The following is a 144179-nucleotide window of genomic DNA, read 5'->3' as shown; positions in this document are numbered from 1 at the left end:
TCCTAGCCTTAATTTTTGGCTACCTGAAATATTTGAGTCTCTAATTCCGGAAATAATGGCCATACCGAGGAACGGGATGCGGCCATGTATTCTCCCTTGACTTACTTCTTACACGATAGCATCAAAATGGCAATCGCGAACACTTTCTGATTTCCGAGAAAAAAAGGGGAAGGGTCCGCCGACATTCTTGCCGCCATAAGTCCGCAGTACGTGTAGCCACAACAATGCCGATGAGTGCGTTGAACACAGCTCGTCGAACTCAATCTCCAGTATAAAGGACAGCTCTCTATCCCCCTGCGTTTCGACGAGAGAGACAGGCAAAATTTCAAAAAATGGTCATTTTCACCTTCCAAAACAGACTTTTTTCTACACAAGGAGAACGAAAGGGCTCAGAGGCCCGCCCTTTTAACTGTAGCATCCCCGCATCTTCCTTAGTAATCGCCGCTAAAATCCGGCATATCCGCCGCACTTTTTCCTAGCCTTAATTATTGGCTACCTGAAATATTTGAGTCTCTAATTCCGGAAATAATGGCCATACCGAGGAACGGGATGCGGCCATGTATTCCCCCTTGACTTACTTCTTACACGATAGCTTCAAATTGGCAATCGCGAACAATTTCTGATTTCCGTGAAAAAAAGGGGAAGGGTTTAAACCACCCTTCCGCCGACATTCTTGCCGCCTTAAGTCTGCAGTACGTGTAGCCACAACAACGCCGATGAGTGCGTTGAATACAGCTCGTCGAACTCTATCTCCAGTATAAAGGACAGCTCTCAATCCCCCTGCGTTTGGACGAGAGAGACAGGCAAAATTTAAAAAATTTGGTCATTTTCACCTTCCAAAACAGACTTTTTTCTACACAAGGAGAGCGAAAGTACTCAGAGGCCCGCACTTTTAACTGTAGCATCCCCGCATCTTCATTAGTAATCACCTCTAAAATCCGGCAAATACGCCGCAATTTTTCTAGCCTTAAATTTTGGGTACCTGAAATATTTGAGTCTCTAACTCCGGAAATAATGGCATTCCGAGGAACCGGATGCGGCCATCTATTCCCCCTTGACTTACTTCTTACACGATAGCATCAAAATGGCAATCGCGAACACTTTCTGATTTTCGAGAAAAAAAAGGGGACATTCTTGCCGCCATAATTCCGCAGTACTTATAGTCACAACAATGCCGATGAGTGCGTTGATTACTGTTCGTCGAACTCTACCGCCATTATGAAGGACAACTCTCTATCCCCCTGCGTTTCGACGAGGGAGATAGGCAAATTTTGAAAAAATGGTCATTTTTGCGTTCCAAAACAGACTTTTTCCTACACAAGGAGAACGAAGGGGCTCATGTGCCCGCACTATTAACTGTAGCATCCCCGCATCTTCCTTAGTAATCACCGCTAAAATCCGGCAAATCCGCAGCACTTCTTCCTAGACTTAATTGTTGGGTAAAGTAAAAGTAAATGTAAAGTTGTCCCCGTAACATGACATGGAGGCACATGGGGGACAAGGAGGTGGAGCCCCATCTGAAATATTTGAGTCTATAATTCCGGAAATAATGGCCATACCTAGGAACGGGATGCGACCGTGTAGTCCCCATTAACTTACTTCTTACACGATAGCATCAAAATGGCAATCGCGAACACTTTCTGATTTTCCGCCGACATTCTTGCCGCCATAAGTCCGCAGTACGTGTAGTCACAATAATGCCGAAGAGTGCGTTGATTACACCTCGTCGCACTGTATCTCCAGTATAAAGCACAACTCTCTAGCCCCCTGTTTGTGGACGAGAGAGACCGGAAAATTTTCAAAAAATTGTCATTTTCACCTTCCAAATCAGACTTTTTACTACACAAGGAGAAGGAAGTTGCTGCGACGCCCGCCTTTTTAACTGTAGCATCCCCGCATCTTCCTTAGTAATCACCGCTATAATCCGGCAAATCCGCCGCACTCTTTCCTAGATTTAATTTTTGGGTACCTGAAATATCTGAGTCTCTAATTCCGGAAATAATGGCCATAATGAGGAACGGGGTGCGGCCATGTATTCCCCCGTGACTTACTTCTTACACGATAGCATCAAAATGGCAATCGCGAACACTTTCTGATTTTCGAGAAAGAAAGGGGACATTCTTGCCGCCATAAGTCCGCAGTACGTGTAGTCAGAACAATGCCGATGAGTGCGTTGAATATAGCTCGTCGAACTCTATATCCAGTATAAAGGATACTCTCTATCCCCCTGCGTTTGAGCGATAGAGACCGGCAAAGTTTCAAAAAATGGTCATTTTCACGTTGCAAAACAGACTTCTTTGTACACATGGAGAATGAAGGGTCTCAGAGCCCCGCCCTTTTAACTGTAGCATCCCCGCATCTTCCTTAGTAATCACCGCTAAAATCCGGCAAATTCGCCGCACTTTTTCCTAGCCTTAATTTTAGGGTAAAATAAAAGTAAAAGTAAAGTTATCCCCGTAACATGCCATGGAGGCACATGGGGGACATGGAGGTAGTGCAACATCTGATATATTTGAGTATCTAATTCCGGAAATAAGGGCCATAATGAGGAACGGGATGCGGCCATGTGTTTGCCCTTGACTTACCTCTTACACGATAGCATCAAAATTGCAATCGCGAACACTTTCTGATTTTCAGCCGACATACTTGCCGCCATAAGTCCGTAGTACGTGTAGTCACAACAATACCGATAACTGCGTTGAATGCAGCTCCTCGCACTCTATCTCCTGTTTAAAGTACAACTCTCTATTCCCCTGAGTTTGGACGAGAAAGACCGGAAAAAAAAAAAAAAATGGTCATATTCACCATCCAAAACAGATTTTTTTCTACACAAGGAGAACGAAGGGGCTCAGACTCCCGCCCTTTTAACTGTAGCATCACCGCATCTTCCTTCGTAATCACAGCAAAAATCCGCCGCACATTTTGCTAGACTTAATTTTTGGGTACTTGAAATATCTGAGTCTCTAATTCCGAAAATAATGACCATATCGAGGAAAGTGATGCGGCCATGTATTCCCCCGTGACTTACTTCTTACACGATAGCATCAAAATCGCAATAGCGAACACTTTCTGATTTTCGAGAAAAAAAGGGATATTCTTGCCGCCATTATTCCGAAGTACTTGTAGTCACAACAATGCCGATGAGTGCGTTGAATACAGCTCGTCGAACTCTATCTCCAGTATAAAGGACAGCTCTCTATCCCCCTGCGTTTGGACGAGAGAGACAGGCAAATTTTCAAAAAATGGTCATTTTCACCTTCCAAAACAGACTTTTTTCTACACAAGGAGAACGAAAGGGCTCAGAGGCCCGCCCTTTTAACTGGAGCATCCCCGCATCTTCCTTAGTAATCGCCGCTAAAATCCGGCACATCCGCCGCACTTTTTCCTAGCCTTAATATTTGGCTACCTGAAATATTTGAGTCTCTAATTCCGGAAGTAATGGCCATACCGAGGACCGGGATGCGGCCATGTATTCCCCCTTGACTTACTTCTTACACGATAGCATCAAAATGGCAATCGCGAACACTTTCTGATTTCCGAGAAAAAAAGGGGAAGGGTTTAAACCACCCTTCCGCCGACATTCTTGCCGCCATAAGTCCGCAGTACGTGTAGCCACAACAATGCCGATCAGTGCGTTGAATACAGCTCGTCGAACTCTATCTCCAGTATAAAGGACAGCTCTCTATCCCCCAGCGTTTGGACGAGAGAGACAGGCAAAATTAAAAAAAATGGTCATTTTCACCTTCCAAAACAGACTTTTTTCTACACAAGGAGAACGAAAGGGCTCAGAGGCCCGCCCTTTTAACTGTAGCATCCCCGCATCTTCCTTAGTAATCGCCGCTAAAATCCGGCAAATCCGCCGCACTTTTTCCTAGCCTTAATTTTGGGCAACCTGAAATATTTGAGTCTCTAATTCCGGAAATAATGGCCATAACGAGGACCGGGATTTGGCCATGTATTCCCCCTTGACTTACTTCTTACACGATAGCATCAAAATGGCAATCGCGAACACTTTCTGATTTCCGAGAAAAAAAGGGGAAGGGTTTAAACCACCCTTCCGCCGACATTCTTGCCGCCATAAGTCCGCAGTACGTGTAGCCACAACAATGCCGATCAGTGCGTTGAATACAGCTCGTCGAACTCTATCTCCAGTATAAAGGACAGCTCTCTATCCCCCTGCGTTTGGACCCTTCCGCCGACATTCTTGCCGCCATAAGTCCGCAGTACGTGTAGCCACAACAATGCCGATGAGTGCGTTGAATACAGCTCGTCGAACTCTATCTCCAGTATAAAGGACAGATCTCTATCCCCCTGCGTTTGGAAGAGAGAGACAGGCAAAATTTCAAAAAATGGTCATTTTCACCTTCCAAAACAGACTTTTTTCTACACAAGGAGAACGAAAGGGCTCAGAAGCCCGCCCTTCTAACTGTAGCATCCCCGCATCTTCCTTAGTAATCGCCGCTAAAATCCGGCAAATCCGCCGCACTTTTTCCTAGCCTTAATTTTTGGCTACCTGAAATATTTGAGTCTCTAATTCCGGAAATAATGGCCATACCGAGGACCGGGATGCGGCCATGTATTCCCCCTTGACTTACTTCTTACACGTTAGCATCAAAATGGCAATCGCGAACACTTTCTGATTTCCGAGAAAAAAAGGGGAAGGGTTTAAACCACCCTTCCGCCGACATTCTTGCCGCCATAAGTCCGCAGTACGTGTAGTCACAACAATGCCGAAGAGTGCGTTGAATACAGCTCGTCGAACTCTATCTCCAGTATAAAAGACAGCTCTATCCCCCTGTGTTTGGACGAGAGAGACAGGCAAAATTTCAAAAAATGGTCATTTTCACCTTCCAAAACAGACTTTTTTCTACACAAGGAGAACGAAAGGGCTCAGAGGCCCGCCCTTCTAACTGTAGCATCCCCGCATCTTCCTTAGTAATCGCCGCTAAAATCCGGCAAATCCGCCGCACTTTTTCCTAGCCTTAATTTTTGGCTACCTGAAATATTTGAGTCTCTAATTCCGGATATAATGGCCATACCGAGGACCGGGATGCGGCCATGTATTCCCCCTTGCCTTACTTCTTACACGATAGCATCAAAATGTCAATCGGGAACACTTTCTGATTTCCGAGAAAAAAAGGGGAAAGGTTTAAACCACCCTTCCGCCGACATTCTTGCCGCCATAAGTCCGCAGTAGGTGTAGCCACAACAATGCCGATGAGTGCGTTGAATACAGCTCGTCGAACTCTATCTCCAGTATAAAGGACAGCTCTCTATCCCCCTGCGTTTGGACGAGAGAGACAGGCAAAATTTCAAAAAATGGTCATTTTCACCTTCCAAAACAGACTTTTTACTACACAAGGAGAACGAAAGGGCTCAGAGGCCCGCCCTTTTAACTGTAGCATCCCCGCATCTTCCTTAGTGATCGCCGCTAAAATCCGGCACATCCTCCGCACTTTTTCCTAGCCTTAATTTTTGGCTACCTGAAATATTTGAGTCTCTAATTCCGGAAGTAATGGCCATACCGAGGAACGGGATGCGGCCATATATTCCCCCTTGACTTACTTCTTACACGATAGCATCAAAATGGCAATCGCGAACACTTTCTGATTTCCGAGAAAAAAAGGCGAAGGGTTTAAACCACCCTTCCGCCGACATTCTTGCCGCCATAAGTCCGCAGTACGTGTAGCCACAACAATGCCGATGAGTGCGTTGAATACAGCTCGTCGAACTCTATCTCCAGTATAAAGGACAGCTCTCTATCCCCCTGCGTTTGGACGAGAGAGACAGGCAAAATTTAAAAAAAATGGTCATTTTCACCTTCCAAAACAGACTTTTTTCTACACAAGGAGAACGAAAGGGCTCAGAGGCCCGCCCTTTTAACTGTAGCATCCCCGCATCTTCCTTAGTAATCGCCGCTAAAATCCGGCAAATCCGCCGCACTTTTTCCTAGCCTTAATTTTTGGCTACCTGAAATATTTGAGTCTCTAATTCCGGAAATAATGGCCATAACGAGGACCGGGATGCGGCTATGTATTCCCCCTTGACTTACTTCTTACACGATAGTATCACAATGGCAATCGCGAACACTTTCTGATTTCCGACATTCTTCCCGCCATAAGTCCGCAGTACGTGTAGCCACAACAATGCCGATGAGTGCGTTGAATACAGCTCGTCGAACTCTATCTCCAGTATAAAGGCCATACCGAGGACCGGGATGCGGCCATGTATTCCCCCTTGACTTACTTCTTACACGATATTATCAAAATGGGAATCGCGAACACTTTCTGATTTCCGAGAAAGAAAGGGGAAGTGTTTAAACCACCCTTCCGCCGACATTCTTGCCGCCATAAGTCCGCAGTACGTGTAGCCACAACAATGCCGATGAGTGCGTTGAATACAGCTCGTCGAACTCTATCTCCAGTACAAAGGACAGCTCTCTATCCCCCTGCGTTTGGACGAGAGAGACAGGCAAAATTTCAAAAAATGGTCATTTTCACCTTCCAAAACAGACTTTTTTCTACACAAGGAGAACGAAAGGGCTCAGAGGCCCGCCCTTTTAAATGTAGCATCCCCGCATCTTCCTTAGTAATCGCCGCTAAAATCCGGCACATCCGCCGCACTTTTTCCTAACCTTAATTTTTGGCTACCTGAAATATTTGAGTCTCTAATTCCGGAAGTAATGGCCATACCGAGGACCGGGATGCGGCCATGTATTCCCCCTTGACTTACTTCTTACACGATAGCATCAAAATGGCAATCGCGAACACATTCTGATTTCCGAGAAAAAAAGGGGAAGGGTTTAAACCACCCTTCCGCCGACATTCTTGCCGCCATAAGTCCGCAGTACGTGTAGCCACAACAATGCCGATCAGTGCGTTGAATACAGCTCGTCGAACTCTATCTCCAGTATAAAGGACAGATCTCTATCCCCCTGCGTTTGGAAGAGAGAGACAGGCAAAATTTCAAAAAATGGTCATTTTCACCTTCCAAAACAGACTTTTTTCTACACAAGGAGAACGAAAGGGCTCAGAAGCCCGCCCTTCTAACTGTAGCATCCCCGCATCTTCCTTAGTAATCGCCGCTAAAATCCGGCAAATCCGCCGCACTTTTTCCTAGCCTTAATTTTTGGCTACCTGAAATATTTGAGTCTCTAATTCCGGAAATAATGGCCATACCGAGGACCGGGATGCGGCCATGTATTCCCCCTTGACTTACTTCTTACACGATAGCATCAAAATGGCAATCGCGAACACTTTCTGATTTCCGAGAAAAAAAGGGGAAGGGTTTAAACCACCCTTCCGCCGACATTCTTGCCGCCATAAGTCCGCAGTACGTGTAGCCACAACAATGCCGAAGAGTGCGTTGAATACAGCTCGTCGAACTCTATCTCCAGTATAAAAGACAGCTCTATCCCCCTGTGTTTGGACGAGAGAGACAGGCAAAATTTCAAAAAATGGTCATTTTCACCTTCCAAAACAGACTTTTTTCTACACAAGGAGAACGAAAGGGCTCAGAGGCCCGCCCTTCTAACTGTAGCATCCCCGCATCTTCCTTAGTAATCGCCGCTAAAATCCGGCAAATCCGCCGCACTTTTTCCTAGCCTTAATTTTTGGCTACCTGAAATATTTGAGTCTCTAATTCCGGATATAATGGCCATACCGAGGACCGGGATGCGGCCATGTATTCCCCCTTGCCTTACTTCTTACACGATAGCATCAAAATGTCAATCGGGAACACTTTCTGATTTCCGAGAAAAAAAGGGGAAGGGTTTAAACCACCCTTCCGCCGACATTCTTGCCGCCATAAGTCCGCAGTACGTGTAGCCACAACAATGCCGATGAGTGCGTTGAATACAGCTCGTCGAACTCTATCTCCAGTATAAAGGACAGCTCTCTATCCCCCTGCGTTTGGACGAGAGAGACAGGCAAAATTTCAAAAAATGGTCATTTTCACCTTCCAAAACAGACTTTTTACTACACAAGGAGAACGAAAGGGCTCAGAGGCCCGCCCTTTTAACTGTAGCATCCCCGCATCTTCCTTAGTGATCGCCGCTAAAATCCGGCACATCCTCCGCACTTTTTCCTAGCCTTAATTTTTGGCTACCTGAAATATTTGAGTCTCTAATTCCGGAAGTAATGGCCATACCGAGGACCGGGATGCGGCCATATATTCCCCCTTGACTTACTTCTTACACGATAGCATCAAAATGGCAATCGCGAACACTTTCTGATTTCCGAGAAAAAAAGGGGAAGGGTTTAAACCACCCTTCCGCCGACATTCTTGCCGCCATAAGTCCGCAGTACGTGTAGCCACAACAATGCCGATGAGTGCGTTGAATACAGCTCGTCGAACTCTATCTCCAGTATAAAGGACAGCTCTCTATCCCCCTGCGTTTGGACGAGAGAGACAGGCAAAATTTAAAAAAAATGGTCATTTTCACCTTCCAAAACAGACTTTTTTCTACACAAGGAGAACGAAAGGGCTCAGAGGCCCGCCCTTTTAACTGTAGCATCCCCGCATCTTCCTTAGTAATCGCCGCTAAAATCCGGCAAATCCGCCGCACTTTTTCCTAGCCTTAATTTTTGGCTACCTGAAATATTTGAGTCTCTAATTCCGGAAATAATGGCCATAACGAGGACCGGGATGCGGCTATGTATTCCCCCTTGACTTACTTCTTACACGATAGTATCACAATGGCAATCGCGAACACTTTCTGATTTCCGACATTCTTCCCGCCATAAGTCCGCAGTACGTGTAGCCACAACAATGCCGATGAGTGCGTTGAATACAGCTCGTCGAACTCTATCTCCAGTATAAAGGCCATACCGAGGACCGGGATGCGGCCATGTATTCCCCCTTGACTTACTTCTTACACGATATTATCAAAATGGGAATCGCGAACACTTTCTGATTTCCGAGTAAAAAAGGGGAAGGGTTTAAACCACCCTTCCGCCGACATTCTTGCCGCCATAAGTCCGCAGTACGTGTAGCCACAACAATGCCGATGAGTGCGTTGAATACAGCTCGTCGAACTCTATCTCCAGTACAAAGGACAGCTCTCTATCCCCCTGCGTTTGGACGAGAGAGACAGGCAAAATTTCAAAAAATGGTCATTTTCACCTTCCAAAACAGACTTTTTTCTACACAAGGAGAACGAAAGGGCTCAGAGGCCCGCCCTTTTAAATGTAGCATCCCCGCATCTTCCTTAGTAATCGCCGCTAAAATCCGGCACATCCGCCGCACTTTTTCCTAACCTTAATTTTTGGCTACCTGAAATATTTGAGTCTCTAATTCCGGAAGTAATGGCCATACCGAGGACCGGGATGCGGCCATGTATTCCCCCTTGACTTACTTCTTACACGATAGCATCAAAATGGCAATCGCGAACACATTCTGATTTCCGAGAAAAAAAGGGGAAGGGTTTAAACCACCCTTCCGCCGACATTCTTGCCGCCATAAGTCCGCAGTACGTGTAGCCACAACAATGCCGATGAGTGCGTTGAATACAGGTCGTCGAACTCTATCTCCAGTATAAAGGACAGCTCTCTATCCCCCTGCGTTTGGACGAGAGAGACAGGCAAAATTTAAAAAAATGGTCATTTTCACCTTCCAAAACAGACTTTTTTCTACACAAGGAGAACGAAAGGGCTCAGAGGCCCGCCCTTTTAACTGTAGCATCCCCGCATCTTCCTTAGTAATCGCCGCTAAAATCCGGCACATCCGCCGCACTTTTTCCTAGCCTTAATTTTTGGCTACCTGAAATATTTGAGTCTCTAATTCCGGAAGTAATGGCCATACCGAGGACCGGGATGCGGCCATGTATTCCCCCTTGACTTACTTCTTACACGATAGCATCAAAATGGCAATCGCGAACACTTTCTGATTTCCGAGAAAAAAAGGGGAAGGGTTTAAACCACCCTTCCGCCGACATTCTTGCCGCCATAAGTCCGCAGTACGTGTAGCCACAACAATGCCGATGAGTGCGTTGAATAAAGCTCGTCGAACTCTATCTCCAGTATAAAGGACAGCTCTCTATCCCCCTGCGTTTGGACGAGAGAGACAGGCAAAATTAAAAAAAATTGTCATTTTCACATTCCAAAACAGACTTTTTTCTACACAAGGAGAACGAAAGGGCTCAGAGGCCCGCCCTTTTAACTGTAGCATCCCCGCATCTTCCTTAGTAATCGCCGCTAAAATCCGGCAAATCCGCCGCACTTTTTCCTAGCCTTAATTTTTGGCTACCTGAAATATTTGAGTCTCTAATTCCGGAAATAATGGCCATACCGAGGACCGGGATGCGGCCATGTATTCCCCCTTGACTTACTTCTTACACGATAGCATCAAAATGGCAATCGCGAACACTTTCTGATTTCCGCCGACATTCTTGCCGCCATAAGTCCGCAGTACGTGTAGCCACAACAATGCCGATGAGTGCGTTGAATACAGCTCGTCGAACTCTATCTCCAGTATAAAGGACAGCTCTCTATCCCCTTGCGTTTGGACGAGAGAGACAGGCAAAATTTTAAAAAATGGTCATTTTCACCTTCCAAAACAGACTTTTTTCTACACAAGGAGAACGAAAGGGCTCAGAGGCCCGGCCTTTTAACTATAGCATCCACGCATCTTCCTTAGTAATCGCCGCTAAAATCCGGCACATCCGCCGCAATTTTTTCCTAGCCTTAATTTTTGGCCACCTGAAATATTTGAGTCTCTAATTCCGGAAATAATGGCCATACCGAGGACCGGGAGGCGGCCATGTATTCCCCCTTGCCTTACTTCTTACACGATAGCATCAAAATGGCAATCGCGAACACTTTCTGATTTCCGAGAAAAAAAGGGGAACCACCCTTCCGCCGACATTCTTGCCGCCATAAGTCCGCAGTACGTGTAGCCACAACAATGCAGGTCAGTGCGTTGAATACAGCTCGTCGAACTCTATGTCCAGTATAAAGGACAGATCTCTATCCCCCTGCGTTTGGACGAGAGAGACAGGCTAAATTTAAAAAAATGGTCATTTTCACCTTCCAAAACAGACTTTTTTCTACACAAGGAGAACGAAAGGGCTCAGAGGCCCGCCCTTTTAACTGTAGCATCCCCGCATCTTCCTTAGTAATCGCCGCTAAAATCCGGCAAATCCGCCGCACTTTTTCCTAGCCTTAATTTTTGGCTACCTGAAATATTTGAGTCTCTAATTCCGGAAATAATGTCCATACCGAGGAACGGGATGCGGCCATGTATTCCCCCTTGACTTACTTCTTACACGATAGCATCAAAATGACAATCGCGAACACTTTCTGATTTCCGACATTCTTGAAGACATAAGTCCGCAGTACGTGTAGCCACAACAATGCCGATGAGTGCGTTGAATACAGCCCATCGAACTCTATCACCAGTATAAAGGACAGCTCTCTATCCCCCTGCGTTTGGACGAGAGAGACAGGCAAATTTTCAAAAAATGGTCATTTTCACCGTCGAAAACAGACTTTTTTCTACACAAGGAGAACGAAAGGGCTCAGATGCCCGCCCTTCTAACTGTAGCATCCCCGCATCTTCCTTAGTAATCGCCGCTAAAATCCGGCAAATTCGCCGCACTTTTTCCTAGCCTTTATTTTTGGCTACCTGAAATATTTGAGTCTCTAATTCCGGAAATAATGGCCATACCGAGGAACCGGATGCGGCCATGTATTCCCCCTTGACTTACTTCTTACACGATAGCATCAAAATGGCAATCGCGAACACTTTCTGATTTCCGAGAAAAAAAGGGGAAGGGTCTAAACCACCCTTCCGCCGACAATCTTGCCGCCATAAGTCCGCAGTACGTGTAGCCACAACAATGCCGATAAGTGCGTTGAATACAGTTCGTCGAACTCTATCTCCAGTATAAAGGACAGACCTCTATCCCCCTGCGTTTGGACGAGAGAGACAGGCAAAATTTGAAAAAATGGTCATTTTCACCTTCCAAAACAGACTTTTTTCTACACAAGGAGAACGAAAGGGCTCAGAGGCCCGCCCTTTTAAATGTAGCATCCCCGCATCTTCCTTAGTAATCGCCGGTAAAATCCGGCAAATGCGCCGCACTTTTTCCTAGCCTTAATTTTTGGCTACCTGAAATATTTGAGTCTCTAATTCCGGAAATAATGGCCATACCGAGGAACGGGATGCGGCCATGTATTCCCCCTTGACTTACTTCTTACACGATAGCATCAAAATGGCAATCGCGAACACTTTCTGATTTCCGAGAAAAAAAGGGGAAGGTAAACCACCCTTCCGCCGACATTCTTGCCGCCATAAGTCCGCAGTACGTGTAGACACAACAATGCCGATGAGTGCGTTGAATACAGCTCGTCGAACTCTATCTCCAGTATAAAGGACAGCTCTCTATCCCCCTGCGTTTGGACGAGAGAGACAGGCAAATTTTCAAAAAATGGTCATTTTCACCTTCCAAAACAGACTTTTTTCTACACAAGGAGAACGAAAGGGCTCAGAGGCCCGCCCTTTTAACTGGAGCATCCCCGCATCTTCCTTAGTAATCGCCGCTAAAATCCGGCACATCCGCCGCACTTTTTCCTAGCCTTAATATTTGGCTACCTGAAATATTTGAGTCTCTAATTCCGGAAGTAATGGCCATACCGAGGACCGGGATGCGGCCATGTATTCCCCCTTGACTTACTTCTTACACGATAGCATCAAAATGGCAATCGCGAACACTTTCTGATTTCCGAGAAAAAAAGGGGAAGGGTTTAAACCACCCTTCCGCCGACATTCTTGCCGCCATAAGTCCGCAGTACGTGTAGCCACAACAATGCCGATCAGTGCGTTGAATACAGCTCGTCGAACTCTATCTCCAGTATAAAGGACAGCTCTCTATCCCCCAGCGTTTGGACGAGAGAGACAGGCAAAATTAAAAAAAATGGTCATTTTCACCTTCCAAAACAGACTTTTTTCTACACAAGGAGAACGAAAGGGCTCAGAGGCCCGCCCTTCTAACTGTAGCATCCCCGCATCTTCCTTAGTAATCGCCGCTAAAATCCGGCAAATCCGCCGCACTTTTTCCTAGCCTTAATTTTGGGCAACCTGAAATATTTGAGTCTCTAATTCCGGAAATAATGGCCATAACGAGGACCGGGATTTGGCCATGTATTCCCCCTTGACTTACTTCTTACACGATAGCATCAAAATGGCAATCGCGAACACTTTCTGATTTCCGAGAAAAAAAGGGGAAGGGTTTAAACCACCCTTCCGCCGACATTCTTGCCGCCATAAGTCCGCAGTACGTGTAGCCACAACAATGCCGATCAGTGCGTTGAATACAGCTCGTCGAACTCTATCTCCAGTATAAAGGACAGCTCTCTATCCCCCTGCGTTTGGACCCTTCCGCCGACATTCTTGCCGCCATAAGTCCGCAGTACGTGTAGCCACAACAATGCCGATGAGTGCGTTGAATACAGCTCGTCGAACTCTATCTCCAGTATAAAGGACAGATCTCTATCCCCCTGCGTTTGGAAGAGAGAGACAGGCAAAATTTCAAAAAATGGTCATTTTCACCTTCCAAAACAGACTTTTTTCTACACAAGCAGAACGAAAGGGCTCAGAAGCCCGCCCTTCTAACTGTAGCATCCCCGCATCTTCCTTAGTAATCGCCGCTAAAATCCGGCAAATCCGCCGCACTTTTTCCTAGCCTTAATTTTTGGCTACCTGAAATATTTGAGTCTCTAATTCCGGAAATAATGGCCATACCGAGGACCGGGATGCGGCCATGTATTCCCCCTTGACTTACTTCTTACACGATAGCATCAAAATGGCAATCGCGAACACTTTCTGATTTCCGAGAAAAAAAGGGGAAGGGTTTAAACCACCCTTCCGCCGACATTCTTGCCGCCATAAGTCCGCAGTACGTGTAGCCACAACAATGCCGAAGAGTGCGTTGAATACAGCTCGTCGAACTCTATCTCCAGTATAAAAGACAGCTCTATCCCCCTGTGTTTGGACGAGAGAGACAGGCAAAATTTCAAAAAATGGTCATTTTCACCTTCCAAAACAGACTTTTTTCTACACAAGGAGAACGAAAGGGCTCAGAGGCCCGCCCTTCTAACTGTAGCATCCCCGCATCTTCCTTAGTAATCGCCGCTAAAATCCGGCAAATCCGCAGCACTTCTTCCTAGACTTAATTGTTGGGTAAAGTAAAAGTAAATGTAAAGTTGTCCCCGTAACATGACATGGAGGCACATGGGGGACAAGGAGGTAGAGCCCCATCTGAAATATTTGAGTCTATAATTCCGGAAATAATGGCCATACCTAGGAACGGGATGCGACCGTGTAGTCCCCATTAACTTACTTCTTACACGATAGCATCAAAATGGCAATCGCGAACACTTTCTGATTTTCCGCCGACATTCTTGCCGCCATAAGTCCGCAGTACGTGTAGTCACAATAATGCCGAAGAGTGCGTTGATTACACCTCGTCGCACTGTATCTCCAGTATAAAGCACAACTCTCTAGCCCCCTGTTTGTGGACGAGAGAGACCGGAAAATTTTCAAAAAATTGTCATTTTCACCTTCCAAATCAGACTTTTTACTACACAAGGAGAAGGAAGTTGCTGCGACGCCCGCCTTTTTAACTGTAGCATCCCCGCATCTTCCTTAGTAATCACCGCTATAATCCGGCAAATCCGCCGCACTCTTTCCTAGATTTAATTTTTGGGTACCTGAAATATCTGAGTCTCTAATTCCGGAAATAATGGCCATAATGAGGAACGGGGTGCGGCCATGTATTCCCCCGTGACTTACTTCTTACACGATAGCATCAAAATGGCAATCGCGAACACTTTCTGATTTTCGAGAAAGAAAGGGGACATTCTTGCCGCCATAAGTCCGCAGTACGTGTAGTCAGAACAATGCCGATGAGTGCGTTGAATATAGCTCGTCGAACTCTATATCCAGTATAAAGGATACTCTCTATCCCCCTGCGTTTGAGCGATAGAGACCGGCAAAGTTTCAAAAAATGGTCATTTTCACGTTGCAAAACAGACTTCTTTGTACACATGGAGAATGAAGGGTCTCAGAGCCCCGCCCTTTTAACTGTAGCATCCCCGCATCTTCCTTAGTAATCACCGCTAAAATCCGGCAAATTCGCCGCACTTTTTCCTAGCCTTAATTTTAGGGTAAAATAAAAGTAAAAGTAAAGTTAACCCCGTAACATGCCATGGAGGCACATGGGGGACAGGGAGGTAGTGCAACATCTGATATATTTGAGTATCTAATTCCGGAAATAAGGGCCATAATGAGGAACGGGATGCGGCCATGTGTTTGCCCTTGACTTACCTCTTACACGATAGCATCAAAATTGCAATCGCGAACACTTTCTGATTTTCAGCCGACATACTTGCCGCCATAAGTCCGTAGTACGTGTAGTCACAACAATACCGATAACTGCGTTGAATGCAGCTCCTCGCACTCTATCTCCTGTTTAAAGTACAACTCTCTATTCCCCTGAGTTTGGACGAGAAAGACCGGAAAAAAAAAAAAATGGTCATATTCACCATCCAAAACAGATTTTTTTCTACACAAGGAGAACGAAGGGGCTCAGACTCCCGCCCTTTTAACTGTAGCATCACCGCATCTTCCTTCGTAATCACAGCAAAAATCCGCCGCACATTTTGCTAGACTTAATTTTTGGGTACTTGAAATATCTGAGTCTCTAATTCCGAAAATAATGACCATACCGAGGAAAGTGATGCGGCCATGTATTCCCCCGTGACTTACTTCTTACACGATAGCATCAAAATCGCAATAGCGAACACTTTCTGATTTTCGAGAAAAAAAGGGATATTCTTGCCGCCATTATTCCGAAGTACTTGTAGTCACAACAATGCCGATGAGTGCGTTGAATACAGCTCGTCGAACTCTATCTCCAGTATAATGGACAACTCTCTATCCCCCTGCATTTCGACGAGAGAGACCGGGAAAATGTAAAAAAAATGGTCATTTTCATCTTCCAGAACAGACTTTTTTCCACACATGCAGAACGAAGGGGCTCAGAAGCCCGCCCATCTAACTGTAGCATCACCGCATCTTCCTTAGTAATCACCGCTATAATCCGGCTAATCCGCCGCACTATTTCCTAGACTTAATTTTTGGGTAAAGTAAAAGTAAAAGTTATCCCCGTAACATGCCATGGAGGCACATGGGGGACATGGAGGTAGAGCCCCATCTGAAATATTTGAGTCTCTAATTCCGGAAATAATGGCCATACCGAGGAACGGGATGCGCCCATGTGTTCCCCCTTGACGTACTTCTCACACGATACCATCAAAATGGCAATCGCGAACAATTTCTGATTTTCCGCCGACATTCTTGCCGCCATAAGTCGGCAGTACGTGTAGTCACAACAATGCCGATGAGTGCGTTGATTACAGCTCGTCGCACTCTATCTCCAGTATAAAGCACAACTCTCTAGCCCCCTTGCATTTGGACGAGAGAGACCGGAAAATTTTAAAAAAATTGTCATTTTCACCTTCCAAAACAGACTTTTTACTACACATGGAGAACGAAGGGGCTGAGAAGCCCGCCCTTTTAACTGTAGCATCCCCGCATCTTCCTTAGTAATCACCGCTAAAATCCGGCAAATCCGCCGCACTTTTTCCTAGACCTAATTAATGGGTACCTGAAATATCTGAGTCTCTAATTCCGGAAATAATGGCCACACCGAAGAACGGGATGAGGCCATGTATTCCCCCGTGACTTACTTCTTCCACGATAGCATGAAAATGGCAATCGGGAACTCTTTCTGATTTTCGAGAGAAAAAAAGGGGACATTCTTGCCGCCATAAGTCCGCAGTACGTGTAGTCACAACAATGCCGATGAGTGCGTTGAATACAGCTCGTCGAACTCTATCTCCAGTATAAAGGACAACTCTCTATCCCCCTGCGTTTGAGCGATAGAGACCGGCAAATTTTCAAAAAATGGTCATTTTCACCTTGCAAAACAGACTTTTTTCTACACATGGAGAACGAAGGGTCTCAGAGCCCCGCCCTTTCAACTGTAGCATCCCCGCATCTTCCTTAGTAATCACTTCTAAAATCCGGCAAATCCGCCACACTTTTTCCTAGCCTTAATTTTTGGGTAAAATAAAAGTAAAAGTAAAGTTATCCCTGTAACATGCCATGGAGGCACATGGGGCACATGGAGGTAGAGCAACATCTGAAATATTTGAGTCTCTAATTCCGGAAAAAATGGCCATACCGAGGAACGGGGTGCGGCAAATCCGCCATAAGTCCGCATTACATGTAGTCACAACAATGCTGATGAGTGCGTTGAATACAGCTCGTCGAACTCTATCTCCAGTATAAAGGACAACTCTCTATCCCCCTGCGTTTGGACGAGAGAGACCGGCAAAATTAAAAAAAATGGTCATTTTCACCTTCCAAAACAGACTTTTTGTACTCAAGGAGAACGAAGGGTCTCAGAGGCCCGTCCTTTGAACTGTAGCATCCCCGGATCATCCTTAGTAATCACCGCTAAAATCCGGCAAATCCGCCGCACTTTTTCCTAGCCTTAATTTTTGTGTACCTGAAATATTTGAGTCTCTAATTCCGGAAATAATGGCCATACCGAGGAACGGGGTGCGGCAAATCCGTTGTACTTTTCTGTTAAACCGGAAGTAGAAAAACACGGTGATACCATTATTGAGTTCTTAGCATATAGTTATCCTCACATACCAAGTTTCATATCACTGAACCGTATGCTTCAAAATTTATTTAGGTGGTGCATTTATTACTTTAATATTCGATACACTTTTCTGTTTTCTTGACTTAGCAACACTGAATTTGTTGTTGTTGTTTTCCAGGCGTTTGACAATATAGTCATTTGACCTCTTGCACTCCAATATTTTTCAAAGATATTATCATGGTCAGCCACTGAAGTACAGATTAACCACTGAATTTGTACAGATGTATCAAGGGTGGGTAATTTTTGAAAAGCTCTTAATGAGCTTTATTCAAAAATAGAAAAATGTATATATTGGGTGTTCCGTTTAAAATAAGAGAGTTGGAGTTACTTCCGGTTAAACCGGAAGTAGAAAAATCTCGGTAATACCATTATTGAGTTCTTAGTATATGGTTATCCGCACACACCTAGTTTCATATCACTGAACCACATGCTTCAAAAGTTATTTAGGTGGTGCAGGACTTTTAATTAACCTTGTATAAAATTTCTTATAACGCACGATTTATGCTATGACATAATATGGTAGCAAACCACTTACAGAAACAACCATTACAAGCCATTTTTCCAAATGTATGCTAACTAAACCAATGGGTAATTATTATGCCACAATGTCTTTCAAAATGACAAATAGATTTCCTTCCCATGCTCTAAATGTCGAAACTAAGATTTTGAACAGACTTATCTCTTGACTTATGAACAAAACTGTTTATAATATAATTTAGTTTTTGTAATTCCATTGCGTTTATATACTCTGCTTCTTTAATTTATAATTCTGATAACATGAAGCCTATCACTAACTTTGTCCATTGCGCATATATTTGTCCTCACAGACTGTAAATTAAATTCTATTAAATTGCGTACATTGGCCAATAATTCTTTTCTGCATTTTACGATCACAAAATTCAAGTGCGTATTTTATTCGAGTAAACATGGTAATGAGTAACTTTTCATTAATTAAAGGTATGCTTACCGCATCATGCACGTTCGCTGCCAGAGACTGTCCCACGCGGCTGCCTCGTGCCACCTGACCACCATCGAGAACCACCATCTTCTACTACTACTCCGTAGTTGTTCCAAAACTCCTGCAACAAGACACATGGCCATCAGATTTCTTTACAAGTGCTTTAAATTTAACACAAGCTATGCAATAGCATTGCACGCAAACTGTATTCATAATAAGTAGCAGAATGATGTATTAGGCCTATATCTTCAAAAATGTAAATCCACAATGTCTAAAGTCTTCATCTTTTCACAATTCATATTGTAATTTTTAAACTGCATTCCTATTGCATAACTGTTGTTGTTGTTATTATTATTATTATTATTATTATTATTATTATTATTATTATTATTATTATTATTATTATTCCTAATTAAAGACCATTAAAGTTTCTATAGACATTCCTACCACATCATTTCGACGACCCAGCTCAAAAGGAAAACAACTCAAAATTCAGTCTTCAGAAACCTGAATTTTAAAGCTTAAGTTCTCTGAAATATCCAATTAGCACACACTAACTCATAGTAAGCCTATATATAAAACATCATTAACACAATCTACACTAATTTCATTTTCCACGACATTATTAACGTTTCAAATAGGCTACAGCTTTCTATAAACTTACATTTTCAGCTTTTTTCCCTTTTCATGTGGGCCGTTCATATGTTGTTGTTGTTGTTGTCTAGTGCCTTGCATCTGGCAATGAAGCCATTAGCAGTCGTCCTTTCCAATACTTTTGAACTGTAGTTTCTTCTGATCTTAATGCTTCACAGGTCTTCAAGTGATCTTCATTCATTTCTGCTGGATCGTTACACAGGACACATATTGGTGAAGCTGAGATACCTATTCTGTAGAGATGACTTGCTAGACAGTCATGATTTGTCAATAGTCTGAAGGCTGCAACTGCTGTTTTCCTTGGTCTCTGGGGGATTATATCTGGGTTGGAAAGTAGTGTAATCCATTTTTTGTCTTTAGCATTTGATTCTACACTGCCGAGCAAAAAAAAACGCAACACTTGAATAAATTTCAAATATCAATCCGTAATACAAATTATAACATTTCTGTGTGGTTCTGTGGACCTGTTTGTGTTAGGCAAGTGTTAACTCATGTTTTGGGAAGAAAAGTATACCCATTGGGTCGTTTGTGCCACCCTCTTTGCCACTTTCTGTCCGGTACCGTATATTTATTGCTGTGCCATTAAAATTGACAACCCTAAACCCAAGCAGCTAAAACAAAGTTACAACACTATAGTTTTTTTTTTTTTGTTATAATGGAATTATGTGATATTGAACTCAGTTTTCAACAACATGTAAGAAAGTTAAGATGACGTTAAGCCCCATGAATGCCGCTAGAGCAGTCGCATTGGTAGAGGATGACCGCAGTTTACGTTATGTGGCTCAGGTGTTGTATACAACTCCGTGGACGGTTTCATGTACCTACAGTGCAAAGGTACAAGGAACTTGGTTCATATTCTCGAATACCGAGATATGGTAGGAAAAGGTCAACTTCCTGCTATAGATGACCAGTTCTGCGCCTTCAAGTGCTGCGTAAACGCCACACCACTGCGGTCGAAGTCAGAAACCTACTAGACTAAGTGCGAGATGTTAATGTCAGTGAGTGGACTGTGAGGAGGAGGTTACATGACGGTGGCCTGATATCCAGATCTGCCCTTGGCTCAGAACTTATAAGACAACATCGTCAAGCTCGTTCACAATTTTCACGGGAACATCAGGAATGGGCTGACAAACAGTGGGGAACAGTTTTGTCCTCAGATGAGTCCCGATTCTGCCTCAGATCCTCAGATGGAAGAGAAAGAGTGTGGGGGACTGGAGAAAGGTATTCTCCATGCAACTTCTCATCAAGGACAGCATTTCAAGGTGTTTCAGTGATGGTGTGGACAGACGTCAATTTGACTGCACGAACGAACCTTGTTTTGTGGAAGATGGGTTTCTTACTGCCCATTACTACATTGAAGAAATTCTTGGGCAACATATTCTTCCTTTTGCATCATTTATTGGTGACAATTACGTGCTCATGCAGGACAATACACGTCCTTGCGTGGTGTGATATGTCCTCCAGTACCTCAATGACGTAGTGATCCAACTCATGCAATGGCCGTCACACAGTCTGGATCTTAACCCAATTGATCATCTGTGGGACATTTTAGGAAAAAATGTCCGTCACCATGCTCCAGATACTCAAGAGCTATGGAGCCATGTATGCGACACCTGAGCCACATAACGTAAACTGTGGTCATCTTTTTCCAACATGACTACTCTAGCGGCGTTCTCGGGGGTTAACGATATTTTAACTCTCTTAAATGTTGCTTAAAATTGAGTTCAATATCATAGAATTCCATTATAACCAAAAAAAGAAAACTATAGTGTTGTAACCTTGTTTTAGCTGCTTGGGTTTAGGGTTGTAAATTTTAATGGCACAGCAATAAATATACAGAACTGGACAGGAAGTGGCAAAGAGGGTGTAACAAACGACCCAATGGGTATACTTTTCTTCCCAAAACATGAATTAACACTTGCCTAACACAAACAGGTCCATAGAAGCACACAGAAATGTTATAATTTGTATTACGGATTGATATTTTAAATTTATTCAAGTGTTGCGTTTTTTTTGTTCGGCAGTGTATTTCTTGTAGGTATGAATGAGAAAATTTTGTAGTGATCAAGCGTTTTATTGAGGAATATGAAAAATTAAATTTAGGCTTTTGTGGCTTTCATGTAACTGTTTTCTTAACGGGCACCAGTTTTTACAATGTGGCAGTTACTTCACCAGACTTAAACCCCCATTATGCAAGGGGGACCGCACCTGTCGTTGGTCAACGGGTCCTTTGGACCTAGCCGGGGGGACTAATTAGGTGTTATTTAGATCCACCGACCTTTCCCTCATGTGCCGCTGAGGGCCGCTGTTGTGCTGTGATAGGCCAGCACATATATAAATGGCATTTTCTCCATTTTAGATCAAACAGTTATACCGCTGTGACTCGGTCCCCAGATCCTCATCTGTTAAAAGCAGGGTGTAATATGTAATAGCCAGATATAATGTTTTATTTCAGTGGTTTTGAAATTTTTATTATAGCCCTACAGTTCTGCATAATTGTTTATAGTTTCGCAATTCTTTATTTATTCTTCCTCACCACTTCAGCCAGGTTAAGTTATTCATTTTATTAATTTTCTTCATTAATTTTTCTCTTTATGACAACTTCTCCTTGTAGAGGAACAAGAATAAAATAAAAATATATATAAACAAATAACTATTTACTTTATTTATTGATCCCTATTTATCACTTTATGCATATTTAATCACAGGGAATATGCTCCAGTGTTACCTTGCATTTCTTCTTTGAATGCCACTTCACTACCACCATCTTCTTTTCTGTGTCAGTTGCTCCAGAGAATCCAACACCAACTCCGCAGTTGTCACAAAATGCCTGAAACAAGACATACAACGATTGCTTACAACTGGTTCACATTTGCAACCTATGCTATAACAAGATTACCGAATCTGCATCTGTAGTAGCACACGTACACTACATCTTCAAAAATATAAATCCACAATCTTCAACAACTTTTTTATTGTAATTTTCAACTCTATTCTGTTACTGCACTTCACCTACTTCTAATTTATCATGTTTAACTTTCCATATTACCTTATCTTCTGTACCAGGTGCTGCATACACCTAGGCCTACTTCGTAACTCTCTCAAAATGCCTGAAACAAAACACATGACAATTACATTTCTTGACAAATCGCTTATATTTTCGGCAAGCTACGCTATAACAAGATATATTAGCTGCATTAGTAACAGTGCATGTAGGGTACACTACATCTTCATAAAGCTAAATCCATAAACTTTAAATGTTTTCAATATTCTTATTGCAATTTTTAACTTATTCTGTTAATATTTTGCAATTCATTTTTAATTTTCAGAGAAGTCTATATTGTATCTTAAAAGTATTTATTTCAGTCACTGACTTCACAGCATATGTTTAAGGTGCTACATCTTTACATTACATATTTAAAAGACGTATGAACGTTTTCGTTGGTCTACGCCAACATCATCAGATACGAAGTACATTTCAGCAATATCAATGCTCTCTACATAATATCTACAAGTACAAAACATACTTAGTGGCATGCAAAATGAGACATATTAAAAACCAACATTGCTGTGATACACATTGACATTCTATATGACTGCCTTGATTGACACTTACTTAAAATACACGTATAGATTACAAAAAATATTGATTTACATATATATATATATATATATATATATATATATATATATATATATATATATATATATATATATATATATATATATATGCAAGTCTTCACATATGAGATAATAAAATGACATGATTTAAAAGTGATAAAAATAATAAAATATAAAACTAAGATAAAAATTATGAATGTGAAGAGTTGCAAAATCACAATAATTACATTTATTATATTTATATCTGTTTCACAATAATATATATATATTTCCACCATTCAGAAACGTATGTATCATGGTTTGTGTCACGTAATTATTTGAATATTTTTCAAATTTATACGGTTTTATAAATGCCAATGTATTATACGTTGGGTTGTTTGATGTTGATTAATGATGTATATTTGATTTTGTCAGTAATGCTGTTCCTCAAATGTGGAAGTAATTGAATTCAATAAGTTGATGACCCAATTTTAACAGATTTAACATTTGATTTGTATGATATGTTAATTGGAAGAAACTTACATGGCAATGTGTTGTCGATGTCCAATACTGTAATTGTAATGAACTTGTTAATCCAAGCTTACCAGTTTTCTGACAAGGAATTTCCTGCACAGTTCCCTCGCATGTACTGCGCAATAATTAATAATATATCCCTATTAGAAACAACAACAACCAAATTTCTTGGCTTAAAAATCGATCATCACCATCAGCATCATGGATTAAGCCTTATAAGGCTCGTTCCGGTCTCATTTTTTTTTTAACACTGTTGAGCCCATCTTGTTTTCGGTCTACCATCATTTCTTCTACCTATTGGGTTATAGTTCATGATCAGTTTCGGTATGCGGTCTACTTCCATTCTTTGTGTATGTTGTTTCCAATCGTTTCTATATTGTTTTATTCTGTCTATTAATTTAAAAATGCTTAGTTCCCTCCTTATATCTCCACTTCTTTTCCTATCCAATAAGGTGTAACCTGCTACAGATCTTAGAAATTTCATCTCTGCTGCTTCTATTCTTCTTTCTTCTTTTTTAGTCGGGATCCAAAATTCAGACCCATAAAGCAACATTGGCACTGGCATTACTAATCGATAATGTGTTAAATTGGAAAAATCATATTAAAGAAATTACCCCCAAACTAAATTCAGCTTGTTTTGCTATTACATCTATGCAAAAGATAGTAAATATCAATAACTTAAAAACAATATACTTTGCATACTTCCACTCGGTAATGAGTTTTGGAATAATATTCTGGGGAAATTCCACAGATAGTAACAGTATATTTCTATTACAAAAAAGAGTAATTAGAATAATAGTAGGTGCCAAATCTAGGGAATCATGTAGGGCTATTTTCAAAAAACTACAAATAATGCCCATGGCTTGTCAGTATATCTTTTCATTAATAATCTTCCTCGTATATAATCGTGAAAACTTTGTAACTAATTCAACAGTTCATAGCATAAATACACGTCAAAAAAAATTACTTTCATACTCCATTGGCAAGTCTATCGTGCTATCAAAAAGGAGTGCGTTATATGGCAGTTAAAAATTTTTAATAGCTTCCCTATCGATATAAAAAATGAAACTCAAAACATAAAATTATTTAGGGCCAAATTAAAGAAGTACCTAATTTCTCACGCCTTCTATTCTGTAGGTGACTTCATGACATTCAATAACACTTCATGAAATTGATACTAAAACTTTGTGTTGTACTAGTAGACTATATTGTAAATCTCGTCTGTATATATTTCATCTAGACTGTGACTATAAATTAAGATTTTATAATAGTATTAAGTTTTTTGACTTGTTCCATATTCTAGCTGTAAGCATGTATGAATACCATGGAATGTTAATAAATACAATACAATACAATAGCACCACTCCACCAGCACAATCTTATCTTCTGCCTCAGTTGCTCTGCAGAACTTAACACCTACTCCGTAACTGTCCAAAAAGTCTGAAACAAGAGACACAACAAACAAGTTTCGTTACAAGTGGTTTATACAGAATGTTAAAAAAAGTATCCAATATTTTAGGAGGTGTTAGTATGCACCAAAACAAGAAAATAATGTCTAACAAACATGAGTCCTACAACACATACTTTCTGAGATCTGAACACTTGTTCATATTGAATGAGATTAAATGCGCACAAATGTGCATGAAGTGAGTTATTAGTCTGAGCAAAACTTATTAAGCGATGAACGTCTTTCAGCACACTTTTCGACGTGGTATCATTCACATGGGTTCTTTCACGATTCGCACACGCATTCTTGGTTCGGCTCATGGAAACTCTTTGTGCTGCATACCGGGTAAAGTGGGGTTACTTGAGACATCGGGGATATTAGAGCCAAATCAGGTGTTTAGATGTTTTCGTTTCTGTGATTTTTGTAATTTTTTAATTCAAATTTTGGAATTAAAGAAAAGAAAATTATGTGTGCATATTATCTCAGTGAATTATAGAATATAGCTAAAGATAATAAACTACATATATACTGTACCCAAATCTATAAAATGTTATCATTTAAGGTTTTATTAACTCAAGTAACCTCATATGAAGTTTAACTTGCACCACATAGCATTTTTAAATGGGTGGCTCAAGTATACCCATTTCCTGGGTAACTTGAGCCACTAATAAAACAATAAATAAATACATAACAATAGTGACAATGCAATAAAGCTGCTTGCCTATGGTTTGTATGTCGCAAGATTCAATATATAGGAGAGCAATGAAAGTTTCTCAAGGTATACGTTTTTTGTAGGAGTTAATGAAACTTTCTGAGGTGGTTCAAGTATCCCCAGTTTACGGTACCTTGTGATGAAAATCATGGATTGCGTATCGTGTTAGGATGTGCCTCATCTCGTAGTTGGGTCGTGTCCACTCTCTCGTACACATGGCCTCTGTTGTGTAGAATTCGCTGCGGATGTCTTTCCTCTTCTCCTGTAGTCCTTGGAGCGTAGTCCCATATGCGCTGGTGCTCGGTAGTAGTAGCTGTCTTTTAATGTCTTTGATGAAGAAAGTCTCTCATTAGGACATACGTCATTCTCGATGGTGCCGTTTTTCCAACTCCTAGCACTCTTTTCATGAAGCGTGCTTTCACTGTTTCTATTTGTGCCATGTCTCTGCTTGTAAGTTTTTCCCAAATTATGTTCATTCCATATGTTGCTATGGGGGTTATGACTGTCTTGAAAAGCGTCATTGCTGTTTCTGTTGATAGTTGCTGGAGATGGTTGATGCTGTATATTGCTCTAATTGCTGCTGACACTTTTTGTTGTACGTGTATTCTGAAGGATTTTATGGTTGTTTGCAGGGTGATACCTAGGTAGGAGAATTGCGATACGACTTCCAGTGGCTCGCCGAGAAGCGTTAATCTGTCATTTGCATTGGGCTTTCCTCTCTTTCTGAAGGTCATGTGCTTAGTCTTTTGATGATTTATTTGCAGGCATTTTTCTTCAGCCCATTTCTCGAGTTTGTTGAGTGTACATTGCAGTTCCTCTTTGTTAGGCGATCCCAGTACCATGTCATCAGCGTACATTAGGATCGATGTCGCGCTGTCCTTGGTGATATCTACGATGTCAGCTGTCATGATGTTGAAGAGCACCGGGCTGATGGGGTTCTGTTGCAGTACTCCATTTGTTTGCTATATTTTCTTTGAGAGTGTTGCCTCATCGTATACTTGAATGTAGTTGCAGTCCAGGATGCTTGCCACAATTGTTGCTAATTGACTTGAGTCTTCTAGAAGGGGCCTGAGTTTTTGAAGTAGTATATCTCTGTTGATAAGGTCGAATGCTTTCTTATAATCAATGAATACTGCGAAATATTTTTTTCCAGCGTGTCTTAAGGCATCCTCGATCTGCTCTATGAGGTAGTTCGCCGCTTGTAATGTGCGTCTGCCTTTTCTAAAGCTGCATTGGCATTCCGGAATGTGCCTGTCTACTGTGTTCGTGATCTTGTTTGTTAAGATTTTTGAGAATATTTTGAACACAGCGTTTTTGAGTGCAATGCCGCGATACGAGTCCGGGTTGTTGGTGTCTCCTTTCCCTTTATCATCACTGGTTTTGACGGATTTCAGGTTTTAACGTAACATGAACACTCGTTTCGGGATCTATCGTGAAGCAAAAAATGGGTGAATTTCAAATCTTATTGTAAAAACACTATGAGCCACATTGGAATGTTAATGTTATTAATAGTTCGGACATGGACCACCGTAACTAGCGTTTAGTCGTGTCGCGCAGTTTCTCTCAGTAATATCTCAGCATCGAGAGCAACTACAGACCTGTGCAACTACTCATTTGATTTGTAATAGCTAACTCTGCAATATTAAAGTGGCAATATATACATATGATACATTTCAACTGAATAATAGTGAAAAATTTGTGAACTGAGACTAATTCCGAAATGTCGCTTCAAATTAAGAGAAAATAATATATTTTGCATGTCCTTTATTAATTACATCTCTTATCATCGACTCATACTATTAATTAATTTATTTATTAATTTATTAATTTATTTATTTATATATTTATTCATTCATTTATTCATTTATTCACTCATTTATTTATTTATTTACTTATTTACTTATTTATTTATTTGTTTATTTATTTATTTATTTATTTATTTATTTATTTATTTAGCTAATAATTGTAACATATAATATAACATAAACAGAAAAACTTTAGCTCACCTCTGAAAGAGTAGAACTCGTGCTCAGGGGCGGATTCCTGAATTGAAATTAAGAAGTGTATAATACAATCTGTCTTATGTCTACTACGCAATAAGAATATATAAATTTAAATTTACAATTTTTCAATTTTCATAAAATCCATACATAACTTTTTAAATGTAATACTAGAACTATTAGAACTGACAAGATTAGGATATTTAAATATAAATTTGTTATATATTCTTGGGCCTAAATTACTACTATGATTAAATACTGTAGCAGTGTTGCATTTTGGTTCAAACAATCTTAAATAATTCATACCATTTGTTTCATAACTATGAGAATATAATGTAAAATTATTTTGATTTTTATGTATGAATTTTATTAATACAATATAATAAATTTGTCTTATTTTAAGAACATTAAAGTCTAAAAACAATTTTTGAAATGGAAAATCAGTGAATTTATGAAGACATAATTGAAGAATTGAAATAAAAAAGGCTCTAAGTGCCATAATAAGGAATTTTGAAATTGTGTCTAAAATGGGATCTATATACCAAGCCCTATAATGTATAAAAGGCTCGAACTGCCACGAATGAAAATGTAGTACCAAATGCAATCGACAGATAGCATGCGGTTTAACTGCCGCTGCTGTTAACATATGAAAGGCTCTATGTCCCGCGCGCTTCCTCCTCATAGTTAGATTAAATGGCGGATGCGGCAGATATTTGTTAGAGTTTGAGTGCAAAGAAACGACGAATTAAAGGAGAAGGTACTGCGGCTGCAATGAAAAAAAAAAGCTGAAAAATGGAGGAAATGAATACATAAGTTCGAATAATAAACATGTTCCTGCAAAACCTCGTCCAGCACAGGAGGCTAGTCTCATTACTGATTGCTAACCTACACCATACTTGGACAGACTGTTTATTCTTGTTCTTTTTGCATGAAAGCAACAATAAGGTCTAACTAAATTATGTTGGTTGTGACAACAGAAAAAACTGGTAGACCTAATGAGATATTGTGCACAGGATTCTCCATCTTGCTTTCAGAGTCGGTGTGCATGCAAGTGTAAATGCAAGAACCTCAGCTATGAACACAAGGTCGGGCTGTTTGAAGATTTTTATGACCTGGAAGATATTGAAAAGCGAGGGAGTTACTTGATGGGGCTGTTGCAAGTATCACATGTTAAAAGAAGACGTCATGGTACCTACGATGACCCTTCACACAGCAGGAGACAAGCAACTATTCATTACTCTGTTCCAGATGGGCAAGGTGACTTAGTGCAAGTTTGCAGAGGAACATTTTCTGAAATATTTTCGTTAACTTAGAAGAAAATCCAGGTATTAACCGAAAAGAAGAAGAATTTGACTGAAATGATACAGTACCTGACAAAAATGATAACCACAAACAGTTTTCCAGAAGCATTACAGAATAAACTTTTATTTTATGAACAAAAAACCATTTTTGTTTCATTCGTTTGTCCTCTTTACTATCTTTTTGCTGATTCTGAACTATGGAACTTAGAGCCTTTCATTAAATTTCCACTTTCAGTACGTTTTTCATACTATTGTAATATTACGTTTGTAAGTTCCTTTGGACACTACCTCCATACTATGCTTATCTTTCAATTAAAACACATTAATATTGAAATTATGACCAATAATTACCTAGTACACTTAAAACTCATTTTCTTCAAATTTATGATTATGGCACTTAGAGCCTTTTTTATTTCAAGTCTTCAATTTAATTATTTTCTTCTGTAATAAATAAAGTGGATTAAAATTGGATTTAAATAAGCTACCCCATCCTACAATTCCATATATAAAAACCGATTGAAATTAAGTTAAGTGTATTGTGCGTAGTAAACTTATTGACAAGTAATTCCTCAATAAAACAAAATAATATATTATTTTATGTAATTTATTACAAAGGTAATTGATGTGTTGGTTCCATTTTAAATGATTGTCGAAAATTATGCCTAAATATTTAACTTCAGAGGACACCTTAATAATCGGACTTTACACTGTATATAGCAACAGTTATAGTTATGTAATTTAATACTTAATATAGATGTAGGAGGTTTGTTACATTTTTCAGATAATGAAAATGGAATAATTATGGTTTTATTTTCATTGATAGAAAGATGATTTATGTCAAACCATTTTTTTTTTATTAATTTAAGTGCATTATCTGAATTTACAAACTCAAAATAAAAATAAAAAATTCGAACCAACTTAACTGTAGTTTCATACCAGAAACTGGGTGACGTAGCCAGGGCTGGGCAGTATTTGAAATACATTTGTATTTTGTATTTTGTAATTTGTAAGGATTTTCGAAAGTATTTTGTATTTTGTATTTAAATACATAAAATTGATGTATTTTGTATTTCAAATACTCGAAATATTTCTTCTTTTTCTTCTTGCCCTTCAAGTTTTGGATTTGAAGAATGAACTTTTGCCTTATTTGCCTAACCATTTCAGATGTGCTATCCATACTCTTAGTTTTCTTGCCACAACTGATTTCCTTAATGCCATAAAGAAATTTCCAATAGCATCAAGGTTCCATCGCCCAACACTTGGTAAATTAACTCTATTAAATATAGAATATAATCTAAATTTAATAGAAGAAATACTAAAATCAGAAGTAAACACTGAAATACTAAAACAATTGTTTTAGAGACAATTAATATTAGGTACCCTCCACAAAACTGGCTTCATTTATACACTGACGGATCCTTGATCTCCAGAGAACAAGGTGCTGGTGCAGGTGTTACGTGCTGTCTCTTCTCACTTTATAGATCTCTTGGGTATGGAACAATAAGTTTTGATGGAGAAATCATTGCAATAAGTGAAAGTCTCAGGAATCTTCTATGCCACATCAATAAATTTAAGAATGCAGTTATATTGTCAGACTCCAAAGCAGCTATTCTATCAATAGTCTCTAAACACACACCATCTCAAACAGCAGAAATAACTAAAATGCTCTCTCAATTAATATCACTCAATAAAAGAATTGTATTTCAATGGATACCATCCCATTGTGGAATGCTGGGAAATGAGAATGCGGATGCTTTAGCAAAGAAGGGCAGCACTGCTACTTACAGACCTGTTACTAAATCTACGTATTACTCTGTGAAAAGATTTATTAAATCTACATACTTAGACTTCAATAAACAACATTTGATAACACAATCGCAAGGGAAAAAATGGAACTCTCTGCATCAAAATCCACAGTTAATTCCCGATTTACCACGAAAATCGTCTGTAGCTGCATTTAGATTGGCAACAGGCCATGATTGTTTGGCCAAACACCTACATAGAATTAGAATATATCAGTCCCCTAACTGCCCATTGTGCAACTCAAACCAAGAAATGGATTCGGAACACCTCAAAATCTGTGCTTCAGTGGCTGGCCATGATAATATCTTTGAAAAATATTGGAGTGCAAGAGGTCAAATGACTTTACTGTCAAACGCCTGGCATTAGAAAACAACAACAACAACACTTGGTAAATGTTCAGCATTATGGACTGGGTCTAAGAGACTCAAATCCTCAGAAATTATAACAGACATCTTGAAATATTCATTAAAGTTTCCTTGCCCAACTCGATGGAATTCTCTTTATGACTCAATCTCTCAAATACTGCAATTCAAACATGATACAAACAGTATATGTGAAAAACTGGTATTGCCAACCTTGAGTTTCAGTACCTTGAAGAATATTGTGCAGTTCTGAACCCCATTGCCATAGCCCTTGATTTAATGCAAAATGAGAAGATGTGCTATTACGGCAAACTTTTGTCCACATTAATTTCCCTCAAAAACAGATTACATAAAATTCTGTTATCTAGTAATCTACGCAATTTATTCCAAGTAACTACAATCCTAATAAGTTCGCTTTCATCAAGATTTAAAGCGATGTTTGATCTGATCCCAGAAGCAAATTGAGCTATTTTGGCAGCTTGCTTCCATCCATCATTTAAGATGATACGGCTACCTGACACTGACTCACTAAATCATAAGAAGAGGATACAGAATATGTGTGTGAAATCAGCTGAGCAGTTCTCTGCTACACCTTTGGTCAGTTCAGACGATGAAGACGATGAAAACAATTTTTATGTTTTCAATTCAAGTACAACAGACTTTGAAAATCAAAAAGAAAAGAACTTGTCTACTGTGGAGTATGAGCTCATACAATTCTTCAGTGGCAAAGGGACAACCCTGTGCACTCTAGAGAATTACCCAACAGTGAAACAAGCTTTTATGAAGTATAATACAAGTTTGTGTTCCTCTGCACCTGTAGAAAGACTGTTCTATTTTGCAGGATTTATTCATTCATCAGCAAGGGGATTCTTATCTGATGAACTTTTTGAGAAACTGTTTTTCTGAAAGGTAACAGTAATTATTCAGATGTAACATAATTTCATTGCTGACTGGGAAAAGGAAGAATGTTCAGTTACAGTGTTTATATAAAACTTCGAGATAAAAATGCTTTTAATGTTAATATAATATTTTAGATTTTCAGTATTATTCTTACTTCTTTATATATTATATCGAGTATTTGAAATACAAATCTATTTTGAGTATGTGAAATATAAATGTATTTTGGTTAAATTTTTAAAAGTATTTTGTATTTGTAATTCAAATACTATTCTTTGAAGTATGCTACTGTAAGAGCGCAGAATTTTTTTTAAGTAAAAAATGTTAGAAATTACTGTTTCTTTATTCATAACAAGTTAATGTGTATGTTTGTCGTTTGATTCCGCATGCCAATAGAAACAACGGTAGCACTATTTTTCGTTTTTACTAACATGATATGAAGATGGATACGAAGATAAGGAAGAAAGCAACATCTATAATATCTCTCTCCTGAAGTTGAAATGCTTTCAGATCCTACTGTTAGCAAAGCCACAGTGAAACAGCTTGTTTTATGAATAAATTGCAACGGCTGTAACCATTTCTAGCATTGATTTTTCTATTTACAGAATAAATATGAATTTTAAACTACATTGACTCCGTGTTAGGTTACTTGCCCTAGGCCTAAAAAATTCGGGTTATTTAAAGAAGTCGTCGCTGAACGATGCACATTATTTCCAGGTTAGTTGAATCAACTCATCTAGTGAACGATATAAATCTTTAAAATACTAGGTATCTCTCTCCCTTCTCTTGTTACTTGTTACTCGTCAGTCAAGGTTTTCTGACAAATAAAAGCAATTGACAATAGATACCTCAGTCATGACAACCTCATAAAATATCCTATCAATTGAATAATCGATCTTGCTACGTACAACATAATTATATTATATTATTACCCATTTCAGCGAGTACTGACTACCACTGCAAAATACGATAATTTGGTCCAGGAAGCATCGTCTTTTGGCACAAGGATGATTTATGTAAAATGTTTCTAAATTATTAGTCTTTTAAATACCGGTACATTCTTTAATAAATCACTGAAAAACAATGTGAATATAGGAAGTGGAGTGAGTACCAAATTATTATTTTTTGACGCATCATTTTTACGTAAATAACGATAAATAAAAAGGGATTATTAGCAAGTACATACACTGCGTTTGTCAAATGCGCATCACCATGCTTTCGAAAAGGCACTTTTCAGTGCCCGACACCGCGCTTTTTTTCATCATGTGCTACACGTCGGATCATCATCGGGGCTTGCAGCCCCGATACCCCGCTTTTTACATCATGTGCTACACGTCGGATCATCATTGGGGCTTGCAGCCCCGATACCCAGCCTTTTTTTTATCATGTGCTACACGTCGGATCATCGTCGGGGCTTGCAGCCCCGATACCCCGCTTTTTACATCATGTGCTACACGTCGGATCATTATAAAGCCCCGATACCCCGCCTTTTTTCATCATGTGCTACACGTCGGATCATCGTCGGGGCTTGCAGCCCCGATACCCCGCTTTTTACATCATGTGCTACACGTCGGATCATCATAAAGCCCCGATACCCCGCTTGCTACGTGCAACACAATTATATTATATTATTACCCATTTCAGCGAGTAATGACGACCACTGCAAAATACGATAATTTGGTCCAGGGAGCATTCTCTTTTGGCACAAGGATGATTTATGTAACATGTTTCTAAATTATTAGTCTTTTAAATACGGGTACATTCTTTAATAAATCACTGAAAAACAAATGTGACTACATAAGATGTGGAGTGAGTACGAAATTATTATTTTTTATTTTTTGGCGCATCATTTTTACGTATATAACGACAAATAAAAACTAACATGCCACATAACATTATTTTAAGAAATACAGGAAACAAGCATGAACAATATTCACCATTCTTAATGATCGGGGGATAGAAAAAAAACGTATGGAATAGAAATTACATACAAATGTGCGTGTAATAAACAATAAGCAAACCATCTTCGATTAATCATCTCAAAACAACGTGAATATAGCGTGGATTGTGTAGGAAAATAATTTCTTATATGTTGCTTCCAATGTGCATCATTGTTAACTTATGAAAACAAATGAAAATTAACATGGCATATAAACACTATTTGAAGAAAGATAGGAGATATTAAGTAATATTCATCGTTCTTAATGATCTTTGGATGGAAAATAACTATGAAATATGTATAAAATAGAAATTACATACAAGTGAGCATGTAAAAAACAGTAAGTAGAATCATTTATTTGATTAATAAGGTTAAATTACTCCAGGTTTAGTGTAAGAGTGGCCTATATATCTGACGATGCCTCCCAGCAAATTACTTAATTTAAAAACAAAAAAATTGTGTTAGAAGATTGAATTTGTGTATTTTCTCTGAAACTTTCCAAATATTTGTAGGCAGTCTTTTACATTAGATTGCCGAAAATTGGTTTATAGCGCAACATTAGCATTAGCATCCATCTTGAAAATGTTGTGTAACAATAGACAATGGAATCATTCACAGAAGTGAACTATAAATGATGTGAATCGTTCAGTGCACCCATCTTGTTGTGTAACAATAGAAGTGAACTATAAACGATGTGAATCGTTCAGCGACGACTTCTTGGAAATAACCAAAATTCGTTTACTAAAGAGTCTCTAATCCTACTAACTGCATATAATGGGACTAAGGACAGTGGGTACCACTTAGCATGTAAGTCACTGAGATAAAATTAACTTCAAGGCTGTGTGTTACAGACCTCACTACTATATGTTACAGATATTGGCCCTATGTGTCACAAACCTTGGGGTTATGCGTTAAAAATCTCGGCGTGTCATATAGCTAAACAGCAATAACTCTCTAATCCTCCTTGCTTCAAACCTCAGCATACCGTTATGAAGTGGTGTATAGTGGTGTACCCGAAATTAAGTTTAAATAAAAATCTATATTCATAAATAACACAATAATTATACTTACTGCGTCAAACATGGAAGATATTGAATGAAAATATACAAATAGATGCACTATTTAAACACAAACACTCTTTTTAACCACGAAATGTTTACATTTTTTACATACCGACATGACAGTTCATACGTCAATTACGTCATCATTCGAAGTTCAACAACATTTCAAAAAAAAAAAAAAAAAAAAAATACCACTATTAGAATATCGATACTAGTGTTGCCAACTGTATTATTCTGAAGGGGCAGTATACGAACTCTAACCCCTAGAGGTACGTTAATCTCGGAGAACATTTACAGTGATTTCATCCAGATACGTTCTTCTTCAATGATTGTTTCTTCATAAGTACACTGGTGTTCAAAGATACCTGATCCTCTACTAATTGATAGTGATCGATAATTTGTTGGTGTAAGTGTGCTTATTTTAGTTATTACTTCTATGAATAGATGGCGTAGATGAGTCAGTGTTGCCAATACTACATAAATATACCCTCCCCTCCTCCACACACATACTGCGGTGCTACAGTCTTGTAGAACCTTAGCCGCCCTATAAATATACCCGCATTATAGAATTCAATATTTCATCCCTCTCTATAGATTGTAAAAGCACACAAGGTTTTGCGGGAAACTGCTGATACTGTCAATTATGGGAATATCTTATACTTAATCTACACCACCATTTTTCCCAACACTTTTTCACTCGTCCAGTGAGCTATATAGTATAGACACAGTCTACTATATACAGTCGCGAAGCTCAATATGTAGTAAAAATGCAAACATGGGTAGTTGCCCACCACTAGGATCGCTACTATCGCCTCATCATCACAGATCTCTCCTAGCAGATGACAAAATATGTTACACTTTCGTTGTCGTGTTCTTTTGGAAAAATTAACACCTTCTTTCCATTATTGAAATATTAAATGGATAAAGTTCATTCATTATTTTAATGAAGTATATTAAATTCCACCATAAACTAGAAGATACCTGCAAGAAATAGGTTAATATTATTTTTGTTTGTGCAAAACGAACTGAAATTTACTATAATCGCTTCACTCATTCAAGATTATAACGATAATGAACTATGAAACCAATAAATATTAATTCGCATTTCCCTTTACAACAATAATATAATAACAATAATAATGGAAATATGAATTAATGGGAGTAACTTAAGTGTACCGGTACTTGTAGTGTAGGCTTACGTAGTTAACAAAGTGAGTTGAGGTTAAGCAATAATAATCACACCAGAATTGGAAATAAAACGTGATCAATAAATTTTATTGTAATAGACTTACTTTTTCTACGTCTCTAGTAAAGTAACAAATAAAAATAACAACAAAATTAACAGCTATAATTAAAAACATAACCTTTGAAAAAAGAAGTAGGCCTAAGTTGTCTGAAAATGTACAATTATTCAAGGAATCAGCTGATACAGACGTAGAATTAGTGCAAAGCTTTTGTTTCTCAGCTGCAGGTAATAACAGAAAGTGTTGATGCTTGGCTTAAAGGAGACAACAACGCGGTTCGATCATTTGAACCAGCCATCGTGGTAAAGTCACTGAGGATGGAGAAGCATCTCCGAAACATGTCTGACTTTAACTAAATTTTTAAATAATTATATTTTATTAGTATTCATATAATTGTAATATATATTTTTTTACGTTTCCTATGGTCACGTGTATTGGCGACCACGGTCCTCACAATTTATTCGTGTCGATTGTTTGCCTGTGAGGCGGATGAAAGGCGAATTGTACAAACACAAAATAGGCACAAAGAACGAATTGGTCGCTCGCATTGTGAGTATTGCTGCACTCATAAAAGAACAAGACAATCTCAGAAGAGGAACACTCATTATAGTCAACAGAGCGGGAAAGTGAATTGAACTATTGAAATGCATTGATACCATGCAATAAGCAATAAACATAATCATTAAGTCATTATTTTGTATTTCCTTTTTGTGTGGATTTGTAATGCTTTTTATGCCTAACATTTAAACAGCTATTTGTCCACCCCTTTGAAAATTAGACTCATGTTTGCATGAACGTTTTTTACTCAGAACAGTTCATATTATCACCCATTCACCCCTAAAATATTTACCATTCCTCATGAATCACCCTGTATTTTGAAGTGTGAAAAGTGAGAAAAACTGCTCATTGCCAGGCTAAAAGAGGGGGTGAATGGCTGATATAGTCCGGGTCAGCTTACTTAATACCCTAAGGGTGAAACCTAACCATTTTTCCCCCATTACTACATAAGCTAGTGGATTATGGCGATTTTCTAGTTTGCAGGTTGAATTTTCTTTTGCCAACTTCGTTTCCAATTTGGGTACTGAGAAATACAACTGGTAGTGATTTTATAAGTGTTATGTTGGCTGACATGACACAAGTTGTCAGTAATTTAAATTCTGAAATTTCAAATTGTTCTAGATTTCTGAGCCTATTACTGGAATCTAGTGAAATTTGAACATACTAATAATTAATATCAATATTAATATTAATACATAATAGTTATTGTGTTGTGGTTACAATTTCAAGATTAGAGTCAGATATTTAGTAGTATTTAGTAGTATTTATTTATTTAACCTGGTAGAGATAAGGCCGTCAGGCCTTCTCTGCCCCTCTACCAGGAGATTCCAACAACAATATCAACAATAAAATTACAATTAGTATTAAATTTACAATTACAATTACAAATAAGGCTAAGTGTAAATAAATATAATATATTTCGTGTGATAAATGCCCTTGAGTAATCGATGGAAATATCATTTCACATTTTAATTATTTTTCTTTCGTGTTTAGTCTTTTATTACAATAATGGAGTAAAAATTCTAAAGCATACATTTCAAAGTGGCATTCGTTTTCGGAATTTTTTTTTAGGTTAGGTCTAGTGATTCGTAAACTGTTTAATCAAAGCAATGAATTTCATGTTGTCAGACAAAATACATTTTAATATTAGATCATACACTAATCTACTAACTACTAACATACTGTACGAGAGGTTCAGAAGGAAAATATACTCTTTCACAAATTATTGAACCTTTTAGAAAATACCTCCGCAACATAAAGATGAGATGTAGTAAATAAGCAAAACATCGTTATTGCTAATATTATTATTATTATTATTATTATTATTATTATTATTATTATTATTATTATTATTATTATTATTATTGTACATGGCATTGTGTGATTTTATCCTCTTTTGGTATTAGTGTGCAACACTGAAGAGATGGTCAAATTAATCTTTTAGGAATTACTCTTACGTGATCCTCAGTTTTATAACATGGTTCTGGGAACCGTACTTACGCCGAGTAGGTGTGGCCAATAAATACCTTAGCCTGTGAATTATACGTCAACGGTACCAGAAAATCCTACCCCGAAATGGAATTGGTCACTGCGAACTTCTGGATTCCTCTGCTAAGTTAGTGAAACTCTAAAAGAAACCCCATGGTCTTCCAGGTTGAGGACTGACTCATGGGAATAACAACCCCACAACCATACAACCGATTTTCTAGAGAAACATTTATTAAAGCCTCGGACTCGGAATGGACATCTGCAACAACTTAAGCAAGGGGAAATAGTTTTCGCATTTGGCATCTGGAAAGAATTAACACTTAACTGTCAGCATGATTTATGTGCAGATACGGAATTAAACTTTGGAGCGAGTCCTGATGGGAGTCCATCTGTATGTAGGCAACAATTTCGCACGACTCTCCACAAGTAGCATATACAGTGAAACCTCTCATTTACGGACATCGAAGGGACGTAACAATCTGTCCGCATCTGAGAGGTGTCCTTTATTGGGAGAGAGGCTTCCCAATCTAACAGTAAATTTATAATATGCATTATGTATCCCTTCACGCTTTAAATGAAATGTATTACTGTAGTTTAATTCTAAATACAGTATACTGTACTACAGTAAATTCTTCGCAACTTTGAACTACAGCAGATAAGACCGAAAAAGGAAAATACAGTACTGTACCATGCAATAGGTCTATAGTTATGCAGTACTGTAATTTACAGTTTTCAACTTAACCTTTATGTTCAGGTGCCATGTCTCTCGAAACAGAACTGATTGAATTGAAGAGAATAATCCTATTAACCCTACCACATGTCGAACACAATTTCACGATCGCGGAAACCTTGGACCCATTAGACAGGTTAAATTTTATGACTTTGTTTATTCACTTGCTTCCAGCTAACAAGGGGTAACCGGCTGGGCTACTGGTAGCCTACGAGACCCTTATTGTCTTCTTTCATGTTAAAGAATTTCTGTACAGTACTCAAAACTAAATTTTCCGTTTTTGTAACATATTAGGTCTTGAAATCCAAGTTCTGTCCGCAGTCAGAATTTAAAGCAAGCTTTAGGACTGTGAAACAACTGTCCGTGTCCGTATCTGAGAGTGTCCGTAAACGAGAGTTAAATTTACCATTATTTCTATATTATTTCAGTCGGGACATACAACTCTGTCCGTATATGAGGAGTGTCCGTATCTTGGGAGTGTCCATAAGGAGAGGTTTCACTGTATACAGGAGCTTTGTTTACTGCACATGCGCGCTGTGTTGTAAGTGAAACTTACAGCCTACAATAAGGGAGCTCCAAAATTTATTTCCATATCTGTACATTAGTTCTGAATGCTTGTGGAGACACTGTCAAAGTGTTAAGGATATATGGATATACAGATATTGTGACAGCTTATTCCAGGAATTTCCTTCGGATTGCGGTGTGGAAGAGAAAGATATTCAGCTGGAGGAATAAAACAGAGGAATTTAGAGCCCGATATTAGGCTGTGAGGGCACTGTACATAGGAAACAGCAACTGTAACGGAAAGGAAGAATGTGTTGGATATGTGTGGTATTCGGCTGGTCCATACATTTAAAACTTTCTTTTAACAACTTTATTTTAAAAGAAATTCGAAAAATAAAAAAAGGATCCTAATCATAGGACAAACATTGAAAGAGATTCAAGATAGCTGCCATCTGAAGTCTGCGTACAGTGCTGTTTTGAAGTTGTCTCCAAAAGCCAAGATGTTTTTAAGCCCTCGTTTCTGAAACGAAAGAAAATACAGCATTTAGTACAGGAACATTATTCACAGACTTCTAAGTTACCAGAATATTTTGCATTTCAGAATAATTTTATGGAAAATTATTAAACACGTCGTTTTACCAAACATTCTCACTAACGAAAAAATGTCAGAATATAACGAATTAAAAATTCTGAAGTTATTACTTGTAAATCTTAATAAAACACTGAGTGTTCATTTCAAAGTGTGTCATGACGTCACTGTTGATGAGTCAGCGATTTGAAGCGAGTTTCAGCTTTTGTGTCAGAGAAGTTGCCTATTAATCAAGGCGTTCAATCTGAACTTGAGAACGTGTACGGTATAACTTGAACGTCGTAGCAACAGATAGCGGTCTGTACAGTCTGTGTGCTACCATAACCTCTTTCGAACTGTGTTTTGCGCGGCCTAGTCGTGCGCAGGGTATTTGTTATCATCGGTTGCGTACGGCAACATTCCACAACACAAATCAAATGCTCCGTGTCCATGTTGACCGTCCAAGTTAATGTCAACAAATACGTAAGTAATCGCCTTAACCCTCTCCCCATATCCCGACAGTAAGAAAAAACTCACCTCAGTACATGTTTCGAAACAGTTCACATTCCTGCCACTACCGGCGTTACCGTACGTATCGGTAAGTACTCTTCTGAATGAACGCCGTACTTGCTAGGCAACTTCTCTGGCGCATAAGTAATACACCTCTGCGGAAGTATAGGAAGATTGAATTCTCTAGGCTCATCGACTAGCCACATGACGGCATACAGCGAGCCATGACACACTTTGAACTGAACACCCAGTAGTGAAAAGTGCTCTTAAGGAATCCTTTCCACTCCTGTTGATACACGTAGTAATACCTTATATTCATACAGGAGGGTAAAAAAATAGTTTGGTAATTTACAAGGCTCAATGGGAAGCTCCTTTGCAACAATTTCATATACTTGTCATTTACTGGAAAAATCTCATGATTATAATGTTAATTCTACAAGAAACTTGAAATTGGATAAAAAGGTGTGCCTTGAGAGCTTAGGAGTAACTAGTGACACAGAAACACTGCTAAATAAAAAAACTTCTCAGAAGTCAAGAGTATAAGAAATAGTGACAGCTACAAACACCTACGCCCTCTGTAATCCACTCTACTAATCAGAAAATAAGTCCTTTGAATGTAAGGAGGTAGGTGAATGAATTTATTTGGGTCTGAAGTTCTGAAGACTAATATAATCTGCTTCTAAATATATTTATGTCTAACGTTACTGTCATTTCTCCACCTTTTTCCAGTGAATTTATGTGAGATTTTGTTCTACTCTTGCGTTGAAATCTCCTGCTAAAACTGTACGATTATTTATATTTATATCACACATTTCATTACAGATTTCCTCTTTTCTGGTGATTAACTTATACTGGCAAATTGTGAAGACGACTTTGAAAACATCCGTAAATTAAATCAAACAGCATCACAATTTAAAATGAGCATTTCGGACACTGAAACGAGAGTCATCGTTATTATAGGCACAAATCATATTAGAACTAGCATTATGGTTGATAAGAAATCCATAAAACAAGTTTCAACATTTAACTACTTAGGTTATACCTTAAGCTATACGTCACACCAAGACATCCAAGAAAAATTAGCCGCACTTCAAAACATTTTTATATAATTATAGCAATCTCAACATTATTCTATGGATCAGCATCCTGAATTGTGAAGATATTTCATTTATAGAAAATACTGTTTTGAGAAATTAAATTCCTAAGAGCAGGCAAGGAAAAGAAAAATAAAGAAATGAAGACATAAAAAAATTAGCAGTACTAACAGTAGACGAACAAAAAAATAAAATAATATGGAATACAATGGACACAGCACACACATTGGTGTTCAAAGTCATCTGACCTGGAATTGTGTGATCGAGTAAGCGAACTTTCCAACCACGGGACAAGACAGAACCAAAGATATAAAAAAATTGACAAACTTTTCAAGTAGGTATGCTATTTCACAATAGGTGACACTATTATTGAGACGAGTGTAGCTAGAATACAATATACTGAGTAAATGAAACTCAAGAACAGTTTTATTTCTCGTCAGAAAGATACAAATTAATCAACAACAAAACCGTTGCCAAGGAGAGCTGAATTTCCATAGCCCACTCCGTTGTATCATGAACATAGACGTAGGCCAGTTGTGACTGCAGAACTCAGAGCCCTGAGGCTTCTCAATACATCGTGCACCCACAACGACTCTGTCACCACTACTAGTTGGTAAAGAACTTTGCTCTGTATCTTCGTGTGTGTTCATATCACGTCGGGGTCACCAAATTGTAACTAGAATACAATATACTGAGTAAATGAAACTCAAGAACACTTTTATTTCTCGTCAGAAAGATACAAATTAATCAACAACAAAACCGTTGCCAAGGAGAGCTGAATTTCCATAGCCCACTCCGTTGTATCATAACATAGACGTAGGCCAGTTGTGACTGCAGAACTCAGAGCCCTACACGAGTAGAAAAGTGTTGGGAAACATTATGGTGTAGGTTAAGTATAAATTATTCAACCGTTTTCCGCTAAGTATAGTGCTTTTTACAATCATTAGAGAGGGATGAAATTTGGAATTCTATAATGAGGATATTTTAATGTACTATTGGCGACACTGACTGTTATCTTCGCCATGTATTCATAGAAGTAATAACTAAAGAAGCCACACTTACACGAACAAATTATCGATCACTATCGATTAGTAGGGTTCAGGTATCTTTGAACATCAATGTACACTGACGTTCAGGTATCTTTGAACATCAATGTACACTGACGTTCAAAGGTACCGGTACCTGACCTATGATTTTATGATCGTGTAGGCGAACTTTCTAACCACGGGACAAGTGAGAAACAAAGATATAACAAATTGACAAACTTTGAAATAGTTACGCTATTATTGGGGCCATTTAAAAAAGTGTTGGTGAAAATGATGATATAGACTAGACATGTTTTTTTTTTGTTTTTTTTTTTTTTTGTTTTGTTTTGTTTTTTTTTTTTTTAAAGATGGGAAATGACAGTTAAATGCCGAACTTGGAACTACAGTGCCATGTTGCCAATATGGACTACCACGCTGCCAGCTGATAGAAGCTAGTAATTGTCGTTAAGATGGCTGACGTTAAAACATTAATTGACAATTGACGCGAAGGTAAGAAAACAATAAAAAAAATCGACACACAATCAAAGACGAAACGTACCAATGCTAACATTGTGTGCACAATAAATGTCGCCAGGAGAGCTATTAAGCACTTGTCACGTGGGAACTGTTTGGCAACTCAACCGTTGTTACCATAGCAACAGGCCTATCACGCTATGTGACATTCAGTTGTTTTTCCGATCGTAACGCTCCTGTCATGTTCGATCTTTAAAAAAAAAACAAGTATAAGCATAAATTATTCTCATAATTGACAATATCAGCGGTTTCCAGCTAAACCCAGTGTTGTTTTACAATCAGTAGAGGGGTATGAAAATTGAATTATGTAATGCGGGTATATTTATGTACGATTGGCGACACTGACTATTATCTACGCCATCTATTCCTAGAAGTAATAACTAAAGAAGCCACACTTACACGAACAAATTATCGATCACTGTCATTAATAGGATTCAGGTATGTTTGAACGTCAATGTATTATAGATGAGTAACAACAAGTTACAAAGGGCAATTCTACACTATACACCTGCTGGTAGGAGACATTTGGGAAGACCGTTGAAAGGATGGGCAGACCTACAGATAATTTGTACAAGTTCGGATTCGGAATGGGTCCAAAAAGGCAATCTTTGACGTTGATCATCATCACTATCATCATAGGTCTCAAGCATCTGTCAGTGTATAATGGGGTTTTATCCTTTGCGTGAAACTCACCAATGAATTTAGCGGAACAGGTAGGCGCCATAGCTGTATGGGTAGGCGTAGCTGCCGTAGTAGCCGCCGTAGTAGGGGGAGACGAAGACTTGAGGAGCAGCGCTAACTGCGGCCAAGACGGCCAGCAGAGCAGCAAGAAGAACGAACTGAAACATCACATCATACACATCAGTTGGCAGCCCTGCATAGCTCTTAAGGTTGTTCAGAAACCGAAGTATCTCAGTATAAAAAATACAATCACTATATTCAAACTAAGAGTCATCTGGAAAAGAAACTTTGTTCAATCAATATTTAAAAGATCACATATTAGTATGAAAGGATGGCATTACATAGAGTTACATGTCAATTATTTAATTAAAGACAGATAAGAAGTAGAAAGCACCAGTGTTATTATTCTTATAGTTTAGCAACAATTCCTGTTTGTAGTTTATACAGGCTGTAAAAGATATAAGCTGCAAAAGGAAATACTGGTGGTAGAGCATAGATAACTAAGGTTCATTGTCGCCCTCACATAAGCCTGCCATCGATCCCTATCCTGAGCAAGATCAATCCAGCCTATACAATCATATCCCACCTCCCTCAAATCCATTTTAATATTATCCTCCCATCTACGTCTCGGCCTCCTCAAAGGTCTTTTTCCCTCCTGCCTCCCAACTAACACTCTATATGCATTTCTGGACTCGCCCATACATGCTACCTGCCCTGCCCATCTCAAACGTCTGCATTTAATGTTCCTAATTATGTCAGGTGAAGAATACAATGCGTGCAGTTCTGCGTTGTGTAACTTTCTCCATTCTCCTGTAACTTCATCCCTCTTACCCTTAAATATTTTCCTAAGCACCTTATTCTCAAACACCCTTAACCTCTATCCCTCTCTCAAAGTGACAGTACGAATTTTACAATCATACAGAACAACCGGTAATATAACTGTTTTATAAATTCTAACTTACAGCTTTTTTGAGGGCAGACTGGATGACGAAAGCTTCTCAACCGAATAATAACACGCATTTCCCAAATTTATTCTACGTTTAATTTCTTCCCGAGTGTCATTCATATTTGTTACTGTTGCTCCGAGATATTTGAATTTTTCCACCTCTTCAAAGGATAAATCTCCAATTTTTATGTTTCCATTTCGTACAATATTCTGGTCACGAGACATAATCATATATTGTTTTTCTTTTTTCCGGGATTTACTTCCAAACCTATCTCTTTACTTGTTTCAAGTAAAATTTCCGTGTTTTTTCCTAATACTAGAGAATAGGTAACTAAAGAAAAAAAGTCAAATAATGTTTTTTTTTTGTAACTGTCGAGGTTTTTCAAGAAAAATATGTTTCGTGGGCCCAACTTTTTTAATGTTAGAATAGAGAGTCATTATTTACTTTACCCGGTATGTACGTTGAAGCAGTCGTTTGTTACTCTGTTGAGTATTGGTATGTGTTGGGCATAATATCATTGGCAATAACAGTCGAAATGTAAACAAATAATTAAAATATTATCAATTTTTAAAACATAGTATTTTACAAACTAAAAATAAAATTATAAGAAATAATTAAATTTCACTAGATATTTAGTTGAGTAGACCGATATGTACTGTCTACAGGGTGATTCACGACTAATGATTCGCGCTTTAGGAATCAGATCTCTAGACAATTTTGAGCATAAAATGTCATGTGAACATGGGTCCCATAACCATTAGTGTGAAAATTGTTCGTAAAAATCTAAACGTCATACTGTGAATCAGGCTTTGGAGTTACTTGCATCGTAATACAAATATCGGAACGTAAACTAAACGGAGGGTTACGCTGTGACGTGAAATGCGGGGAGAAGGGGAAGATAGGTCTGGTGATTATCAGCTGCGCTCATCAGGGACGGCCGTGCCGAGGTACTGAAGGCTCTGCGCGCCATTCACATCCGTGCAGCCAAGTGCATTGAAGTGGAAGGAGGGATATTTGAAAGTCTGCTTCCAAGATGAGATATGTCTGTTTTAAGATTAATACAGTATTTTTAATTAATTCCTAGTTCTGCTCAAAACCACTGCTACTTTCGTAGGATTCAATCAGTTGTTACTCCTTAACGGTTGACATTCGGACCCAAGTTCACATGATATTTTACGGTCAAAATTACCTATAGAACTGATTCCTGAAACGCGGATCATTAGTTGTGAATCACTCTGTATAATTTTGGCAGTTCATATCGTTTACACTCCGTATATTATTTTCTTAAGTTATCACCGACAAGACATACTGTGTACCCAAATAAAACAAACGTTCATTTTAAGATTGCACACAAAATAGTTTTCGTAATTGTCTCCTATATGTAGGCCTATAAATTTTGAGTGTCTATAATATTTTTTATGAATAGTGGGGAATCTACAAATAATGTAAAGAAAAACCTACGGTATTATCCAAACAAACAACATTTATTAACAAAACCCAAAAATTGTCACGAAAATTTTATTGTCAAATTGTAGTGAACATTTACCTTTGAGTTGTGTATTGAATGACTTTTTTTATTTATTTATTCTACAAAGGTAGATGCTTCTCTGTTGCCATATTTCTGATGTATTAATCATGAAGTTTGGTTTCCTTTGAAAATTCGTCATAAAATTCAGCATAAAATATTTATTGGCAAGAATTAAAATTTCGGCGTACGTTTTTTGGCATCCGCAAACTGCTTCACAATGTTTTCAAAATTAAATTAATTTAGTCCCATCACCCGCTCCAGTACAAAGAACAACAAGCTAATTTTACAAATACCTACAAATAATTACTCTTGAAACTACAACATTTTATACACAGCCTACATGGCAGTTCATCCTATATTTGTTCCATTAGTTCACTTTTCGAAGTACATGTTCACTTTGCTTACAACGAAACATACCTATAACTTATAGCTGGGATCATCCATGAAACCAAGCAATAAACATGAAAAAATATCAATATACAATTATGAAATAATAATTTTAATTGTAAAGGAAACTAAAATAATCAAGGATAGCATATCTAGATTACTGGAACGTTTCTGCATATATGGATGTAACAAATACGTGCCGATGTTGAAAATATTCACCAGCAGTAATGATGCAGGGTAAACAAACTTTTCTTCAGATGCATATTATTACAGAAATTAAAAATAATTCTCAAAAAAAAAAAGAATAGTAATATTAGTTCAAGAATCGCCACATGCGGCCAGTGGGCCGCGTAATGAGTATCACAGTATCACCGATTTAGATCGAACTCGCATAAATTCTTGTTGAATGTTTAAAATTTCCTACTTGTAATGAAACTAACGTTTGTATATTATTATTATTATTATTATTATTATTATTATTATTATTATTATTATTATTATTAGGCCAATTTTACTATTTGTTTAATTAAAATATATAATACAGAACCTCTAGAATATTGTACGAAATGGAAATATAAAAATTGGAGATTTATCCTTCGAAGAGGTGGAAAAATTCAAATATCTTGGAGCAACAGTAACAAATATAAATGACACTCGGGAGGAAATTAAACGCAGAATAAATATGGGAAATGCGTGTTATTATTCGGTTGAGAAGCTCTTATCATCCAGTCTGCTGTCGAAAAATCTGAAAGTTAGAATTTATAAAACAGTTATATTACCGGTTCTTCTGTATGGTTGTGAAACTTGGACTATCACTCTGAGAGAGGAACATAGGTTCAGGGTGTTTGAGAATAAGGTGCTAAGGAAAATATTTGGGGCTAAGAGGGATGAAGTTACAGGAGAATGGAGAAAGTTACACAACACAGAACTGCACGCATTGTATTCTTCACCTGACATAATTAGGAACATTAAATCCAGACGTTTGAGATGTGCAGGGCATGTAGCACGTATGGGCGAATCCAGAAATGCATATAGAGTGTTAGTTGTGAGGCCGGAGGGAAAAAGACCTTTAGGGAGGCCGAGACGTAGTTGGGAGGATAATATTAAAATGGATCTGAGGTAGGTGGGGTATGATGATAGAGACTGGATTAATCTTGCACAGGATAGGGACCGCTGGCGGGCTTATGTGAGGGCGGCAATGAACCTTCGGGTTCCTTAAAAGCCATTTGTAAGTAAGTAAGTAATACAGAACCTCTAATAGCTAAATCCCAGTACATTCTTATTATTCCCATTACCTACATAGATATATTTCATATTTAGATTTCTAATCCGTACAGCGTAATTGTAGCAAATTACTATTAAATTAATTCTCATCATTTAATTAATTAATTAACTCAATTTATAATTCTTTATGCTCGACCATGCCGAAATGTAGTAATTATACACCTGGTAGCAGTCCTTTAATGCATGTCGTACTCAATGGTATAAAAACAAACTGACTAGTTATACTAGTCGAGCAAAATATAATGAGGTGGGCGAGACCTCATTCATATTTGATACATATATGATGTTAACAGTTTAAAGAAACTGTTGTTGAAATATGGCCATAAAGTCATGTAATATGCGCTCCTGTACATATATGACGTGTATCGTCTCAAGTGCAGACAGTAAGGCCGTAACACGATACTACGAGAGGAGTTCGGCCGGCGTCGTGAATCGGATCCCGGCATAGCTCAGTTGGTTAGAGAGCACTCAGCGCGCACAACTGAGAGGTCCTGGGTTCGATTCCCGGTGCCGGTACGAATTTTTCTCGTACTCAATGGTATAAAAACAAACTGACTAGTTATACTAGTCGAGCAAAATATAATGAGGTGGGCGAGACCTCATTCATATTTGATACATATTTGATACATGTCATTAAAGTACACCTATTCATTAAAGTTCAGGTTTTCGATTATTCTCGGATATGCAACCTAAAGACAACTAGAGAAACGTTACGGAGGCTGGAAATCCAATACTGTCCCAGAAGGTTATGTTCTGTTACTATAATAATTAGCGTTAATTGTAAATAATATTCAAATAAATTCAATTTGTCATCTCGTTTTTCAATTCTAAATCAATTTCCGGGTTATATAAAAATTAATGTTCATGTTATTCTCTAGATTATATCAAGGTCAATAACACATTCGTTCCTCGGAAAAAAATCAATACTTTCGCGTTTGCGCACATCTCACAATTTAGGTCAGTTCCGCTCCTCACTTACATAACCATAATATGAATACTTAAGAATAATTTCAAGTTAGAAATATGGTCGAGCATAAAAAGTCGTATGAAACTTGCGCTAGTTTCATAAACAAACATACTCGCGTCTTAATTACTACCATTATACGCTCGTTGCATAATGTACTATTACAATACAGGGCTCGTACAAAAGACCTTTCCGGTTTCGAACACAAGTAATTTACGTTCTATGAATCTGAGGTACATGAAAATAGGACCAATGGAAAGAGAAAGTCAAAAAGTTTAGTTGTGGCAACATTGTTTTCATGGTTAGTAACACTGACTCATAATATTGTGTATATACAAATTTGTTCATTGTTGAGGCGAAATTGCTGCTACAGAGGAAGGAAAACTTGATCTTCATGTGAACCAGTCGCTTATTAATGTGTAACTGCAATGCCGAACAAACTTTGGTGCAGATCCATCCAATGGGCCTACAATCCGTAAATGATACACTGATTATAAGGCAAGATTCTTAGCAGGCGGTTGCGATTTCATCCGTACCGATACAGTTGCTGCAAACGCTAAAACCAGAGGACAAAGTGCTACGAAGTAATTTCTGCATAAGTATGCAGACTTTAATTGAAGACGATGATGAATTTATTCGTTCCGTGGTGTTTTCTGACGAAGCCACTTTTCATCTTTCTGTTAAAGTGAACAGACATAACCTCAGAATCTGGGGGTAGGAAAATCTGCGTACCTGCGTGGAACTCGACTATGGGCTTGATGCGTGCCGCGTTACCTAGGAGGGAACACATTGAACATCTTTAAGGTAAGGAATTAAACTTTTTGAGTTCTCTTTCCATTGGTACCTACTATTTTCATGAACCTCAGATTCACAGAACGTAAATCCGTTCGAAACCGGAAAGATCTTTTGCAGGAGCCCTGTATTGCATAAAGATTAAATTGAATTATATTAGCTCATAAATTAAGTTATTACTTATTCGCATGGGTTTTATCTCTTAAATGAATTTTATTAAATAAACTTCTACTAATCGTTAAACTTTAACTCAATGCTGTTGCTGTAGAAACTTCAGTGTACTGTAATTATTTATAATAATTTAAGTGTGTATTATGTGATATGTCGCTACAGTATCGATTAAGGCTGGTTGTGTGGAAGAGAAGGTCTTATGGCCTCAACTCTGCCAGCAAAAATAAAACATTCTAAATTGTACAGTCACGGATAAAGTGATGAAGATGAAATAAGCAATAAATAAACCCGTAGCTAAAAGAAATGCAATAGCTGTTTTCCAGAATGGAAATATGGACGTCGAGAGAATACTTCGCTGCAAAGTCGCTGGCATATTTTCGAAATTCGTGATAAGTGATAGATTATCGTTTTCTCTAATGTACCTTTATTTAGCTGGAGCACAACAATAGAAACCAGTGTTCGCTGAATTAAAAAAAAAACTCTGGATGGGATTCCCCTCAGATTAGAGGGTTTCAGGAACTGAGACGAAGGAAGCAAAAGCTTAAAGCTAAAATCATAGCAAAAATATAAATAATTATGTAAATAAATAATTTCTGTTACCCGAGTACTCCCGCCCAAATTAAAAATCCTGGCGCCACCGTTACGCTAGGTCTTTTCTCCCTATCTGGAATCGAACCAGAATCAGCGACAAGAATCATTATGATCCACAATTTATCTAAATAAATAAGGCAAACAAGGGTCAGAGGGCATTCTGGGATAGTTGGAAATGAGAGAGCCGATGAATTGGCAAAGATGGCAGCCAACTCTGATGTGCCACTGTCGTACAATTTGTGTCTGATATCATATATATATAAAAGTAGCCAAAGAACATTATATGCAAGAATGGAACGAAAGATGGGTCAATAGTGATAAGGGAATTCTTAAAAAAGAGCTGTATTTTCCAACGGTCTATGATCGTAATAAATGTAAAGTAATAACGCCAAATTTCGTACTGACACAGTTTTTGACTGGGCGTGGAAAATTCGGGGGAATACTTAAATAGATTTCATATTAAAGACGATGCAACTTGCATTTGTGGGGAGGAATCTCAAGATGTCAAACATTTATTATATGATTGTCCAGTCTTTTGCCGTGAAAGATACGAGCTTGAGTTGTTACTGAACACTTTAAATTATACATTTACCAAACCGTTAACCAATGTACTTACCAACTCCAAATCATATAAGTATTTCATGTCCTTCTTGAATAGAATATTCGTGAAACTATAAAATGTTAAATTATTACGGGTGAAAAAAAAAATCGTATTAGTTCTAATCAACTATGAAACTATGAAACTGTAAGTCTTCAATTTCGCATACTATAATATTGTACTATTGGTTTTAATTTTTATTTTAATTAGGCATTTGATTTCTAATTTTGAGCCATTTCTTGTAATACCTGATTAATTATTGCCAATTGTTGTTATTAATAATTTATTTAATTCGTAAATTTTAAGCCATCTCTTAGTATAGCTATTTATTGCTTCTAAAATAACATGTTTAATAGCTATTATATATATATATATATATATATATATATATATATATATATATATTTCTTCCTATAACCATTAGATATAAATATAGAGACATGCCTTGAGGCTTTATGAAACGATCCATTCTTTCATTAAGGTGCATTCTTGTACATAATTTATGTGAATTGTAACCTTGACCACAATTTTGTATTATAATTTTATTATTGTTTATTGCTTATAAAATATGTATTTTGATACCAACTATAACCCTAATATACCTCAGGGTGAAATAGGGTTTATTAAATTGGATATAAAAAAAAAACAAGAAACAGAATCTAACCACAGTTTGAGAATGACTACTCCTTGGTAACGGCTGCTATGCATGCAAATTAGTTAAAGCGATGTAAAAGATAGAAAAGCTGTTTATGGCATACGTACCAGCTTGAACATGGCGTTGAATGTCTTCCGAGACGGTTGACGAATGACGCGACTTCTCTGCGAGGCACTTATATAGTCCCGGAACGAAACGGGCCGACGAAAAGAGAAGAAAACATCTAGCATGTCCTGACCTTGTGCTTTGAAATGCTTTGGAACCGCCTGAATTTCCAAGCGGCGTAGCCTAATTACGATGCCCGAGAGCGCGTCACCTTGGAGAACTGTTGCGTAGTTGCACCGAAATGCAGCCAGTCCGCCCCCGATGAATGGCAGCTTTCGAAACTCCCGTCAAACTGCAACAATGAACTCGGCCTCCTGAAAGCAAGAAAACAAAACAATCTTCAATGTCTCGACACAAAATGGCAGGCGTACTCTTCCACTTCACGATTTTACAAAAGGCTTTTGTTATAAATGTCCGTTGAAACACAAATAATAATGATGTAACGTGTTTCTTTCCTGTGGCACGATGTCCATACGAAATTTCATGTAAATCTATTGAAAGAATATGAAGAAATAATGTTGTATAGTTCGAGCTTCAAAATCCTGTTGAACTGTAACAGTGAATTCGTATTTCTTGGCAGCAGAACACAAATATCGACATAGTACGGCGAGAAAACTTCAAGCGATTTTAAAAGAGTTGTCTATTCCAAATGACCGTTGCAACAAAATGATGTGAGTTGTTTGTTATTTTTTTGTGACATGACATCTATGTGCAAATCAATTGCAGAACTGTATTTTTTTTATTATTTTATTGTGTTATTTTACGACGCTGTATCAACATCTAGGTTATTTAGCGTCTAAATGAAATGAAGGTGATAATGCCGGTGAAATGAGTCCGGGGTCCAGCACCGAAAGTTACCCAGCATTTGCTCGTATTGGGTTGAGGGAAAACCCCGGAAAAAACCTCAACCAGATAACTTGCCCCAACCGGGATTCGAACCCGGCCACCTGGTTTCACGGCCAGACACGCTGACCGTTACTCCACAGGTGTGGACGCAGAACTGTAGAGAAATAACAGACCCCTTAGAGAAGACGTGATCACATCGGGCATTCTGCACTTTGGGCGCAATATCAAGAATACAATTGAAATTAAAATTACAAATTAATATTAAATTTATAATTACAATAAAATCAAAGTAAGAAAACATCACCCGATTAATAAAGACTGGACAATTTATTGTAGAATTTAAGAATAAAGAAATTATTAGTTACTGAATTACAAATTAAATGTAGAATAATAATATACAAGGTGATTCACGAAGATTGTATAATACTCTAGGATGTGATTTCTGGTATCATTGTGATGAAAAAAATTCATATAAACCATATAAACATGTCATTTTTTTTAATTGAGTGAATTACGCCCTCCTGAATGTTAAACATAAACGTATATATGGTTTAAATATTTAAATTATTTACAACAGTAGTACTGGATATTATAAATTTATTAAAGAATATTCACGTTTTACTCACCTGAGAAATCTGTAGACCTATTAAAGCCGGTTTTCAAAGACTCCACCTTCTGCAGCAATACACGTAGTCGCCCGAATGTGAACTGCGCGCGCTGCATTCCCTAACTTCCGTTGTTCGGATGCTAGGTAGATACGTTGTACCGGTGTTGAGTTATCCCTAACAATGACCCTCATGTCACGAGATTTTGTGTAGCTGCTATCAGCTGTACTGTAACACATACAGCTCCAGACGTCCAGAGAGAAAGTTCACAAGAATGCGTGTTACGGAATAAAGAAACGTGATTTTATCCGAAACTATTCAAAATCGGATATATATATATATATATATATGAACTTTTTCCATCAGAATGATGTCAGAAATCACATATAATCTTCGTGAATCACTCTGTATAGGGCCTAAGGATGAAATTCCTGGAGACTGAATTACTTATTTTATGTTACAATAAGAGTACATTTACAAAGAGAACAGAAGCACCAGCATTACACATACATATAAATATGGATGTATGTGTGTGTGTGTGTGTGTGTGTGTGTGCGCGCGCGCGCGCGTGTGCGTGTATATATACAGGGTGTTTAAAAAATACGGGGCATAATTTCAGGTATGTATTTCCCACATGTAGACAATCAAAATAGTTCATTACAACATGTGTCCGGAAATGCTTTATTTCCGAGTTATGGCCTTCACAACATTGAAATTCACCGGAACGTTGTTCTTTCCGCAGGTCGTTGCCGTCAAAGGAGACATTAAGAGGGCACTCTGACAGTTCATTCAGAGGCGAAGGTTACATTCAGTGTTGTGTAGGCGTTAGACTGTGCGACATGTATTCAAATCAAGAGCTGGCAGATATACACTTCATGTACGGTAAAGCGGACGGCAATGCTGCGCTGGCTCGTCGTTTGTACCAGGAGAGGTACCCACAGCGACAATGTCCAGATCGGAAGACATTTGTACGTCTCCATTACCGTCTGTGCGAGTATGGAAAATTTAACTCTCCTGGTTTGGGAAGGGGACGACCAAGATCCACAACTCCAGAAGTACAGGAGGAGATTCTGGAGGCTGTGAACATAACTCCTTCTATCAGCACACGAAGGGTAGCGTTGCAAGTCTATGTTCCTCATACGACTGTCTGGAGACTGTTGAAAGAGTAGCCTATCAATTGTATCCTTATCATTTGCAACGTGTACAGGCCCTGTCACCAGCATATTACCCTGCACGAGTAGGTTCTGTCAGTGGTTCTTGCAGCAGTGTGGTGTAAATCCGAACTTTCCTGCCTCAGTATTATTTACAGATGAAGCACAGTTCACACGAGATGGCATAACAAATTTCCACAATCAGCATGTATGGGCGTATGAAAACCCACGTGCAACTGTTCCATCTCATCACCAGGTGCGGTTCTCTCTCAACATGTGGGCCGGTATCATTGGTGATTGATACTTGTAAACAGACTTACGGGGCAGGCGTACACAAACTTCCTGCAAAACACTATAGGCTACCTCATGTTTTAGAAGACACTCCACTGATCAATCCTCAACACATTCACTTCTTGCATGATGGCGCTCCTGCACACTTCAGTCGTACGGCTCGCCGGTACTTGGATCGAAGGTTTCCTGATCGATGGATAGGTAGAGGTGGCCCAATTGCTTGGCCTCCACGCTCACCTGATCTGAACCCTCTCGATTTCTACTTGTGGGGCCATTTAAAATCATTGGTTTATTCGTCTCCGGTGCCTGATTTGGAATCCCTTCGGAATCGAATTGTGGCATGTTCTGAGGACATACGCAATACTCCTGGAGTTTGGGATCGTGTTCTCAGGTCAATGAGACATCGAAGTGAGGTCTGTATTCAAGCAGAAGGTGGACATTTTGAACATCTTCTGTAATGACAGCGATCTGCGGAAAGAAAAACGTTCCGGTGAATTTCAATGTTGTGAAGGCCATAACTCGGAAATGAAGCATTTCCGGACACATGTTGTAATGAACTATTTTGATTGTCTACATGTGGGAAATACATACCTGAAATTATGCCCCGTATTTTTTAAACACTCTATATATATACTGTTGGAGATGAGCGTATGTAACTAATAGAAATGTTAAATCAATCAGTCGTGAATGAGGTAAGTTGTTTTAGGAAATTAACCTATTGTTTCAGATATTTCCCTGCTTATTGCAAAACACAGAAAACGAAACTTATAAGGAAATACATAAAGCAAAATCACAATAGCATTTTGTTGCGTACATAATGTAAATATCTATATTGTTTTATAATCTGAAAAGACAAATTGAAATAAAGTAATTAAATATTGTTGTCAAAAACATAAAGGAAAATTTATGAAGCAAAACATTTTGTTCTTAAATGATGTATATATAATTATAACTACAACATTCTAATTAAAAAAAAAAAACATAATATTAAAATAAAGTGATAAAATATTGTCAACCCCACTAGGACAGCAGTTCTTAATCTTTTTTGAGTCAAGAACCCCTTCCAAAATTTGGTGAAAACTATAGACCCTTCCCTAGGAAAATGTAAAAAACTGACAATCAAATTTTAGATACACTTCTGCTTTTTACGTTGAAATAATATATTGAATATACATGTTAATTTTTTAAGCGACTTTCATGGAACCCCTGAAGTCCATCCAAGGACCTCCAAGGGATCCATGGACTCCAGGTTAAGAACACTTTCACTAGGAGATCAGCGACTGAGTGGTCGCCACTGAACTCCTTGCCTACCCGATGAATGCACACCTCACACAGGACAAGCCCGATTCCTGCTCACTATGAGCACCTCTGCCATAGAGTATGCTCTTGCTAGTGTAACTACTATCCTAACTAAACAAAGAACCTCGAATCCTTTTGCAGAAAAGAACTACGATTCGTTTTTTACATAACTATCGTTAGGCTACTTCAGCGAGCAGTTGGGGTAATGTAGCAATAGTTATTTAACAACACTGTATCGACTTTACTGTTCTCTAGCGTCTATGGACGTGGTGTTGGGAGTTGTCATTTTCGGCGGAATGAGTTCGAGGATTTACCACAAGATTAGCTGATATTCGCCTTATAGCTGCGGGAAAACGTCGGAAAAAACACAACCAGATAATAAGATTCGAATGCACGCCGGTGGTCAAAAAGGCAATGTCCGGTCGATCAAACATAAAATAGGTTAGGTATTTATCAAAGCGTGCAAATTTTTTCGTTTCAAACGCTAAAAGCTAACCCTTATGTTGTAGCTAATATAAATACGGAATTATAATCTACAGCTTCCTTGAAATGGGCCACGGACCACTTCCCTTCCCCCACTCTTTCTCTCCTACTATCACAAAGAACTTGCTAATTCTTAGATAACAACCCTGTATTATGATAATAGGGGAAAATAAATATATTGTAAGTTCACAGGGCTAACGGCTTCGAAGCTGGGTACCTGGTTCTAATGAAGTGCACTGGAAGCAATTTAAAACATGGGGGCATGAGATAGTTACTCTGCCTGCCATTAAAATTCACTTCAACTAAATCCCCAAGGTTAAAAAAAAAACAGCTTCCTAAAATAAATTCATATTCAGGAATAATCAAATTGCTGTGAGCTACGAGTGGTTGGTTAAAATCATTGTCTCTGTCATAACTATCACACGAGTGAATTCCGGAAAACAGTGCTGATATTTTCGTAATCGACATGTTTGGACTTTCTCTCAATGCGGAGCACTTCAGTGGGTCTATTTGAGAAAAAGTCCGTTATCATTCTTTTTGCGCGATCGTCTTTTTTATTGTACAGAATCCTACAAAGGAACGGGCGATTATAAATAATTGACCCATTGACTGGCTAAGAAGAAACTGCCTATTGAAGGATGCATTGGAAGGAATGGTGAACGGGAAGAAAGTTCGGAGCAGAAGAAGATATCAGATGAAAGACAACATTATGGTATATGGATTGTATGCGAAGACAAAGAGGAAAGCGGAAAATAGGGAAGATTGAAGAATGCTGGGTTTGCAGTGAAAAACCTCCACCTGGGCAGAAAACTATGGATGAATGATGCAATAACTTGGTGCATATAATTTTAGAAACTCATTACAAACACTCAATGTGAGAATCCCTTATTACACGGCATACATCAACACGATAGTCACATTCTTGCCACACTCTCTGCAACATATCTTTGTTTATGGATACAGTCGCAGCAATGATTCGATGTTTTACTTCTTCAAGGTCTTGGGGTAGACGTGGAATATAAACTTCATCCTTCACATACTCCCATGGAAAGAAAACACAATGGTGTCAAGTCTGGTGACCTGGGAGGCCAAGGATAGAACAGATCAGCTTCGATAGCACATCCAATCCAACGATGTGGTATATGGTCAATTTGGAAATGTCTACAAAACAACCTTAGCGTCGTGCATTATAGGCGCTATGTTCGGTTCAAGTTTGTCGAGTATGGTGAAGTTCGATATTCGCCATGTTCTCTCTACAGAAGGAGTCTTCTCGTGTTTGTTCCAACTTGTTATAAAAATATTCACTGTCCTCCACTCATGTATTACTCGCTGGAGAATTTTAGCACAAATCTTGCTATTAGTTTTTCTTATGAAATAAGACGAAGTTTTTAATATCTTGGTTGCCTCTCTCATGTTCGAACGTTGCAGGACACTATAATAGGTACCACTGTTACTGAATTTGCTTTCGCAAGCTGCAGAATGCAAAACGATTTGCTGTGGAATAAAATTTTTCAACAATATCTCCCATGACAACAGAGATAATACGTTTTCCGAAACTTAAAACGAAACTTTGTGGATTTGACTATAAAATGACATGTACTACGTTAATTTCTCCTTACTACTTAATAATAATAATAATAATAATAATAATAATAATAATAATAATAATCATCATCATCATCATCATCATATGAAAGTGTTACCATAATTTTGAAACATGGTGTATAATAAAATGTTAAAACCAGCCAAAATACCAATATGTTCTAGTTATAAACACTTCAAAATTACGTTGTATAACGTGCACCACTACAACACAGTTATAGTGTCGATATTTGAGGGAAAGTTCGGTACCAGCTTGCTTTTCAGGTAAGTTAAACTTATTAAAAAAAACATTATCCAAGCAGAGTGGATGAATGCAAAGTTCTTTATGTAGGCCTACCCAGAATTTGCAGTAATAATATGTGTTATTTTCTCGGTGGTCCGCAACCAAGTTTTTTATGTCCCTCAATAAAGGCTTTGAAGCCACTTTTCCTTCTGAACTAATATTAAACTGAGGTATATCATGTATTAGCAAATAGAACCTGTGTATAGGAAACCAATGTAGAGGGATTTATAAGTATGGTCACTACGCGTCGGTACCTTTGATGTAGTAGTGCCTTATTTCAATGACCTTCAAACCAGTTCTATCTGCATCAGCGGGAGGTTCTGCCATTTTTCCTACAGTTGGCGCTGATATTGCACCAGCAGTCGACAGCAGAAATACTTTTCAGCAGACTTGCCAGTGAATCAGGATTGCTATTCCACCGTTCGCAGGTGCTCGATTACACTGACCTCTATCGTTTGAAAGTGGAATTATACGCTAATGGAGCGCATGCGCGGAGAAAAACAGACCAGGGAAATTTGCTCAGTGTCCATTCCTTATAGACATTTAAATTTCTATAGTATTATTTTTAATTTAGGCAGTCTACTATGGCTGAAAGAATGTTAAAATATTAATAGCAGTTCCAAATTAGAAACTCTTACTTCAACACCTTTGTTGTAGTCCAACCAGAAGTTTCAAGTTCTGAGTACTTGTATTTCACCATCTCTAATATATCCTTTCCAAACAACCCGTCCAGAAATTGTTCCAGACAAACTCATCGTAAATGAAAAAAGAGAAATTATCCAACTCCCCACCGATGTACCAAATGCGGTATTTTATTCTTCTTCTAAGGTAAAAGGCCTAGGTCTTTTCTGTGACAACTGGGAGTTATATCTACAACACTTTACTATAAATACATGTCGATTACTTCTGATGACTGGAAACGATTTCTTGAATTAAACAAGAGACCTCTTGGCAGAAATTAGAAGTTGCTTACAACATCTAGGACTTGATATACGCACGCAACTATTGATTTCACGGAAAATTAGGAATGATCTTAGAAACAAGGAATATCATAAATGGTGCAACTTACCACATAAAGGGAAAAGAGTGGCTCTAATACCTGTGAACAGTTGAGTCCGAAAACATGTTAACAAAATGGCGTGAGACCATCAAAATGACAACTAACGTATGCGCGGTCCGCTCCATTCCGGGGAGATCCCAGGACGGTAACCTCTGTTGATGTCACAGAGAGATCGAAACTCTTGCGCACGTCCTGGGGTCCTGTCCATATGGAGAGGTTCTGTTGTCTGTTAGAACTGCCGATTCCCACAGAAATCATTGCTCTGATTTCAAATTTGTTTTCAAAATATTTCCATTGCTTAAGGTTTTCAAGTTAATTGTGATTTCTGAAATGTAATTAAAATCTTTCTAGTACATAAGTAACATTTATGCTGATTAAACACTAGTATGGCATACTTTGAAATTGAGAAAAGTGAAAAGAATGTCATAGTAGTCTTTCAATTTATTATTATTATTATTATTATTATTATTATTATTATTATTATTATTATTATTATTATTATTATTTCATGGAATGAAGCTCCCTTGTTTAACTTTCCTGCCCTAGCATACGAGCTAATCCACTCCAAACCGCTATCTCCGACTTCCTTTTTTAACTTTTTCGCTAATCAGCTCAAGAAGCGATCGAATCCACGCCCGAGCGCAACTTCAGATCAGCAGGCAAGCGCCTAAGCCGACTGAGCTACGCTGATGGCTGACAAAACATTCTTGTGGGGAGGAGACCACAATTCCTGTAAGCGGCCCTGTTTCCATCCCTGACTGATAAACTATAAACATTTGGCAACTAAATTGCTGTAAGATGTGAATTGTTCAAGTCTGCTTCACAGGGAGCTGCACCTAAAAGCCAGATTTGCATAATACAGTATATACACTGTAGGTACGTTAACAGAAAATCACAATTCAAGTTAAACACTCAAAGTTGGGTTTCTGGCGCCTTGTCAGCACACTTAAGGTGTGTGGATATAAAGGGAAAAATTGAGACGCTATCAGGTGTTGTAGTTCCTGGGTAGCTCAGTCGGTAGAGCGTTGGTTCGCTAAGCCAAAGGTACCGGAATCGATACCCGGCCCTAGAACAATTTTTCCCTTGTAATTATTCAGGTGTGCTTCACATGGAGCTATACCTGAAAGTCAGATTTGCATAATATATACGTCACTGTAGGTACATTAACAGAACACTGCAACACAAGTTACACAGAATTTGTGTGCACTCAAAGTTGGGTTTCTGGCGTCTTGTCAGCCCACTTGAGGGGCGTGGATATAAAGGGAAATATTGATACGCTATCGGGTGTTCTAGTTCCTGGGTAGCTCAGTCGGTAGAGCGTTGGTTCGCTAAGCCAAAGGTCCCGGAATCGATACCCGACCCCGGAACAATTTTTCCCTTGTAATTATTCAGGGTGCTTCACAGGGAGCTATATCTGAAAGTCAGATTTGCATAATGTATACGTCACTGTAGGTATATTAACAGAACACCGCAACACAAGTTACACAGAATTTGTGCACTCAAACTTGGGTTTCTGGCGTCTTATCAGTCCACTTGAGGTGTGTGGATATAAAGGGAAATATTGAGACGCTATCGGGTGTAGTTCCTGGGTAGCTCAGTCTGTAGAGCGTTCGTTCGCTAAGCCAAAGGTCCCGGAATCGATACCCGGCCCCGGAACAATTTTTCCCTTGTAATTATTCAGGTCTGCTTCACAGGGAGCTACACCTGAAAGTCAGATTTGCATAATATATACGTCACTGTAGGTACATTAACAGAACACCGCAATACAAGTTACACAGAATTTGTGTGGACTCAAAGTTGGGTTTCTGGCGTCTTATCAGTCCACTTGAGGTGTGTGGATATAAAGGAAAAAATTGAGACGCTGTCGAGTGTAGTTCCTGGGTAGCTCAGACTGCAGAGCGTTGGTTCGCTAAGCCAAAGGTCCCGGGATCGAAACTATTTTTCCCTTGTAATTATTCAAGTCTGTGTATGAGTGTAATTTCCGTGACACCGATTATGATTTGCTATAACTGGCAAGGCTGCCTAAAACAAACAAACAATTCTCAGTTTCAGCGTTATAAAACGTTATCTGTGTTTTATTTTCTGATCTTGAATATTCATGTCCTTAATGTAGCTGCCATAAAGACGCAATTCGGGCGGCTCAGTTGGCATGTTTACAAATAAAGAGGTGCTGCTGGTTCAAGAGCCTCTTTTTACAGACCCGTTCGCGTGACGGGATAAATATTGTGCCACACCCATGGCGACTGGTCTGCACGGTGCACTCCGCAATAGGATGGGGGGCTGGTGGATCTTCGCCAAGGCCGGCATTGTCATTACGCCTCGTTTATATTCCCAGCGCTCTGCACAAAGGCGTGGCCATCACATGGCGGATCGCCTTGCCATAAGGGATTTCCTACCCTGAACCCGGATATTTTTTTTTCACGATCAGGGTCGCCAGTGTGTTAGATAATATCAAAGTATGTATCTTCTAGAACAACAAGCTTCAGGCTGCAGTGTACGCCTTCGGGTCCCTCCTCCTTACAAGAGAAAAAAAGAAAAATGTATAGGATGAAAGAGTAATGGAACGGAGAAAAATTCTCTCCGGTGCCGGGATTTGAACCCGGGTTTCCAGCTCTACGTGCTCATGCTATATCCACTAAGCCACACCGGATACCACCCCGGCGTCGGACAGAATTGTCTCTGATTAAGTTCCAACTCTTGGGTTCCCTCTAGTGGCCGCCAACCCAAGAGTTGAAACTTAATCAGAGGCAATTCTGTCCGACGCCGGGGTGGTATCCGGTGTGACTTAGTGGATATAGCATCAGCACGTAGAGCTGGAAACCCGGGTTCAAATCCCGGCACCAGAGAGAATTTTTCTCCGTTCCATTAGGCCCTACTCTCTTTCATCGTATGATGACGCAGAATATCTGCATGGAAATATCATATGTACTTCGGTACATTGACATGCGTAAATCACTTTGTGATTTAAGACGGCGCTTATTCCGTCGGATCCCGGCCAACTAGTCACTCATAACGAGTGCACCTCAGCACATGTGTGGACTTCGGTCCTACGTTCATAGACACCTATGACGTAGTGCAGAGGGCGGCCACTAGAGGGAACCCAAGAGTTGGAACTTAATCAGAGACAATTCTGTCCGACGCGACGCCGGGGTGGTATCCGGTGTGGCTTAGTGGATATAGCATCAGCACGTAGAGCTGGAAACCCGGGTTCAAATCCCGGCACCAGAGAGAATTTTTCTCCGTTCCATTAGGCCCTACTCTTTCATCGTATGATGACGTAGAATATCTGCATGGAAATATCATATGTACTTCGGTACATTGATATGCGTAAATCACTTTGTGATTTAAGACGGCGCTTATTCCGTCGGATCCCGGCCAACTAGTCACTCATAACGAGTGCACCTCAGCACATGTGTGGACTTCGGTCCTACGTTCATAGACACCTATGACGTAGTTCAGAGGGCGGCCACTAGAGGGAACCCAAGAGTTGGAACTTAATCAGAGACAATTCTGTCCGACGCGACGCCGGGGTGGTATACGATGTGGCTTAGTGGATATAGCATCAGCATGTAGAGCTGAAAACCCGGGTTCAAATCCCGGCACCGGAGAGAATTTTTCTCCGTTCCATTACTCTTTCATCGTATGATGACGCAGAATATCTGCATGGAAATATCATATGTACTTCGGTACATTAAAATAATATATAAAAATCTATAGTCCGAGTCAGCTAACTTCATACCCTAAGGGCAAACCCTAACCATTTCCTCCCCATTACTACATATGAGCTATTCCATCTCAAATCGACCGAAATATAAGAGAAAATTGACCTTACAATTTCTAAATACAATAAAACTTTTTTTGTACGTAGAGAACTGTGATACAATGCTTTGTGCAAAGTTTGAGGTATCAGAACTTCATAGTGTTTAAATTAAAAATATTTAAATTTATCGTATTTTCATAAAATTTGCAACTTTGAACTCTTGTAGCTCCGAAATCCTTTCACCCAATGATCAAATTCATGGTTTATTTTGATGCTGAGAAATTGAAGTTTATATTGACATATAAACAGATTTTCTTACTTTTTATGGAAATGGAGAAATTTAGATTTTTCCTCATTAAGACGCATTTGCCAAGGAAAAAAATATTGTAAAAATATATAGTTAGATTCCGCATTGAAAGTACAAATAAACACATATGAAGAGTTCGCGGGAAAAACGATGAATGTCACATTTCTGTTAAGGATTAGATAATGATCTAATTGAGTCTATAACTGCAAGATGTAGTGCTGTTTCTATAGAAAATAAAGGAAAGGATTACTGTATTAGTGGTGATAATTCTCCTTTTTACCATTTTTCATAAGAACAACATTAAATTTCGTAGTGATCCATTGAATTAGATAATGACATCAACCTTAACAAAACTTTGACATTCATCGTTTTTCCCGCGAACTCTTCATATTTTTTACTGGTGGTATGTTGATAAGAAAGTATTGAAAATATCAAATAAAGAAAATAAATAGCACGCGCGTGAACTAACCAGCTGACTGTGAGGCGGGAGCTATCCGAGGTAAGCAAGACCAGGAGACATAAACACGTGATGTGTCGTCTAGCAGTCATGACTGTACTATTTTTATCACAGGTTTTCATAAACACAGGAGTAAAATGACGCCCAACGCTCGCTTATCTTCAGCTCTCGGCCAGTGCGTGCGGTACTGCGCCGTTCAAGTCTAGGCGTGTGAAAATAATCTATTTAATACCCTCGAAACTTATTGCCGTACCACTAACCAAACAATGCCAAATCCCTCTTAATAATGCAAGGTTTTTTCTCAATATTTTTTTACATTTTTACAAATGGCCAAAAAGCCTAAAAGTAAGTAAAATCAGATTATCTGTCTCTCTATGTACAATAAAAATAAGGATTACTTCTTAGCATAACCTACCAAATGTCAGCTTCAAAATGAGCTCCCGTTCAATGTTCTGCAGTAAATGTTTCCAGAGTTCTGAGCGCTGAAAGAGGTTTGTTTTTATAAAATACGCTAAATTTGTCGCTCAATAGTACGAAAACCGTTTGACTTTCGATAGTATATTTTTGAAAATGCACTCTCCTCAGCACCTTGTATAAATAGGGAAAAAATTAGAATATAAAAAATGCGAGGCTTTTTACTGATCGATTTCATATGGAATAGCCCATATGCTAGTGGATTGTGGTGATTTTCTAGTTTGCAGGTTGAATTTTCTTTTGCCAACTTAGTTTCGAATTTGGATACTGACAAATATTACAAATGGTAATGATTTTGTAACTGGTATGTTGGCAGCTGAGACAAATATCGACAATATTACGCCGGTACTGGAGTTCTATGAAATTAAAATTGTACAGTACGATTATTTAGTTCTGACAGTCACCGGAGATAGCTATGCGCCTAGGTCAGGAGAGTCCATTTAGTTACGCCAAGGGGTGTCTAGGTTATTCACTCGCTTGCCTTCGGAGCGATCGGATGCCATGCTTGCGGTAGAGCGGTATGGTTCCAGTAAAATTAAGCTGTACTGCATTCCTTTACCGACCGCTTGCCCTTATCTCTACTCCGGAACTCTCCCCACTCCTCCTATTACTTCCCCTCTTTCGCGTCGCTGAGCTGTCAGGACTAAATAATCGGTCTGTACTACATTTCTGAGCCTGTTACTGGAAGCTAGTGAAATTTGAACATACTAATAATGAATTAATATCAGTATTAATATTAATACATAATGGTTATTCTATGTGTTGCGTTGTGTATATAATTCAAGACTATAGTCAGGGAAGTTTTCGGAGTTAGTACCAATAATTTAATGTGGTCAAACAAAATACATTTTTAGGTTAGGTTTCGTGAATCAATTGTTTAGTCAAATCAATGAATTTCATATTGCCAGACAAATACCTGACATGTTGATCCCTTTCCCGTATAGTTTGCTTACGAAAATATGTTCCAAATTACTGAATTATTTAGAATAACCTTCCAACATAAAGTACGGTAAGTAAATAAGTACGTAGGATCGTGTGATATCTGGTAACAGTTGGCAACACTGACAAGACGGCAATATTCGCTGTTTAGGAACTGTTCTTATGTGACCCTCACTATATCTTCTAAATCGCGAGTGAAATTTGTGGTCTGCAAGGTCGCAAAATGTGTCAAAATTGTTGCTAAATTTGGTCAACGAGAGCTGATCTTTGATGTTTACTGAGTAGCAGTAGCTGATTGTAAAAAATAGCAAGTCATAAAAAATTAACCATTCTTTACACTTCTGTTTCCGCCCACAACGAGCCTACCTTGTTCAAAATTATATTTTTTTAAATTCAAATGTATTTAAAATTTATTTATTTAATACACTAGGTTTACACTACATTAGGCATTGCAGCCCGAAAGAGCAGAAGCTCGTGCTCGGGCGCAGTTCAGTCTAGTATACAAAATTGAAGAGTGTTCATTCAGCACAATAATATTAATATATAGCAAAATACAGACCATGTAATAAAACGTATTGGAAGACAATGCAAGAGCTAATGTTGCAGGTTGGATGTATAGCTGACTGAAGCACGAAATTTATCGAAGAAATTTTTGATTATTAATTATTATTAGAGAAGAAGAATTCGCTCCGGTGCTGGGGATCGAACCCGGGTCCTTAATTCTACGCACCAAGTGCTCTAACCACTGAGCTACGCCGAAGTTCAATCCACAACATCGGATCGAATCCCCCTCCTGTGGTGTTTTTCCCTTTGTGGCCTGATTCCAAGTTCGACATAAGGAAAAACACTAGAGGAGGAGGATTCGATCCGGTGCTGTGGATTGAACTTCGGCATAGCTCTGTGGTTAGAGCACTTGGTACGTAGGGCCAAGGTCCCGGGTTCGATCCCCGGCGCCGGAGTGAATTTTTCTCCTCTAATAATCATTGTTACCATAAAAGATTCTGTAAGACCTAAAACTAATCTTTACAAGAAAATTTTTGTTCATGATGCAAAAAAAGAAAAACCGTAAAGATTCAAAAATGGTTTCCTCTAAGAATATTTATCTCCTAAGACAAAATTATGTCCTGATGCTTTTTTTTAATTAATAATGTTATTTGTAATACTAGAACTGGTGTAAACAAAATATCTATTTAAAATGGTGGTGCCCCCTGTTAACATTACCTTTTTCAGTGACTGTGCGAACATCTTCATTGACAAATATTTCAGTGTTCTAACAAACTGTTACATCAAAATAAAATGAACAACCAGATAGCTATAAAACGAAATAAGCGACGTATGAAAGCTGCCAAGTCATATACAACTAATCATATACCTACATTTGAAAATACGATAATTGTGTCAATTCATTTCTATTCTAATAACTTTGTAACTTCTTATTAATTTAAAATGTTGTGAACAAAGCCACTCCAAATTATACTATGCTTTGCGTTTTCTTATTGACATCGAATGCACATCTCTACGTAACCCAACACGCCGCAAGGGGTGTATCAACATTTCAAGCCGCTAGATGGCAGCACAGTCACTTTTAGCCGCCGCTTGCAATGCTAAACAGGAAAGCTTTCCAGTATTATTGTTAGAGTGTATTTGGAAATACATACAAACCACTGACACAATGAAACACATACAAGCCACTCATACAAAGAAATACATACAAATCACTGATACAAAGAAATGCATACATATCCCTGATACAAAGAAATGCATACAAGCCATTCACACAAAGAGACACATGCAAATCACTCACACAAAGAAACACATTCAAATCACTGATACAAAGAAACACATTCAAGTCATTCACACAAAGAAACACATACAAATCACTGATACAAAGAAACACATACAAATTCCTGATACAAAGAAATGTAAACAAGCCATTCACAAAAAGAAACGTATACAAATCACTGATACAAAGAAACACATACAAATCACTGATACAAAGAAACACATACAAATCACTGATACAAAGAAACACATACAAATCCGTGATACAAAGAAATGCATACAAGCCACTCACACAAAGAGACGTATACAAATCACTCACACAAATAAACACATACAAATCACTGATACAAAGAAACACATATAAATCATTGACACAAAGAAACACATATAAATCACTGATACAAAGAAACACATACAAATCCGTGATACAAAGAAATGCATACAAGCCACTCACACAAAGAGACGTATACAAATCACTCACACAAATAAACACATACAAATCACTGATACAAAGAAACACATATAAATCATTGACACAAAGAAACACATATAAATCACTGATACAAAGAAACACATACAAATCACTGATACAAAGAAACACAAATCCCTGATACAAAGAAATGTATACAAATCCCTGATACAAAGAAATGCATACAAGCCACTCACACAAAGAGACGTATACAAACCACTCACACAAAGAAACACATGCAAATCGCTGATACAAAGAAACACATACAAATCACTGATACAAAGAAACACATACAAATCCCTGATACAAAGAAATGCATACAAGCCACTCACACAAAGAGACGTATACAAATCACTCACACAAAGAAACATATGCAAATCGCTAATACAAAGAAACACATACAAATCACTGATACAAAGAAACATATACAAGTCATTCACATAGAGACAAATATAAACCACAGTCTAATGCATACAGTCAAGCAACTCCAACACTTTTTCTGCCAACATTCGCGACACTAGCGCCCAAGCGGCAGGCAAGGCACTGGTCATAGGGTTGATACAGTCTCGTTCAGCCAACATGTGCTTTAAAGGGATGCGAGATGTTATAATAACGTTTTAATCATGCGTCGGAATAAAGGTAATGTGTGCAATGACGAAAATTGCAGTAACAACAAGTTTAAATCTCCGAATTTGTCGTTCTTCAGATTCCCTAAAGACCAAGAGAAAATCATAACTTAGTTATGACCAATAATCCACGTTGTAGGTAACCTACGTATTGTGTTCTATAAAACATTAGTTATCAGTTACCTATTTGTATGTCAGGAAGGAGAGTTTAAATAAAAACAAAGTAAATACCTGTTACAGTATATTATTTTTTGCATAGATCATATGTGTAAATGTGTAATCATTCCGATTTTGGATAATGTATCTACAGTTTTTAATGCAAGTAATTCCATAATTTTTGTATTCGTGTTTTTTTTTTCTTTATATTTTTCAAAAGTTGAATGTTATATTGCATTCAAGTAGGGATCATGGTGTTAATCTTTCAAGAATTCATGGAGTATTGTAATCCTTTTGCAAAATATTCACTTCTTGAATAAATCCAGACTGTGTCGATAAATTTCTGATGTGTTGGTGTAGATTCATGTGGCAGACGTATTAAGTTCTCAAGAGCCTTTTTAAATTTAATATAAAAAGCAATCTTTTCTGTAATAATTTGCATGACTGTTATTTGTGTTGATTTTACTTTCCCAGTGATTATTTGAGCCGTTCAGAGCTGAAGTGGTGTAAGTCAAAATTAGGTAATGAGGTTTAAAGTAAAAATTCTGTAAAATATAGTGCAAAGTAGCAATTAATATATCCTTCGTGCTATTCACTGACTACTAACAGTTTAAATAAATTCAATATTAACTGCTACTTTGCGCTGTATTTTAAAGAATGTTTACTTTAACCCTCATTACCCATTTTTGACTTACACCACTTCTGCTCTGAAAATAAAATTTCCTACAGTTTCTGAGTTAATTGAAGTTACAATTTTTTCAACAAAATTGTGTGTTCATTTATTTGTTCTCATCTACGTCATATTAACAGTAAGTGCATGTAAATTACGTATTATGTAGGTAGGATAAGTTAAAATTAAGCTATGTGTGAAAACTAGAAAATGTAATGTAAAATTCGGTAAACTTGCCATAAAAATTTAAACCATAATATCAGCACTATTTATGACTCAAAATAATAAATGAAATATCGGTTCTTAAGAAATGAAAAATAATTAACTTCATAAATCAATGTCATATTAAGGTTTAAATCTCCCCCTTTTTTATTTTCAAGTTTACCTCAGCGGCCGAGTTTACCCCAATTTGCGGTATGGAAAATAGTTAATTTCTCAGGAAATAGGGAGAAGAGTTCACCACGCGATGTACCCTACGAGATATGCCCTACAATTTTGAAGCTAATAATTTTGACTCTTCTCACAGGAAATATAGAGTTTTAGTGATTCATAAATATATTTAGGAATGAATTGAATTAACCATCCACGTACGAACAATTATATTATTTCAAACCATGATACGTTATCAGGGCCATGATTCAGTTGTAAGAAACAGAAAGAATTACGTTTATTCCCAGCTTCTGAAACTTGTAAATTAACTGCGTGTGAAATTCTTCTAGGAGTCTAAAGTAAAATTAATAAGAACCATATACACTTACTGTATAGCATAAAAATATAAAATAAATTACGCAAAACCCGTTTTCTGATGTGTTATCCTATGTTGTGTAAACACTTTTAACTTGCCTGCCGCTAGAGGGCTACTGTCGCGCCAGTTGTCAAATGTTGGCATATTTTATACGTATGAGTTGCGTGACTGTATCTATTAGACTGTGTATAAACCACTTGCACAAAGAAACACATACAAACCACTCACACAAAGTAACACATACACAAATTACTTACACAAAGAGACTCAGACAAACCACTGACAAAAAGAAACATTTCACATAAAAACACGCAAGCATAAACACTCGTACGCAAACAATACTGACACACAAAGAAACACACAACATTTATACAAAATAACACACCCATACAAACACTGACCCAAAGACACTGATATACAAAGAAACACTCGCACAAACAGCCACACAAACATCCAAGCAAGGAAACACACACAAGTATACACACAAAAAAATATCACTCGAACACTACATGAAAACATACTTTATTTTGTGTGATATTTAAAGCCATGAGTGATCAAGATGTCTAATGTTTAATTTTGTTACCATGCCTTGGGCGGGACTTGAACCCACCTCCTCCACGAGGGGCGGGTGGACTCAATGTCAGTCACGATCTTTGCGCGTGACGAGTGATGTGGTTCGCAGTGCCACAGGCGTGGCGCGGTGCCAAATCCTGACACCTGCTGATCGGCCCGAAGGTCCGAGACGGCACGGAAATACGCGTCACTCTCCAGAAGATGCGCTGGTCAGCAAACGATGCGAATCATATTGCACACACAACGCTACACAGTACTATGTTACATCGTCTAGTGTAGAAGTTCGTGTTAAGGCACCATCTCCAGTGGAGCCCGGAGTTACATGCCATTACTTGCCTCAGCAAGTTCCCACTAATTATGCATGTAATTATGGCATTAAGGCAATGCATCTAAATCTACAATTTTCATCTGATCAACTTGAAATTTTGGCCATGCCAGCATATTATGATACTGATATTACACACCGGTTCTTCTGTATGGTTGTGAAACTTGGACTCTCACTCTGAGAGAGGAACATAGGTTAAGGGTGTTTGAGAATAAGGTGCTTAGGAAAATATTTGGGGCTAAGCGGGATGAAGTTACAGGAGAATAGAGAAAGTTATACAACACAGAACTGCACGCATTGTATTCTTCACCTGACATAATTAGGAACTTAAAATCCAGACGTTTGAGATGGGCAAGGCATGTAGCATGTATGGGCGAATCCAGAAATGCATATAGAGTGTTAGTTGGGAGACCGGAGGGAAAAAGACCTTTAGGGAGGCCGAGACGTAGATGGGAGGATAATATTAAAATGGATTTTAGGGAGGTGGGGTGTGTTGATAGAGACTGGATAATCATGCACAGGATAGGGACCGATGGCGGACTTATGTAGGGCGGCAATGAACCTTCGGGTTCCTTAAAAGCCATTTGTAAGTAAGTAAGTAAGATATTACACACCAAATTTTGTTAAGTTGCGTCAAATAGTTTTTCAGATAATTGATTTATTTAAGATGTTATTGTTTTTTATATACAGGGGCATCATTTTATTTTTACTTCTATTTTTATTGTACCTGAGTTTTTTAATGTACTTCATTCCCACCCCTTCTACTAATGAAGTTCAACCGTCCTCCACACAGATCCAAGACCGCATATACAATCATAGTAGCCTTACGGTCATAGTAAACAGTACGTTCCAAAAATATGTTCGCGTTTTCCAGTGATGAAAGAGCTTTCAATATTTAATCATTTTCGCACAGGTACTGTCGTCCATTTGCCTACGTCGTATCCGGTTTCCCCCACCAGCTTTTATTCGCCAGTTAGTGGCTGGGCTGTCTTAGCACTTTTCTGAGAACATTAATTTCTGTTAGGAATTTGACGTCTGCGTAATATTATACAACTGTTTAGAATAACTTAAATAAAAGGGCCTCGTTAAGTCATTAATTGTCACGTGATTTCCTCCCTTTCTACGACCCTAAGACATAACCACTTGGTCGGACAGTAGATAGCATATCTGAGTAATTTTATCTTTTCGGATTGTACGCTAATGTGCTGCAGGCAGTATAATATACACTGCATAATGAATACGTCCGAATGGACAGCTCAGTTCGTGAGTAAAAACACTCATTGTTAATACTGTACTGTATTTTGATTAAGCAAAAACCTAATGAAAATGATCAAACTCAAAAGCGCGATATTTCCTAGTTTACCTAAATGGATGAACTACTTTTCTTCCCTCCTATACCTAGTAAAGTGATTCATTTGTACTTTACGCCAGTATCATCGAACTCCAGTCGTGGAAGGGGGTAACAAAGGGCATTGATCCAACGGTATAGCCAAGTTAATATTAAAAATGTTAGTAAAATAAAATGATGTCCCTGTATTATTAAAATGATCCTTGTACCAAATGGATTATCTAATACAGTCAACTCTGGATATAGTGAACATTCGGTTATAGTGAACTTATATCGTTGGTCCCGACCCGCATACATTATAAAGTACATTAATATTTCCATTTATAGTGAACACTCACTTCGGTTATAGTGAACCTGAAACTTGAACTTCCCCAAGAAAATGTAATTTTAAAATGGCGAAAATGGTAATTAAGAAACCCTTCCTCCTATAAACTTCCAAGAATATGTTCAGAACAAAATATCAAACCTTTTACGCGTTGTGTGCATTGAAAGATGAAGGATTTGTTCAGCTTCCTGGAAAGCTTGAAACATGTTAAAGAGAATACATGTAGTGTACGCAGTGAGGAAGAAAGGAAGGATTAGTTCTGGCTTCTTTAAAAGAGGTTATTCGAAGAATAGGAAGAGACAGTATTTTCTTTTGTAAAAGGGAGTAGAGTGATGACCAAAGGGTAAATAAAAGAAGGATTACAGTATAATAGTCCTCAACCCTCCCTCCCGCATCTTTGTAAAAGTGAACCCGGGGAAATTCCAAGGTTGAGTACACAGTAGCATACCTCTAGTGGGAAGAGGTGCGAAATCGGTCAGTGCCTACTACCTACATGGCCAGATTAGATTCAAGTTTCGAACTATGAACATCTGAATGTGGAAGCATAAAGTGTTTAAGTTGGAAGATAAAATGAACATTATTACTGATATTGAACATGGTCTGTCCCAAGTGGACATTAATATTGTATGTATAGCAAAAAAACACACACTTCGGATTTAGTGAACCTCGGATATAGTGAACGAAATAAGCTGGTCCGCAGAGGTTCACTATAACCGGAATTGACTGTACTTAAAAATTTATTTTCGACTTTAAAAGAGTAATATAAATAAAATGATGAGCAGGCTTTCTTTAATTTAAATTAGTTTCGTAGAAAAAAATATTTTCTATAGTTGTTATTTAATTTTTAATTCTGATGCACATAAAATATAAACAATATTTTATAACAATGGAACCAACAATTGACATGAGTTCTTTACTCAATGTCTAAAGTTTTCCTGAAAATTTCAAGCAGATCGTTAAAAAATTGTTGTACGCAGAATATTTTGAAAAGTTCAAACTGCTGAAAAAATAAAAGATGAGAAAAATGAAATTTAAAATTATACTAAGAACATAATACCTCAAACTAAAAATATCTATACAATGCCTCAAGCCAGTAGATTTAAAAGTCCCCAGTGGGATCCTCTACTGCTTTCCCCATGTTTTGCCAGTTTATGCTGTTCGTCATACTCAAATTGATCACACCATGCTCGAGAAACTAGAATCGAGCACTGCCTGCTCGCCATACTCGAATCGAGCACGTCATGGCCTGCTCGCCACACTCGTATAGAGCACGCCATGCTCGACAAACTCGAAACGAGCACACCATGCTCGAGAAGTTCTAATCGAACACTGCCTGCTCGCCATACTCGGATCGAGCACACCATATTCGACAACGAGCATAGCATATTCGAGGAACGCGAATCGAGCACACCATGCTCGAAAGACTTGAACCGAGCACACCATGCCCGAGAAAGCCTGCTCGCCATACTCTAATCAAGCACACCATGCTCGAGAAACTCGAATCGAGCACTGCCTACTCGCCATACTCGAATCGAGCACACCATGCTCGAGAAATTCGAATCGAGCACTGTTTGCTCGCCATGCTCGGGGTCGAGGACACCATGCTCGACAAAACTCCAATCGAGCACACCCTATTCGAGGAACTCGGATCGAGCACACAATGCTCGAGAAACTCGGATCGAGCACAACATGCTCGAGAACTCGAGTCGAGCACTGTCTGCTCGTCATACTCGGATCGAGCACACCATGCTCGAGAAATCTAGAAAAAAAGTTGAACTGATTTTACAATCTCAGTTACCTCGCTCGATAGGCACACATGTGCCTATTTCTGGACGCATGCGGTCTCGCAAATTCACATGAAACAGCCATTCAAAGAACAGAAAGATGATGAAGATAAGAGAGAGAGAGAGGGTGAGAGAGAAAGAAAAAACAAAATAAAGTGTAACATACAAATAAAAAAATAAAACTTCGTTTACATGCTGCACTCTTTTAAGCAGATATTAATAGGCCTATAATTTATAGAGACCGACAAAATATGAAATAAATATTTTAAAGCTAAAATATCTTCGTTCCTGTATCATTTGGAGCAGGTTTACATCATTATTTATAAAATACGACTTTGAGGATTAATAATGTTCTTTATATTCAATATGCTACAAAATAAAATACAATAAATCTGCATAATTAAACAGTTTCTCGGCATCATCAAATCCTTACGTGAATGCAAGAACTAGGTAACTCAATTTTTATACTGAAGGCAGAAAAAGAAAAACAAGAGTTCTTACATTGGCTGGACTCAACATAGGTTACAATACAACACAAGTAACTTTTCTATTATTATCTGGCAAAAAATTGGATCTTCTGTCAGTTAATATTGTTATTGTATTGTACGATGGAAACCCCATGAAGTTGTAAAATGAGAAGAAATTGAGTAGAGAGCAAAATTGATGGTTGAAACTCGTTTAAAAATTTATTTTATAAGTTTATAAGTAGACATGACAACACTGAAAACTTTCACTGAATTGGAAAGAATGAGAAAAAATAGAATAGGAGCCAGTGTTTTGTTTTAGTTTCTCAAATTCATTAACACTACGAATCCAATTACTCTTAACATAGAATTTTAAGATTTCACTTGCCCTTGGGAATCCCAGTATGTTGGAGGAATGGGCGGCTTTACTTCTTTGAGTGCTTTCTCTATTATCTCATAATATCTGGAAGACCAGTTCACTGGTAGTTATAAAAACTTTAATGAAGGGAAAAATCGTGCAAAATATGAAAAAAAAAAATAAATATTTTTATGAAATATGAAAAATTTACAAAAGCATCATGAAATATGAAAAATTTTTGGCATTATTGCATTCCACCTGTTGTGAATCGCAAAAATCTTTGTTCTCACAGCGTTAGTAGGAATGGTTTAAAATACGAAATTTCATATTTTGCCTGTCTCTAGTAATTAATAATAAATCCACATGCTTGGATAACTGCATAAAAATATTAAACTAATGAAAATAAAATTACTTACATTAACAGTCACTGTCTGATGATGGAATGAGAACTTCTAAATTTGTGTCAGATTCACTCTCCTCTGTACAACATGCATCACCAAATGATTATCAATCACCAGTTGATCCACCATTGTTTGTTCTCTGCACTGGCACACGGATCTCAAATATCACCCTCTTCATAATGTGATGTCGCCTCTGTCGGTAACCATTACAATCTATTTATTTCAGTAAATCCAGAATCATTTTGTAGTAGCAATCTGATAATATTGTTCTTTAGAAATTAAGTAAATCAGGATCACCATTAAGCGATTCTGTTCAATATAGAAGGTTAATTTTCACGAAAATATATAGACAATAGAGAAAGCCATTCATGTATAATTAAAAACACTAAAGTTCAACTTACAATCTGGAGTCCATATTGTTTCATGTAGGCATGTTTTCTGAATAATAGTCCAAGAAAATAACTTGTAAATGGAATATCATTACAAACATGATAAAGGAAATTAATTGTAATGATACAGGTAAGTATAAAAGAGTATGCATCACAGTCAGGACAGTAATTTTTCATCATGCTATACAGTAACACAAAAATCGCCAAGAGAAATACCGACTGCAAGCTCGACATTACATTTGTTCTTAAGACTACCTACACTTAACGAATTCGATTTCTAAACTAGAAGAATGTGAGTTACTACCAGCTTCAGTAGTGAGGAAATGAATGAATTATTTATTATTACTGGTGCATTAGGAATGGGTGGATATCCAGTATTAATGTTAGTAGAGTACAAATGTGAACAAACACAATTAACATAAAAAAGAAACAAATACAAAACATAACATAAACAACACAAAAAATATTATACAAATACAAAACAAAACACAAAATAACACACCAATACAAAACAAATCAAAATTACAAAACAATAATACAAATAAATTACAAAACACTAGCACAAATACAACATCACAACATGAACACGACTCACAACATAAGTACAAAAATACAACACAAATAAAGCTTCTAGAATACACTAAAGCCTGGTTCAGACGGTGTAAGTTTCTGTGATGGATTCCAAGGTGGCTATGCTGATGGCCGCCCTGCGTGGTCACTTGCTGTCTCCCGTGTTGGCTACGGTGACTGTAGTTGTTCACATGGAGCTGGCTCTTTTCAGAGTTCAAATTGGAAAATCATCTGCTGTTTCATCTGTTGCCAACACTCATGGTCAAAAAGAAACTAAACCGTGAGTGGAAAACAACTAAAGTCCTACATTAACAATAGTAAATGTCGTAATAAAGTAATTAAGCCATAAGTGCAAAACAGTTAAAGTTTGATATTTAATTGCTGTTTCTTAGAAACTAAAGAATATAGAAAAAACAGGTTTAGTTGGAAAACAACGAACATGGCGACATGGTTTCAGAGGTGATATTATATGATCATCTTTGGTTTCCAGCCTGCAAACCACCACGAAAAATAGCAAGGAACCTACCCTCGAAATCCAGCAAGCTAGCCATCCACGGACCCACCAGAGCGGATTACTTCCAGCGAATGACCATGCAGGTGACCCATCCGTGGAGTCACCTTGGAATCCATCACAGAAACACGCACCGTCTGAACCGGGCTTAAATCAGGATTAAAATGAAGAATATACTCAATGCTTATGCGACACTTGTAACACACAAATCTTAACAAAGTTTAATACTTTACAAAACACTCAAAACACTTCAAACACTGACACTATGCTTATTAATTTCCAATCGAACGAGTTGGCTCATGCGTATCGCATGGGACTTGCATTCAGGAGGTCAGTGGTTCGATTCCTGGACCCACCAACCTGCCTGTTGCTTTTCAGTGGTTTTCCACAGTTACTTAGGCAAATGCCAGATTGGAATTTTCATTGCCACAGTCCATTTTCCCTTCCCCTCCAGCATAGAAAAAGAGTTTAGATTTCATATATCATTCATCTTCCTCATCTCATTCAATAGACATATTCAGTTTAGGAAGCATGTCTTCATATGCTTATGGGAGGGATGTCCTCTCCGCAACCATTCCTGGGTTCCCAGCCTTCCACAATATCTCTGCTAGGATTCAATCCTTAAGAGCACTTCCAAGGGCACTTCGACACCTTGGCAGAATGAACTTGGAGTGGGGGAGGGTAGGAGGCCCCCATTGGGTGAGCAGATGAGTGGTCACATGCGACCGGTGGGCTAGTACACCCTCATCCTCTTTTTATTTTTTTTTTATTTTAGTAGGTTATTTTACGACGCTTTCTCAACATCTGAGGTTATTTAGCATCTGAATGAGATGAAGGTGATAATGCCGGTGAAATGAGTCCGGGGTCCAGCACCGAAAGTTACCCAACATTTGCTCATATTGGGTTGAGGGAAAACGCCGGAAAAAACCTCAACCAGGTAACTTGTCCTGACCGGGAATCGAACCCGGGCCACCTGGTTTCACGGCCAGACGCGCTAATGTTACTCCACAGGTGTGGACCCCCTCATTCTCATTCATCCCATAACATTCAGGATGCACAATAGGCCTCAGTATGGCTGACGTGCAAAGGGTCGTCCTAACCCGCCCCTAGCCACTGTGGCCTAACCCAACCTAACCTATTAATTTCCAACACTTTCACAGCACTAAATGCTTTTCGCAGCACTAACACTTCCAATAACCATGAACGAAGCAGCAATATTTACAGAAAACACGTAGCATAGGGAAACTGTAAAAAAACATAGAGTAACACAATAATTAAATACCAGCAATAAAGAATGTTCTTTTGTGAATTTATAATACACCCAGTACCATTACTGTAAATAATTTAAACTCTTAAACTTTCATAATATCTACAGCTCGTACAGTTTGTCAAGACACTCACAATTCATTCATTCATTCATTCATTTATTTTATTCCATAGATCTTACATGAGCAATGAAGCTTTAAGATGTGGAACATGTCAACATTTTACAATATTACAATTACAATTTTTACAAATTTTTATAGTTTTACAATTTAGTAATTTTCTACAATTTTGTACAATTTTTTTTACATTTTTTTTTTTTTTACATTTTGGCGAGATGTAGTGAGCTGAGATGAGGTCCGAGGATTCGCCAAAATATTACCCGGCATTTGCCTTTTCGGTGGGGGAAACCTCGGAAAAACCCAACCAGGTAATCAAATCAAAGGGGGTAATCAAATCAAAGGGGTTGATGCCAAGGACTCGCCATAGACCATCCGGCTTCAGTCCCACGGCTGGGGAAAACCTCCGAAGAAACCAAAGTCCAAAGGGGGATCCAACCCAAGCCCGAACGCAGCTCCGGATCAGCAGCCCAGCGAGTCTGCCGACTGAGCTACATCGATGGCTCTACTAAAAGTATACAATACATAGCCAATCAGATTATTAAATTTACAAACGCAAACGATCATTCATAAGTTGAGCTATATTATAATACAAAACAATTTAATTAAATTTAAGGCATAAACAATTCAACCAGTTGTGATATACAGAAATTGATAATACATATCATGCAAACTACTTCAAATTACAAACACAAACAATTTATCAGTAGAGCTATATAGATTACTATTCAATTTAAAGCATATACAATTCATCGGCCAAAACTATACAAATATATACAATACAAAGTAGCATACTTTCATTAAGCTATACAAATTTGTGCAATTAATATCAAGTAGATTAATTCAATTTATAATCATAAACAATTCATCAGTTGAGCTATACATATTACCATTCAATTTACAGTAGGTCTATATACAATTCATCAGTAGAGCTACACAGACTAGTAATCATTTTAAGAACATATACAATTCATCAGCCAAACTATACAAACATATACAATCAAATTAGTTCAATTTACAAACTTATTTTCGTTAAGCTATACAATTCATATGAAGTATATTTATTCAATTTATAAGCTTAAACAATTCATCAGTTGACCTATACAGTATACTATTCAATTTACAGTACATACAATTCATCAGTTATGCTAAACAAAAAATACAATACATAGTAAACAGATTAAGTCAATATAAAAACATATTTTAGTTGAGCTATATAAAATTGTACATGTCATTTAAGTAGAATAATTCAATTCACAAGCATAAACAATTCATCAATTGTGTAGAAGGTATGAGTATGTAGAAATTTGGTTAATTCTTTTCTGAACCTTTTCTCGTTGTTCAAGTCTTTAAGATAATTAGGCAGTGCATTGAAGACTGTTATACATGAATAGCGAACTCCTTTTTTAAAACAGCTTAGACTAACAGAGGGTAGATGAAGATCTGATTTATGTCTTGTATTAAAATGATGAATGTCTTGATTAGTACTGAATTTATCTTGGTTCTTAATATATAGCATCATTAGGGAAAGAATGTATTCACAAGGTAAAGTCAAGATTTCTAAGTTTCGGAAAATATTTTTACACGAGGTCCTTTTATGCACACCGGCCATTATTCTTATAGCTTTCTTTTGTAAAACAAAAACGTGTTTAGCTTCAGACGAGTTACCCCAGAATATTAATCCATATTTCATTACAGAGTGAAAATATGCAAAGTATGACATTTTAATTAAGTTTATATCACCAACAGTAGATAAGGATCTTAATGCATAACAGGCAGAGCTCAATTTACGAGTAATACATTCTATATGTGTTTTCCAGTTCAAGTGATTATCCAATTCTAAACCAAGAAACTTTGTGCTTATAAATTCTTTGAGATGAGTTCCATTTAATCGAATACTGTAGGAAACCTGAGCACTATTGTGTGTACTAAATTTGACTGCACTGGTTTTATCAACATTAAGTGCTAGTTTATTTGCATGGAACCATTCATTCATTAGATTCAGCACTGTATTAGAAGTGTTTATAAAATGATCGTATTGTTTGCTTGAAATAATTACACTTGTATCATTTGCAAATAAAATTACATGGGATGAATTGTTTATGGTCAAGGCTAAATCATTAATATAAACTAGAAACAACAATGGACCTAAAATTGACCCCTGCAGAACACCATGTTTAATATTTCTAAATTCTGAATAAGTAACTTTATGACTATTTGGTACATTTACTTCTACTTTTTGTTTTCTATTTGATAAGTACGATGTAAACCAACCCAATATCTCATCTTTAATACCATAAAACTTCAATTTTTTTACTAATATACTATGGTCTACACAATCAAATGCTTTAGCCAAGTCACAAAAAATCCCACCTACATGTAGTTTCGAATTTAATGAATTTAGTATTTCATCCACCAAACTAAAAGCAGCATTCTCTGTCGATTTTTGTTTTCTAAATCCAAACTGTTCTAAAACTAATATATTGTTGGACTCCAGGTAATGATATAATCTATTATACATAACTTTCTCAAACACTTTTGAAAATGTTGTTAATAATGATATGGGTCTGTAATTAGCAATAGTACATTTATCTCCCTTTTTGTATATTGGTTTTACTATTGAATATTTGAGTCTTTCTGGAAAAATACCACATTGCATTGACAAATTGCATAGATAGCTTAACGGAGGGGATAATATTTCAGAACAAGCTTTCAGAACTTTACTTGGAATTTCATCATATCCAGAGGAATATTTTGTTTTTAGTTGTTTTATCACATGCATGATTTCTGCTGCGGTAGTGGGAATAAATTTGAGACCTAAAAATTCAGTGTTAAATGCATCAGTTAGGTAACCAAGTGCAGCATCTTCTGCACAATCTTGAATTTTTAAGTTCTGAATAATATTTATATAGAAGTCGTTAAAATGATTTGCAATTGATTTTGGGTTATCTATTTTACTATCATTGATTTTAATGCAAGTAATATTTTCACTCTTTGAATATTGATTAGTTTCATTTTTAATAATATCCCAAATAGTTTTAATCTTATTACCTGAATTTTGTATTTTTTCATTCAGATACATTTTCTTTGCATCTTTTATAACTTTTGTCAATGTGCAGTACGAGAACGTTTCAGTGGAGGGGGTAGGAGTAGAAGGGAAGATCGGGCATGTGTCTGAGTTCAAGACAAAAACTAACCCATTCCCCTATAATTCGTAAGTAGACTCATCCAATCTCGTGTGCAGCTCTGTAGGAAGAGTGAGGGGAGTATCTTGACAAAATACATGAGCTGTACATTTATGTTTAACATTCAGGAGGGCGTAACTCACTCAATTAAAAAAAAAATATGGCATATGTTTATATGAACTTTTTTCATCACAATGATGCCAGAAATCACATCCTAGAGTACTGCACAATCTTCGTGAATCACCCTGTATATGTTTAGGAGATTTTGGCTGTACATTACAAAACATAGTATTTTACAACAAACAAAAATGGTATCAAATCCCACAAAAAGACCACTAATACCACCACTACCACTACCACTACCACTACCATCATAATCATCAGTCATCATCCCTAGGTGGAAAAATCATGTGCATTAAGAAGTGGCAAAATATGTATGTACAGTAGAACCCCAATTATCTGACACCCTATTAACCGATTGGCAGATTATCAGACTGTCAATTTCTCGCTCTATTTTCCTGCAGAAATAAATAACTTAAATGAAGTACTGTTCTATACATCATATTAGTAGGTTAAATGTTGTTTTATTTAACGACGCTTGCAACTGCAGAGGTTATATCAGCATCACCGGATGTGCCGGAATTTTGTCCCGCAGGAGTTCTTTTACATGCCAGTAAATCTACTGACATGAGCCTGTCGCATTTAAGCACACTTAAATGCCATCGACCTGGCCCGGGATCGAACCCGCAACCTTGGGCATAGAAGGCCAGCACTATACCAACTCGCCAACCAGGTCGACTCATATTAGTAGGTTCTACACATATTTTTGCTAGAGAGCGTTATTACAAGCCTTTATCATTACACAGCATTGTGTACTGTTCGAATTGCCGTTCTGTAATATAACTTGTATATAAAATGTCTTCCGCGAGTGTTAACAGAAAACGTGTTGTGCTACGTATCGAAAAAAATGGAAATAATGAAATGGTTTGAGAAAGAGAAACTGTTGCTCTTCTGGCATCAGAATACGAGAGTTACAACTGCGCGGTTTAATAAAAAAAGACAAGGATAAAGTGTAAAAAAGTATGTAAATCTACAAGATGAGACCTCCTTTATTCCTATATTTCCGAGACAGTCATTACAAAAGGCTTCCTTCCACCTTAAAAACCCATCGTTGATAACCAGACTTAAATGAGTGAAATTCTGATCCACTCCTAGCAAGTAAATACAAGACCATGGAGGAAATTACGAAATCTTTCATGATACGGATTATCCGATTTTTTCGATCAACCGTTCAGTCCATCCCCTTCATTACTACGGATAATAGAGGTTCTACTGTATATATGTATTTAAAAACTTAGGATATATGCACTGAAGATGGAATGCATTACTCAAAATTAATTTTTTTTTATATTAAGAATTTTACCTTAATTTACATACTTCAATAATGCCTACAAAATTTTTAATCTTTCATACTTTTTAAATTTACACAAATTGGAATAATAACGCCATTATATTACTGCAATGAAGAGCATGTTTGAAAATTTTAATATAACTATTCGAGAAAAAGTTGACGAACTAAAAAAAAAATCAGTCATTTATGTTTCTGGCAAATTTGATATATTCTACAAAGTTCTCTCACAAACACAGGATTTGCCAAAATCAGCATTGAGAGAAAAAGTAAAAGATATCTCAACTGCTATAGGGGCTCAAAATTTTCTTAATATCAGCATGGCCCACATATGTATTGAGTCTTAAATATAAAGTATCTCTGGGAGTTTTCTTACCTTTACTTTAAATGCTGAAAATGCTCTCCCTCTTCGTCAAGCTGAACAGTTGAACACGTTGTTCCTGGCTGTTTCTTGGAGCACTGTGTTGTCAATACCATTGATCTTTTTTGTAATATCCTCCTTCAAGTTGTCCAATGTCCAATAGCATGCAGACTCTTCCATTGAAGTAACCCCACAGATAAAAATATGAAGTCAAATTTGGTGATCTCGGTGGCCACAAAATTGGATTCATAATTTTTTCTGCAGATATTTGCACACCAAACCCAGACTTTCACTGGATAGATAAGCACTTCATTGATGCCATGCACACAACATACAGCTCAAATTCCTGTATTCTGTGAGTTCGCACAGCTATACAATTGAAACCATGTCTTGTCTTTATACCATGTGATTTGTATAGTCTTTGAGCACAATTAATAGTTCTAGATTCATTTTTCGGGCTGAGAGGCCATGGTCTGTTGGTTGGTTTTCTACCAGACGTTTCATCTGCAACTGCGGCAGACATCTTCAGTGGAGTGGTATCCGAGGTCGCAAAACTCTTCTCGGCGTACCTGAGGCAACTGATCCTGTGGCTGGTTGTGCGGGTGTATTTATAGTGCAACTAGCGGGCCGAGGCCTGTTGTCGCTGTGGTCCGCGATCGTTCTCTGCTCCTGTTCTGGGTTCCGAACTTTTGTTGTAGTGGCTTCTTATCTGTTCTGTTTAGGACCGGATACCAACACTTGTTTAGCTTTACACCTTCTTCCTTGAGATTAAAGTTGTTATGTTTATAGATTTCGATCGCGGACCGCAGCGACAACAGGCCTCGCCCCGCTAGTTGCACTATAAATACGCCTGCACAACGAGCCACAGGATCAGTTGCCTCAGGTACGCCGAGAAGAGTTTTGCGACCTCGAATACCACTCCACTGAAGATGTCTGCCGCAGTTGCAAACGAAACGTCCGGTAGAAAACCAACCAACAGACCACGGCCTCTCAGCCCGAAAAATGAATCTAGATCTATAGACTCCAGCCATGAAAGCCTACACTACACAATTAATAGTGTCATATACATTTGTCAAACATAAATACATCAAACATCAAAATGACGACCATTAATAAAATATTCACGTGTATCATAAAAAAATGTGGTAGGTAATAAGCCAAATGCAGATTTTCTTCTTGATCACAATTACTTAATGCAAAATCTATAGAGGTGTGGAGCTGGTGTTCATAATGAAACATGTCCACCATAGTACATTTTTTAGATAACAGATGGAACAGGCAGTTCTTTTATTCTCTATTTGATAATGTTGTACTCCTTACATATTGCATCAAATCCCCTAGTTTCTAAAGTGCAAAAAGGTGTTCTTTCTATTTGTAATACGTCCACTCACTGCCATGACTCAAACAATATGCAAGATGTTCTCGTCAGCCAATCAGAAGGCTCCATAGCAGCTCTCTGCATTCTTTCTAATCAAAATGGACTATGATAAGGACCCTGTTGTTGTTGTTGGAGAAAAAATCGTTGATTCCAAAAGAACAAAGTAAGAGTTCTAAACATTCTAAGGAAAGGTTGGATTTTTTAATAGGAAAAAAATTCACACTAGGAGAGCAAAATGTTTTTATGGTCTTCTAAAAAAAAATAAACATTTACAGACACATCCAGTCTTTGCTTTGATATGCAGCAGGTCTAAGTTCTATCCAAGACATCTATTCAGGAAGTATATTGTAGCAGGCAAATTGTATTTTACAACATTTGTATCTTAGACATGAAAAAACGAATTCGTAATTGCCTTATTTTATGTTTGAACAGAACCAGAATGTGTAAGACTGCACTAAAATATTTTTAAATTGGCAAAACTTCATTTCTCACACTAGTTTATTAAACTGTGTCGGACTGTAAAGAAAACAACTATCGCAATGTCCATATTTTATATGTCGTACAATATTATAGTACTGTAAAATTTTAATTTTCCTACTAATTTTTTCTATTGTTCTATTAAAATTATAGCATACAGCCTATTAACCTGTTGTATCCTATAGGATACTTTGCGAATATAAGGGTTAAGTAGTTCTTTCTTTCTCAACTGATGTCGCATATGGTCAAATCCATTTCTTGACAATGTGTTATATCTGTCCCAGTATGCAGTTTGAAATATTATATGCTTATATTATGAGTTACATGAATATAAAACTGGTATGTGCCATATCTGTCGCAGTGAAATAAATGATCCAGTCATAAAGTAATTTGTCCAAACATTTCTTACAAAAAGTAACATGTCCAGGTTATATTTCATTACAAATCACAAAAAATAATCTTAATTTCATTTTATGCATATAGGCTACAACAGATTTCTGAACACAAAACAATACATTAGAATATAAAAGCAAACAATTTTGTTGTATAGTTTGATAATAAAACGTTTTTCGCCATTTATGAAAAATTGTTTATGGTGGACATGTTGCATTTTGAACGCCAGCTCCAGCCAGCGCCAGCTTCGCGATTTTCAATAACATCACTTTAAAGCTTGAAGATGTTTTAGTTAATCTGTAGAATAGTAAAGGTTTTCTGTCCAATACAATAATGATAATAGTAGCATCTCACTTTATATTCATCAATCTTATCTTTGATGAACAAGAGTGACTCAAGCACATAAAGACAAATCACAATTAAAACAGAGTGTCCAGAAATTAAGTATCTATTTTGTAGAAATACGGCATTTAGAGGTAAGATGTGTATGGTAATGAATTGCAGGCACACCGTGTATCGATACTGTATAGCTGCTGCTGGAGTATATGAACTGGCTTTCTAACAGTTTCACCAGTGTGGTAATGGGTTGGGTGAGCACACATCCTTTGTTAAATCCACACACAAAGAAGTCACACGCTGCACGAAGTCCTCATCATGTAGGTGGTGTAGAACCTGCTGGTGGTATGGATTCTTCTTCAGCATGAAGAAACACCTATGCACCATCGAACGAGGAATGTTCAATTCTCGTAAAAAACACCGCACTGCTTTTCAACTAAATTCGATGGATAAGGTCTACAATGTTCATTTATTCTTAAATAAATCGTAATTCGAACAGTTTTTTGGTAATTTTAGTATCTTATTTACGTGAGCAGAATTTCAAAAGACTATAAAAATTACCATAATGTAAGGAAAGACATTACTTCTCTCAATCTTTTTAATAGGTTTCCTTACTTACAAATGGCTTTTAAGGAACCCGAAGGTTCATTGCCGGCTTCACATAAGCCGCTGAAGAATTATACATTAGCACTCACTCTAATAGTAACAATAGCCACCTGCTTAATGAACAATATCCAAATTCAAATAACCCACTGTTTAAGATTATACAGAAGTAACTTCCAATCATCTACTAGTCTTCTCGGGTATGCAGTTTTCTTTGTAAGCTACTTCTTAATGTAAAGGTCAGTCGTGCCGCCGCTCTCATGAACTCCAGCCAACTCTTTCAACTTCTTGTAAGTAACATTCTATATGATCTTAAATAATATTTTCAATAATTTTGTTCATACCACCCTTTGCTAATTACAGGGCTTTATCCTGTCACCATTACTCGGCAACATGGCCGCCCTATTTGTAGCATCTTTAATCTGATTTCGAAACTGTTACCGCAATACTAGAAGAGATCTTGCCGTCCCCCTCATCATACATGTTTTCTACTATACATCATTTTCTACATACAACCTGGTGGCTGCATCACTCAATTTTATTAACTGTTTTAATTTATATCCTACTTTTAACGTTGTTTTAACTAGCTAAGACCAAGTGTTCATTTTGTTAACATGCTTTATTCGACCTGAAGATGCCAATATAATTGGCGAAAACGTTTGTCATTAAAATATATGTAATGTTACTTTTTGGTATAACAAATTTTAATGTATTTCTCACTGTTAAGTATTGACTGAATTAAATTCTTCTATTAATTGATATTGTACTTAACGAACCAATATGCCATTGAAATTCACATAAGCCCGCCATCGGTCCCTATCCTGTGCAAGATTAATCCTTTAATAGGTTTCCTAGATAATTTAATACATAAATGCTCAACATGGGGTTCCCATGCAAGTTTTCAATCAATTATAATACCTAGTGATTGCTAACAGTATTAAAACATGAAGTAAAAACCAGTTGTGTTTTGTTTTCTTTCAGAACAAGGCCATTTGCATTAAACCAAGTCTTTGCTTCTAAAAGAAATGACCTTGATTCAATCTCCAGCTGGTAAGAGTTCTTGTGATGATTAAGTATCATAGTATCATTAGCACAAAGAATAACATCTGTTTGAATGTAACAATAGCTAGCCTATTATTAATACCAATTGGTTCAGAATAAGTTTAGCCCAAGGACAGATCTTTGTGGAACACCATGTTGTACACTTTTTGTATCAGATTTGTCATTATATACCATACTTTGTTTATGATTAATTAAATATGAAGTGTGAAGTGACAGTTTTATTCATTCTTAAGAAATCAAAGTACTGGTATTTCAATTTTGTTATTAAAATATCATATTCGATGAAGTCAAAGTTACAGGTGAATGGAGAAAATTACACAATGCAGAACTGCATGCATTGTATTCTTCACCTAACATAATCAGGAACATTAAATCCAGATGTTTCAGATGGGCAGGGCATGTAGCACATATGGGCAAATCCAGGAATGCATATAATATGTTAGTTGGAAGACCTGAGGAAAAAAGACCTTTGGGGAGGCTGAGACGTAGATGGGAGGATAATATTAAAATGGATTTGAAGGAGATTGAATATGATGGTAGATCCTGGACTAATCTCGCTCAGGATAGGAATCAATGGCAGGCTTATGTGAGGGCAGCAATGAACCTCCGGATTCTTTAAAAGCCATTTGTAAGTAAGTAAAATGGAGATCGATTTTGAAAATGTGTTTTTTTTTTTTAATTTGAATAAGACGAAAACCATTCACCTGATCATAATGAAACTTATATGCAAGAATACTTATAGCAAGGGGATGAAGTATACAAAAAATGAAGTCTCTACCTTAGAAATTTTAGAAAACAGAAATTTCACCTATCACATCCATTAAATGAAATTAGAAGATTATTTTTCTGGTTTAAATAAAGAATTAGATATTATTATTAAGAACCATACGGCTTTATTTCTGTTCAATGAAGATTCAATAAAATTTAATTATACCTACATAAATATTCACTTTTAAGATTGTAATTAATACCAATCTTTGCTGCTTTATGTTTAGTCATTACCAGAGACCGGAAGTCTAGGCATTACGAATCATTAAAATAGGTAGGCAAAAAGACATCATAAATAACTAAAATAGGCAGGCAACAAGACATTATAAATAGCTAAAATACGCAATAAAAGGCAATTACAAAACCTTGCACTAGACTCACAACCTTGCACTTTCCACAAAGGGATTTCGGCAGCAAGAAAACCTTTACATAAGTCGAATGCAAATTGAGATTTTCGACTCGATGTTGCAATTACTGTTGGAAGCAAAGAAATCTTCTTCCCAGTAGCCTTGGAAAGTGCATTTTTGTGTTTGGTTGCACTGATATGTTGCGATATGAAATAGCTAGCTACAACAACGTCGCAATGAAAACTGAAAGAAAAATAACGTTAGACCCGCACTCATTGTTGCCTTGTCAAATAAACACAAGCGATAATTAAAACGCTTACTGTTATACATTTTTGCACAGCAGCACTCATTGTTGAAAGAGAATATGAACTGAGTGAAAGACAATAATATACATTCGGTGAAGTTACTTTCATTGTAGCAGTTATAGAAATAAATTAAAATATACCTGTTGGCAATTTTTAATAATAAATTAATATATAATAGATAAATAATCAAATAAAGGCAAAAAAAAAAGCATAGGCATTTATATTAAAAAAGGCAGAAAAAGGCAATATAAAACTGTGACGTTTCAATCACAAAGACATAATTCGTACAGATTTACTTTCAAAATGAAGATAAAGTAGCGTGAAAATTAATCCGAACAACGTAATTACGTATGCAAAAACACTCAAACGGGATAAAAAAAAGGATCTAAGACATACCTCAGCAATCTATGTGGTCTCCCTTGTTCCTAATAACAGCTTTGAGATGATTTGGCATGGATTCCACTAATTTCCCACAAATATTCTTCATTTCTTCATCGCGAAACCATGCACCAATGAGGGCAGAAATCATCATCTCCTTTGTAGAACAATCCATTTTTTGCATTCTTCTTTTGCAAATTGACCACAAGTTCTCAATGGGGTTGATGTCGGGTGAGTTGCCTGGTCAGGGGAGTACCTGAATATTCTTCTTGTTGAAGAATTCTGTAGTTTTTCGAGACATATGGATTGGTGCCAGGTCTTGTTGGAACACACCTCTGTCATCCAGAAATGATTTTTGCAGCTGGGGTACGATTCTGGTTTCCAATAAGTGAATATATTTGTCAGAATTCATCATTCCCTTGATAGGTATTAATGCTCCAGGCCCTTCATGTGTAAAACAACCCCAAAACATTACTTTAGTGGGGTATTTGGGTGCTTGTTGGAGATGAGTTGCTGTTACTTTTTCGGATCCTTTCCGTACGTAAGAAACACGGTGGCCGTGGACCTCAAAATGAGACTCATCGGAAAAAAGTACATTCTTCCAGTCATTCACTGTCCAGTGTTGATGTAATTTTTCCCACATTGAGCGTTTTTTGCACATAACAGGGGTTAGCAGTTGCTTCTTAATAGGCTTATGAGCCCTTCGTCCAGCTTCCAAAAGCCTACGCCGCACTGTTGTGACATGAATATTCGCCCCAGTGGTAGCCATTAACTCGCGGGTTAAGTCGACAGCAGTTAGTCTAGGATTTAATTTACTTTTCCTGACAATTAAACAATCATCTGCAGGTGAAGTCTTCCTTTTCCGGCCACAGTTTCCTTTTTTCTGGGGTATGATGGATCCAGTCTCCCTGTATCGTTTTATGATCGAATTAACAGTAGCCAAACCGATGTGACATTCTGCAGCAATTTGCCTCTGTGTCATAGAAGAATGCTCTGCTAATGTTATAATTTTAGACCGTTTTCGTGGAGTTGTATCCATTTGTGAAGATGACAGAATGTACACAGGATTGCAGTATTAAGTCTTCAACACAACTGAAATGCTTATAAGTACAAAACGACAGGCAAAATGTCACATATTATAAAAAAAATGACAGACCTTCAACAATGGAATTACACATACTACAGATGTCAATTAAAGCGGTATGAGCAGCTGTGAGGCCAACAATGACAGAAAATGTAAAAATATGTCGTGTTCGGATTAATTTGCACGCGACTGTAGAATACAAAGCAAAGGTTAACTTAAAAATAAAGTGCAATTTAGAATAAATGGTTGTCATTCTTGAAACATAAACCAAGGCACTGTCTTCCCTATACTCGAATTCATACAGAAAACATTTTCGACAATAAAAGAAGAAAATTAATATATTGTACTCTTTTCACTTATTATAATAAGATATTGCAATAAAGTAGGGAAAGCCTATTATGCCCCATATCCATGAAATAATTGAAGACCTCCCTCAAATAAGGGTGTAACCAACAAATCTATAATACACATGGCAATAATCAATCAATCAATCAATCAAAGGGCATTATGGAGCATGTCGACTACATGTCGATTTCACTCTGTTCTGGCTTTTGCTAGTTCCTCCCAGTTGGTAATTCCAATTTCCAAGCATTCCTTCTGAATTTCGTCTTTCAATCTACTTCGAAGAGTGGTTACTTTACTTGTTTTATTCTCTCGAGTTATGCAGATTCTATTTCCAAGTTTTTCTTTGTTATTTTATGCTGTTTATGCATAGTTATAATGGCGACTAAATGGAAGAAATTAACTATTGGACAGAAAGTGAAAATAATAAGGGATGTCAAGGCTAATCTTCAAATAACACTATCATATATGACAAAAAAGCATCGTCTGCCAACTACTTCATTATGGGGAATACTGAAGAAGAAAGAAGAAATTTTTAATACGGAGTTTCAATGTGATTCAGGTTCAACCAAATGGAGAAATATTTGTGCCTCACCATTTGAAGAGTTAGAAAATATTATGAAAAGTATTATAAATAATAATTATAGGCCTAATTAAATTATTATAATGTTTGGTATATAAAGCCCGGTTCAGACGGTGCGTGTTTCTGTGATGGATTCCAAGGTGGCTGCACGGATGGGTCACCTGCGTGATCACTCACCGGAAGTAATCCGCTCTGGTGGCCCCGTGGATAGCTTGCTGGATTTCGAGGGTAGGTTCCTTGCTATTTTTCGTGATGGTTTGCAGGCTGGAAACCAAAGATGATCATATAATATCACCTCTGAAACCATGTCACCATGTTCGTTGTTTTCCAACTAAACCTGTTTTTTCTATATTCTTTGGTTTCTAAGAAACAACAATTAAATATCGGACTTTAGCTGCTTTGCACTTATGGCTTAATTACCTTATTACGACATTTACTACTGTTAATGTAGGACTTTAGTTGTTTTCCACTCACGGTTTAGTTTCTTTTTGACCATGAGTGTTGGCAACAGATGAAGCAGCAGATGATTTTCCAATTTGAACTGTGAAAAGAGCCAGCTCCGTGTGAACAACTACCATCACCGTAGGCAACACGGGAGCCAGCCAGTCAGCATGCAGGCTACCCATCCGCGCAGCCACCTTGGAATCCATCACAGAAACATGCACCGTCTGAACCAGGCTTAACACACGTTAGTATTAGTTATTTTAGCCTTTCTTTCCCATTGTTTGTAAAGCCCCTTTTAAAGAAAAAAAAAAGTAATCCTTCAGAGACTGTTAAAGGAGATTCTAATGTATGTAGGCCTATATTTAAATTAAGTGTTTAGTTCATTCTTATTTCATTTTCAACTATGTACAATATATCGTCTATATAAATATTGAATAGTTGAATTAACAAAATCCGTCCAATGGCATGCAAATATAGTTATTTATGCAACAAGTGGATAATCTTGATGATTGTGACATGAATGAATGTTTGTTGCAGGAACGATAGTGAGTCCAACAATTTTCACGAGTGTCATAATAAGATTATCCAGGAATTGGATACAACACTTTATGGCATATTAGCATTATACATTGTAGGAAATAAATGATGAAATAATTCGGCATGCATAGCTGACAAAGTCTTCATATATTCGTACCGATTAGTTGCGCCTGGCATTGGCATTGAATACAGAGAAATGGATGACCTTGCAGGTCCAAGCGTTCTGGTATTATGTCATTGCTATTATTGGCACGCGTGCCATAATAAGCCAATTATGCACAATACTGGATGTAGTAACAACCTGTTTATAATGCTAGGACGGCATAAACAACATTTTCCAAATAAGGGAACTGAAAACGTGCATTGTCTGTGAAAATCTCCATACTAATTTCTTACATCATAAGGGCTTCCTCTTTATATTTTGCACACTGAAAAAAGTAAAAAAAAAATGATATATAATTATCTAAACTGAAATCCTAAACCATTTATTACATACCAAGTTCTTGATCTACACCACAACATTCTCAATTCCTGTTACAGAAAATTAACTGTGCTCACATCTTTAAATAATGACAACTGGGATATTACCAATTCCCTCGTAGGATAGCTATTGTTTTATTAAATTACTTCACTCTTACAAGAAATTAAACGTTCTTCAAACCAAACAATCTACAACAGGATCAATCGCGATCAACTGTACACAATCTAAAGATTCCAACAGTTCACCAGTGGTACTTGTAGTTCCTGTGGTGCTCTGAAACAAAGGAACATAAAGTAATAAGAATTCTGTGACACTAACAACAACTACTTCCTCATTATATTTTTTGTGTATTTTGTAACAATTCAATATCTTTATCATGGTATGAAGGACATTGCTATTCATTTTATTTAAGTATTATTCAAAACCCATTTTAATGGAGGAATCCAAGCAATACACAGCAATGCTGATATAACTTTGGCAGTTGCGAGCGTCGTTAAATATAAAATAATAAAAAATGTAATTAAAAACTGTTATTATACCTATTTGAATTTCCATAAGCATGGAAAAGATTTATACATTTCTATAAATTCTAAGAGAAATGCATGAGAATAGTTCCTTAAATCTGAACTTTCATAGCTTGCCGCCATTTTACTACAGACAACTGCAAAACGTAACAATGAAATCTCGACTAGACACTCGCAGTATCGTTTGTTTCTATGTTTACTTCTTCTGCTGCTTAATTCAGAGAGCACTACAACTGGAAAATTTTAAGCAGTCATAGAAAGAAGTCTGGAGACTTATCTCAAGGTCAAAAACCTCGATACTTTTCGCCCATACACGAGACTTGCCTGTGGATTTAGGTCTGCACAGACTTACCTCCAGGTAAGTCTTTGCATGTCTTCACAGTATAAAACTTTATGTTAAATACGAGGCGCATCCAGAAAGTAAGTTTCCCTATTTAAAAAAAAAAACACACACACTTTCAGGAAAACATTTATTGGCAACAGGTACAGCAATGTTTCAGCTATTTTTCAACATAGCCACCATCAGAATTGAGACACTTGTCGTATCGTGGGGTCAACTTTTGTATCCCTCTGTCGTAGAACTCTGCCGCCTGTGAATGGAACCAGCGTGTGACAGACGTCTTCAGCTCTTCGTCATTGCCAAAACGCTCACCGGAGGACAGGAATTTCTTGAGGCGCAAGAAAACGTGAAAATCGCTGGGAGCAAGATCAGGACTGTAGGGTGGATGATCAAACAGCTGCTGTGCACCGAGCCATATGTCGACGAGCATTGTCATGGAGGAGCACAACACCTGCAGTAAGCATTCCACGCCTCTTGTTTTGAATGGCATGGTGCAATTTTCGCAGTGTTTCACAGTAACTGTCAGTATTCACTGTTTCACCTCTTGGAAGGAAGTCAATGAGCAGAATGCCCTTCCTGTCCCAGAACACCGTGCACATCACTTTCTGTACTGACAGCGTCTGTTTGAATTTCGTCCTGACCGGAGATCCACTATGCCGCCAATGCATTGACTGCTGCTTGGTTTCCGGGGTGAAGTGCGAAATCCAAGTCTCATTGCCCGTGACGATCCTGTCTAGGAACTCGTCGCCGTCATCGTGATACCGTTGCAGAAATGTCAGTGCTGCTCCTAAATGTTGCATTTTGTGTTCACAGGTGTCAGGTTTTTCGGCACCCACCTGGCACACACTTTTTTGAACAGCAGGTGCTTAGTGACAATCTCATGCAACAAGGCTCGCGATATCTGCGGAAAATGGCTGCTCAGCTCCGTAATCGTGAAGCGACGGTTCTCCATGATGCACTGCCGCACCAGCTCAACACGATCATCATTGATGAGGGATGGTCGCCCACTGCGCTCTTCATCATGGACACTTTGACGACCTTCGGAAAACTGCCTACACCAGCGACGCACCATCTGCTTACTCATGATGTTCGGCCCATAGACCTGACAGCTGCCGATGAATTTCAATTGGCGCAATGCTTTGTGCATTAAAGAACTTTATCACTGACCAAACCTCGCAGGCAGCGGGAGAAGGAATAAGAGCTTCCATTTTGGACCACTGCTGCCATGCTACTGGCACCAGGCGGCACCTGTCCGGCTGGCATGATTGATACGTCATAGATCTGTTACGCATGCGCAATTGACACGGCTAATTACGTTTACTTTCAAGGGGAAAAAATCGGGAAACTTACTTTCTGTATGCGCCTCGTACAATAGAATTAAAAAACAAATGACTATAGACGAAACAAATTTAAAATGTTAAATACTATAAAGCAAATGAAGTTACATTTTAAAATGTTTACGAGCTGAACTAAAGGGAGGGGCTAATCATCCATTAGCACTGGCCAGCTTGATGAGTTAATGACGGAATTTGGTATAATTTTCCTTTATTCAATACCTAATTCCCTCTTTACCCTTTCCTATCCAGTCCTGTGACTAAACTCTTACTTTCTCCGACCCCAACGGCATTAGAGCATTCGAGGCCTAGGGGTTCATTTCCCTTTCCTTCCTCCTCTTTCTACTTTTCTGTTCCTAGTGCTGACCTGCTATGGCACTAAAATCGTCCTCCAGTGGCTTAAGGAGGGAAAGCTGGTGATCAACAAGATCTCCCAGCTAGGTCCAATGGACCCGTCGACCAACAGCAGGTGTGGTCCTCCAGACATTCTGGGGGTTGTGTGTGAATGAAGTAGCCACCAAAACGTTAAAATATGGTGTTCACTTAAATCGACTACAACTTGCCATTTAACTCCAATATGAAATGAGTACCATTAAGGTAAAATTATCCGGAGGTAAAATAGTCCCCCAATCGGATCTCCGGGTGGGGACTACTTTAATGGTACAGAATCAACTAAACATGTTACAATGGAATGCTGGCGGTATAACAAAATCTGTGCTTCAGTGGCTGGTCATGATAATATCTTTGAAAAATATTGGAGTGCAAAAGGTCAAATGACTTTATTGTCAAACGCCTGGCATTAGAAAACAACAACAACAACATTTTAAAATGTCATTAAATCTTTTCAATCTATTAAGATAATAAAATAGTGGTTCAGGAATGTTTAGTTGCTTAACATTTTTCCCTATAAAATTTCCTTGTAAAACATACAGGAAAGATCGCATTTAAAAATAAATAATTGACTTCTTGTGTTAAATTCCCATGTATGGTAAACTGTATTACACACGTTTCAATTGAATATGCCAGACTAAAGATAAATTGTAATTAATCAGAATACACAACTACATATGAGATCTGCCTGCATGCTTTGCTTACAGAAACAGAAGAAAAATACTCACTAGTTTTTCCATAGTTTATGAAGTAGAAAAATGCCATTGATGCAGCTACAACCTGGAAAAATGGAGCAACGCCTGCACGCTTGGGGTGAACATACTTGTGCTGCCATCTCCACCATGCTAAAACAACAACACTTTTGCCACTTTCTATCTCATTCACAAATATTACATTTGTGAGTTATGAAATTATTATTAAATTCAACCTGATTACATTGTGCAAAATGTTTTGGTTTTTAACGTAGGCTATGTGGAAACAACCTTCATGCTAGTCTCTTTATCCCTTCATATGAGGCGTTCAGAGTTGAAGTGGATCAAGTCACAAATTTTCATTAATTGAGTTTAATTCATTTTCTGATTATCTGAAGTTGCATCTTTTTTCAGCAGTAATGGAAAAAAATGTTATGTTTTATTTAACGACGTTCGCAACTGCAGAGGTTATATCAGCGTCGCCGGATGTGCTGGAATTTTGTCCCGCAGGAGTTTTTTTTACATGCCAGTAAATCTACTGACATGAGCCTGTCGCATTTAAGCACACTTAAATGCCATCGACCTGGCCCACGATCGAAATCGCAACCTTGGGCACAGAAGGATAGTGCTATACCAACTCGCCAACCAGGTCGACTGCAGTAATGGATCAAGTCTTAATTCCAAGCATTCGCCGGTAGGTGACACCAGTCACTTTTGGCTCAGATTATTTGTTCACGATGTTCTGAGCCATAGTGGATCAAGTCACCAAAGCGTTGCATCAATTAACATCACAATTGTTTATATTTTACAAATCTAGAATTTAAAAATAGAGCAATAAAATTACTGCTAGCCAAATTAGATAATCCTCTAGAGCAAGTTAACTTTAAATCCTGTTATCTCAAAATCACGTTTCATGGACTTGATCCTCTTCAGCTCTGAACGCCTCACATGTTGATAACACAACTAGTACATGCTTGGCATATAGCCTTCCTACTCTATCAGTAATTCAAAATTAATCATTTTCATTATATATACAACATAGTATATACAATATAGTAAATGTTGGAACGAAGTGAATATAAAACCAGAAAACGAAAGCAATAACTTGTATGAAACATAAAAAAAAAGAAACATGTTTTAATGATATAGTTGTCATATTTTTGCAATCTCTCTACACCTTCGATTATAATTTCTAATTTTATTTCATTTTGTTTTGACTGAATGTAATTATTGCATAACGTATTTAGTATTGTTTACAGTCTATTAATTAGTGTATTTATATTGTAACTATGACTCATGCCTACTACTACTTCTTTAAAATTGTGGTGTATTATCTCTACATAATGTATTTCACATGTAACAAACTACAACCCTAATATACTAAAGGGTAAAATAGGGTTTCAATATTTGGATAATAATAATAATAATATAGTTGTAAACGTTGTTTATCATTAATGAAGAAATAAGTTTTTTTTTGTTTATTTCAGTAGGTTATTTTATGACACGTCATCAACATCTTAGGTTATTTAGTGCCTGAATGAGATGAGAGTGATAATGCCGGTGAAATGAGTCCAGGCTCCAGCACCGATAGTTACTCAGCATTTGCTCATATTGGGTTGAGGGAAAACTCCGGAAAAAAACTTCAACCAGGTAACTTGTCCCCACCGGGAATCGAATCCGAGTCACCTAGTTTTGCTGTCAGACGTGCTAACTGTTACTCCACAGGTGTGGACAGAAATAAATAATAAACATAAGAAAAAATTCTGTTGGCTTAAAAATGAATTAATATCATATTGACTTAAATGTTGCGTTTAAAACTTGTTTCAATTAACGGATATTTTTTAAAACAATTTTGAACACTATATTTAAAAGTTTTTGTTTTAAACATGCCAACCCTGCTGATGAAAGCATCACTCATCTGGTGGTAAATGTTGGAACGAAGAGAAAATTTGCTGTGGTATCTATCTCACTTTCTCTGAAATCCAACACACTTACAAATATGTATTTACACAGCCATAACAAAAATCACTGCCCACTTTCAACTACACTCTTACATCTGTCATTGAATTGTGCTGTTTCATCTTTCCCTGCGAATTCATTAATTTCCCTTCAACTTTCTTCATTACTACACCAGGAATTTCAAAAACCATTTCTACGAGCGTGAATAAAAAGTAATGGCAACACTGCTGCTATGTCAGCAACGTAAGTCAGCCTTAGGTTATTGTGGAGCAGAGCATGGAAGGTCAGACAGCAAGTGATATTGGTTGTACAATATCCAGACAGTGAGACCTTAAAGTACACGAGGATAGTGCAAGCATCCTAACGACATGTTTACGAAGCTCGAACAACGTTTGTGGACAAAAATTGAAGTTGCTGCACATAAGATTGTTATCAGGGACTGCATGAAGCATGTGGTAATGCAGCATTGTCATATCGCACGGTGGTGTGCTGGGTTAAAGCGTTTCATGAAGGCAGGGATGCTGCTCAGGACAAGCCCTGTTCAAAACAACCCCAAAGTGACGACCACACTATTCAGTTTCTTGCTTCCTTGCTAGACTTGATCACTAGAGCCCGGATGTTTGGCAAAATGCCTGTTTTACTAGGTGCAAGTGAATCATTATTTTCATAGTGCGTTATATGGCAGTAAAAATTTTTAATAGCCTCCCTATCGATATAAAAAATGAAACTCAGAACATAAGGTTATTTAGGGCCAAATTAAAGAAGTACCTAATTTCTCACACCTTCTATTCTGTAGGTGAATTCATGACATTCAATAACACTTCATGAAATTGATACTAAAACTATGTGTTATACTAGTAGACTATATTGTAAATCTCGTCTGTATATATATAGTATATATTTCATCTAGACTGTAACTATAAATTAAGACTTTATAATAATATTAAGTTTTTTGACTTGTTCCATATTCTAGCTGTAAAGCAATGTATGAATACCATGGAATGTTAATAAATACAATACAATACAATACAATACAATAGATATAAATGTGATTTGGGGTAAATCAAAGTGATAGGGCCAATTTTTATTTTGCCCTTTTCTTACTAATTCAATAATAAATGCCTCTTATTTTTGTCCTTTTAAGACAATATTTCTTGTCTATTTGCAATTTTATAATCAATTGTAATGTAATGTGTATGAAATTTAAATATGTGGAACAATGACTCGCTTTACTAACAATAGTAAACAAAAGTAATTTATTTCGGTGCTTAAACTGCTAATAATCGTGCTAAAATAACATCTTATCTTCCTCAACTTGGTGAGGTTGCCAAAAACAAAGAATGTTAAACAGTAACATTTAAGATGTGACATTAAAAATGTCTTACAAAAAATGTTTACAATAAACTGATATTTATGGTAGATAATGTTTTAAAATAAAGAAAATTTGCAGTGAAATAAAAAAATACAGACAAAAAATAAAATAGAATGAGAAAATTCAACTGTAATTTGAATTGAAGTACATGTGTCGCCATAAAATCTATAGAGAACCCTTCAAAACTATCACAGAAATTTCCTTGTTGTTGTTGGCACTCAAAATTTATGACAGATGGCAAGTGACCTACTTTCGCTCGATTGTGAGTGACCTATTTTGGTTGGATGGCAAGTGACCTACTTTCCCTAGATGGCAGGTGACCTATTATCGCTCGATGGCAAGTGATCAACTTTTGCTCAATGGCAAGTGACCTACTTTCCCTCGATGGCAAGTGACCTACTTTCGCCGGATGGCAAATGATCTATTTTTGCTGGATGACAAGTGACCTACTTTCCCTGGATACCAAGGGACCTACTTTCGCTGGATGGCAAGTGACCTATTATTGCTCGATGGCAAGTGATCAACTTTTGCTCAATGGCAAGTGACCTACTTTCCCTCGATGGCAAGTGACCTACTTTCGCCAGATGGCAAGTGACCTATTTTTGCTGGATGGCAAGTGACCTACTTTCGCTGGATGGCAAGTGACCTATTATCGCTTGATGGCAAGTGATCAACTTTTGCTGGATGGCAAGTGACCTACTTTCCCTAGATGGCAAGTGACCTACTTTCGCCGGATGGCAAGTGACCTACTTTCCCTGGATGGCAAGTGACTTACTTTCGCTGGATGGCAAGTGACCTACTATCGCTCGATGGCAAGTGATCAACTTTTGCTGGATGGCAAGTGACCTACTTTCCCTCGATGGCAAGTGACCTACTTTCGCCGGATGGCAAATGACCTATTTTTGCTGGATGGCAAGTGACCTACTTTCCCTGGATACCAAGGGACCTACTTTCGCTGGATGGCAAGTGACCTATTATCGCTCGATGGCAAGTGATCAACTTTTTCTCAATGGCAAATGACCTACTTTCCCTCGATGGCAAGTGACCTACTTTCGCTGGATGGCAAGTGACCTACTTTCGCTGGATGGCAAGTGACCTATTATCGCTTGATGGCAAGTGATCAACTTTTGCTGGATGGCAAGTGACCTACTTTCCCTAGATGGCAAGTGACCTATTATCGCTCGGTGGCAAGTGATCAACTTTTGCTGGATGGCAAGTGACCTACTTTCCCTAGATGGCAAGTGATCTACTTTCGCCGGATGGCAAGTGACCTACTTTCCCTGGTTGGCAAGTGACCTACTTTTGCCGGATGGCAAGTGACCTACTTTCCCTGGATGGCAAGTGACTTACTTTCGCTGGATGGCAAGTGACCTATTATCGCTCGATGGCAAGTGATCAACTTTTGCTGGATGGCAAGTGACCTACTTTCCCTAGATGGCAAGTGACCTACTTTCGCCGGATGGCAAGTGACCTACTTTACCTGCATGACACGTAACCTACTTTCGCTCGATGCCAAGTGACCTACTTTCGCTGGATGGTAAGTGACCTACTTTCACCCGACGGCAAGTGACCTATTTTCCCTGCATGACACGTGACCTACTGTCGCTCGATGGAAAGTGACCTACTTTCGCTGGATGGCAAGTGACCTACTTTTGCTCGATGGCAAACACCTCATGGCCTTGATTTTGTATAAAGCATTAATTAGGTCAGTAATACTGTATGCTTTTCCTGCTTGGGGATATGCACCTATTTCAGTTCTTAAAAAATTACAGGTTTTCCAAAATAAACTTTTAAGATTCATTAAAAGACTTCCCAGAATAACACCTGTTAAATTGATTCGTAAAGAACTCGAAATTTGAACAATTAAAGAATACATTTCTAGTCAAGCCTTCTGCACGTACACCAAGTCATACAGCAGCAACAACCCATTAACTTCTTCCCTGGGTATTTACAACCCTGCTTTAGATAAGCACAAACGATTTGCAATTGAAGACTTGAGAATGATAAGTGGATAAAGACCAAGACAGTAGTTTTGAAATAATCGAGAAAATCTATTTCACCATTTTCTTTCATCATTCAGTAAATGTCTTAATAGGTACCGGTAGTCACTGAAAAATGTTGGATGGTATTTTTTTATATTTCATACCATTAAAGTAAATATTAATTGAATCTCCAATGAATTATTAATAAAAAATGGCAATGGAGTTATCCAGTTCTTGCTCTAAATGAAAACACTGAATTTCTTTCAATATAAAATGACAAAAATGTGAACTTAAAACACTATCTACCTTAATAATTTTACTTAAAATGTGTTTTATCAAGAAGAAAATAATTTCATGCCATTATAGTAAAAATTAACTAATTCCCTTTATATTATTTTTAACAAATATAAGCAATAAACGTATCCAGTTCTCACACACAAAGAAAGAACTCAAATTATTTCAAGACAAAATGTGTATATCAATACAAATATTAACTTATTTAGCAACTATTAACTTAGTATCTGCTGTCAGGAAACATCATATTTATATGCTCGTCTTTACATTCTGAGTCCATATCTGTGTCCTTTTCATTAATATCCATACCTACTTCACGAATATGATCATACTACTGCTTGTACACTGAAGGAATGAACTTCTCAAGCTTTAAAACATATCCAGTTTTTTCTAACTTATTGGCAAGGCATCTATAATGAACACCGATCAAAATACCCCTCATTTCTCGTGAAAAATAACAACTGAATAGACTACAGTGGACTTTATGTTATCAGCAAACAGCTGGATACATTAATAATATTGATTAACTTATTGGCAATGGCAAATCATATAGATTTCCAGCTACATCCAAATTAATTTCCTCCACATGCACTTCTTTACTCAACGTATCAGACATGAGCATGTTCTGTGTCTTAGGCACTCAAATATTTCCACCTAAATAGGATACAAACATTTTATATTTCGATATTGTGAATTGCTGCTTATCATTCTTCATTGTCTTCTAAAAATTTTATCTAATGGGTTTTGAAATCCTTGATAAAAATTTGAGTAACACTGACGACTTCTAATTTCTTTGATGTATTTCTTACCATGCCAATATTCTGGAATAAAGATATATTCCTTTCTCCTCTTTAGTTTTTCAAATTGGCCGAATATTCTATCACATGGCAGGAATGCATACCCTTGTTCAGGAAAGTGATGTAGGCCTTCTATTTTTCTAAATTTTCCACTTGCAGTTAGGGTATACAGAAACTTCACCAAGACTAGATAATTGTGAATTACAGGAACTCCACTTTTTTACCTTTTTCAAAATCACTCAAAAAAACTGTAAAATGAAAGTATTCACTAGTACAAATAGATGTGATCACTTGGAGAGCTGTGGGCCCACCCAATCCGCCCTAAATAGGTACTTTATATACGAAAATCGTCGTCCGTGAATGAAGACTGCGGCCATATTTCGTTAGTTTGATAGTGGGTTTCAGTGTCGCCAATATAGTAATAATAGTACACACCTAATCTAACCTAACCTTCCACCTGTAGCAACATTCCTCAGTTTAGTATCATTTCGTTTGCGTGTATTGGCAACCCTGCTACTTGTATCCGGGGGGGGGGGGATCTAGTGGAAGTAGATCGTACTGTCAGGAAGAAACAGTGTGCAATATTCGTTCGGTGGCCGGTAATATAGGCCTACTCCACCTTGGCATGCCCAAGCTTGATAATTAATGAGATTTTTTGTGGAGATGTAATAGATCATATATGCAAGGCATAACAAAAGCCTGAACTAACCAAACCTAACCTGTCAGATTCGTATTATGCAAGGTGTATAAGATTAGTACGAAGGGAACTATTTCATCGCTAGTTTAGCCTGGGTTAGTTGAGGGGGTTATTCAAGTGAAATGAGGCCGAGGAACTGTGTAGTGTCAGGAGATATCGAAGTTTCACCTTCTATTTTAAGAATCTGTACATGATTACATACAATCTAACTGTGTTATTACTAATAAGTTCAAATTTAGATTCCACTTTCTTACCTCGACTAAGTGCACCAACCATAGCCTTTGGGTTTTTATTTCTGCGCCCAATCCATGCACCTACTTCACTAAGCTTAAGCTGTCCAAAAGGCGTATCGGCTGAAATTGAATATAAAAATAAAGGGGTAGTCATATTATACAAATTGTGTCGTCATGTGTGTACAGTAATTAATACAGATTACCGTTTCTTGAGTAAGGATAACTTTGGCATTATAATAACTTTACTTACGTGTCCCATAATAGCGGGCTGGATCATATGGCCCGTGAACTTTCGGGTTGTACTCCGCTGGATAATCTCCAAACGCCATTTTCTTCGGAGAAGGGCAGACGAAAGTCCTATGAACGTTTCCGCTTTACGTCACTTCCGACTATAAAACAGTACAGCCAATCAAAGTCCTTATGCAGTGCAACCACAGTCCACAGTACCAAAGATTACAGTCAAAGTGAAAGCCATTTTAGGTCCTAGTTTTAAGCGGCAATATCAATTTATTAAGCAAACGTACTTCAACTTTCAAAGTTTTATTCCTGTTACGTTTCATCTACATCTTAAGGAGATTTATATTAAAGAACCCTAATATCTTTACTCGCTTTCTCGCTGTTTCTTTTGAAAGAATTATAATGGATATTACTTTGTGATTAAATATTAGTCTATTGTTTATTTACATTCAGCTAGACAGAGCACACTGAATTATTGGATTTACATATCAACGTCAGGTAATTTTAATCACTTATTTAGTGACACTACGTACAGCGAGATTATCTAACGAAGATGGAATTAGTGATAGCGAAATGAGACCGAGTATTCGCATATGATTACTTGGCATTAACCTTGTAGTTGAGGAGAACTTCGGAAATAATACGGTACCTAATAGACCAAAACCAGTTCAAGCGTAATCTGGACACGCCAGAGTGCAGTGTCAGATCATGAGCCTAGCTCGCTGTCTCTACAGATAACTCTCTTTTTGGAAACAATACATTAATTAATTATAAACACATAATTTTAGAACAAAACAATATAGCCTATGCATTTATTAATTTTTCTATCATATTCTTGTGTTTGTGTATAAATTTCACTCGTTTGTCAACTCAAGTACCTATGATAACGAAACTGTCGACATGAATATATATATATATATATATATATATATATATATATATATATTATATCGCCATCGAAAAAAGAATCATTTTGTTCTAAGAATTTTATAACTATAACTAAAGCGTGACATTGCCTACAGGTACCAGATAATCAGAGTCAGGATGTACACGAGGAAAAGGAGAAACGACCGTTTTAAATTTCAATATAAAACAGATTAATAATACACAGTGTAACATAAAATCTTGAAATGCTTTCATTAAATTAATGTGACTATTCATCAAAACAGAATTTCTCAGAAAAGCAGGGTGAAACACCTTAAAGAACCATAAAAGAAATTACTGCATATAGGATAGAAACTGCGCCAACTTTAGGAAAAAAAGTGAAAACTTGGATAATCGAATTCAAGATTATCTCAAGAATGACCGGAGACCACGGGACAACATATCCAGAAACAGATATGCATTTTGCAATCAACATTGAGGAAAAGTAAGGCCGAAATAAAGCAATATATCGCGAAAGGCTCGTGGGTTAAGACGTTACTATTTTGCTTTTATTCCTACTCGAGAGTCGAAATTAAGTCGATTCTTAATCGAGAGGAAGTCGTAAGAGAACCAGAACCAGACCTTGAATATTTAGCAGGCAGTGACAGCTGACAACGAGCGAGTATATAAGAAAGATAATTATCATGAATGTACTGCATTTCATTCCATGATATCAGTTTCATTGTATTACGTTATAATGACCGAGAATCTAATTAGCAGGAAAATTCCTATCCCAGGTTTAATTGTTGATCCTACTAATAATATTAGGTACAAGAGAGATACGTTTTTAGGAAAAGGAGCATTTGGAAAATGTTTCAGACTTACGAACCTCAACAGTGGCGATGTATTTGCGGGAAAATTTGTTGCTAAAGAACTGTTGAAGAAGTATAATATGAAAGAGAAAATTATTCAAGAAATCAGCATTCATAGAACTCTTAAACATAAAAATATTGTTGGATTTAATAATTTCTTTGAGGATAAGGCATTTATTTACATCACACTGGAATTATGTAGAAGACAGTCAATGTTGGAGCTGCAAAAGAGGCGAGAGAAACTTACAGATCCAGAAGTTAGATATTACATGAAACAAATACTTTCTGCTGTAGAATTTCTACATGACAGAAATATAATACATAGAGATCTAAAACTTGGAAACTTGTTTATAAATGATGACATGGAAATAAAACTTGGAGATTTTGGACTTGCCACTTATATTGGAAAAGGAGAAAAAAGGTTAACGATGTGTGGTACACCAAATTATATCGCACCAGAAATTTTAGAAGGGAAAGGACATGGATTTGAAGTTGATGTATGGGCAATAGGCTGCATTGTTTTTATCCTACTTGTCGGTAAGCCTCCATTTGAAGCTGCAAGTATGAAAGAAGTCTACCGCAGAATTAAGCGTTGTGAATATAATATTCCAAGCTCAGTAAATACACACGCAGCATATGTTATTAGTAAAATATTTGTTAAAGATCCCAATATGAGGCCTTGTGTGAAAGAGCTCATTCAAGAAAAATTCTTCAAAGAGGGATTTATACCAAATTCTCTGCCTGCTTCATGTTTAGTAATGACTCCACAGTTTAATATGTCTATTCCACATGTGGCTACACCTATTAAAAGAAAAGCACTCTCAGATATCAGTAACTCTGACAAACCTGAAACTAAAAAGCTAAACAAAGGTATCCATCAAGAAAAGAGTACAAAAATAACTGCAGACAAGTTTCCTTCTCTTAAAGAATGTCACATTCTAAACAACTTGAAAGACCAACTACTTAATGTTCTGTACTCTAACCCTACAGTGAAAGATCCAAAGTTTTCAGAAGAAGCACAAGATCCCACTGCACAACCCATCTTGTGGATAAGTTCTTGGATTGACTATTCATATAAATATGGTTTTGCTTACAAATTGTGTGATGACAGCATTGGAATTGTGTTCAGAGATTCCACAAAACTGATCCTTCACTCTAATAAGTATATTATTCAATATATTGATCATGAAGGATTTGAAACATATTTCACAATCAGCGACTATGATGCAAGTTTAAAGAAGAAGATACAATTGTTGAATCTCTTTCAAAAAAGTATGGATTCGTTAATCAATACAGGATCTTCAAGATCAGTTAAAGAGTCTGATTGTTTTACACGTCTGCCCGTTGTCTGTGATTGGATTCGTTGCGGCACTTCTGTTGTGATACTACTTTCAAATGATACTCTGCAAATCAATTTTCTTTCTGATCATTCTAAGATTATTTTATGCCCGTTATTAGGTGCTGTTACATTCATAAACAAGAGAGAAGAATTTCAGACATTAAAACTAAATCTCATAGAAGAGTATGGATGCAGTAAGGATCTGGAGTGGAGACTTCAGTATGCTGTTCAGAAAATTGATGATATGTTGAAACGGAAAAAGGAGGTAACTTGCAGAAAGGAATAAGGAGGTAACTTCCACAAAGAAGCTAGTAAAGAACTGATTACAGTTGGGGTTATAGTTATTTATACATATTTTAGTGTCAGTTTTAATATTGTTATCTTTTAATTAATTTAAATGTTTTCATCGACATTTTGTAAATCATTCTGATGTAATAATTTTGAAATTTAATTATTTGCATTCAGTGTTGAAGGTTAAACATAAAGTTGTCTACACGTTTGATGATATGTTAAAATGGAATAAGAAGACAACTTGCACAAAGAATATTGTAAGAAATTGATTTATAGTAGGCTGATAGTTATTTATACATATTTTAGTGTAAGTTTTCATTTACGTTGAAATGTTTTCACTGAAATTTTGTGAATTATCCTGATATAATAATTATAATGAAATGTAACTATTTTCATTTAATGTTGAAGGTTGAAAATAAAGTAGCATACACGTTAACTTAATATATTTATATTCCTATTAATAATTCAGTAATGACTAATGTACTGGTACTTACAATTGAATGTTTTGAGACTGAAAAACATAACATGATTGTAACTTATTGGAAATAGATCACGTCACAAGGAAAAACAATTCCATAATATTAAATACCTCATTAGCTTCATCTCTTACCTTGAAATGCTGGTTACCTGGTGAGTTTTCATGCCTCCATAACTGTAATATAATCCACCTGTGGTAATCTGGCAAAATCAAGATGTCCAATTATATAGGCTATGGGGCATCTGTAAAGTGAAATTCATTATGCCAGTTGATAGGAAGTTAGGTAAGGAATTTTGAGCAAGAAATAGTCTGTGAATTTTTCCTAAAGCCTTCTCCTTCAAAGATATTCTTTTATGTGTCATTATATCTAAAACACTGGCTATTTCTTGATCTAATTATACATTTGTTTCTCTTGACTGTTATAATAGTCCACACCTGTGGAGTAACAGTCAGCACGTCTGGCCGCAAAACCAGGTGGCCCGGGTTCGAATCCTGGTCGGGGCAAGTTACCTGGTTGAGGTTTTTCCGGGGTTTTCCCTCAACCCAATACGAGCAAATGCTGGGTAACTTTCGGTGCTGGACCCCCGTGCTCATTTGACTGGCATTATCACCTTCATTTCATTCAGACGCTAAATAACCTAGATGTTGACACAGCATCGTAAAATAACCCAATAAAATAAATAAAAACAGTTATAATAAGTTTTTCTTATGTGTTTTTAGTATAAATAAATCACCAATTGAAAATAACTAAACTTTTCTGCTATCAATTCGCTCTTATTGCAAAATGCAGGAAATCTTTTTGTGATAGGACCAGAGAATGAGTTTTATGTGCTCGGTAAGTGACACAGCAAATCAGAACTCAAATTATCAGAGGAGTTTCTACTGTAATATATCACATAAGATATTAATTTTTATTTTCCTTCGTAAATAAAAATGAAAATATTATCTCTTTTCCTGATCACAGGTCTCGTATCTCTACTTTGTACTGATCTACTAGAGTTTCTCTGACATTAATGAATTTACCTCCAAATATTTTCTTGAGGTCCTTACAAAAAGCAAGTGTACTTGTATGTAATTAAAAATAACTACAGAAGCTTTCCTGACGACGTGATAATTCGAAATTTCTCGGGTTTCTAGCCAAGTAACAAGTTGTATATAATTTGTTGGTCAGACTCTCTATGCCCCATGAGGAACCGAAGGATAATATCACAGTCTCAAACGGACTTACTAAGTAATTTGCCTTGAAATACTTTTTCTTCTTTTTTTTGCAGTATCGGTACCTGTCTATAAATGTACTTGAATTCGTGAGTGTGCAGTCATCTTAATGAAAAAATTCAGATTGTTTTCTTTCTTCATTTGCACAAAAGGAATTGCAGTTTGTTCAATGGAGTAATGCCTCATTTCTGTTGATTTTTAGTTTCTTCGATAATCCGATAGATCTTGCCATCTAGGATCTCTTTTATGAACTTCCAGTCTTGTGGCATGTGTCTACCGGACATGGTAAGCATTTATAGATGCCTCTTCTTCACTTGGAGAGAGAACCTCAGTGGAATAAATGCTTCTCCTACCAAATTTAATTTTTGTGGCATGGGCCCCTTTTCCACTAAGCCCCCTCAATTATTTTAATATAAAAAAATTCAGCATTTTAATTACAGTAAAACCTCGATGTAACACACTTGAAAATTACGTTATAAGGATTTCCTTAAACTCATGCTTTCTAAATGAAATATTTACTCTATTTTATTACTGAGTATAAAGAAACACGACAGATCCACAGATCGTTTTACATGAAAGGAATAAAATTACTGATTCATAAGTGCCGATTTTGAAATATTGGCGGGGCAGGACTCTGTACAAAATTTCGAGAAAACTTTAATTGCTGTTCTCAGAAATTTTCTTACATAGCCTATTTTACAGAAAATAACATCATCTGGTTTTTCATATAATTACTCTTAGAAACTGCTTAACCCAAGATTGCTGAGAAGGGTATAAGAGTTCAGTACATCAGTTACTCATAGATTTCGAAAGGCATATGACTCGGTTAAGAGAAAAATTTTATATAATATTTTTATTGAAATTGGTATTCCCAAGAAACTAGTTCGATTAATTAAAAAGTGTCTCAGTGAAATGTAACTTACAGCAAAATCTGTATAGGCCAGTTCCTATCTGATGCTTTTCCAATTCACGGCGGGTTAAAGCAAGGATATGCACTATCACCTTTACTTTTTAACTTTGCTCTAGAATATGCAATTAGGAAAGTCCAGGATAACAGAGAGAGTTTGGAATTGAACAGGTTACATCAGCTGCTTGTGTATGCGGAAAATGTGAATATGTTAGGAGAAAATTCACAAACTATTAGGGAAAACACGGGAATTTTACTTGAAGTAAGTAAAGAGATAGGCTTGGAAGTAAATCCAGAAAAGACAAAGTATATGATTATGTCTCATGACCAGAACATTGTAAGTTTACGAAATGGAAATATAAAAATCGGAAATTTATCCTTTGAAGAGGTGGAAAAGTTCAAATATTTTGGAGCAACAGTAACAAATATAAATGACACTCAAGAGAAAGTTAAATGCAGAATAAATATGGGAAATGCTCGTTATTATTCGGTTGAGAAGCTTTTGTCATCTAGTCTGCTCTCAGAAAATCTGAAAGTTAGAATTTATAAAACAGTTATATTACCGAGACAGCTGTTCTGTATGGTTGTGAAATTTGGACTCTCATTTGGAAGAGGAACAGAAACTAAGGGTGTTCGAGAATAAGGTGCTTAGGAAAATATTTGGAGCTAAGAGGGATGAAGTTACAGGAGAATGGAGAAAGTTACACAACACAGAAATGCATGCATTGTATTCTTCACCTGACATAATTAGGAACATTAAATTCAGATGTTTGAGATGGGCTGGGATGTAGCACGTATGGGTGAATCCAGAAATGCATATAGAGTGTTAGTTGGGAGGCCGGAGGGAAAAAGACTTTGGGAAGACCGAGACGTAGATGGGAGGACAATATAAAAATAGATTTGAGGGAAGTGGAATATGATGGTATAGACTGGATTAATCGTGCTGAGATTAGGGACCGATGACATGCTTATGTGAGGATGGCATGCACCTCTGGGTTCCTTAAAAGCCATTTGTAAGTAAGTAAGAATATGATTGACAATAATGTGCACCAGCACCTCTAACACGTAAGGAATTAGGAATTCACAGTTATTTTATACACACAGTTCAAATTTTGGTTCTCGTGGACGATGTTAGAAAATATGAAACAGTTAAACTTGTTTTGGGGACTCCGAGTACCGATAGAAATGATTGGAACAGGTTACAAATTTATACAGAAGGATCAGGAGCTGCATCCGTTCCAGATGTGAAGACTTTCAGAATTGCGCCATCCATTGCCTTCCTGGTGCACTTCTTCAGGTCGCTAATTGACATATATGTATCTCTGCTAGAATGATTCTGGAGGAGAGGGGAAAAGAAATGGTGAAAGCATAGCAGCTACATGGTCTTGAAAAATCATCCAGTCAGCCATCTTGTAGTGGATCTTCTCAGCTGGTGGTCAAAATAATGAGTGTGCTACAATTTAAGAGATATTTAAGAGGGAGAGAGCAGCCATTAAACAAAATTATCTCTATACATATATATATATATATATATGTGTGTGTGTGTATGTGACCCGTTGCGCAAAAAGGGACCTAAATTCGTAAAGAAAATTTTACAGGAGAACTAAATAACGAATTTGCGGTGTAAAAACAGCATTTCTATGTTTTGACATCTTGCACTACTTGTAGGCTTTTGTTACATACTAAGCTAGGACGTAGTTTTACACAGTGCTTCTTAAATACCTAAATCTTTCTTATAGTTGCTAAGAAAACAAGTGAAAACTTTAATTGCATTTTTCTCGAAAAGTACATAATGTAATATCAACATTCAAGAAGTAATATATTAAAAACTATAGCACCTAGAACCATGAATTTTTTTTAAATGCTCAGTATTTCATCCTCTTTTTGAAACCACAAAAAAAAAAAAAAAAACTCCGACTTTGAGTCCCATTTCCTGCAACTAGTCTCATATTATCTATAAAGAATATATCGGCCTACTGTATACACATATATGTATTTATCTTAATTTGAGACTCACCTGGTGACGAAATATGAAGTCCATACGACGTTCCTTCCTACTGCAGTACTTATCAATTACCCTGGTGTTAAACCCCTCCATCTTGGACATCATAGTCTTTTCTATTGACAGTATTGCAAGAGCAGTGAGACGATCCTGGGACATAGTGTTCCTTAAAAACGTTTTTATGCGCTTCAAGCAAGAAAAACATCTTTCTGGCTCAGCAATGGCCATTGGTGTTGTAAAAAAATATTTAACTTCGTTACTACATAGAATGGATACTGTAAATTGTTGGAGACTATGTACTGTAACAATTGAACAGCTCCATCTGTAGTTCGAAAGTCGGGTCTTCCGTGCAGAACTCCAAGTTGTGTCTTTAACACTCTTTTGTTCAGTACAGTATAGCTGTTGACAGCAACTTCAAGTTCGTGTTCAGGAAAATTATGCGAAAAATTGTAAAAAAAATTTGCTGTTTAACAATTTTGTTGCGTCTAGGTAGCTGAAGACTGGAAATGGTGAGTAGCTTCCTGAATTATACGGTCACATACTTCCTTGGCTTCAATTTTCTGGGATTCTATTTTCCGTTGCTTGCTGACTGATTCAGGAAGAACCTCAAATAAAGAGGTAGATGGCAGCAGCAGTCGGACACTTGAATTACCAAATACATTGTAAATAGTTCAGAGTTCTTCTGCAAACAAGCAATATCACAATCTAACAGTAAGTATATACAGTTACGAAGCTTGGGTTGTGAGGGTGCTAGGAACAATAGACTGTGCAGGTACTATTTCGCATTGTCTGTAATGAGGCGATAGTAGCGATCCTAGTGGTTAGCAACTATTTATGGATGCATATTTACTATGTATTGAGCTTCGTGATTGTATATATATTAGACTATGCCAATATCACAGTCTAGTATATACAGTCACGAAGCTTGAGTTGTGAGGGTGCTAGGAACAATAGACTGTGCAGGTACTATTTCGCATTGTCTGTAATGAGGCGATAGTAGCGATCCTAGTGGTTAGCAACTATTTATGGACGCATATTTACTACGTATTGAGCTTCGTAACTGTATATACTAGACTGTGGCAATATTTTGTTACGCTTTACTTTTGCAATCTCCAAGCTGTGTCGTGCTGAAGCTGACTACAGCACTTTCCCGCTTAAAAATAGCCAATCAGAGCAGTGATTTCACTTCACACATGCGCATAATTGTCTACATTCTCATGTGGAGTTCTGAATAGCACAACAAACCCCCTGAGGCACCAAATAGCAAAGACTAAACACTGTATAACGCGTCATGAACATAATCACAGAAAATTGTCAAACGATAGATCAAACACTATGGTATTACAAATACATTATTTGAGCAAAAATTATCATTGTGCTGTAGCATAATCTCCATGATCACTGGTAGATGGTTGGATAAAAGATCATTCAAAAACGACAAAGCAAGTGAAGAAAAATGGAATGGATCCAGGGAGCAGTAATGAAGGAATAAAAGGTGAATAGTAAATAGAAACATTATGATTTAAGAAGTTGGTGTAGTGGGGGAAAATTCAGGAAAAAAATAGATAGTAGGGGGGTCAAGGATATCAATAGGAAGTGAAGTGAGGGGAGTATATAAGTGTGGGGGACAGTAGTGGAGAAGTGGGGAAATGATAGATAGATAGATAGATAGATAGATAGATAGATAGATAGATAGATAGATAGATAGATAGATAGATAGATAGATAGATAGATAGATAGATAGATAGATAGATAGATAGATAGATAGATAGATAGATAGATAGATAGATAGATAGATAGATAGATAGATAGATAGATAGATAGATAGATAGATAGATAGATAGATAGATAGATAGATAGATAGATAGATAGATAGATAGATAGATAGATAGATAGATAGATAGATAGATAGATAGATAGATAGATAGATAGATAGATAGATAGATAGATAGATAGATAGATAGATAGGCTGGTGAACGAGAGGTGACAAGATACATTTAAAGGGAACATGAGTGGAAGAGAGGATGAAGTAAGTGATGACTTACATAAATTCGCTATGTAATAAGTTGGGAAGAGAGCATGAAGTAAGTGATGACTTTCATAAATTTGCTATGTAATAAGTTGAGATGGCACTGTATACAAAGTATATGAAGTGCCATCTCACCAGAAGTAAGTGCTTATCGACAAATATCATATCATATCATATCTCATATCATATCACATCACATCATATATCATATCATATCATATCATATCATATCATATCATATCATATATCATATGAATGACATTTCTGTACCTTTAAATAATTCTGAATTAATGCCATATTTTTCTTTCCGTTTTTATTTATATAGGTATTTTAATGATCCATTGAATCCTAGATCATATACACCCAGATTGCTCGCCCTTATAGGCTTTGACGGAAACAACTTTTGTCAGGTTTACTATGCTGCCATCTAGTTGTTACATAAGGAGTCACGTAATAACTCCCATTTGAATTGCATTAGCGACTGTACTGCCATCTCGTTTTCGTTTACGGCGGACAGATGGTGATCCTGGCAGTTGTTCTCTTCGAAGTGCTACCAATTTTAACATAGGGATGATCAATCTGTAATATATATGATTCAGGATTGAACCAATCTAGTGAAATACTATACAGAAGTCTAAAATTATGTTCATTTGGTTTCATTCAAGTGAACATATTTCAGTAACAGGTATAGAATGGGAGTTTTTAATCTCACAAACATTAATATCAATAAAAGAAACTATTTTCCAAGTCAGTTTCTGTTTTATTAAAGCTCGATATGTTGTTATTTTCCTCTCAACATAACTAGGCATGTTGGGAGAAACTTTCAGTGCTATGGTATGTATTTACAATGTTGGAATTTCATTACTGGCAGTAGTATGTCAAACAGATGAGCTTGACAGTGTTGTCGGTATCGGTACAGTATATGGAATTGTAACTTCATGTTCAAATTCATTATAATATTATACAAAAACAAAAAGAGCTTCCTATATTAAAATACGGTATGAAGCTGCCATATTATCTTGAGGTAATTGGTACAATAATAATAATAATAATAATAATAATAATAATAATAATCATAATAGTAATAATAATAATAATAATAATAATAATAATAGTATTTGGAAAACAAACAATGTACGAGTGTGACGTAATATATAAATATATAATTAATAATAATTACAGTAATTATACATTAATTGAGCCTACAATAGTTATGTATAAATACTACCATGTATTTTAATAGTACTGTAATTGTTTGGTGTTGTCACTGGAACCAAAAGCCATTGTCTGTTACTCTGTTTTAACATGTCTTGAAAATGACAAACACTTACGCATTTCTAAAATTTAGTTACTTTCTCTTCTGTAAGCATCTGTTCACGAATTCTATGGATTTATAATAATTAATATTACAATTAATTACAAAATCTAAGAAACTGGAACAACAACGTCCAAAATTTCAATTCATTGTAGACAGAAATATATACAGCCGTTATTTTCCTGAACTTTGGACACACTCCACTATGTTTGGAATTAAGTAATTTACATTTTTTCTGGCATTCAGACACCATGTTAACGGTATTAGAGTTCCCTGCAGTTTATTGGTTGCAATTAATGCAGTTATACTGGTATGCAAAACCACAATCATTTTTGAGAAGCAGATGATTTTGATTAATTGTGTAAGCTCTTCTGCAATTGTAAATATGTAACAACAGAAAGTGAAGAGTTATTATTGAAGTATGCAACTTTATTTTCAGTAATTTCCTTTCTGACGCTTCTCGCAACCAACTTCGTAAAGGCTACTTTCATGAACGTTGGTTAGATTGAAAGTTAGTGTTCTTTATAGTGATTATTAAGACGTATACATCTTAACCTTAATTTTATTTCAAGATAAAAGTTCAACTTGCCGTAACAGAATCAAAAAGTTTTTGAGTATTCAAACAAGATTGATTCTAGGTAGATAAGGCTTGCAAATTATTGTACTACCTGGGATAAAAGACACAATTTGGTTAAGAACTTTTTTGAAATTTATACCGTTGGCAATAGTTCCAAAATTTGTAATTACACAGTTGCAGGTTTTTTTTGCATAAGATGACATTAAAAAAAATCTTCCTTCTATCATATCCAGATACTCTGTGAATTTAATTCTTTAGTGCATACTGGTATATAAATACTAGTATGTCTCAGGCAAATTACTTTTTACATTTTAACCTTTATTTATTACAGTAGTTTACAGATTTTCAAAAAGGAAAACAAATATTCTTATTTGCCATCTTACTTTTCCAGTAGGCTACATTAATCGAATTCTATACAAGATGATCTCGCATAAAATTATTATTTCTAACATATCACAGATAAATTACAAAATTATAATACTCACAAAATTATAATATGCATTAACAATATTTAAGAGAATTATTTGCCTATGTTCTGTGATTCTTTAGTCTAATGTTGGAATTCAAAGCTTTGGTTCGAAAATGCCTTAATGAAGTTATTTTCAGTACCGGTATATATATTTTTTTTGCCTTGTTGATGCTCCTCATAAATGCAACTAGTAATTTTGGAACTTGCACAACTCAAATTTATTTTTCTACTATGACATGAAGCTTTCCTAAGTCGGAGTTAGAATTATATTATATTGTCCCTGGATTTTACTACAAAAGGCAAATATGCTTGAATGGTCGAGATTTTCTGGATGTGGTATAAGGAATGTTTTTTTTTTATGTTGGTACTGAAAGATTTGTTATTCCAAATACAAAAGTCTATGTATAACAATAGACGTTTCTGCTACAGTGAATCTTCTGCTCAATATAATATGAAAATAACATAAAAACAACTGAAACAATGAATGTGTCACTCCTCTTTCTGATATAATTTACATTGTTACTATAAATAAATAGTTGTGAAAATGAAAGGAATTTTACAGAAGTTTTTTTTATGATTCCAGTGGAGCTGATATAATGTGCGGTATTTATAATTGAGGACCTAACATTCTAAATGTGCTAAGTGCCAAAAACAACTTTCTGAGATATTGATGAAAAACACACTATGAAATGCATGTTGAGATACCTACAACACCATCTTTTGGCGCATAAATGAGTCGCTTACAGTTGAGCTATGACAAAAACAATTTACAGTAGAATCCTTCTTAACTGGCACCGAAGGAACCAAGCTAGTTCCGGATACGAGATTTTTCCGGATAATTGAATAAATACCGATATATACAAAAAAAAAAAGTTCGTATTTCATGGTGCCAAATCTTGAAACTGCAGCCATGTGAAACTTATTTCTCTATCACTTGCTCATAACTGAATAAACATAAAAACTGTGTGGATTTTCCTTATTAAAACACATCACACAACGCAAATAATACACTAATTCTAGGTTGGAATATTCACTGGAAATGGAAGTTCGTGCGAACTTCCTAATGTGGCAACACTGATGGCCCGAACATAACTGAATAAACATAAAAACTGTGTGAATTTTCTTTATTAAAACACATCACACAACACAAATAATACCAGCACGCAAATTTTAGATTCTAATATTCACTGAAAATGAAAGCTCGTGTGAACTTCCTAATGTGGCAACACTGACGGCCGAGACTGTGGCAATCTGGCAGATTTAAACTTTTTTTTTTTTGGCCCACCCAAAAGTGCTGTTGTTTTAATATTGCCAGTTATTTGGGTACCGGTTACGAGGGATTTTACTGTAGTGTGATATTCTCATATGGACGTTTCTCCCTTAGATTGAATAAAACTAAATTTAAAAAATTGGCACTTAGCACATTTAGAATTTTAGGTCTTCAATTGCTATATCACTAAATCCAAAACGAAAATCTACGAAGTTCTCATAAAAAATTCTGATGGAAGCTTCAGGATATCTGTTTTCTCTCTAGCTTCTTGGTTTGGTATATCTAACTGAAGTTTGAAATTTGCAGTACCTTTCAGTGACAACTGCACAACGATACTTCGTCACTTCTCTAATATTTACTTCAGTTTTTATAAATACTTTTTGTAGCGATTTCATTACCCACTGGCAGGGATTACCACTCTAACAAAATAATCTTTTTTTTCTAGAATAGTAATATTTTTGAGGTGTGCCTACTTTGAGCTACAATAGGCCATTAATATTATTGTTAATTTTTTTACCACTATTCCTAGGAAAAAAATATTGTGTCGTAGTAGGAATTAAGATGAAAACAGATTAAATACTCGTATTTTGTTAACTGCAATAAAAATTTGCTCTTTAAATGTAAACATTTCTCGAGAGGAAATTCCAGCCACGTAAGACTACCCCAGACAGAGATAAAAATTAAGAAAGAGACACTACGAAGTTTTCCTATGAAGTCAAACGATTTCTTCGTTTAAAATTTTGAAGGCTGTACTGAATTTCACCCGCTAGTGCATGGGTTGGGTCTATGAGATCCATATGCGAATATTTTGTTACATTTCTCACAGATAGCAAAAGCTTATTACTTGTGACTCTCAGTAGCTTCCTGTTGAAACGTGTTTGGCACACTTGTATAGAAGAATATCGTTTAGTTTATGTTATTTGTGGTACAGTACTAGTTGTACTGATGTGTTGTGTGGGTCTGAAGGACCTAGTCCGTGCATTCATGCAAGTTCTTTGAACGAAATCAGTTGAACATTGCAGGCTTCAATTCATGTTTGATTTTGAAGGCCAAGAATCTAGATTTTCCATATGTCAAGAACAGAGGACACTTTCTGAAGAAATTAGTGTTCGATCTGACAGAAGAACAAATGAAAGAAAAAGCTCTTTCAAAGAACGTTCGTCATATTGCGAAACTAGTAGGCTACCAAGTGTGGAAAATGTAAGTGGTGGAAATAAAAGAAGCAAAAGAGGCCGTTGTGCATTTTGCAAAGACAGAAATACCTGATACTCATCCTATGTAACAGGTATCTGTGTTTAGAACATTCATCATTCTTGTGCTGTGACTGTAAAATGGATATGTAAGTTACATTATCATGTGATAAAGTTAAAGTGCGATTTTTATTTGTTTATGCTCCTCGAGTTTTGAGTTTCTCGTTTTAATTACAAATTCATATTTGAAATTTCTGTATTTGTGACAAAAAATGCTATGACTCATTTGAATATGTTATAAAATTATGAAAGTCGTGGAACTCACAAATTTATGAAGTTAACTTTGCAGGAAAATAAAGCTGATATTCTGAACCATTCTCCTTTCTCTTAAATTTTCTAATGAGGACATTAACAAAATTTGTCTAACGGTATTGAGAGATTCATTATCCATTTTACACAATCACTTGTATAACACTACGTAATATATATATATATTTTTTTGCTTCATTTCATTACTCTTCATTGTACTTTCATCTCAAGTTTCTTCGAAATCAAATTGTAGGCCTACTTTATTTTTAAATTTATCATTGTTCCATATTCTCTCCGCAAGTCATATTGCATTTTATTTTTAATTTAACCTCTGCTTTGTATTCTGGATCCTAGTGGTCAGCTGTAGATGTCGGCCAGATGTCCCAAATTGTGGAATTAGTAGTATGATTGAAATAAATATATATTTTCATATTTACAAAATGGGTCTGAGAGACCCAGCCCGTGCACTTGTGTAACTTTTCAGGACCCGTTCATGGCTGGTTAATTTCCATTTTCTTCTTCCACTGCATTTTATCTATAACATTCGGATACCCTTTTCATTATTTCTGTTCTCTTCTCATACATTTAACGAATTTATTCATTTTTTTAGAATGAAGTACCAGATTAAAGATTTAATTTTCAGACTAACGAATACTCGAAATTATATTTATTGCTCATTTCCGACTATTGTTTCAAAGTTCTTTCTTTCTTCTCTCCAGGCCAAAATAAAGGTTTCTTTCATGAACCATTTTATCATGAAATAACTTCTTTCTTCTGAAAAAGAAAATGATGGCTGTTTCAATCCCTGCCTTTGAGTAAAATATTATAACACATTTTGTTTAACAGTCTTAATTTTTTAATCTACTCTAGATGTTAACTGAAATTAGTGTTTTGAAGATGTTCATTAGTTCACAATGTTTTTACTTCTTTATTAAGAACAAAAGGGAACAAACATGACGCCTGAAGATTAGTTTACTTAAATTGCATTAAGACAGTCTCATGAGACTTCCAAATCACAAGCAGTTCTGTACCTATCAACTTTACAAATGCAACAGAACTAAGTTCACGCTTCTTTGGTATAAAGACGAGAATTTCCTCGTAAAATAAAGGAAAAAAATAATATTATGATTCATCATAATGTGTGTAGTAATAGTCGATTGTATCAGTTCCTAAGATATATACATAACACTCATAAATAAACAACAAGGAAAAGAGAGCCATCATCGAAGAAATTTGACAGCTTATTAAAGAAGTGACCATTGTCTCTAATATCCTATTAGGCTGACTCTCATCTTTTTTTTTTTATATCTTTACTTTCATGATTTTCATCATGTACTACAACAGTCACTCTGTTTAGGATATATTCAGAAATTAAATATGACATTATTTGTTTTCCTTCCTCACAGCGATTTTTTTACACTTTTTTTATTTTACTTTTGACTAGCATCAATCATCACTTTTCACTCGCAACATTCGCTGCACTCACACACACTTGCACATAGATGGAACCCAAATTCTAAACAATATTGTTTACATCTGTTCACTCATTGAATTCAAAACTACCGTAATACTTAAATAACCAATAGGATTCATCACACACTATCGCAATAGGGTTTGCATAATGGAGGAAGATCTCTATAGATTTCAGTTTCATTACTGAATTTCTTAGTCTCCTTTATATGGAAGTTTTTCTTTGTTTAAGGGCTTACCATCTAGCTATGGCTAAGCTGTGGTGCCATCTTTCGTTACATCATAAATACATCACCCCCAATATTTCCTTCCACTCTGAAATCAATCCTGCTGAAAATAGAAGCCTGACAAGGAGGGGGGGGGGGTCTATGATTAACGTTAAACTAAGAAGGCCAGCCCTATTCGATACATCAATCACCACACTTCAGGTGACTACATAGCTCAATTTAAATTCTTGATGCCGTGGTAAATCTAACACAGTTGGTAATACTGACTTTTATACATCATATATAACAATACACATTGTTCTGATTTCTTGTCTGTTATTATTACTCATATTTCCATATATAATAACATTATTTTGAGATAGTTCTGGTGAAATATTCGCATTTCTACAGTTAACTGTCTCATCGTAGGCAATCGCAGCCATGTTTTTTTTATAACGTTAACAATGTGGTAACAATGACATTAGTACGATTCCACTGGCCACCACGATAACAGCTTCTTCTGCTTAGTATCATCAAGGATAACCAGGGTTGAACACATTGAAGAGGATAGCGAAGATGGTGCAGGCTGCATACACGCCGAGTGCCACCCACCACATCAGTTGCTCATGTAACTTCTGCTCAAAGTTCTTGAGAACGAGGAGGCCTATGGTGAGGCCCGCCAGGGCGCCTGTGAGATGCGCCACGTACGAGACAGACGGACCTGGTTGTTCTGCTGCATACCTGTCATACACTGCAAACCCGACATCTGCACTTGCTGCAACAAAATCAAGAACATCATTATTTTTTCATTCCTTCTAGCTCAGAATTAACAATTCTTGTTTAGTACATTAATCAGAAAGTGAAGTTCCTAATGTCATATACAGTTTTGTGTGCCGTAAAGTGGGGTGACTTTGAACACCGAGGTGACTTTGAACAGCAATTTAGCGCCTTTCTAAATTAAATGCTGTACCCAATTGCGAAAAAACTGTTTAAGTTGTCAATAAACTAGTTCAATTTCTTCGTGATAGGGTACAGCATTTAATTTAGAAAGGCGCTAAATTACTGCTCAAAGTCACCCCACTTTACGGTACCGTATAATAAAGAAGGTGTAAATTAGCAGTCAGTACAAAACCTTAAGCTTTGAGTGGAATACACGGGTCTATATCATGCATTTTTTCCTTCACATTAGTCCCGTCATTTGTCCGGACATACTGCAGCCTTAGGCTTTTTGTGCTGCCTATGTTTAATTTAAAATTGATTCATCAGCCCTGTTTTCTTGATTAAAGTGTATAGTCCAGATATAGAACTTGGTTCAAAATCTTTTGCTTCTAGAGTAGATTATCCCTTCTTCCAGCCTCTTGTCCCTGTCCCGAGAAAAGTATGCTCGGGATGCCAAATGTCTCGTTTTTTTTTTTTAAATGGCGTCCCGTTTCCCTTAATTATTGTTGAAATATTTATTTTATTTTATTTAATAATCACGTAAAACATTGTTTAATTCTATATTGTTTCCATCAGATGTCATCGTAATGAATTCCATAAAGGCAAAATGAATCACAAAATTTCATTTCAAAAATGTGTCTTGCATGGATTTCTATAGTTTCCTGAAGGAAATTCCAACATTTCTAGAGCAAATTCACTCATCAAAGAAATATGATGCTGATTGTACAGTTGATCTTTATGGAGAATGTTAAAATAGTTAAAAGTTCAGAATACATGACATGGATATAATGTAAGGTCCAATTAATTTGAAGTATTTTTAAACAGATAAGTTAATCTAATTAATCCAGACTAGTTGCAATATAAAATAATGGTTAACAATGACTTAAGCCAAGTATCCATGCTACTCTATTATGTACAATTATTAGGCCTATAGTCTAGTTATTATAAACAGTGTAGTATTTATTACCTACTTTAAAATAAATAAGTTAAAACTGAACCTTATTGTTCACTGACATTATATAAACACAAGTAATAATGTACGTTTAGATAAAATGTTGATTAGGATTACCATCCGGCAAAAGGAGGACATGTCCTCTTTTTTAATCATTTTATCCTGTCCGGCAGGCATTTAAAAAAAATTTGAAATGTCCGGCATTTCGCATTTCAACTAGAATTAATATGAATATTGAGTAATGTGCGATATTATGGATAGAATATCTAAACAAATGGTGAAAATCTATGAAAGAATTTAACTGCTTTCAATGGTTGAAGCTGGAGCACATAAAAAAACATAAAATATGATGACCTATTGACATGCATTGAATTCTTACACTCTAAAAACGTCACAGAGGTATCATCGCAGTGAAATATAATTTCAAGGACATGTCCTGTGAACAGTTCCATAGTTATTTGTTATAAGATATAAGTTTGTCTCTTCAGGCTCTTGTGCACAAAGTGGGCTCCACCGATAAGTAGGGTACAGATGTAATGCTGATCCAGCAACTAGTGAGAAAACTAACTACGGTGAGTCATTGTTTTTATCTTTACTTAATTTTGTTCATACTAATTTTTAAGCAATGTCCTCTTGTTTTAGATTCCATGTCCTCCTATAGAATTTCTTCTCATGGTAACCCTAATGTTGATTCATGTCAACTTTAACAAGTGTTCCGTTTTTTTTTTTATTTTGGGAATCTAGTCACCCTATTCTAGAGACTTTTTCCCAAAGATACGAGTAAAAGTATCTTCTGCGAGCCAATGCCAATGACTGCATTCAACCGGGATAGCACTAATTCAGCTATTTATTTTTGCTGAGTTACAGCAGCTGTGAGTTGCTGAACGACCAGATTGCGAAATGTCCGCTGTGTTTACAAGGAAACACGCCATTGTTTCATCTACTCCGGAATATAAGACACCATTGGTTGTTGCCTACTCCCTCCACTTTCGCTGGCTTGTATTAAAACAATTTTTATCTCGAAAATGAAGCAAAAATGAGCAAAATTGTATTGAAACTTTTTGTTCGAAATATCTCAAGAATAACCTCCAGAAATTAATGGCATTACTTACGGTTCACCTTGTATACTAAAAGAAACAAATGAAACTTACCGACAACAAATATACCGATTAACCTAACAATCCCAAACTCCATATTGTTGTAGTTCTGAAACAAGAAAATAAACATAATTAAAAAGTTGAACATATTTATGCAACATAGAATACATTAATATTTGCATTTCTTATTACAACACATGTTATTAACAGTAATATACATAAATTGTTATCATGGCTGTATTTACGAGTCTTTACAAATCTAGAAAAAAAACTGTCGCCTCCTCTTCAAATAAAAATACTGGTACACAGAATTTATTTTAATCCCCTTAAATTTACATGAGCTTACAAATAGGTTTCTTCAGGGCCCAGAATATTAATTTAGATTAGAAGAGGCTTCCTCCTTGCTCTGTCATTGGGGCAAACAACAATTTACCCTCCATACCAAAGATACTTTCCACTTCACCCAATTTTTTGTACGAATTTCCAGAAATTTAGCACCCCTAAAACCTGCAAGTTCCCAGTTTTCGACACTCTAAATACAGGCCAGGTTTGCAGTTTAACAGTAAAATAATATACTATGTGTCTTAAAGTAGGCCTACAATTTCATTAATTAATTAATTAATTAATTAATTAATTCATTCATTCATTCATTCATTCATTCATTCAACAGTTGGTCCGTTTGTTCATCCACATACCAAATTGTTCAATCGTCATTCATTCGTCCATTCACTAATTCTTTCATGAAGCATTGATTTATCTCTCTATCCATATGTTTATCTATCCCTTCATTCTCTAATCTGTTCGTTCATTTGCACTCTTCATATATTTATCCATTCGTCTTTTTGTTCATTGATTAATACATTCGTCCGTTAATTAATCATTTCGTTAATTAATCTAGGATTATAGCATGCACTTAAGTTATAATACTGGTTAAATAATCCTTCATGTGCCCGCTTTCACTGTTTGTGATTCTTAGGCGAGTCAAGCCAATAATCTCAGTGAACACGTGTCAGAAGTCCGTAGTAAATCTACCTACAGTTTGTTGCGTAAGTTATTAATAAACACTTGAACAACAAACACTAATGCATTTTGAATCGAACTCTGATTTGGAACTTGGACACCAGGGAATCTCTCTTGAAATAATCTCCTTACAGCATGAGCCAATTCTGTAAAACGTATGAATCATACATGAATATTCTTTGGGGAATAGAATATCAGAATTGAGCCATATTAACTTAATTAACACACTGTATTACGTCGCCTAAAGAACACGTGTTTATCTTGCAAGATTACAACTCACACTGACGCCTGACGTGACTTTGAGTGCGGTGGAGGTGGAAGGCTTAGCTAGGGTGACCAGATCAAAAAATGTTCAAAAGCAGGACATTTGAAGGAAAAAAAGCAGGACTTTTTGAAAAAATGCCTGACAACACATTAAATTCCTTTTCATTAAATGAGAACAATAAAAACAATAGGCAAACACAGTACCAAAGCTATCCATTGTCATTAATCTTACAATTTTATTGTTCTGTGAAGAGAAAATGTCCTTCAGTAGCCTTGGGGATTTCAATGAATGGGTGTGAAATTCTTTACATGTAAAATGCTTCAAATTATATTGTACTATTACAATAACCTATACTACTTCTACTGATAATCTGTTCCTTTCATTTGACCATTGGGTACTGATTAGTAAAAATATCCTTTCAACATTGGCATTATGTGCAATTATTGAAAGAAAAGAATTGACATATCTACAGCAAAGTTTGGAAACACTTAACATTCACAACCTGCTCAAAAAATGAACTCCACTGAAAATCTATTGTTTCCAAGAAAAATGCTTCATTTTGCTTCAAAACAAATTCTTTTAAAGCACAGAATTCATAAAATGTATATTTTCCATATAACGACAGAAACACATATTTTTGACCTCAGATTTTATCTTATATAGGTCCTACTGTATTTCAATATTTGGTACATTATGTTGTTGAAAGGCAGAAAGCCAGATATTTTGGCTTTATTGTAAAAAGCAGGATATGTCCGGCGAAATCCAGACGTCTAGTCACCCAGGCTTAGCAGCTGGTTCCGCCAACTAGCTATAAGCCTTGAAAGTACGGGTGACAGAAAGATTGTCCACTCAGTATATATGTGATATATGTACTGGAGAGTATCGTAAAGTTGTAATTATCACCAGAAGATATTGAGCTATGTGGATGAAATTTAGTCATTGTAACCACTGGTCCTTACATGAATGATAGTGCAAAAATGATCTCCTTGTGTTGTTTACCTTTTTTTAAATGCTGCACTAGAGAGCAGATTGAGGCTTGCAGCATAATTGAATACCGGTACCATAGTTTAATGAAGATTGACATATTATTTAGTTTTAATGTGTGTACTTTATACTATTGCTTGCTATATGTTTCCATTGAATTATGGTAATAACTTCACTTTAACCCTTGTTTTCTATGGTTTTAGTAAATGGCGCTTGGCCCACTATGGTTCTGAACCCTTCAGTCCTTATAAAATCTTTGAAACGTAGGGGAGAGTTGGGTAGTATCGGACATCGGGTAATATCGGACAGTGCGTTTCTTTCATCTACCATCAGATGATAGTACCTGAATAACATGGTTACGTTTCTGTATGCGACATCACAGAAACGTAACCATGTCATTCAGGTACTATTATCTGGTGGTAGATGAAATAAACTCACTGTCCGATATTACCCGATGTCCGGTACTACCCAACTCTCCCCTAATTTTTTCACAGCTATCCAATTTTTAACAAACAAGTTAAATTTCATATTGTGTCAGCTTCATTTTATTACAAGGTCAGTACTAGACGGTAGGTCTCTCTATAATAAAGATAGCATTGTTATAATTTGAACTTGCCACATCATCAATTACAGGGATTATATTGAAGGAGGGGTAGAAGAACTATGCCTTATGACGATGTAGATTTTGTTACTTCGACAGTGAAAAATTAGAGAATGGAGAAAATTTATTTAGAAAAAAATACTCAAATCTAAATGTATGCCATTTTTTTAATTCAAGGAGGAAGGTTCAAGCTCGGTAATCTCCCCCTCCCCCTTGCGTACGCCCCGTTCTGGACGGTGACTAGGATGTAGAGAAGTCTTAAAGACCACAACTCAAAATGAAGTTCCTGTCTCGTTTACTTCATGGTGATAATTAAACTTTCACGATACCCCCTCTGCTTTGTATAGTAGATCTCACCAGGAGAACATTAGCAAGATGCGCTGCTAATAGGGCGTATACCCCGCCTGATGCTCCGACCAAATAAACTTCTGTGTCGAACACTGATGTACCCAGAGAGCCTGCAACAAAGAGCAGGTTGTAATAATTGTAAGCAAGTTAAACATAACCTCAATACACATAACAATACTGCGCGTGGAAAGTGTACGGTCACACATCACTACTTTTGCAGCGCTGCAGTACAAAAAACTGCGCAACTCTCGTACTGCGACGTGTGAACAACGGTGCAACCCGAAAAGTAGCGGCTGCCAAACGTGTGAACAGGGTTCTCAGGGTTGCAGCCGCAACATTTTTGATATCGGTTTTGTTGAAACTTTTGCTGCGGTTGCGACCAGTGTTGCCACCCAAATGTGCCAATGATACTTTTATTGTTTGGATATATTTTAATGTTAGATGTGATGAAAATAAATTATTTGTAACAGTTATTAAATGCACAACACAGTCTGAGCATATTTGTAGACGATACCGGTATAATACATTTTTTTTTTTTTTTAATTTTCCGTAGCGTAGTTCCAAACAGGAGGGTTGCCCACATTCATTACGTGAATATGCCGTTGGTTATCGTTTAAGTATATAGGCCTTTTTAAAAGCTTTATAGTAAAAATAATGGCAATTTCTGAATACTAGTTAGGACAGAAAAGCAAATAATAGATAAGTAAGCTTTCGCATGAGTTTCTTAATAATGCGAACATAACCACAAAATATATATTGAGAAGTCAACACGGAGATGGGAACCTGCAACATGACTGCGGCTACAAAAGTAGCGCTTTGTGTGTGAATAGACTCGCAACCTCCAGTTGCAACTTTTGCTGCACTCGGGTTGCGCAGCACGAAAAGTAGCGTGCAGCGCGCTACTTTTGATTACGTGTGAACACGACTCGCAACTTTTGCAGCTGCAGTACAAAAGTTGCGCAGCAATAATAGCGACGTGTGACCGTACCTTAAGAAGTAATTTATCAGGTTATTTAAGGTTTAAGGCGGAAACATAACCAATTACTAAGGCACCGGGCGGAAAGGGATTATTCATAAGCACTGCAGCCCTAGTAGGCTTTTTTGTACACCATTATGGATTGAGTTACGTGCCAATTGTTAATGGCTAAATACAACATTATTACAGTAACAAAAAACAATAACACTTGAACAAACAGAACCAAAGGAGAGAGATTCGATCCGGTGCGGTGGGTTGAACTTTGGCGTAGCTCAGTGGTTAGAGCACCCAGTGTGTAGAAATGGGGGTCCCGAGTTCGATCCTCGACGCAGGAGCGAATTTTTCCTCCATTAATAACAATGGTAACCATCACAGATAATTTTGTAGGACCAAACAATAAATATTGACATATATAATATTACAATGACAGCAACGATAACTTGTGATTTGTAAACAAACAAGTAAACAGAAAATCAATAATTTTAATCACTTAACTATAGGCCTAACAACAACTGGCAAAATAGTAATCTAAGCCGAAGAAATGCTAGGTATAAATCAGAAGCACTTTTTTTATTACCTATTATGTTTATCTACTTTTTTAATTAATTAAAGATGAAACTATGATGCAATTCAACTTTAATCGAGAGTACTTAGAACGGGGTTAATTTTTATGCTTTGATGTTTTATCTCGGGATAATCCCGTTTTTCCCATATTATTCCGTATTTCTCCATTAATTCATCATCCCGATCACCATTGCAGAGAGCATCGGCAAACTACCGCTGGGCAGGTGACCAACTCCAGAGACTTGCTAGCTTTTCAAACAACGATAGAATTAAAAACTGATGCATTTACTGTATCAACTTGCAAAATAAGGCACCGTAATGTATTTTGTGATGCAATTGGTGGATGGCGTGACATGTAATGGACTAAAAACATATCATTACATAATTTACAACATATGGCCTTGAAAAGAGGGAAGGATAAGATATCACACAAATGAACTTAAGAATAAGAAAAAATAATGGAGTCATTATGTGTTACCAAACACGAAAACTATAGAACACTCAGAAAATAGAAGGGATATACAGGGTGATTCTTATAGAAACGAACCCGATAAATTAGTTACAAAATGGAAACTGTAACACGGATCCGTTTCAAACCACTGATGTGGCGAGCACTGGAAACTGAATATTAAAATGTGTTGACATACGGAAAAGAAAAGCAGAACACGAAATCACACACGAAGAACTTACATTCTTTGGACAACAAACAATCAAATGTGTCGACATAAGCCAAAACTCAACCAATGCTGCTCCGTAGATTTAGTAGAAAGCCAATGTTCACCTACTTAGATATAACACGCGGAGCAAGTCCCCTACAATCGGCGAGCGTCATCTTTTGGTAGAGCAGTGGTATTCAATCTATGGCACACGTACTCTCAGAGGTACGCAGTGTTGTCTCAAGGGGTACGCATCATTGATTACGTACGTAAAGTGCTGATATATTTATTTTTTTACACTTGTTGATAATAATTGCATTGTAGTACAGTTTCTTTTGCAATATCAACTCTCGTTTTTCCTTGCTTGAATACCATTGTACGTAAATCATTGCATCAATAACTACTATATAATAATAATAATAATAATAATAATAATAATAATAATAATAATAATAATAATAATAATAATAATAATGACATATTTTTAATACAACATCAATAATAGTTTTTGTTAATTCTTATATAATTGCAATGCAGTTTGGGAATACGCTATCAAAAAAAGATTGAATACCACTGAGGTAGAACAAGAAAATCAGAGAATATTATGGACGGTAAAAAATCTATCATACAGGAATGAATATTTAAAAGTTGTTAATTAATTATAAAACCGAATCTGATACAACGCTAATACAAATTAATTTTATTTCCAAAAATGTGTGTATAAATAAATAAATAAATAAATAAATAAATAAATAAATAAATAAATAAATAAATAAATAAATAAATAAATAAATAAAGGAATGAATGAGTTAATGAATGATTTAATTAATTAATGACGGAATAAATAAAGAAATAAATCAATAAATAAAGGATTTACGGTCTTACTAATAAAAACTCTATATAAAGACGTTTAACTGTCTTATACTTACAGTATATAATGAGTAGCTCTTTTATAAGTTCTGTGTAAATTCCTTACTAATAATCACTACATACGTCGTGTATAACAGCATAACTGTTACACAGCTACATCATAGTTTCGTCATTACTTCATTACGAAAGGTAATAGAATATCTGAGATTCTGTATTGCATCCGGTAGAGCTCTCTAGTATGCCGTGTTAAGTATCGATAGTACAACTGGCTCTGATCGATTACCACATTATATTTTGGTCAAAGAGTACAAGCTACAGCAATATTACTCTAATTGAGGGCTGTTTTTGCAAAACTTGCTAACTGAAAAAACTAAATTTTACAGGAGAGACAAAAAACTGAATGAAGACAAATAGGTTGTAGGTGCAACCATCACACTTTGACACACTATAATGAAGAGAAATAATTCAATTTTACTAAGATAACTTTAACATCGTGTATAGGCCTGCTTTATGTTAACGAATCCACTAAAATCTCAATTTTGCAAATTTTGCAGTTAGTAAGTTTTGCAAAAACGGTCCTCAATTATTCTATGCTCTTTGGTTTGTTCTTCTGTGGTTACAAGGCAGCCATCTTCATAAAATGACAGTCGATACGAACAGCTGTTAGAGGGGCGGCCATTTTTTCTCTATATACAACGCTTAAACAAGGGGTTTCGTGTATATAACTACTGCAAAGCAATTCCCATTGTATAGTTACAGACTGTTTTACATCCATCGCTTATGCATGGCTTAGTAGTAACGTTTTTTGTCTCAACTCTGCATAAGTCTCGTATAAAAACTATACACGGTTTATTAGTAAGACCGTTAATAAATAAGAAAATAATAAAAATAAATGAATATTACCTTACTCTTTCCGGAATATCTTTAAAATTTGTGCCGTTTTCAAGGCGTTGAATAATATTTATTTTGTCAGAAATACTCAGACTTGGAAGTGTTTGTGACACGATGCCTTACCGGTATGCGGGAGCTTGGATTCTCGTCACAACAGACCACGTTATATTGTTTTCTGCTTTCTTTAGACTCAAACGAATTCTACTAAATCGACGGAGCAGTGTATTTAATAAGTTGTGGAGAGATTTGCAGCATTTAGTAAAAAAAAAAATAATTTTACCAACGAGAGTCATCCGCAAGCTGACCCATATTACCTCAAATATCTTCTAATGTACAGTATAATCCATTAACCGATTATTTTTACCTGCTAGGACACCAGCCATGTAAACAACTCCTATCCTGAGTGAGCCGTGCACCATCTCCAGGGGTAACCCAACAAGAACTTGGACTAGGAGATTGAACAGCAGGTGCAGCCAACTGTAAAAAAAATACACAAAATAAAATATTTTAAGAAAGAATATTGCTTACTTCTATATATTTCTACCTTAAGTTGTAACTTATATGCGATTTTCCTAATAATGTATAGGGTAAAGGTTGGTAATACTGTGATAGAGTAATATCACAGTCTAGTACAGGGACATCATTTTATTTTTACTAACATTTTTAATATTAATCTGGCTATACCTTTCTATTAACGATTGAAACAGGAAACACCGTTTGCTACCCCTTCCACGACTGGAGTTCGATGCTACTGGCGTAAAATACAAATCACTTTACTAGGTATAGGAGGGAAGAAAAGTAGTTCATCCAATTATGTAAAATTGGAAATATCACAATTTTGAGTTTGATCATTTTCATTAGGCTTTTGTTTAATCAAAATACAGTACTGTATTACCACTTAGTGTTTTTACTCACCAACTGAGCTATCCATTCGGACGTATTAATTATGCAATATATATTGTACTTTACAGCACATTAGCGTACAATACAGAGAATGAAGTTAAATTGAAAAGTAAACATAATATGAATATTTAAACACATTTTTGAAAGTGATGGCCGTTCATTTCGATACAGGCTTCAGCTCTTTTGTGCATATTATCACACTATAGACTATTGTACCTAATTCCAATTACCAGTTTCGTCCTTCGTACTAGTAACTCATGTTGAAATAATTCTGTACCTACTCTATAAAAGAGTACCTTACGTACTGTAAATTCAATCTTCACTTCTGCCCGATCCGAAAAGATAAAATTACTCAGAAATGCTATCTACTGTCCGTTCAAGTTGTTTTGTCGCAGGATCGTAGAAAGGGGTGTGAATCACGTGACAGTTAATTACTTAACGAGGCCCTTCTATTTAAGTTATTTTAAACACTTTTATAATATTACGTAGATGTCCAATTCCTAACAGAAATTAATGTATTCAGAAAAGAGCTAAAACAGCCCAGCTACTATACTTTACATTGGGGGAACAGAAGCAGGTGGGGAAAACCGGGATGCGACGTAGGCAAACGGACGACAGTACCTGTGCGAAAATATGATTCAATATTGAAAGCTCTTTCGTCACTGGAGAACACGAACATATTTCTGGAACGTACTATACTCCTAACTCAGTACTGCTTACGCGCCCTCGGCTCTGTGTCGTGAACAGTTGGAAGTTTACTAGTAGAAGGGGTGGGAGTGAAGTACATTCAAAAACTCAAGTACAATAAAAATTGAAGTAAAAATAAAATGATGACCCTGTATATACAGTCACGAAGCTCGAGTTGTGAGGGTACTATACTTGTTTTTTTGAAAGATGGGACATGACAGTTAAGCGGCCAAGCTTGGAACTACAGTGCTATGTTGCCAATATGGACTACCTTGCTCCCAGCTGATGGAAGCTCGCAATTGACGTTAAGATGGCTGACGTTAAAACATTCATTGACAATTGAAGCGAAGGTAAGAAAACAATACAACAATCGACAGAGAATCAAACATGAAACATACCAATGCTAACACTGTGTTCACAATAAATATCACCAAGAGAGCTATTAACGGGAACGGTAAATTTGGCAACTCAACCGTTGTTACCATAGCAACAGGCCTACCACGCTGTTTGACATTCAGTTGTATTTCCGATCGCAACGCTCCTGTCATGTCCCATCTTTAAAAAAAAAACAAGTATAGGAACAATAGACTGTGCCGGTACTATTTCGCATTGTCTGTGATGAGGCGATAGTAGCGATCCTAGTGGTTAGCAACTATCCATGGATCATATTCCCTATATATTGAGCTTCGTGACTGTATATACTAGACTGGGGTTCTATCACTTCCACTCTGTATACATTACATCTGGTAGAAATTTGCTTAGGTCCAAATTATTTTATCTGATACAAATCGGACTTAATCCATTGAGGTACACCATTTGAACTAAACTATAAGAAAATGAAACTGTTACAACCAAATGCTTAATGGTGTTCCATATGAACCAACAACAATTTTTTTGTCAGTTCCAAATTATTTCTGCATACTTCCTTCACTGTTTTAAGTACAAAATTATAGAAAACATCTTTAAAACTTCTTCAAAACAAAGATTTCACAGACAATAAACCAGCTCCAAGAAGCCCTGAATTATTGATTAGCAGGTATCATCAAAATGCAATCAACCTTGTTGAGCTCAGATCAATACATTGTGGCCATAATGACGGTCTGATTGTGACAGTTCATGGTTAGTGTGTCAAATTGTATTCTCGGATGCTAAAATTAATGGAATCGGCAATTGCGGGACGGGTAAATAGTCACATTTTCACATTAAAGATTCAGGTTAAAATTTTTAGCGGAAAAGTCTGTGTTACAGAACATTTTTTTCAAGGCACTCTCGTTTCGTATTGCAATTATAATTTCACCATATCTCCGGGAAAAACCGAACGAGAATATAATAATATATTAGTGGTCGATGTGCAATAGCAATTCTAAACGGAATTTTGTGGGAGAAACAAATACAGTACATGTAAATAACTGATTAAATAGTGATCTTACTCGTGTTAATTGTGTAAGCATATGCGGCTTACAGCTGTTTCGGTGCTTCTTCACACCATCCTCAGAGCCTACTAGATCTCGGCGTCATCTCGAACTTCGCTGCCTGTTGTGTGGGTGCGTTCGATTGTTGAAAAGTGTTGAAGTGTGGTGTCAAATAGTGTGTGTGTGTTCTGAAATTGATCTGTGAGTTGAGAATTTGATTAGGGTATGTTTTAGTATGTCTGTATATTTCATATTGTTCTAGTGTGTTGAGTTTCTGGTTTTTGGGTTGTATGTGTAGGATTTCCATGTCTGTAATTGTGTTATTGTATGTGTGGTTAGCATTACTTATGTGTTCGGCATATGTAGATGTATTGTGTCCTTTGGTTATTGCTTTAATGTGTTCTTTGTATCGAGTTTGGAATGATCTGCCTGTCTTTCCAATGTAGAAACTGTCGCAACTATTGCATGTGAGTTTGTATACGCCTGTGTGGTTGTATTTATTTGTTTGTGTTGTTTGTGTGTTGAGATGTCTTTGTAGTGTGTTTTCTGTTCTGTATGCTATGTTGTATTTATGTTTTCTGAATGAGGATGCGATCTTGTGTGTGTTTTTGTTTTCATATGTTAGCGTGATGTATTTCTTGTGTTCTTGTGTTTGTGTTGTGTTTTGTGTGTTTTTGTGTTTGTTGAGTTTTTGTTTTGTCTTAAAGAAACTAAAATCTATAGCCTACTTATACATCGTTAGTGAGAAGAGTTCTTTCTTTTCTTTATCGTAATAATGGACTCAGTTACAATTCATTCATTCATTTAGAGTTCTGCCCAAGGGCAGGTCTTTCACTGCAAACCCAGCTTTCTCCAATCTTTTCTATTTTATGCCTTCCTCTCTGTCTCCTCATATGATCCATATATCTTAATGTCGTCTATCATATGATATCTTCTTCTACCCCGAACTCTTCTCCCATTCACCATTACTTCCAGTGCATCCTTCAGTAAGCAGTTTCTTTTCAGCCAGTGACCCAACCAATTCCTTTTCCTCTTCCTGATCAGTTTCAGCATCATTCTTCCTTCACCCACTCTTTCCAACACAGCTTCATTTCTTATTCTGTCTGTCCACTTCACACGTTCCATTCTTCTCCATATCCACATTTGAAATGCTTCTATTTGCTTCTCTTCACTTCATCGTAATGTCCATGTACAATGTCACACTCCATACAAAGAACTTCACTGGTCCCTTCCTTAGTTATTTCTCCAGAGGTTTGCAGAATATACAGACTACGAAAATTACAGTATTTTGACGCGAAAATCATACGTATATAATATGGAGATCTACATAAAGAAATATGCTGAAGCCATTTTTTTAAATTTAGACAAACTGCGTTTTGAAAGTCCACTCCTCACATTCCAACGTCATATATATACCTACGTCATAATTAGTAACCGAGTAACAATCAATTATTGTGGACAAATGCATTGAAACGGGACATAATTTCCAACATATGCTGTAGCAGTCTGTGCTGGAGTCCTCTTTTAAATTTAACTCATTGTAAATCAACATTTATTATCTCAGTATTTTTCAGTCCTGGTGAAATGCATAATTTCCATTTACATTGGCTGGTAGATACTGAGTATGAACATAACCCATCCAGTAGTTTGATAGAAATCGCTATACATTGACGGACGGAAAGGCAGACAAACTAAATGCCGAACATCAATGAAGCATCTTGCAGCATCGTATAGTGTGAGAGTAAAAACGAAAGACAATGTGGAAACGAATTTATGGCCCTTATATAACGGATTAGAATCTGTCCTACTTGAAGAAATTTTGCACAGAAGATGGCTAAGATTAGAGAGTCGAAGTTCAATCTATTTGGGCAGCAGAGTACAAAAACAGTCTGTGGTATGGGATAGAGCCGTAATTTGCCGGTTCAGAGTTGTGGTCACGAAGCGACGCACCTGCACCCCGGGAGCGCTACGGCCACCCAACTGGTCCATATCACACTCACAGGGACTCTCAAAATCCCTAGCTAAATATTACACAAATCTGCAAGACCCCAACATTCAACTAATGGCATACACCGTTAACTGAAAAGGGCTTGTCTGTAAAGGCATACGAAAGTTGAAGAAAACGGTAATACTTTATAAAATAAATAAATAAATAAATAAATAAATAAATAAATAAATACATAAATAAATAAATAAATAGATAAATAAATAAATAAATACATAAATAAATAAATACATAAATACATAAATAAATAAATACATAAATACATAAATAAATAAATAGATAAATAAATAAATAAATAAATAAATAAAAAAATACATAAATACATAAATAAATAAATAAATAGATAAATAAATAAATAAATAAATACATAAATACATAAATAAATAAATAAATAAATAGATAAATAAATAAATAAATACATAAATACATAAATAAATAAATAGATAAATAAATAAATACATAAATACATAAATAAATAAATAAATAGATAAATAAATAAATAAATACATAAATACATAAATACATAAATAAATAAATAGATAAATAAATAAATAAATAAATAAATAAATAAATAAATAAATAGATAAATAAATAAATAAATAAATAAATAGATAAATAAATAAATAAATAAATAGATAAATAAATAAATAAATAAATAAATAAATAAATAAATAAATAAATAAATAAATAAATAAGTAAATAAATAAATAAATAAAATGCAAATTCAGAATCTGTTACACTCTGTGTATAAATATTACAAAAGAATACAACTCACAAGCAAACGTTCTGATGGGGGCAGATAAAAATGTTAAATTTTTTTCTTCCACCATGTTAATAATGTTTAAAGAAGTGCTTATACTAGTTTTGGCCACTCGACCGCAATTACGAACCCGTCCAGAAAGTGATTTTCCCTGGGGCCGTTTATAGACAAAAGCACAATTGCATAGAAATATTTATTGAAACAGATACAGCAATTGTGACGCTATTTGTCAACATATCCCCCACTGGAATTGAGACATTTTTCCTACCATGGGATCAATTTTTGTGTCGTAGAAGTCAGCCGCCTCAGATCGGAACCAGCGTTTGACTGCGTCTGCACCTCTCTCTGTCGATCCAATGATATGAGAAATGTCGCAATTCCGGTGGAAAATATGTTGAAAAATAGCTCAACAATTGCTGCGTCTATTCCAATAAATTTGTCCAATGAAATTGTGTTTTTTTTTTCGTTAACATCTCCTGGAGAACTTATTTTTTACGGCCCTCGTAATTGCGGTCGAGTGGCCAAAATTTGTATAAGCACTTCTTTTGACATTATTAACATGGTGGAAGAAAAAAATTATCTTTTTTATCTGCCCCCATCAGAACGTTTGCTTGTCAGTCCATGGACTCTCTTCACCCACACGTTCATGTCGTCTATCATTCCAAGTTTCTGGACAGGTAACATATTTAGCACATCCAAACCAAAAATCACTAAAATAACACAGTCTAGTATATACAGTCCCGAAGCTTGAGTTGTTGGGGTATTAGGAACAATAGACTGTGCCGGTACTATTTCGCATTGTCTGTAATGAGGCGATAGTAGCGATCCTAGTGGTTAGCAACTATCTATGGATGCATATTACCTACGTATTGAGCTTCGTGACTGTATATACTAGACTATGAAAATAATAAACTCTGTAATTCCTCTGAAATCTTCCTCCCCTACCGTCTGCTTCATCCTTGACAAAAAATCAATACATTACTTTCGTTTCATTTTCTCAATGTTGCTTATAAGATGTACAGGGACATCATTTTATTTTACTAACATTTTTAATATTAACTTGCCTATACCTCTGGATCAAAGCCGTTTGCTACCCCCTTCCAAGACTGGAGTTCGATGATACTGACGTAAAATAGAAACAAATCACTTTACTAGGTATAGGAGGGAAGAAAAGTAGTTCATCCATTTACGTAAACTAGGAAATATTGCGCTTTTGAGTTTGATCATTTTCATTAGGTTTTTGTTTAATCAAAATACAGTACAGTATTAACAATGAGTGTTTTTACTCACGAACTGAGCTGTCCATGCGGACGTATTCATTATGCAGTGTATATTATACTGTCTACAGCACAATAGCGTACGATATAGAGAATGAAGTTAAATTGAAAAATAATCATAATATGGATATTTAAACAAATTTTTGAAAATGGTGGCCGTTCATTTCGATACAGGCTTCAGTTCTAATGTGCATATTATCGCACTATAGACTATTGTACCTAATCCCTATTACCAGCTTCGTTCTTCGTACTAGTAACTCGTGTTGAAATAATGCTGTACCTACTCTATAAAAGAGTACCTTACGTACTGTAAATTCAATCTTCAATCTTCAATCTTGCCCGATCCGAAAATACAAAATTACTCAGACATAATATCTACTGTCCGTCCAAGTGATTATGTCGTAGGGTCATAGAAAGGGAAGAAATCACGTGACAGTTAATTACTTAACGAGGCCCTTTTAAGTTATTTTAAACAGTTGTATAATATTACGTAGACGTCCAATTCCTAACAGAAATTAATGTTCTCAGAAAAGAGCTAAGACAGCCCAGTCACTAGCTGGCGAATAAAAGCTGGTAGGGAAAACCGGGATACGACGTAGGCAAATGGACGACAGTACCTGTGCGAAAATGATTCAATATTGAAAGCTCTTTCGTCACTGGAAAACGCGAACATATTTTTGGAACGTACTGTTTACTATGACGGTAACGCTACTATGACTGTATATGCGGCCTTGGTTCTGTGTGGAGGACGGTTGAACTTCATTAGTAGAAGGGGTAGGAGTGAAGTACATTCAAAAACTCAGGCACAATAAAAATTGAAGTAAAAATAAAATTATGTTCCTGTAGTATCTGTATCAACACCAGATATGCTCTGAAAGAAGCTACATAAGCGTTGAGTAGGTGATTCCTCGGTATAAATACAACGCGTCTGTTCAAACGAAGAAGGAAAATGAAAACAAGATTACCCAGGACGGAATGAGACTGAAAAGATGAGAATTCATCTGTCTACAAAGCAATAACCCAATGAAGAGGCAGGTCTGTAATCTACAATGCCGGGGGAGCAGAATTATTGAAGGAGGGAATGAGGGGACGGCGAAGAGAAGATTATTCCGGACTAGACTATTAGTTAAAGAATACCGAAACAAAACACAGATGAAAGTATTTGTAAAGTTTTTATACGGGGCGCGATCAGAGCCTTGAGCATTCTGGAGCAAGTCGTCGCTTCCCGGTATTTGTCTCTATTTCGAACCGTTGTAGACAATAACACAGGTAGCAGCACTGTGTACGTCGCGACAGGGTGCTAAGTAAATGTGATCACCTTCGTCTTAATAATATCTTAACATTTTTAAGAGATTGAGTATAGAAATGAAAAAGCTAAAGTAAGAACTTTAAATACAAGAGCTATTATTATTATTATTATTATTATTATTATTATTATTATTATTATTATGGTGAATAGAGGATACTTATAGGTCCAAAATGTATTAGTTTTTGTAATATTTATATAGGAGTGATGGCGGATTAAGAACTGGGACACATCTAATCCGTTATGACGTGAACAAAGATTGATGAAATAAATAAATAAATAAATAAATAAATAAATAAATAAATAAATAAATAAATAAATAAATAAATAAAATAATAATATCTTAACACAAATCTCATTATAAATAGACGGTTGCATTATAATATGCCATCTCTTGTGTAATCTCCAAGTCAAAATTCCAACCTTTTTTCCACTAATGGCCGATACTCGACTTATGTCATTCACTTACATGTGCAGATCAATTTACCCGATAGAGTCGTTGCCCAGGGTGCGCCATAGGAGGCTGGTGTACGCTACACCCGCCATGAGATGATTATGGAGATTTGTTGGGATGCCTCAGGAGAACCGGTATTCCCGGAGGAAACCCCTGTGTTACCTAAACCACGGGCCTGCCACCCGAACCCAGGTCCACAAGATTATAAGTCCAACTCTCTAGCCACTAGACCACCCAGGCGGCTTAATACCAATCAACGCTTTTTCCTGTTAACTTACTCGTTACACGGTTGTCATAGAAAAATTATTTTGGTGGAAAAATGACTTTAATGACTCTGGTGTACATTTTTTGAAATGTAATACAACATCCTACAGAGATTTGATCTCTGCACCTCCCGGACACTCATTTTCTGTCCCCTCCTGATGCACAGGATGAGCCATTAGCAGCTAATACTTTTCGTGTCATAATTAACACAACACTTTCAAATGAGCCTTACTAGAGATTGAACTTCCGACCTCACAATCAAGAGGTTCCTTGGAAGTAGGTGAACATTGACTTCCTACTACAGGGACATCATTTTATTTTTACTTCGATTTTTATTGTACCTGAGTTTTTTAATGTACTTCACTCCCACCCCTTATACTAGTGAACTTCCATCCAAGGCCGCATATGCAGTCAAAATCGCCTTACGGTCACAGCATACAATACTGAGTGAATGAGTATATATGTTCTAGAAATATGATCGTATTTTCCATTGAATAAAGTGAATTCATTATTGAATCATATTTTCGCACAAGTACTATATCCGTTTGGTTATGTCGCTTCCCTGTTTCCAACATACGTTTCTACTGGCCCTTCTGTAAAGACTAGTGGCTGGGCTGAATTAGCTCTTTTTTGAAAACATTTGCTGTCAGGAATTGGACATCTACGTAATATTATACAACTGTTTAAAATAATTTAAATAAAAGGGCCTGGTTAAGTAATTGTCACGTGATTTCCCCCCTTTCTACGACGCTGTGACATTACTTGCACGGACGGTATACAGCAATCTGAGTAAATTTATCTGTGCGACTTGGGCAGAAGTGACGTGATTACAATACGTAAGTAAGATACACTGTTATAGAGTAGCTACAGAATTATTATTTCAAGAGGCACAAGATTATGCTTTGCATTATTTCTTTTGGGGTTACTGTAAAACAGTTGTGTTTGTTAAACATCCTACAACAATAGAAGAATTAAAGAATTACATTCCAGAAACAATACATTCAATTTCAGAAGATATGCTTAAAAACGTTTTCGATAATATGCACACAAAGAACTGAAGCCCGTATAGAAATGAACGGCCATCATTTTCAACAATTTGTTTAAATATCCAGATTTTGATTATTTTTCAATTTAAATGCAGCAAGTCGTAGACTTAGGAATAAAAAGAGAGGTTACTTGAAGGAAAAACTGAATGAGGTAGAAACAAATAGTAAGAATAAAAACATTCGAGATTTATATAAGGATATAAAGGAATTTAAGAACGGATATCAGCAAAGGGTAAACGTGATCAAGGATGAGAATGGTGACATGCTTGCAGACTTTCCATCAATCCTAAACAGATGGAAAAACTATTTTGCGCAACTACTAAATGTACATAGGCCAAATAGAAATGATCGGGACGAAATTGAAATACAAACTGCTGAGCCATTTATACCCGAACCCACGCTTTCAGAAGTCGAAATTGCGATAGAAAATCTGAAAAAGTACAAGTCTCCAGGTATCGATCAAATTCCAGCAGAATTAATACAAGGGGGTGGAAGTGCATTATATAGCGAAATTTATAAACTTGTACTTGCTATTTGGGAAAAGGAAATTGTACCAGAACAATGGAAGGAGTCCATAATTGTACAGTACCTATTTTTAAAAAGGGGGACAAAACCAAGCGTGGTAACTTTCGAGGAATATCACTTTTGTTGACGTCGTATAAAATTTTGTCCAATATTCTTTTGAGAAGATTAACTCCGTACGTAGATGAAATTATTGCGGATCATCAGTGCGGTTTTCGGCGTAATAGATCGACTATTGATAAGATTTTTTGTATTCGACAGATAATGGAGAAAAAATGGGAGTATAAGGGTACAGTACATCAGTTATTCATAGGTTTCAAAAAGGCATATGACTCGGTTAAGAGGGAAGTATTATATGATATTGTTATTGAATTTGATATTCCCAAGAAACTAGTTCGATTAATTAAAATGTGTCTCAGTGAAACATACAGCAGAGTCCGTACAGGTCAGTTTCTATCTGATGCTTTTCCAATTCACTGCGGGCTAAAGCAGGGAGATGCACTATCACCTTTACTTTTTAACTTCGCTCTAGAATATGCCATTAGGAAAGTTCAGGATAACAGGCAGGGTTTGGAATTGAACGGGTTACATCAGCTTCCTGTCTATGCAGATGACGTGAATATGTTAGGAGAAAATACACAAACGATTAGGGAAAACACGGAAATTTTACTTGAAGCAAGTAAAGCGATTGGTTTGGAAGTAAATCCCGAAAAAACAAAGTATATGATTATGTCTCGTGATCAGAATATTGTACGAAATGGAAATATAAAAATTGGAGATTTATCCTTCGAAGAGGTGGAAAAATTCAAATATCTTGGAGCAACAGTAACAAATATAAATGACACTCGGGAGGAAATTAAACGCAGAATAAATATGGGAAATGCGTGTTATTATTCGGTTGAGAAGCTCTTATCATCCCGTTTGCTGTCCAAAAATCTGAAATTCAGAATTTATAAAACAGTTATATTACCGGTTGTTCTGTATGGTTGTGAAACTTGGACTCTCACTCTGAGAGAGGAACATAGGTTAAAGGTGTTTGAGAATAAGGTTCTTAGGAAAATATTTGGGGCTAAGAGGGATGAAGTTACAGGAGAATGGAGAAAGTTACACAACACAGAACTGCAGACATTGTATTCTTCACCTGACATAATTAGGAACATTAAATCCAGACGTTTGAGATGGGCAGGGCATGTAGCACGTATGGGCGAATCCAGAAATGCATATAGAGTGTTAGTTGGGAGGCCGGAGGGAAAAAGACCTTTAGGGAGGCCGAGACGTAGATGGGAAGATAATATTAAAATGGATTTGAGGGAGGTGGGATATGATGATAGAGACTGGATTAATCTTGCTCAGGATAGGGACCTATGGCGGACTTATATGAGGGCGGCAATGAACCTCCGGGTTCCTTAAAAGCCAGTAAGTAAGTATGTAGTATTTTTCCCCACGTTGATTTTCGTCGCTAAATAATCTTTGCAGCTGAAAACGTCGTTAAATAAAATACCGCTACTGTACGACAACCTTCAAGCATTAGGCGTGGCTAGACTGTATGTTTCCGAGTCTAGGATTCCGATGAGTCGTTTTCGTCCTAATAAATCCTGGATTCCGATCGTGTTGTGGGGAATCTCAGTGGTGACACACTGGACTAAAAAACTAACATTTGAAGAGACACAATTTGGTGTGTGCCACCTGGAAGGAACAAAAGAGGGCCACACGCACTCGACTAGTCGGCACGCCTAGGCGTTGCTCACTTTTTTTTTTGTCACTTCCAAAATGACTTTATAGAATCGAGGAGGGTGGCCGAATCAGGCGTAGACCAGACGGAGAAGAGATTTTAATGCACAGCAAGGGATCGATAGTCATCCCCGCCGATGCAGCAACACCCCCTGACTATGAGTTTGTACATGTCTGCAAGTCTAACGACTACAGATGATGAAAGGCCTTGTTTCCAGGATTACTTTGGAGTGAAACTAGTGACAGCAACTCGCACCACCATGAAATAAACGGCGTTATGCAAATGACACATACTTTCTAACTATACAGTACTTAAGAAGCGGTAATTCATAAAAATGCATCAAACAAACTGTGAACAATAATTATAGTTCATTTGTGCAAGATCGTGTGTATTTGCTTGGTTTCCGCACAAAACCAATCCGCGGAAAGTCTAAAATTCCACATTCAGTATTCCCAACCTAACACACATAACAATTACCCTCTTCTTACCGCTTAAGTGACATATTGATTTTACTGCTTTAGGCTTTTAACATATTATTTTTAGAGACGTTCAATATAGTAGTAATTATAAAGTGGAAACTTACCACTGCAATTTCACCTAAATTGCACTGTTAATTATTGTTTTTAAATATTTGCAAAAATTAAGTAAACTCTACAACTCCGCTAAAGTTACTGCATTCGTGATGCAAGTAACATTAAGGAAGCCGTGAAAAAATCAACAAGATTCCAGACTCATCATAGACTGGGGGGGGGGGGAAAGACAGACATATCACGGCCTGCTGGAGTATAGTACACTAAAACATTTTAAAGCAACAATGTTTAAGATAGATATTTTTGTTTTGCAAATTTGCCGTCATTGAACAGAAACCAAGATGGAGATTTCATTGAAACTAATTAGAAATCCCTCTTTCAGGTGTGTAATAAACGATCTTCGCACAAAATAATGTACGATACACGAGCGGTATGTTTTCTTTCAATTCTCGGAAATTAAAAAAGCTCAACTACGTTTCGCTTTTTCAAACTTTTCCTCGAACATGAAAACTTCAACATACCGCTCTTGTAACGCATATTACTATTTACGGGGTGTCTACATCGAAATGCCCTATTTTTATCTTGCTCCCAATAACAAAG

General features: G+C 36.9%; 2 protein-coding genes, 2 long non-coding RNA genes, 1 other non-coding gene and 1 pseudogene across 7 annotated transcripts in view; 2 read left to right on the top strand and 4 right to left on the bottom strand.

Annotated features, from left to right (window-relative positions):
• Window positions 1-18513: 18513 nt before the first annotated feature.
• LOC138705700 (uncharacterized) lies at window positions 18514-22570 on the bottom strand. The gene is made up of 3 exons (XR_011333734.1): window positions 22393-22570; window positions 22072-22173; window positions 18514-18810 (listed from the first exon to the last, which is right to left on the bottom strand). It is a non-coding gene; the product is annotated as an uncharacterized lncRNA (long non-coding RNA).
• Window positions 22571-39878: 17308 nt separating this feature from the next.
• Window positions 39879-83376, bottom strand: LOC138706599 (uncharacterized). 2 transcript variants are annotated; one of them, XR_011334032.1, is made up of 5 exons: window positions 83362-83376; window positions 75556-75733; window positions 51960-52271; window positions 43948-44093; window positions 39879-40043 (listed from the first exon to the last, which is right to left on the bottom strand). It is a non-coding gene; the product is annotated as an uncharacterized lncRNA (long non-coding RNA). The 2 variants fall into 2 exon arrangements; XR_011334031.1 differs by lacking the exons at window positions 75556-75733; window positions 83362-83376 and having other exon boundaries at window positions 51960-52319.
• TRNAA-CGC (transfer RNA alanine (anticodon CGC)) lies at window positions 48520-48597 on the top strand. The gene has a single exon. It is a non-coding gene; the product is annotated as a tRNA-Ala (tRNA).
• Window positions 83377-92842: 9466 nt separating the features above from the next.
• Window positions 92843-103887, bottom strand: ATPsynF (ATP synthase, subunit F). The gene is made up of 4 exons (XM_069836096.1): window positions 103729-103887; window positions 103500-103598; window positions 96181-96297; window positions 92843-93137 (listed from the first exon to the last, which is right to left on the bottom strand). Exons 1-4 carry the CDS (start codon window positions 103805-103807, stop codon window positions 93106-93108), a joined length of 327 nt encoding a protein of 108 aa, XP_069692197.1. The 5' UTR covers window positions 103808-103887; the 3' UTR covers window positions 92843-93105.
• A 1366-nt stretch (window positions 103888-105253) lies between these two features.
• On the top strand, window positions 105254-107494 carry LOC138705699 (serine/threonine-protein kinase PLK1 pseudogene; annotated as a pseudogene).
• Window positions 107495-114851: 7357 nt separating this feature from the next.
• LOC138706597 (protein rhomboid-like) overlaps window positions 114852-144179 on the bottom strand; it is a 411976-nt gene continuing 382648 nt past the window's right edge. For both annotated transcript variants that reach the window (XM_069836095.1, XM_069836094.1), the window contains 4 exons: window positions 131046-131158; window positions 126734-126834; window positions 123561-123615; window positions 114852-121293 (listed from right to left, as the gene is read on the bottom strand). In XM_069836095.1, coding sequence (XP_069692196.1) covers window positions 121052-121293; window positions 123561-123615; window positions 126734-126834; window positions 131046-131158 — 511 coding nt within the window. In that variant the 3' untranslated portion in view covers window positions 114852-121051. The remainder of the gene's footprint in view (window positions 121294-123560; window positions 123616-126733; window positions 126835-131045; window positions 131159-144179) is intronic.

Source organism: Periplaneta americana, chromosome 9 (genome assembly GCF_040183065.1).
Source record: "Periplaneta americana isolate PAMFEO1 chromosome 9, P.americana_PAMFEO1_priV1, whole genome shotgun sequence".
Lineage (NCBI taxonomy): Eukaryota > Metazoa > Arthropoda > Insecta > Blattodea > Blattidae > Periplaneta > Periplaneta americana.
The sequence above is the reverse complement of the archived record's forward strand: the minus strand, read 5'-3'. Positions and strand labels throughout refer to the sequence as shown.

What these genes read in the sequence shown, in the direction of transcription:
- ATPsynF (XM_069836096.1), bottom strand. Translation starts at nt 103,807, where the DNA reads ATGGCGTTTGGAGATTATCCAGCGGAGTACAACCCGAAAGTTCACGGG. An exon ending in AGCCCGCTATTATGGGACAC is followed by an intron (nt 103,599 to 103,728) that starts GTAAGTAAAGTT and finishes ATTCAATTTCAG; the next exon opens with CCGATACGCCTTTTGGACAG. An exon ending in GGTTGGTGCACTTAGTCGAG is followed by an intron (nt 96,298 to 103,499) that starts GTAAGAAAGTGG and finishes TTGTTGTTTTAG; the next exon opens with CATGGTGGAGATGGCAGCAC.